General features: G+C 47.5%; 2 protein-coding genes and 1 non-coding gene across 3 annotated transcripts; 2 read left to right on the top strand and 1 right to left on the bottom strand.

Moving 5' to 3' along the window:
* Positions 1–250: 250 nt before the first annotated feature.
* On the top strand, positions 251–8,897 carry Bri3 (brain protein I3). Its single transcript, XM_027953234.2, has 3 exons — positions 251–495; positions 775–877; positions 8,510–8,897. The coding sequence occupies exons 1-3, from the start codon at positions 354–356 to the stop codon at positions 8,640–8,642; spliced, it is 378 nt and encodes a 125-aa protein (XP_027809035.1). The 5' UTR covers positions 251–353; the 3' UTR covers positions 8,643–8,897.
* A 128-nt stretch (positions 8,898–9,025) lies between these two features.
* Baiap2l1 (BAR/IMD domain containing adaptor protein 2 like 1) lies at positions 9,026–95,925 on the bottom strand. Its single transcript, XM_071605831.1, has 14 exons — positions 95,820–95,925; positions 72,258–72,333; positions 67,035–67,121; positions 34,383–34,444; positions 34,203–34,274; positions 32,572–32,709; positions 31,372–31,524; positions 28,714–28,881; positions 26,300–26,447; positions 24,082–24,289; positions 22,949–23,026; positions 20,973–21,153; positions 11,208–11,245; positions 9,026–10,785 (listed from the first exon to the last, which is right to left on the bottom strand). Exons 1-14 carry the CDS (start codon positions 95,868–95,870, stop codon positions 10,710–10,712), a joined length of 1,536 nt encoding a protein of 511 aa, XP_071461932.1. The 5' UTR covers positions 95,871–95,925; the 3' UTR covers positions 9,026–10,709.
* On the top strand, positions 68,678–68,752 carry Trnal-caa (transfer RNA leucine (anticodon CAA)). Its single transcript has one exon. It is a non-coding gene; the product is annotated as a tRNA-Leu (tRNA).
* Positions 95,926–121,896: the final 25,971 nt, after the last annotated feature.

Below are 121,896 nucleotides of genomic sequence, written 5' to 3'. Positions count from 1 at the left end.
CGCCTCGGCAGGCCAGGGCTCTCCGCGGGCCGTAAAAATCAAGACTCCAAGGGGCATCTGGGGCCGCTGCGGGATCTCCTCGGGCGGGGAAGCCCCTGGTCCGCCGAGGAGATCGGAGCTAGGCGCTAACCCGCGGGCAGCCGCGGCCCCTTTAAGACGCCGGCGGCCCCGCCCGCCGCGCAGCCCACGTGACCGGGTCTTGTGACCGGCGGGAGGGCCGGGAAGCCCGCGCCCGCCCGCCCCGCCCGCCCGGCGCCTCCCAGGGCCGAGCCGCGGGCCGCCGTCCCCGCCGCGTCCCCGCTGGGCCGAGCGAGCCGACCGCGCCAGAGCGGGCGGGCGCGGGCCGGGCCGCCATGGACCACAAGCCGCTGCTGCAGGAGCGACCGCCCGCCTACAGCCTGGAGGCCGGCCAGGGCGACTTCGCGTGCGGCCCGCACGGCTACGGCGCCATCCCCGCCGCGCCCCCGCCGCCGCCCTACCCCTACCTCGTCACAGGTGGGCCCGCGGGCGCGGCGGCGGGGCGCATCCCGCAGCCGGGCAGCCTCCGGGCGGGCCGCGGGGCCGGGCTGCCCCGAGCGGCTCCGCGGCGCGCCCCTCCCGGAGCCTGCCCCTGGCCGGCAACGTGGGGTCCGCGAGGCGCGGCTGGCCGGGGGAGCCCTCCCTCCAGGGGCCGGCGCTCGGGGCAGCGGCCTGGCCAGGCGGGCCAGGACCAGGGGTCGGTCGGGGGGAGGACGGAGTCGGGCCACCCCCTCTGATGTGCACCCCCGCCCACAGGGATCCCCACCCACCACCCCCGGGTCTACAACATCCAGAGTCGAACGGTCACCCGGTACCCTGCCAACTCCATCGTCGTGGTCGGAGGCTGCCCGGTCTGCAGGTAAGTCCTGGCCCCGGGAGGCTGAGATCTCACGTGCCGGGACCTTGCAGAGGCAGCGGGGGGCGGCGAGCTGGGGTGAGCCCTGCTTTGGGAGAGGCCGCTGGACCGCCTGACTGCAGTGTGGGAGAGGTGGAATCGCTGGCCCATGGCGTGCAAGAGGGCAAAGGGCGTGGGCTCCCTTTGCTGGGGAGTCGTGTGCTTTTGGGGGGCATTGTACCTCCGAATGAGTGGCATGCAAAATGGGACTGATAGCTTTTCCTCGCTGGTGTTGGACCTGCAACGGGTTTTTTAGAAAGTTTGCAGTGCAGTTGATTCTTTAAGAAGGCTGATTCGTTTTGCCACGACTTGAGTCAGTTGGCCTTTATGTTTAGGGAGATGGGGGTCCAAGTGACCAGGGGAGCCACAGCTGTGAGGGTCAGTGAATGCAGAGCCCCGGAGCGGGGCTTAACAACTCTTGGCCACTGGCTAGTCTGGGAGGAAATCCGTGGTTCTTTGTTCCGCGCAGGAGTGGTTTTTCTCATATCCTCAAACCTGAAGCCTGACAGAAACTTTCTAAGGACTTTTTATAGGGTCTGAGGTACAGCTGGGCTGTGTGCGTGGGCGCATGTGCGTGCATGTGTGTGTGTGTGTGTGTGTGTGTGTGTGTGCAGGTTTTGAGGATTCAAATGCAAATAAGACTTGATCCCTACCCTTGGCATTTGGGAGTACTCAGTTCAGGAAGTTGGGGCAGAGTTGGGGAGCAAGGTTTCAGCCTGCCTCTGAGAGGAGGAAGTTGAAGTCTCTGAGATGGAATTAAGAAACCCTGTTTTTTTTTTTTTTTTTCAAAAGTGTCTTGGTAAGGCCCAGTGTGGAGCCAGCCATAGGGAAGTTAATGATTTCACAGCCCTGGGGGCAACTGTGCAATGAGGAGGGCATTGTGGGTTGAGGGGAGAGACACTGGAACCTGGGAGCTGACCATGTGCCTGGTAAAGGGGGCTGTGGGCCAGCGAGAGCCTTGGGAGGCTGTCTGCCCACCCAGGAACCCCAGTACAAACCCAAGCTGGGTGTGTGCGTTCTGACACCCTGGTGGTCATTTTCCCGCTGACACATGGGCCTTGGGAGAAGTGGGATCGAGGGGACTGGCTGTCTCCCAGTGCAGCTGTCTGCAGGTGCTGCACCTGGGGATGCCAGTGATTGGTTTTGAAGCACATGGGGTGGGCTTGGTGGAGAAGAGGGGGCATGGCTTGGGAGCTGGGCCTTGTGCCAATGAGTGAGGAGGTCAGGACTTGGTCCCCTGTACAGAAAGTCATTGGGAAATTCCTCTGGATAATTGGTGGGAGAAGGAGAATCTCTGGCTTTGAGGTTCATCTTGGGTGCTCAGAGTGCTGCTGTGTGCAAGGCCCTCTGTCCCCACTCAGTCAACTAACTCCTGGATTCCAAGCCCCGCCCCCCCGCCCCCCCCCCCCCCCCCGCCTTTTTTTTTTTTTTTTTTGCAGAGAGCAGACATCAAGTGATCTGAGGTGAGGTTTTTAGGCTGGTTGACAAGAGGGAGAAGCAGGAAGGTCCCTGGAACAAAGGGCCCAATGCAGCTGGTCGCTTCCCAATCCTGGGATATGTTGGTGTTTGATGAGATGGTTTGGAGGCTTCTCTGGCTCGAGCCCCTGAACTTGGAGGGGAGGCTAGCGCATGGCAGGGTGGCCATGAAGTTCCCAGGAATGTGGGGTGCCTAGTCAGCTCCTGGCATGGGGAGCACTTTCCCTGGTATTTCCCTTTCTCTAGGAGGTGACTTGTGTCATTTTGGAGGCTGTGGCTTTTGCAGGTCTGGAACACTGGCTGTGCACTCTGGGGAAGGTCTGGAGGGGGGCTTCCTTCATGGGAGCTGGTGGTTTCCTCTATGCTCCGAGGATAAGGTTATGGGTACCAGATCCCTAAAGTTGGAACCAGAGCGCTCCTTGATCCTCCTGGGCCCTTCTGTCGGGGCTGAGCATGCCTGATGTCTGACAGTAAAGGCCCTTTGCACCCTTGGAGCCTGTACACCTGGAGACGTGCTGTCCTTACTGCTGATGGTATCCAAGGCTATTCTTGCCACGGTGGCAGCAGCCTCACTGGGTGAGGGGCCCCCTGCTCTCAGGCAGGAATCCTAGGTGAACAGGGGAGTGGGTAGCCACATGGCCAGCCTGGGAGAAGGCAGCCTCTTGATTTGGGGAGAGGGTGTGTGATCTAGGGCCACTTGTGCATAGGGACAGAGAACAGAGATGTTCCTCCCCAAAGAGTCGAGTCTGCCCCTGTCTGGCATCTTAGGACCGAGACAGGATACTTCTCATGTGACCACACTTCCTCTCTTTCCACATCAGGCCTGCCAGGCTCTGTCCCTGCCCTCCCTGGTGGCTTGGCAGGAATTTGCCCAAGTCACACGTCTGTGATTCCCTCTGAGCGAGGCTTGGCATAAGAGGCCTATGTCGCTTGTCACTTTGCCATCCTGTCTGAGCCGCTGTTGAGCAGCCTGACTCCATTTTCCCTTTTTAGCCGTGTACAAGCAGTGTTTTCTTCACCCCCAGCAGCTGAGTGAGTCTTGTGCCTGCTTCCTCCAAGCCACCTCCTGTACCCTGCCCTGCCGAGGCCTGCTGAAACTGCCTTGGCCAGGGGTGTCCATGCTGGTGCTAGGCCTCTGAAGCTCGGTTCTCCCCTGCCCTAGGCTGTCCCTAGATATAGGGCAGGATGGCAGCACTGTGGGTCTCTGCAGCCTCTTTGGGCCACCGTGTGCTGGCCCAGGTACCCTGGGAGCACAGGCTGCAGGCAGAACGTGTGTGAAGCTGCCCAGGAGCACCGGTTGAGTCTTTGCCATTCAGTATTTGGCTTTGGGGGTGACCAGGGAGGCAGGAGGAAATTCACAGAAGTGGGGTCCTGGAAGCCAAGAGAAAGTACAGGTACCCTGGTCAGACGCTGCCCACAGGCCCTGGATGTGGCACTGGGTGGTCCGTGTGGAGCCCTTGGGGGCAGAGACAGTCTTTCTTCTGGTTGACTATGGAGTCTGGAGGGGAAAAGGAGTGGCCGAGCCTTGGGCATCAGGTGATGGTGGGTGGCCAAGGGCCTGTGGTGGGGAACTGGTCAGGGAGGTGACAGCCTGAGCTGTGGTAGGGGCTGTCCCTGGCCTCGGGTGGTCCTGGCCTGAGGTGGGGGCACTGTGCATAATGGCAGGAGCTTGTGCCCTGGCCTGCATGCTGGCCAAGGTGCCTGATGACAGGATGCCTGGGCTGCCTCCCTGGCTGCCTAGTCTCTGCTCGGTCCAAGTCCCCCAGCCGTGGTAGTGTGGGCACCTTGAGGTGGTGGCTGGTGGGACAGACTGGTGTTCTGGGAAGCCCGCTGGATGCTGCCCTGCCCAGGTCTGCTTTCTTCCACTGGGGAGGCCCGAGGCTGGGCCTGGCAGCTGGGCTTGGTGAGAACTGCCCTGCGTGGCCTGCAGGTCCTAGTGAACCTAATGCTCAGGGGGCCTTCAGGTTGGAGACCTTGGGACAGCCAGAGGCAGGTTGGTCCTGAGCCTTGGCTGCAGGTTTGTGGCCCAGGGAAGAAGCCCTCTGTGTTCCTTTTCTTTTTTCTTTTTTTGGTATCAGGGATTGAACCCAGGGGTGCTTAACCACTGAGCCACATCCCCAGGCCTTTTTTAAATTTTTTACTTTAAGATGGAGCCTTGCTAAGTTGCTTAGGGCCTGGCTAAATTGCTGGGGCTGGCTTTGAACTTGCGATCCTTCTGCCCCAGTCTCTGAGCCGCTGGGATTACTGGGGTGCACCACTGTGGTGGGCTTACGTGTTCTTTTTCTTGAGGCTGTCCTTCAGGGGCGAGTGAGCTGGGTTGCTTTTGGGGCTGGATTGTGCCTTGAGCTTAGGAGAAAATGACTGGGGATGAACTGGGAAGGCTCCTGAGTGCCCTGTGCTGGCTGGGGCATTTTGGGCAGGACCATGACTGGGGAGCCCATCTGCATTTCCTGTCACCGCACTCCCAGCTATGTGGCCTTGCAGGTGGCTCCGGGTTGGCTTGTCAGGTGGGGTGGTGATGACACCTATGGAGTTCTGTGATGTGAGGACATGTGAGGGGTAGGGACAATTCTGACTGGGTACCTGTCCTTGGGCAGCTCAGAGCTTGCTCTTTCCAGTGTCTTCTGCCCATTTCTGTCCTGGTGAGGCGGAGTTCATCTGGAACCCCCCAGGGCCCAGCTCCGGCTGACATCAGCAGGTTCTAGTGGCCACTTGTTCTGAGAGGCTCAAGTGGGGGTAAAGCAGCGTTCTCAGTGTTAGTCAGTTCCCTAGTGTCTCCAGCTTCCATAATCCTCCGACCCCCACGTGACCTGTGTGCAAGGACGGGGGAGGGACCTGCCAGTGCAGCTGGAAGGACTGCGGGTTTGGACTCTGAGCCAGTTGAGGGAGTTGAAACTTGCTCCGGCAGCGTGGGGCTGCCTTTGGGTCTGGAGAGACAGAGCGCGAGGCCACCAGGGCCAGGCTGGCAGGAGAGGCTGGTCTCCACACAGGCGGTCTTGTGTGCCGAAGCTGGGTCATGCTTTTTAAATCAGAAGTTGTTGGGTTTTAAAAATCTAAACCATGCCAACACTTTTTGAGGTTTGGGGCAGTACTGTAGTTAAAACATTAATATTTCTATGGCAAGATGAGAATCTTACATTAAGTAGGAGAAATTAAAACTCTGAATAGCCACACAGGAGCTCAGGTCATGTCGCTTCCAGTGAGTTTGCTATAAACTTGGGGAAAGTTGCACTTTCCCAGCTTTTTGGCATTTGGGGTTGCAGGTAAGCGAGTGGCATCTTGGGGTGGAGGGCGTGGGGGCCTCAGGTTGAGCCCAGGCTCAGGGCAGCAGCTTTCTGAAGCAGGCTGTGGGCTGGTGTCCTCTCCATCCCTTGGGCCCATTGAAGCCAGGTCAGACCATGGGTGCAGGTTGTCAGGGGACGAGCATTCTTGGGTCCTGGGTTACAGACTCTTTGCTGGTAGATACCTGAGTCTTGTGGGTGATAATCCCACATGGGTGGGCCTGAGGGGTGCATCCTCACTCTTCCCAGAGCGCAGGTAGCCTTGGCCCTCTCTGGCAATGGGATGAAGGTAGATGGAACAGGCAGGTCTGGGCAGCGGGAGTGTGGGAATTCTGTTACTTTGTAAGTTCTAAGTGCCCCTCCAGGGACTGAGAAAATGAGGTGCTGGGTTTTGAGCTGGGCCCAGAAAGCTCGCCTGGCCACTGGTGGGAATCGTAGCATCAGGTGGTACTGTGAGTTGGTGGCAGGGAGAGCCCGGGAGTGACCACCTTTCCTGGGCTCCCTCCAGCTTCTGTGATGTGGCCAAGGCTTTGGAGTCTGGAGAGAGAATCAGGATGTTGGGTGGGGCTGTGCCCTTGAGTGCTGAACCTCGAGGACAGCAGCAGGCTGCAGTTGGGATGGTCTGTGGGGATGAGACGCAGGCCAATACTAGGAGCCCACCCCAGCCCCTCACGCCTGCAGCCAGGATGCCCTGTGCCACCTGCTGCCCTCCTGGGTGCAGCTCCTCCGCAGCCCGTGAGCAGAGTCTAACGCTCTCCTCGCTCTGCCTTTTTGATCCTTATGGGAACAAGCCCGGCAGGCACTCAGCTGGTCACTGTCTTTAGGTCTCGGTGGTCCCCACAGGCTCCTGGTTTCCTCACAGCCTGGAGAGGGGCTGGACCTGGCTCCCTGGGACCCCTTCAGAGGGACTGGCTTCTTTGGAAGTTGACTCACCTGGCTCTCTCCTGCCCTCTGCTTTTTTCATGGGACATTTTCTAATTGAAACATGCAAACCAGTGTCCCCAGGGTTTCACCTGCAGGTGTGGGAAGAACGGGGTGGGGAGGGCCGCGCAGCCAGAAGCTCCCAGTGGTCTGGAGCCACCTGGCCCCCCTCAGCCAGGGTAGAGGTCCTAAGCCCCGGGCCCTGTCCCATCCATCTGTGTCGGGGGCAGCTGGTGGCTGAGGACACCAGCATGGCCTCAGATGCTATTCATCTGGGTTGCCCTGCCCAACCCCTGGTTAGCCAGGGCCCTAGGTCGGGGCATGCTGTGTGTAGCACACTGGGCGTGGGTACCCTCCTTGGACTGGAGGCAGGGGACCAAGGGTAGGCCCAAGTGTGGTGACCTAATGACCTTGTGTTACACAGAGGAGTCATACCAGTGGTAACTTTGCCATCATCAACTCAGACCTGATTTGTGTGGCCTCAGAGCAGGGCTTCTCCGTGCTCCAGCCTGGCCCACCATCTTGATGCAGAAAGGGCCAGCTCTTGGGAGTCAGGGAAGCAGAGCTGGAACAGAGGTCCCCAGGAGTCTGTTTTTGGGGGGATTGACCCAGGGGCGCTTAACCACTGAGACATATTCTGAGCCATTTTTATGTATTTAGAGACAGGGTCTCACTAAATTTTTAGGGTCTTGCTAAGTTGCTGAGACTGGTTTTGAAGTTGCAAACCTCCTGCCTCAGCCTCCTGAGCTTCTGGGATTACAGACAGGTGTGTGCCACTAGGCCCAGCTCCCCAGGAGTCTTGACCCAGGGCACTCAGCCTGTGAGCCAGTGGACGCTGGAACCCCCTGGAGGGGAGAGACCAGAGTCCTACCTTCCCTTCTCTGCAGAGCCACCCGGAGCCAGGTGTGGTGGAAAGTGCTCTTGGGACTCACTGTTCATGCCCCTTGTGTGGGTTGGAGGGAGGTGGGCACTGAGTTTGACATCTTTTTTAAGCAAAAAAACAGACTTTTGGGATATTCCAGTTTGTTTTTTCATGTGCCCCAGAGAAGCAGGTACTGGTCCCTGGGTCCCTGCCTCTCTTGGCTGCTGCTGTGGCCTGAGTTGGTGAGAGCCCTCAGTTCTGCCACCTTCACACCTTGGTTGAAGCTGTGCCCTTCCTCCTTTCCGCCAGGGGGCAGGAGAACTACGGTTGCTTCCAGGCCACTGTGGGCAGGGGTGGGTGTGTGTGTGTGTGTGGAGGGTGGGCAGCTAGAAGAGGAGCTAGGATAGGGGTAGGGAGTGGGATCCTCTAGGGCCATGGTGACATTTTTCCCCTCAGCTTTACAAAGGAAAGCAACCCTTGCCAGCAGGTCCCTGCTCCCCCCCTCTCCAACCCCAGTCCTTCTGTCCTTTCTGTAGTTTCTTGTGACCCAGGTCAGTGCTTGAGTTCGGGGCCACAGTCCTGGGATAGGGGGCAGCACCTCTGAGGCCTGGAGGGGAGTGCTAGTGACACTTATCACTTCAGCCCTGGGTCCAGCACTTTCTAGAGGGAGACCCAAGTGCTGAGCATAAGCCTGTTTCCCACCTGCCAGGACTGTGGGAAGACTCAGGTCAATGAACTTGTGCTCATTGGCATAGGACCAGGGCGGTGTCCCCAGTGTCTTGGTACCCTCCGCCATGCACACTGTAGGTAGACTTCATCACTTTTTAGGGACAGTTGCCCTTTAGGGGGTATAAAAGATGCCAGGGTGTGGCCGTGAAGCTGGTGTCAGCAGCCCTGTCTCGAGCAGCTGCTCTGTGCCCTCAGCTGAGGCTGCTGCTGGGGGACCCTGGGGACGGGCCACCTTTCCAGGCAGCTCTGCTGTGGGTTCCAGCTGCCCTGTGTGCAGCCCAGGCAGGGAGGGCTGGGGTCCTAACCGCCCGCCCCCTCTCTCCACAGAGTCGGGGTCCTGGAGGACTGCTTCACCTTCCTGGGCATCTTCCTGGCCATCATCTTGTTTCCCTTTGGGTTCATCTGCTGTTTTGCCTTGAAGAAGCGAAGATGTCCCAACTGTGGAGCAACCTTTACCTAAGGGAACAACACACCTGGCTTTCCTACATCCAGCTCTTTTCTAATGTAAATGTCGTGTATAATAGTTTTATTTGATTAAGCTTCAGGACTGTTTTGTAAAGTGAGGTGGGATAGATTGGCATGTGCCAGCTTGGCAGAATGTGGAAGGCTGCTCCCAAGGTTAATGACAACTCAAGAAAGCACTGCTTTTATTTTTTGCAGTCTTCGATTTGAGAAAGGTGAGAAATACTGTTTTAAATAAATGATTCATACCATTGTTCAGCGGGTCCTGCGTGTTTGGCGTTGCGCTTGCCGCCCATGGGAAGTCTCCTTGAGGGAAACTACACATGCAGAGCCCATGAGTGGCCGTCTTCTCATTGGCACTGATGATGGCGCAGGAACGGGTATTTCAGACTCTTTATTCAACATTAAACACCAGACCCCCAACAATTACAGAGCACGCACCTCGGGCACCTTCCCGACTCGGGGCAAGGAATAGCTGCCCTGGTTCCAGGCTGTAGGGGCTGCACATTGCAACTAATGAATGATCTTGGGGGCTGGGTCCCTTACTACCCCAGAGTCACAAAGCTTAAGAAAACTCCCAGATGGGGAGCTATGAAGTCTAGGGTGTGGACCCCCCATTTCCAAACCATGGGCCTCACTCGTTCTCTGCTGCTAAGACAGTGGACTCCCTTAACCCTGTGCTTCTGAAATGGTGGGAGCAGCAGTGGGCCACTTAATAGATTTTAAAAATTTGCTTTCTTTCCAAGCTGGGGCACCGTAAAGACAGTGTCACGTGACACCTGCTCATGATGTAACCCAGACCTTGTCCTGGGAGGGTGTTAACTAGTCATGCTGCAGCAGCCCTTCTTGGGGGGTGCCTGTGCGTCTCCCAGGAGAGCCTGAGAAATTGTTCTGCCAGCTGGAAGGAGCCGGGAGTCTCACATGCACTGGTTCACCTCCACCTGACCTTGACCAACTTCTGACTTACAGAACAATGATTTATATATGCTGAGATCAAAGTAGCCACTATAAGCCGCCTCCTGCCCCGCTCTAGTCTTCACTGACCAGACCCAGATCCTTCGGAGCAGGGTCAAGCCACAACCCCTGGCCTGGGGCAGTGTGCAGAGAGACCTGACCAGAATTTGGTCCTAGAAGGCCTGAAGCTGAGTGCTTGACAGTGGTGGGCTGGAACAAGTGCCACCTGCAGAGGAACTTGGCCTCCAGGAGGCCCCCTGGGAAGAGGTTTGTTAAGTGGATGCAGCTTTGGTCACCCTGCTTAGGGAGAAGGCCCTTGGAGTCACATGTTGCGCCAGCCCACGGTGAGGACGACCTGGGTGGCCCACTGTGAATCCAGCTGTGACGCCAACACTGAACTCAGTAGTTCTTATGGACGGTTTCATTAGTGCCCAGTGTGGCTGTGCAGAGGGCAGGTGAGCTGTGTCTGCACTTTGCAACTCCGAGGGAGGCCAGGAGTCCTCCATCTCTGGGGAGCTCTCTCTGTTTAACCACAAGTTCAAAATTTGTAAGTTAAAAAAATTATTACCTTTAATATGATGTTTTCATAATTTATATTGCTTAAAATTATGATTTGCATGCTAAGATGCAAACTTTATACAATATTTTCTTTAGATAAATGTTATAATGCTATTTAAGAGCTCGTGCTTTGTAAAATAAAACCATGGTCTCATTCGCATTTAGGTGCAGAAGCCAACCATGAAAGCATAGACTATCCCTTATTCTGGCAGTTATTATTAAAAATCAGAATATTAAAGATGTAGTAAGGATTGGAACCAAATTTGCTTTTTTTTTTTTAAACAGAATAGGAAAAAATACTTCAAATGATTGAGCTGGTCACTAAACTATTATTCACTTATCTTAAAGACAGAAATGTGTAAACCCAACTATGCTAACTAAATTGAGAAAATGCATTGATTTGCTCAAGTAGGATACATTGGAAATCAGGCCCCCTTGGGTGAAGCCTACGACAGTCCCAGCACTTGTCAGTATAGACCTATTGTTGTGCAGGTGAGAACTCGACATCAGAGGGACCAGGAGGATCTGTGGCATCTTCATCGAATGGGCATCTTCATCGAATGATCGGTGCTGATCGATCATTTGTCACTGTTGGTCGGAGTTTCACAGTAGCAAAGGGATTTTCTCCACTGTAGAGGAGGGAGGGGGAAACTATAGACAAACTGTTCCAGGACAGGAATTCCATTTAAAATGAGTTGCTAACCCTATTCTTGCTCTGGGTTGTGGCGCTCCCCACCTTCCCCATGTGTACAAGCCTCGAATGATGTTTCTGTGAAAGTCTGCAGTCCTTTCCATGTGACCCACTGGGGACACTCCAAAGCTTTACACCTCTGTGGTCCTGTGCTGGGAGGGGGGCTGCGTGTGGGAACCACCCGGAACAGGAGCTGGACAGGGCACAAGTGCTCAGTCCCTCTAGGCCTGATGCCGGGAAGGGCAAAGCAGGCGGGGATGATGGCCCTCTCAGGCTGGGCCTCCTGGGCTGGGGCGCTGCCCACTCCCCCAGGCAAGGGCAGCACCAGCTCAGAAGAGCTGCTCCAGGAGTCACACATACCTGAGAAAGGGCGGCTTTGCGGTCCCGTTTGCATCACTCTGTAGGGAAGATAAAGAGGAAGTTCATGAAAGGCTCATGAAATTGGGACATTTTTAATAAGACCTGCAGATAAAGAACCGGAAAGCGTAAGGACTATTTAAGGTTCCTTGTTTTAAAAGCACCCTGTGGTCTGTCTGTGAGATCACCTCGGTGTCTGAATTCATTGGAAAGAAGAAGGGTGAGATGTGACAATGTCCTATGGCCAGGAGGGCCCCTCACTAGTGTCAGAACATGGACCAAACAGCTGCCTCAAGAGTGTGGCTGAGGCACCCACACAGGCCAGCCTGGGACGACCATGTCCTAAACACGGACACTCAGTCCTGAGCAAATTAACTGAGCAGCCGAGCCACCAGGAAACACCTGTGTGCAGGCCAGCGCCGCTCAGGGGAGAGGCAGACTCGGCTCTGGCAGAGCCGTCCTGATGGTGGTGGGCTTTTTTGGGAACTAAATACTGAATGAAGACCTGAAAAAGTAGAAGGTAAAAACCGAACCTTGCTGACTGGGAGGCTGAGGCCGATTACTGGGGCCAGTGGTCTTACAGACAGGAAGTCCCAAAACGGGAGGGAGAGAAGATGGCACCAATGCAAACGTTAACACCAGGAACTGCCCAAGCCCTGCAGCGCTGAGCCCTCCCACTGCCCCTCCAGGGCTGTGCCTCTGGAGTCCCAGGGAGGCCGCTGAGGTTCTCATGGGCACTGCTGTGCAGTGCTGACTGGGGCCAGGTGTGTGTGTGTGCACCTTTCCCCCTCATTAGTTCTTGCGGTTCTCTGGAGAAATTGCTGCTGCTGCACATGGACACCCAGCAGAGGGCAGCGAAAAGCCGTCTGGCCAAGAGAGCCAGGCCCGACTGCCTTGAAGTCCCCAGAAAGCTTCCCAGGCTCCTGGTTGTCTTGGCACATGGAGACTTGGAATGCTCTTCTCACTTCCCAGTGCCAGCCTTGAGGGTGAAGGCTAGGGCCAGGCTCCTGCTGGAAGGTGTCTTCCAAATGCTGGGCCCAAGACGGCTGGGTCCCGGGTGTGACCACAGCCTCAGAGCCCTAGGCCAGGGCAGCTGCAACGTCTGCTGTTCCTCACAGAAGCACAGCCACTGCCCTGCTGAGCAAATCCCAATAGGGCCTTGAAGTGGCTGCAAAAGTGACTTCTCCAGGGGAGCCGGGCTTCCCCGACAGGCCTCGGTAGGTCATTTCTGGTGTCATTCCTAATATGTTGGTTTTTGTACTGGGGAGTGAACCCAGGAATACTTCACACTGTGCCACATTCTGAGCCCTTTTTAATACTATTTTTGAGATAGGGTCTTGGTAAATAACTGAGGCTGGCCTTGAACTTGGATCAGCCTGCCTTCACCTCCTGAGTTGCTGGGATTACAAGTGTGCCCCACCGTGCCTGTTGATTGCCTTCTCAAAGCGCTGGAGTGACGCACTGCCCGGAGCAGGAAGCCCGCGGTGACAGCCCCTGTGCAGGAAGGGAGCTTCCTGTAGACCCAGAGGTCAGAAGGGCACTGTGTCTGGCCAGAGCCACTCCTCACACCATGCCAAGCACCGCTCACACCAGCAGGCCCAGCCCTGGGCCCTGCCTCTCACTGGAAGGCACTTTCTAGCCTTGGGGCAGAGCACTGTTCCCTCCCTGTGCTGCCACCTGGGGGCGCAGGCGCTCTGCCCACTGGAACCGGAGCCAGAAGCTTCCTCTACCTGGGAGCCCCCACCAGTAGCTGTGCTCCAGCAGAGGCCTGCGCTTGCTTGGAGTCTCAAGGCCCAACTGAATCTTAAAGCAAGTTCACTGGTATTTTAATGAGCCCTGGCATCAGTCTGGGTGCTTACCCACGCTGCCTGAAGGAATCCTGGCAAATCTTCAAGAGTAACGTGGCATGAGGCAAGGACTGCCGTGAGGAAGAGGGAAAACAGACCAGAACCTCTCAGGTGTTGGGGCAGATCCTGGTGCTGTGCCTGTGTCTCCTTGGGCATACCCCGGCACTGGCATGGACCAGCAGGGCACACGGCCACCAAGGTGCTGCGGGCAGCCGGTGCTAACAGCCCATGCTCAACACACCCAGGCAATTCTGTCCCCGGCAGGCCACTCAGTGCCAGGACACTGGGATTCTGGCCTTGTGGGAGGGATGGGAACTGCATGGGGTGTGCATGGGTGGTGGTGGGGCCCTGGGGACAGGGAACCTTGTTTCTTGAGCTGCTGCTGGATATAGAGTCACTTTGTGGAAATGTGTTGTGCACTTTTCAGTATGTGGTATTCTTTAATAAAATGTTTACTTTAAAAAAACAAGCCTAGATGCAGCCCTGAATATAGTGTCTTGACTTGATTTCCACGTTCCTGCTGGTGTGAAAGCAGTGTGTGTTCAGTAGAAACCGTACTTTGAACTTTGTGGATCTTCACCTGGGCCAGCAATATGTGTGGCGCAGTCTCTAGTGGCCCTGGGTAAGGTCTCGAGCCGTGGCTCCTGTCAGCCCCACAATCACAGGGGGGACACCTGACACTGTGTGCCCTGTGCTGCTACTCAGCTGGGATGTCTGTAGGCGAGGCGTGTCCTCAGTTTACAGTGCTGTCAGTCCAGGTGCACCTGTGTCAGTCATTTTCAGACCAATTTCCCCTTTAACACTTGGGGTTTTTTCTGAGTGTGGTAGTGCACACCACTAGAAGGCTGAGGCAGGAGGATTGCAGATTCAAAGCCAGCCTCAACAACTTAGTGAGACCCTGTCTCAAAAAATAAAAAGAGCTGGGGATGTGGTTCAGTGGTAAAGGGCCCCTGGGTTCAACCCCAGTACCAAAGATCCCAGTGACTGCTGGGATGCTGGGTCAGGGGAGCTCTCCACGAGCCCGGATTTCTTCTAGTCCAGTGAGTGCCGAGACTGTACTTTTGGTGCCGAGTATCAGCGACCTCAGTAGGGACCGCCATCTCCCAGCACCCCGCCCAGCTCGGCCAGCACACGCCCTTGGTAGCCAGGACTGAGTGTTCCCCAGTGCAGCCCCCTTTTCTAGCTGGCCTAAGAACGAGTCATCTCTGGGGCCCTGGGGCACAGTGGGCCTGCTGCACTTCCTCCTCGGTCCTCTTCGGCAGCCAGCATGGTGCTTGTCCCAGAGCACAGTGGACAGGACAGGAGGTGATCCAGGCTGAACCCAGGTGCCCACAGTAGGCCATCAGGAGAGTGGAAGGGTAAGGGCAGTGACGGCTTTGAAACTGGAGAACCAGAGAACCAACAGGTGGGGGCCGCAGGGCAGGACAGGAGAACCCAGAAATCCCCAACGCCTTGCACGGGACACTGCTGACCGAGCAGCTGCTGTCCACTTTACTTCACCCTTCCCTCCTGTACAGGTTTTTGTGGGGGTGTCTACCACAGGCCTATGTGCCTTGAGGGGATCACTTGATCCCCGCTTACAGGAAGGTCCCTGTCACCTCAGACCACCAGAACAGTTCCTTCCCCGGCACAGAGGAGCCTTGAGGCCCAGCCAGGGTGAGCCAGGTCCAGCCGAGGACAGTGAGTGGGCCTCACTGTGGCAGGCCAGGCGGTGATGGGACGGCGAGGACGCTGGCCTCAGGACGTCCACTCAGTGAAACAGAACAACACTTCCTTCCTAAGCAGTTGGAGGCCAGTCACTTGCCACAAGGCCTCCAACACTTGTCCTCAGCACTGGCAATTCATGCCGTCCCCTAGGGCTGCCACTGTCTCCCAGCTCCCTCTGATCTAGTTCAACCCTTTATTCTTAAAATGGGAACACTGAGGCCAAACAGGGAGAAGCCAATGGCTCCGAGTCCTGGGACCTTTTCTGAATCAAGGTGCCCAGTGGGGGGCCAACCAAAGCACCCCCCGGCCTGCACCAGGGGCTCCGCCATGGCAAACGTGCACTTTGAAATGTGGCTCTGGGCTTGAGACAGCCGAGCTTTTAATCATGTTTGCAAGGATGTCTCTCAGGTGACTTAGGGAACAATGGCCCACGCTGAGCCCTGAGCTTGGTCCACATGGCCGCTCCCCTGAGCCACTTGGGGTGAAGCCCTTCTCAGCTTTTCTGAGATCTTTTCAGAGGCGACATCACGGGGCAGAAGGGCGCCAGTATCATGTGTGGGTGTCCTTAAGCCCAAGAACGCTGATGTTAGAAACACCAAACCTTTGTGTGCGAGTGACCACAGCTGAAGACGGGGGCCCGGGAAACCCTGTTTAAGCACAGAGGTGGCTTTGCCAGCTCTCATGGGTCCCTGAGTCTGGCCTGAGCAGCACCTAGTTCCCCATGTCAACAACTGGCTTAAATATTTTGTTAAGGAAAGAAAGTTAAACCATTTGGGTGTCAGAACTTGACTGGGTCCCCATGGCTGCCAGGCATGGCGGGCTGCCATCTTAAGCGTCCCACAGAGCGTCCCACTGTGGGTCAATCTTGAACACTGCTGTAGTTTGTGCGATTGGAACCTGGCTGTCTGGCAGGGTGGCCACTGGCCATATATGGACAAAACAGTCAATCCAACTTCCTAAGTGCCCTGCACTGTTTAAGGCTGCTCAGCTGCTGCACTGAGCAGGACAGTTCCAGAACATTTCCGCCTGATGCCTAAATTCTCCAGTGTCACCTACTGCAGCTCTCCCCGGCCACACAGAGTACTAGACACAGCACTTCCTGTTGCTCCGGGAGAGGCGGCCAACACCAGGAGGCCTGTGGCAAGCGGCCACTCCTGCCTGGAGTCAGAGTCCCTGGCCTCCCAGGGCTGTGGCCCTAGGACTCCTGGTTTGAACCACTTGGCAGCAAAGAATATGTAGTGGCCCATCCAGTTGAAAAACGACGTTAGGAGAGGCCACATATGCCGGGGGTAATTTCCCTTCTTTTCATCTGGGCGTGGTGGCACAGCCTGTCATCCCAGTGGCTTGGGAGGCCGAGGCAGGAGGGTCGCGAGTTCAAAGTCAGCCTCAGCAACTTCAAGGCGCTAAGCAATTCAGGGAGACTGGTCTCTAAATAAAATACAAAATAGGGCTGGGGATGTGGCTCAGTGATTGAGTGGCCCTGAGTTCAATCTCTGGTACCAAAAAAGAAAAAAAGAAAAGAAAAACATGAGATCTTGAAATACTACTTTAAAAACGTCAATTCTGTGATAGGAACGTAAGGCGACCATTTAACCGTGCGTGCACCTGTGAGGCACTACCTACTTGGGGGTTGCTGCCCTCTTCCTCGTGTTTCAGAGAGAAGGAAAAGTGGATGTCCTCAAGCAGCACAGCTGGGTGGCCCTTTGATTTTTAAAAGCCAATTACTGTTTTCTTGTGACTTTCCCTACTTGGTATTTTCCACTATCCTCTAGGTCAGAGGAACGGCAAAGCAACTCCTCAGAACCTCAGTGACTAGCCACAGGTGAGAGTGGCAGGTGTCCATCAGTGAGCATGTTCTGATGTGAAAGGCTGATGCCTGTTCGCAGCTTATTTCCCAACGAGCTGTGGGACCTCAGAACTGCCTGTCATGTTTCTGTGCTTCCCCTTTCTGCATTTCACCCCTGGGTGTCAGGGGCCTGGCTGACCACAGGGCAGCTCAGCTGGGGCCCCGGCTCCGCTGTGTGGCTGGTGCAGACAGGTGGAAGTTAGGAAAGCTGTCCGTCTATCTGTCTCTCTCTCTCTTGAGGGAATGCGATAAAATGTTAATAGTAGGTATCCTAGAAGTGAAAACATAATTAAAAATTTAAAAATATTGTTCTAGTTTCCTCAATGATATTACCAAAAAAATCCCAGAACCTTAGGTGATTTTTTACAAGCAGCAAATGTTATTTTAATAGAAGCACCATAGGTATGAGTGTAATGATTAATTAGATGGTTAAGTTTTTACGAAGGAGCCACTGCCCAAACTTGAACTTTGCTCTTTAACAAAAACCTGGAGCTATGACTTGCATGTGGGTTTAAAAAGGGAACCTAATCTGGTGGATGTTTAATGCATCTAGCAGACGGTGACATTTGACTACTACATTAAAACATGGATTTCTAGTGAATATTTTGTTTAAAGCTCTGCTACAAAATAATCAAATTGACAAACTGTTTCTGGAGGCAGAAACAAGGATGAACTTTAGAACTAACATTTATCAATTGCTTTACACTTAGAAAACAAATGTAGATTTTGGTGTATTTCTGTCTCAAAAGTCTTTCATTTGGGAATTAATGCATAAGATCTTAACCTATAGGCCCTTACTTAAGAATTCAGAATCTTCAAAATGGTCCCATCTTTTTTTCTAGCATTTAAAGAATGTTTTTCCTATTTTTAAGATTGGCATGTTGCCAGACGCCTGTAATCAGCTCAGGAGGCTGAGGCAGGAGGATCTTGAGTTCAAAGCCAGCCTCAGCAATGGTGAGGCCCTAAGTAACTCAGTGAGACCCTGTCTCTAAATAAAATACAAAATAGGGCTGGGGATGAGAGTCGGTGGTCAAGTGTCCTTGAGTTCAATCTCTGGTACTCCCCGCCACCTCCCCCCCCGCAAAAAAAAAGATTGGCATGTTAAAGATCTAGAGCTCAAATTACATAAGTTTTCAAAAAATGGCTCCAAAATATGTAAATATGAGCAAATCAGACCTGCTGAGGGCAAAGACAGAACAATGGCTTGCCTCATGTGGTCTACACCAGTCAGTCACCAGTTCTGGAGAAGCCCTTGTCACCCTTCCCATGTCATTGGAGGGGAATGGCCACCCAGCCTCACAGCCAACTGAAAGGCTGGACCCAGGACCCAATGCAGTTCAGGCCACCTGGCTCATCAGGCTTTAGGCCTGACCTGTCCACCCCACCACGTTCCTGTTGGTCCCCATGCTGCTTGTCCCCCACAAGTCATAGCCAGATGCCACTACAGCTAGGTTGTGTGTTTGCTAAATCTCAGCCTTTAGAGCTCGGCTCAGATGCTTTCCTCTTAGACGTCCACCCCCATGCCTCCAGGGCCCAGTCCTGCACTCTTGGCTTCACCTGCCCCCTGGGCTCCACCCCCAGCTTGGTCTTCGTCCTGTCTGTGCACAGACCTGGACCACAAGCTGGTCTGCAAATGCAGAATGGCTGAATGCTTATGTGAAGGTCTCACCCTAATCCACAGAGATTCCTCCCACACGGGCCTCACCTACCACTTGACAGTGTTTACAGAGAGGTCAGGTTGGTGGGAGGGCTTCTGCCAGAGGAATGTCAGCTGCCATCAGCTGCCATCAGTCATCCACACGACTTTGCTGCAGGTACCAACTCCTTACCTGTCTGAGGGGCTAACCAGGCTTCCCAGGAAGGTTTCAGGGGTAGTGAGAGTTAACCAACATTCTAAGACTTGCCAAGTAATGACAACTGACATCACCATTAGAACCACGTAAGGCAGGCATTTTTTCTAGACATTGGAAACTTGTAAGTGTTCTTAAGTGAAACCTAAAATCAATGGCTACTAAAATGACACAGAAGGCCTTCTTAGCATGTGAAACACAAACAGGACCCCAAGTCATGGGGATGGACTGTGTGGGGAGGGGTTCTGGATAAGCAGCTCTGCGGGGCATGACTCACCGGGAGCCCCTTAAGTGGAGGGGTCAGCTATCCCCCACGCCCCAAGAGCTCAGGTGGGAAAGCGCCAGTGGCTTCCGTGTGTCTTGCCCCCCCCTCATGCACCCCACTCCCACTCCTACTCTCCAGGGCGGGTCCCTGGGAGAAGACTCTGTGCTTGTTGCTTGTTGGGGTTTAGACAGGACATGTTCCCCAGACGCCCACAGTGCGAGGCCGGGGGGCTATGAGAGCTGTAACTGATGATCCCTGATGGGGATAAACTGGGCGTTGCTGGAGGAGGTAGTCACCAGGGGCGTGCCTTTGGGACTTGTTTTGTCCCTGGTGAGTAGAATTCTCTCTCTGCTTCCTGGTGGCCATATCCTAAACTGCTTTAATCCACCATGCCTTTCTGCCATGATGTTCTGCCTCACCTTGGGCCCAGAGCAATGGGGACAGCTGTCTGTGGACCAAGGACCCACCCCAAACAAACTCTGCCTCCTCTATGTTGTTCTTGCGGGTCTTTTGGTCACAGTGATGCAAATGCTGACTATGACAGCTCTCCTTCTGTGCGAGGAGCGGGTGGAATGGAGGGGTGGTGTCTGCCAGCCTCAGGCCACCCGCCCTGCCCAGTGCCTCCCCGGGCAGCCACCGAAGGTCCGACAACAGGCAGGCCAGCGATGCCAGTAACCCTGCTACTTAGGCAGGAGGATCTCAAGTTCAAGGCCAGCCTCAGCAACTTGGCAAAACCTTGTCTCGGAATAAAGAGTGAAAAGGACGAGGGACGAAGCTCAGTGGGAGAGTGCCCCGGGTCCAGCCTCAGTACAACGGCAACAAGGGCGAGATGGACGTCAGTGTCTTCATTCGTAATCCCAGAGCATCATTTTGGGACAAAATTCTTTTGCCATAAGAGGTATCACATGACCTTGATGCAGCAGTGGAGCCTGGTGACTGTCAGCAACCACCAGCCCAGAGAGAGGCCATAGGATATGCAGACAGGACCATGAACAAGCCATGGTGCAGGTCCGACCAGGCCTGAGGCCTCCCTCACTACCCATGACCAGGAACGCAGAGAGGAGGACACCGCAGAGGACGCCATGTGGACACAGCCAGCATGACACAGCCTGGGCTCCCCAGGACAAGCAGCCTGACCCTCTGACTGCTGCCCTGTGCCCTGCTCCACAGCTTCCCGTCAAACTTGCCCCCTCACCTGGCCTGGCCAGCAGCTGCCACCTTCCCCTGCTCTGAGCGGAGAGGGCCGGGGACCCCTGGGTACACCCCTGCCCTAGGCCTCCTCCCTGCCTGGCCTGTCTGGCCTCTCAGCCCCCTCTCCATCCCTTCTGATGTGTGCTGGAGAGGAAACCCTGGGGACCAGCAGCGCCCTGACCCAGCACCACGTTCTCTGCTCTCTCGGAAACATGGCGCCCAGGGATTTAAAGCTTCCTGCTCGTCTCATAAGAACCTCAAGCCCTGCACAGCTGGATCCTTGTCACTGTCAACCTAAATGTCACCTCAGAGAAGCCCGTGGCTGTAGATGCTCCATGTCCTTCAGGTTGGAGGGCTGCTCCCCATGCAGGGGCTGCTGGGGGACTGCTTTTGGCTGTCACGAGGCCCAGAGGCCTGGCCCCCGAGCCAGCTCCACATTGTCCACACCCAGAGCACCCCTCCTTCCCTCAGGCCTCCCTCCCAGGGTGCTGAGGTCACTCAGCACACTTAACCTGTCCCGTCCACCTAGGTTGTCACCCGCTCTGCCACCTCCTCGCCTGGCCTTAGTTCTTTCATTCTGGATCCACTGGTTTAGTTTTACGCTCTGCTTCCTACACCAGGACTGGGCTCCGAGGGAGCCAGGGCCTCGTCGCTCACTGCTGTCCCCAGAGCCCGCACCAGCACCTGGTGTGCCACAGATGCTCTCCCTTCGCCTGCAGCTGTCAAAAGAGCCATGACGCCGGGAACCCATGCCTTGGCTGTTCTTCCCAGGGCTGGTCTAAGATGACATCACAGGGGTGAACACAGTGCAGAGGGGAAGGAAAGGCGGAGGAAGGGGACACAGCTGCCACCAGAGGCAAGGTTTCCCGAAAGCCCTAAAAGACCCAGCCACTAGGACGTGGAAACCGTCAGGGACACAGGGACACAGGAAGGCTGTTGTGATGGGGCTTCGGGAAGATGACCGGAGTCGGGGGGAGAAGACGCCCCCAGCCCACCTGGCCAGGAGCCCACCCTCTGCCAGGGCAGAGCCAGGTGACCGGGAGGGAAGTCAAGTGCACTCACAGGAGACGTGGCCTCTGGTTTGGACGCCGGCGCTCTGAAGGTGGACGTGCTCTGCGCAGCATCGGCTCTCCCACCGGCAGCGGCTCCCGCGGACACGCACTCCAGGTAGTCGGGGGGCGGGATGACCACGCTGCTCTTCTCAGTCAGGTCCACCGTGCTGACGCTCCTCACCGGGGCAGGGCTTGAGGCCAAGACCACAGAGCAAAGTCAGAGAAGGTCCTCCACCCTGCCCGACCCCAGCACCCCCGACCAGGACCACTAAGCCAAAAGGGAAGAGGGGGGGATGGTGGCACACACTCTATGCATCTGCATAAGGCACTCGGTGTTTTTCCTGGATTATAAAGGTCTATTCAAAAAACATTTTTTTAAAAGACATGAAAAAAGGAGAGAGATTAAAAAAAAAAGATTTATAGTGAAACTGAAAAAAAAAAAAGGAGAGGAAAACAATTTAATTTGGGGTTGACTCTTGAGTCATTTAAGGACATCAACCAGAACAGCCAGACCCTCAGCAAGCAGCAGGTGACCAAGATAAAAAATGTTGACACTCAGAATTTTAACATCTTAAGACGATAGTTTCTGTTGTTGGCAGGTGGCCTTCTGGCTCTTCTGCTAGGGACGCGCATACCCAGATGGTGTCACAAGAACCTGCTGGGGGAGGACCCAGGACCATGGTGTTAAGGGTCGACCTGCACAGCCGGGGGCTGGGGGGGGGGCTGTGATGGTTTCTCTGAGACAAGGAACACTAAGAGGCAGTGTAGGGGAGGAGGACCAGCTCAATTGAACTTGTCATTTGTGGGGGCCAAGGGACAGCCAACTAGAACTGCCTAATACACACACAAAAATCCATTCTTAAATCAAAGAGCCCTTTCTGGGTCTGGGTTCTGCACTTCTCTGTATCCTTGGACATTTTCTTTTTTTATTTTCCAATATTAATTTTTTAGTTTTTGGTGGATACAATATTTTATTTTTCTGTGGTGCTGAGGATCGGACCCAGTGCTTCACCCGTGCTAGGCGAGTGCTCTACCACTGAGCCCCAGCCCCAGCCCGTGAACATATTCTTAAACCCTGTTTCCTGTGTCTGTCCGTTTGTTTTTCGTGGTCCTGTGATTGAAGCCGGGGGCTTTGCCAGTTAGCTGCACAGCTAGCCCTTTCCATTCTTTATTTGGAGACAGGGTCTTGCTGAGCTGCCAGCCTGGCCTTGAGTTTGCAATGCTCCTGGCCTACAGGTGTGCACCTGCCCAGCAGCTGCCTGTTTTAAAGGTGTGGGGAGGGTCCCGTCTCTGGGTTGCTGTGAGCTCCCCAACACAAAGCAGGGGGACAGCCCCGAGGTGGGGCTATCATTACTGGTCTGATCCTGTGGAGTATGGATTTGTGGGGTCACGGTCGTGAGCGGATGAGAAGGCCCAGAAAGCAGACAAGGGAAAGGCTGAGGACGGACCCAGGAGTGCCCAGTACTGGTGGTGGGCAGAGGGGGCCCTGCAGAGGCTTCTGAACGGGGACAGCGGGTGAGCCCAAGGAAAACAGATGGCAAATGGGTCATGAAACCAAGGGGAGAGAACACTCACTGCAGAAAAGCCTTCTCTAGTGGTAAGAGCTGCTGGGAAAGGTAAGGGCATTGAATGTGAGCTGTGGGTTAGCACCTGCGGGAGGGGGAGGCAGCAAGGGTGGCCTCAGAGGGCTGCAGGAGGTGGGCCAGGCACGAGCATCTTCACAGCAGACCATCGGGGCCTCTCATAGAAACCACTGGAGCAGCCACCACTCCTACTCCCGGGGGCTAATGTTCTATGGTGGTGGTGGGGCTGCTGCACGTCTAGGTTATAACTCAGCTTTTCTTGCTTTTTTTCTTTTTTGTCTGTTTTGTGGTCCTTGGGATTGAACCCAGGGCCTCATGCACACTGCAGTGTCCTACACAGACCCACACCCAGCCCTCTGGGAACATTAGGGGAAGGTCAGGAGAGCTGGCTCACATCGGCTACCTTGGAGCAGGCGCGGCCACCGATTCCTTTGCATTTTCTTCCAATAACTTTGTATATGACGATGGGAACCAACCCCTCCTGCAGGTGAAGGAAAAAAAAAAAAAGGACCTGTTTGTGCTATGAGATGCGGGCAGGGCAAGTGCACAGTACGGGGCGTCCTGACGATGGCCTGGGCAGGTGGCCCTGGCTAGCAGTGAAGGCTCATAAGGGACTGAGGGAAACCAGGCTTTATAAATAAGTTTGACTGCACACACAAACCAGGACAGTGAGCGTCTTACATACATAGTCGTGTCACTCAGACTCCCTTTATTTTTTTAATTGGCTTTATTCCATACACAGCAAACTGACAACCTAGTGCCAATGAGACTTATGTAGACTTGTGGTTGAAATGACAAGGGTGACATTTAAACAATTTGTCTTAAATTCTTTTTCTTTTGGTACTGGGGGTTGAACCCAGGGGTGTTTTACCACCAAGCTACATCTTTTTATTTTATATTTTGTGATAGAGTCTCACTAAGTTGCTTAGGACCTCTCTAAGCTGCTGAGGCTGGCCTCAAACCTGCATCCTCCTCAGCCTCCCAAGCCCTGGGATTACAGGAGTATGCCACCACTCCAGATGCTTCTTAAAGTCTATCTAATATCCCCGAGAAACCCAAAGTCCTGTATTTTTTTCCTTTTTGGTATCAGGGATTGAACCCAGGGGCACTCAACCACTGAACCACATCCCTACCCTTTTTTTAATTTTTTATCTTGAGATAAGGTCTTATTAAGTTGCTTACAGCCTCACTAAATTAGCAAGGCTGGCTGTGAACTTGCAATCCTCCTGCCTCAGCCTCCCGCACTGCTGGGATTATGGGCCTTCAATCCACGCCTGGCCCAAAGCCACATTTTTTAAAACAACATGTAAGGCCCTGTCAGAGGTTATGCACATGATCTGTTAATCTCTTCATGTACCAAATCTATCTCTGTATACACAGATGCAACAAAAATAGCCTGGGATGGAGCGACTCTGCCAACTGAACTACAAACTCAACTCTGGCTGAAGAGCTAGTCTGCCCCCACGATTTGCATCTTAAGTAAACCTTCTGAACGAGGGCTGGGTGAGCCCTGCGAAGCGGTTCACGTCAACTTACGCTTTGGTGGCATCATGCTCCCCGTACATCCAGCCGTCCTTTTCCTCGGGGATGAGCAGCGTGATGACATCTCCCTGTGCAAAGCTGAGCAGGGTCTTGTTGGTGCCCGCGGTGTGCGGGAAGATGGTCTTTACTTTGTGCTTTTTCATCAGGTTCAGTCCAGAAGCGACCGAAACAGAACGCTGTAAACTGGCGTCCTCTGAGGTATCTGTTAAAGCGAGCGCAGCAGGGACAGCAGGGACGGCTTCTCAGAGCTGACCATCAGGCAAGTTCAGAACACCCCCTGCCACACCTTGCCCATGTGACCCTTTAGGCTAGTGGGCCCCTTCCAGGCCTTCACACTGCCCAGATGGGACTGGCCTGCAAGGGAACAAGCAGGCTGTGGCCCGAGGGCTTTCACAGTGGGCCGCGGGCCCTTTAAGAGGAGAGGATGAGCGGGGAGCACTGGTGGCCGCCAGGCTGGCTCGCTTCAGAGACAAGACCTGTCCCAACACCCCGCTGCTCCTTGCTTGGGTCACAGAAGCATCTGAGGCAACAGCACAACCCCACTGCTAATGCCCTGAGCCACAGGGAGAAGGGGCAGACTGGAAAGGTGGACCTTCTGGCTTCTCGGTCCTGAGCAAGGATGAGGAGACAGTTCTCTTTTTTGAGCCCTCACTAGGGGGCAGTCAACGATCTCAGTGCTTTTCAGCCACCAGAAAGCCACGGTTACTACTGACAGACAGAAAAAGGAACCGAGCCCCACAGAGTCCCCAGGATGCACCACTGGGTGTGCGGGACACCATGCGGGCAGCAAGCCCACAGCCTCTACTTGGAGGTGCTATGTTACAAAAGTCATGTCTCAAATCGATGGCAGGTTGACATGTGCCACTCCAGAAAACAAAAATTGGATTGGAGATTTAATTTAAAGCAACGCAGGATCTCTTTTTGCTTTATTCTTACCAAAATAAATAAATAAGTAAAAATTTCCCCTTTGTAGCACTGGAATTGAACTGGTAAGTGCTCTACCACTGAGCCACATCCCCAGACCTTTCTTCTTTGTTTTTTGGTACTGGGGATTGAACTCAGGGGCACTCGACCACTGAGCCACATCCCCAGCCCTATTTTCTATTTTATTTAGAGACAGGGTCTCACTGAGTTGCTTAGCACCTCACCATTGCTGAGGCTGGCTTTGAACTCGCAATCCTCCTGCCTCAGCCTCCTGAGCTGCTGGTATTACAGGCGAGTGCCACCACGTCCCACTCTCCTTTTTTGTTTTTATTTTGAGACAGGGTTTCACTAAGTTGCCCAGGCTGGCATCAAACTTGCAATCCTCCTGCTTCAGCCTCCTGAGTAGCTGGGGTTACAGACGTCTACCACCATGTCTGGCCATGTGCCTTACATCTTGTGCAATTCTGTACTTCCTTTGAAAGGAATTAACCACAGGCTATCATTTTTTCCTGCTAAGCAATCCTCACTGTCATTAGGGAATCTCTCATCTTTGGCCAGCAGCTGCAAGCATCTGTAATCTGCAGGTTCTCTTCAACACCCAACTTGATTGCTGCTGGGGCCTCTGAAACACCCACACACGTGGGCCAGGCACCACAACATGGCCCTAGGGCTTGGGTGCCAATGACCACATAAGAGAGGGGCCACCAGGGAAGCAGCCTGAGACGTCTGCTTTTCCTGATTGTCAAACTGGTCCTGAGTGCTGAACTACAGTGATGGGTTCAGAAATTTAAGCAGTTACACTTAGGTCTCCAGAAAGTCTGAGGTGCCCTGTTAGAGATGATGGAGAATACGGAGGAGAATTCAAATGAAGCCTATTGGTAAGATTTATGACCATAATTTTGTCATGTGAACTTTTATAGTTTGTTTTTCTGAAAAGGAAATTTTACTGTAACAGCCACCAAGTATGGAACGCAGGGTGAGGCTGGGTGCATTCTAGCTGGCTCATTCTTAGATGTAGCACGTCTCAGCAGTATGTTTACTCTATCCAGCATCCATCAGCATTCAGAATTAGTGTCAGAAATGGGTCACTTATCAAGATGTCCTATGGTCTAACCCTTATTTGTTTTGAGATGTGAGCTACTCAAGGCTAGGGCCAGATGTATCTACTCTACTCAGCTCAGTATTTACCTTTTTCCTTCCCAATACATTTAGCCAAAATATTTATTTTACAAATTACTTTTAAAAATTTAAAAAGATACCTGAAAGGAAATTAAACCAAGTATCTTACCTGTTGAATTATTTATCTTTTCTGAATTCTGTGCAACTGTTGCTGGGTTATTGAACATATCAATCAGAGGACTAGTATACGCTCTGGCTGAAGGAGCTGGGGGCATCTTTGGAGAATGGTTAGAAAGGGTGTCGTAATCTTTCCCAATCTGTGGGAAAAAATATTAGTCTAATATTAGAATAACAGTGGAACGATAAAGAGTCCCAGAACTGTTTTGTATCACGTGTTTTAAATCCCACCTTCTTCTCCAATTCTCTTAGTTGTAGGGCAATGCTCCATATTGATTGTTTCAAGAATACCATACCTCTTTTTTCCCCTCCATACGTTTTTTAAAAAATATTTACTCTTAAAAAAAAAAAAAAAAAAAAAAAAAAGGCAGCAGCCACTCTCCATCCCTCACCCTGGCGACCACTCACTGATCCACTTTCTCTCTATAGGTATTTTAGGTCCCCTCAAAGTGCTACTTAGTTATAGGATTCTACATTTAAAATAATGTTTCCACAGAATTTTGAATGTACTTACACCAAATCCTATCATCTTGTTTTGCTAAAAGAAATCTGGTATCAATGGGATTCACCTTTCTCTGTAAGTATTCTCTTCCCCCTGGAATTTTCTAGGATTTTCTCTGTATCCTTAATATTCTGAAACTTGGCTCACATCTGTGCAGGTGTTCATCCCTCTGGCTGCTGTGCTGAAGACCAGGCCCAGGGCCACTGCAGGCCTCCCCAAGAGAGGACATTGTGAGGGGGCGCGGAGAAGCCATGAGTGGCCTGAATTGGGCTTTGAAGGCCAAAACAAGAGGATATGCTGACAGAGGCTGGTGCAGAGGACAGAGACAGGAGCAGTGCTTTGGTGGCTGAGGACAAGTTGCCTCTTACTGGCTGGGGAAGACGGGACAAGCAGGGTTAGGCAGAGAAATCAGGCACGTTTTAGACAAGCTGGACTTGAAAGCCTGTGGAATCCAAGCGGTGGTGGTGAGGAGGCAGTGAGTGCACCTGCTGGCGTGTATCTGTCCTGGGTCCCTTGTTTGTGAAGCCCTCTGGTTACTGCCATACTGGGTTTGGGAGAGCTCTTCGGCTTAGTTTTCCAGGCAGTTCTACTCTGCTACTGAGCCGTCCACTGGGGGTGTTATTTTGGGGTAAGGGAGAAGGAAAAAAAATGTAACTAAAATTCAAACACTGTGCAAAGGCGGGACTGAACAGCACGGCAACCCTCCCTCGCCCAGGGCCTGGTCTCAGTGGTGACCAATTCACGGCTTGTCTTTCTTCGTGCCTCGCCCGGCTTCCCAAACCACGCTGGATTATCTTGAAACAAATCCAAGACATATCATTTCAACTACAAATAATAATCCACTTTTTAATTCCCAAGATTTCCAGCAGTAGTTCTTGATGGCTTCCTCCACCTCCGCTGACTCTGTGACCCCAGTTGGTCCTGCTGGTTTACTCTGGTGCCTCCTTTCGTGATGTGGGTTTCCCAGTGTCCAGGAGCCCCCGCTGGCCCCTCTTCTTTTCACTGGTCTGCTAGTCTGTACTTGTTCCGTTCTCATTGCCACCGGTGCCACAATGAGGGAAGGGGCAGGCAGCACGTTCTTCCAGGGGCACTCGCCCCCGCCCGGAGTCCAGATACGCTGTCTGTCGGGTAGACCAAAGGCCCTGTGGCCTGTACTTGGGGCCAGGGAAGAGACTGAATAGAGATCCACGTCCTGTCTCCTGTAGCTCTGCTCCCTGCTCCTGCAGCAGCTCTACCCTTGGCAGCGGCCTCTCCCTGCCTGGGCCAGGAGGAGGCTCCTCCCATGTTGATTCCCTGCACCTTGATCCCGCCCTTCTCTCTTCTCTCACTCCTCAGCGCTGCTGCTCCTCGTGGCGCTATTTCTTACTTTTGCAGGTGCTCAGGGTTCTGTTCTGGGGCTAGGAGGCTATCATTTTTTGGGGCTGGAGATGAACAAATGTGGGGGATCCCTGTGTCCAGACACCTCGGATCCAGATCTCCACACACGCTTGTGAAAACTAAGAAGGCTGTCATGCCCAGGTCCCAACACCAGGGAACTAGACAGCCTGAATTCCTTACCTTGAATACCCCCCTCCCCGAGTGACTGACGTTGGGTCAATGGCACAGGAGATTTTCAGTCTCTTTTCCAAGATACCTATACTTTCTTCACTGGGGATAAACTTATAAAGCTGGAATCGTTACAATTAAAAAGAGTAACAATAAAATTTTAAAACAGAGATAAAAGTGCTACACATAGTATTCCACATTTGCACAGCTAATTCCAAATCTGAAGGTAAAGGAAAAAAGCTGAGAAAAGGAGACAAGGAGAGATCATGATTTCAACCAACAAAGGAAGCCCTGGTCCTTTGAGCCAAATCATATCAGTAAACATGCAGTTGAAATAGAGAAGAGTGATTGATTCCTACCATGTTGCTTCTTTGAATCATGGGTGACGGCTGAGGTGTCCCGGCTACAGGGGTAGAGATTGGAGTCCTTATTTCTTCTATCATGTTCATGATTTTCTCTGGCACTTTGGTGGCATCACAACAGGTTTCCTGCCACCTGGGCAGTTTGGAATTGAGTAATTCTGCAGACTGTAAATCCCAAAGAAACAAAGTAAACACAGACGTGCACTGTGTGAAGAGCTGGCAACACCGCATCGCGTGGCATCACTGATAATGAACCACTGGCTTCCCACCAGAAGGGGGGAGCTCCGAGTTTAATTCAGGAAGCCCTGGTCCTTTGGGCTAGTCCACTGGGGGTGTTATTTTGGGGTAAGCATCTGTGAGCACCTGCTCTCATTTGCTGAGATGGCAGCAGACTCCACCCTCAAGGAACTTCTCTGCTGCCTCAGTGTGAACACACACCTAATGCAGAGGTGGCAAATAAGTAGAAATCGCCCAGGGCTGGGGTGCGCTCAGTGGCAGAGCACGTGCTTGGCATGCACAGGCACCAAAACCAACCAACAAACAAAAATGACAAAACACCTGCCCCCAAAGAAAGAATCAGTTCAAATGCTAAAGGAGGCAGGGGTGGGCAATCTATGAATCTCACTATTTTCTGAGTTGCCCCAGAAATACCAATCACCGTCTCCTTCCTCCTACTCCTAAGAGCATCCCCTCAGTTGCTGGTGAGAGGCCCAGGAACCCCTTGGACTTTGAGAAGACCAAGGTACATGTTGACAAGTCAGTCAGATTTTGGCCTGGGATGGAGGGACTGCAGGCAGGGAGTGGTGGAAGCACCAAGGGTGCCCTCCCACAGGCTAAGCAAGGCCTCATGGAGCAGCGGGGACAGCCCAGAGGCACAGGTGGGCAGAGCAGCCCGGAGCCTGGGACAGCCCTCCTGCTCCCTCAAGCCTACTCTGCTTCTGGCAATGGGACTCCCAGAGACTCCGGAAGCCTCTCAGTGGAGCCCTTTCCCAGGGCAGCAGTCTGGCCAGAGAAGGGAAGTAGGAGCCTTTCGTAAAGCTACTTAACATGGCAATCGCATGGTTCCTATGCAGACTCTAGGTTTATCGGGAGTGGCTGGGGATGCTGATGTATATCCTGGGGACGCAAGGACCCTCCGCAAAGCCCATTCTGACTATTCCCTTGACAAACTGGGGCAGTGCCACACAATGGACCAGCAGCTTGGCCCTGCCTCATCCAAAGCCACAAAAAAGACTGGGATGCTTTGGCTGTGATAAGGGAAGTCACAAAGCAGTTTTCAGATAGTCAAAGAAGTTCTAGTACAGAAACAGAACTGGTGTGTGCCACTCCAAAGCATAGCAGGGACCCAAGGTTAAGTCTAAGAAAGAGCTTGCCAATAAACAGCGCTCCCTGAAAACAGCCCAGGCTGCCTCACGGCACAGTGGGGCTGTGCCAGAGGAAGGGAGCTTCGGGGCCACTTACAGCTCTCCACAGCATGACCCTGCTGCAGGACGAGGCCCTCGCCATGGAAACAAGTTTCTAAAGCTACCTCAACATTGCTCTAAGTAGTGTAAGGTTAACAAAAGGAAACACTTAATACAGTAGTTCGTTTTTTGCTATCACAATTTTAAATCTTAGGTATTTATGTATTAGTTGGCTGAATATTTCTTCAAGTTGCAAAACCTTCTTAGAATAGGTAACATATGCACATATACACATAAGGCCAAGACTGCCCCCAAAAGAGAGGGACAGTTGACTTATGTTTAAGCTCTTGCAAAGCATCTCCTACTGTGGAGCACTCTCTGAATTACCTTATTATGAACAATGGTGGATATTTGACCTCAATTAGTGCTAGTTTTGGATATGTACATAGGCCCCAGAGAATTCATAATTAAAAAAAAATAGAAGGAGGAGGAAAATTTAGCACGTTGTATAATAGCTCCTGGGTTCTAACCTCACAGCTGCACGTATCAGGAGCAGGGAACTAAGTCAGTCAACCACTCAGCTGAGGGGATCATGAATGAACACCTTGAAGATGAGTGAACAGTAATGGGACCAGCTGTCCTGATGGGTATGAATGGGGGGTCCATGCCTGATGCAGAGTTGCCAGTGACCATCCCCACAAAGTCTACAAGAAAAGCATCTCAGACCACCCAGGGGCTGGCCCTGGTCAAGACACTGGCACAGGAGCACACCTGTAATCCCAGCTTCACGGAGGCTGAGGCAAGAGGATCGCAAGTTCAAGGCTGTGCCTGGGCACCTTAGTGAAACCTTGGTTCAAAATAAAAAGGGCTAAGGGTATAGTTTCGGGGGTCGAGTGCCCCTGGATTTGATCCTCAGGACAAGGGAGAAAAAAAGACACTGACACTCCAGACCATCAGAGTGTACGAAAAATCAATTTGTAGGTGAGAAAAGAAAAAAGGTGCCATTTTTCAATGAATAAGCATTATAAGGAATTTTAATATGGGTGATTACTAAATATTATAAGTAGACATATGGTTAATATATCTGTATTTTTATGTTTACACATTCAAATTGGCAAAAAAATAATTTTTTTTGAATCTTCTTATTGGCAAATAGGCTACCACTGCTTTATAGGGGGCCTACCCAGAAGGGAGAGCATCCAGGGCATCTGCCTATGCTGGTACACTTACTGCGATCTGCCCACACACTCACCTGTAAGTGATAATAGTGTATGTGATTTGCAAAGCTGCAGTGTTTGTCCACTAGAAAACAGAAGCGCCTTTTCTCCTCAAGCAGAGCTTCTTTGCAGCCATCTGCAATGAATTTCTGGATTTCGCTCTGGCGAGAAGTAACAGTCTCTACGTACTAGGAAAATAAACAACAACGATAAAAGTATGACACAAGGCATCAGATAGCTGCATGGCCTGACGTTTATCTCCTGTCATCTTTATGCTCAGTTTATTTTGATAACAGAATAAACACTAAATGCAGACAGACCTTCTACGGGCAGAGTTGGAATCTGACTGGAGCAGATACCATCATCAAGGTCCTTGACTCACGTGTGGAAAGAAGTGGCCAGGAGTTTCATATTCCCACAGGATGCCGGGCACAAAATACTACTTTGTGCCCCAGAGATATGGTCGTGATGACGGCGTTCTACTGGAGAGCACTGTGGACTTTGGAGCCAGAGAGCTCCAGGTTTAAGCCCGGGTTCCAAATGCCAACCATAGGATTAACCTAAACTTCACTTCCCCTCACTGTAGGATGTTAAATGGGGACAGCAATACCAGTCAAGGAGGCCCCTGCTCCTAACCACGTCAGGGGGAAATGCTAATGTTTTTAGGTGGCTGTGGACGGATTACTTTTTGAGTCTGGGATTGAATCCAGGAGCTCTTCATCACTGGGCTACATCTCCAGTCCTTTTTTTATTTTGAGACAGGGTCTTGCTAAGTTGCCCAGGCTGGCCTCAAACTTGATCCTCTGGCCTTAGCCTCCCGAGTTGCTGGGATTACAGGCATGTGCTACCATGCCTGACCCAATCAGTTATATTTCTTGCTTGTTTTCTGAGGTGCTGGAGATGTAACCCAAGGCATGTGCTCTACCACGGAGCCACATTCCCAGCTCTTTTTAAAACTTTAAGGCAGGCTCTCAATAAAGTGCTCAGACTGGCCTTGAACCTGGATGCCCTGCCTCAGCGTAGTTGGGATGACAGGCGTGTACCAAACCCAGCTCACAGACTAATCATTTTTGACGCTGGAAAATTCTGCAGTCTTCAGCTCTTAATACTTTTAATAAATAATGCTTACTTTTAACTACAGCAGTAGCACAGCAGTGAGTAGGCACAGCCCCGCCTCCCCGTACAGTGTACAAACAATACCCTACAGCAAAAGCAAACACGGAGGAAAAGCTCACCTCGATCTCTTTGTGTTCGTATTTTAGTGCATTTCGTCCTCCTTGACTTTTCCTTCTGATCTTCTTCAACTCAGCTTGAGATTTCTCCAAAGAGTCTAATTTATTCCTGTGTTCTGCTTGGTATCTTTTTAGAGTTGCCTGTAAATTAAATGTTGTGCTTATTTAACTGAGGCACCACGCGTGACCATTTTTTGCTCACGCATCATTGTGTGGCTCACTGCAACTCTGACACCCTCACACCCACACTTCACACAGATTCCCCCATTCATCTTGAACACGTTGGGGTCGTCTGTTCTCACGTCCCCTGCTTGTACGAGGGCCACAAGGGCAGCTCTCCAGGAACAACAGTCTCTTTTATTCTTCCTTTTCCTCAAAGGTTTTTGGACACTGGGTGGTAAGTATGTGTTTTAGTGATTACATAAACTCAATCACATGTTCCTGTTTTTTGAGTCAACCTACAAGAGATGGAATGAACAAATGCAATTGCCTGTGGCTTTTTGGGGGTCCTGTGTAACAGAGTGGATTTGTCTGTGTGTGTGTGTGTGTGTGTGTGTGTGTGTGTATACACCGGAGACTGAACTCAGGAGCGCTCTACCACTGAGCCACATCGCCAGCCCTATTTTGTATTTAGAAACAGGGTCTCACAGAGTTGCTTAGACCTCGCTAAGTTGCTGAGACTGGCTTTGAACTTGCGATCCTCCTGCCTCAGCCTCCTGAGCTGCTGGGATTACAGGCTGCACCCACCATGTCCAGCAATAGAGTATTTAAGAACTTAGTGTCGGAGCCTCATAGACCCAGGTTACACTCTCATTGCCTGTGTGATCTCAGCAATTAATTTCTCCAAAATCCATGCCTTCCTTCTACTAAGCTGCATGTACGTTATGGGGTGTTTGTAGGGACTAAAATCAGATAATGTACACAAAAGGCTCAGAATTAAATGTGCCTGAACGGTTGTGTCAGGCCTTGTGGTCTCTCTAGCAGTGCACAGCAAAGCACTGTGCAGGCCACAGGCCTCATGAGGACACGGGCGGTAGGGTGGGTGGATGGGTGGGCATGATTTGGGGGTAACCTGTATCACTTACTGCCACATGGGGTCTTGGTAAGAAGAAAGGGGACTCGGGGTGGCAAAAGCAAGCAAGCATTCTAGAGCAGAAATGAAAGATGGGGAGAGCCCATGCACTGCGGCGGGGGACCAAATGGAAAGAGCCCAGAAAACCACTAAAATGGACGATCCTGGGTGACAGGCAAGAGGCACCCACAGGACAGGCTTCTGGCACCCTCCCACGCATAACTCATGCCCTCAACCACTGGTCTGTGAAAGCACCGGCTGCAGGACACGATGTAGTGGCCCTGTCACAGAGAAGCACCCTCTGAGACCCCTGCTCTCCAGGGCACTGTGATTTCTTCCATATTTTTTCTTCTACGCTTCTTTTAATGCAGATCCCGCGTGGTGGCAAAACTGGGCCTACTCAGCCCAAAGGGCTTGCTGGTTTTATGCAGCCAGACCCGTATCAACGCCAGGCCTATATCAAGGCCACCCTCACCCCACTGGCTGCTGACCGAGCAATAGGGAAAGTTCTGGGGCCACGAGGTCAGACCCCGGGGCGGGGGAGGGTGACCACCCTACTCACGTTCATGTATTTTACATCCAGTTCTGTTTTCTTTTCCAGCTCGTGGATAATCTCTTTATGGAATTTTTTGAACTGTTAACAAAAGGGAATAAAAAGTCCACACCAGATTTGTGATTTTAGGCAAAATAAAATTTAAAAATAAAATGAACATATTTTGCAAATATGAAGACATCCACATACATTCTCATCGAGAGTCTCGTTGAGCTTCTTGTGGGTGATGGAGATCTCTATGAGGACGTGGCCTGCGGACAAAACCAGACCCATTAGCCGAAGCCAGCGCACCCTCCGCACAGATACAAAGGGCGCACAGGGGTGGGAGGAAGCACAGCAGGGCCATGGTCCCCAGGGGGTCCCAGGAGGGCCGGCTGGGGGCAGACTTTCTTCACAACATCCAGAGCCCACTGTCTTCAAATCCACATTGTTCTATTTTACTCATTTCCTAAGCCAGAACCTAGATCTGATTAATTTTGAAATTTTCTTACAGAAGATTACCTCGGTCATCACAGGAACTAACTATAGGAACAAATTAGTTATTTTTATCTGACCTCCGGAGTAATCTGATTATTTGCCAGTAATACGAGAAAGTGGCTATTCCCTCCCCTCCCGCTGTAGTTCTTATATTGTTCAGGAAAATATGAGTGCCAGATGAGTGCCAGGGGAAACCGCAGCCAGGACCGCGCTCAGCCCCAGGTCTCCCAGGATGACACCACTTCTCTGAAACAGGGGCAGTCACATGACAGAGAGAATGTTCTAGGACAAAGAGCCTCACTGCAGAGAGCAGCGGTCTGACCACACAGTTTGCGGAGCTCGTCTCTTGCAGTTGGTAGCAGCATGTTGATGTTTTGCCACTTTCCTCTGACAAGAGTGAGTGACAGGCTCTCTCTGCCGACCTGTCTCCAGGAACCAAGTGCATCCAATACCTGACACAGAATCATTCAGAACCACACCGAGCCAGACAACAGGATGGCTGACCCCACAGTTCAGTGGCCAGGTTAGAACGTACACAGGAGTGTCACTCATCCAGGCAGAGGGTGACTTTATGACCTTCCATGTAAATGGAAGGGTCTGAGGACCAGCAGACTGCGCAAAATAAGCCAGTCCCCCAAGCCAAAGGTTGAGTGTCTTTGCTGCCATGTGGAAGATAACCACCAAAACGGGGGACAGGGGGAGAGCAGATATTCAGTAGATTAGACAAAGGGGAATGAGGGGAAGCCAACGGGGTTAGGAACAGAAAAGACAGTGGAGTGTGAGCCCAATATACTTTTCCCATGAACTTACATGAATACACCCGAGTGCACCCACCATCATGTACAGCCATAAGATTGGGGTTTCAATTAGAATGATATATGCCATGCTTGTATATTATACCAAAGTGAATTACAGTGTCACACATAAGTAAAAAGAACCCGGTGGTGAGCTGAATGACTCTGGGGAAGGGTAAAAACGAGGACTGTGGTGGGACTCAGGGAAAGACTGTGGCCTCAGCTGTGACTCTGCACAAGTGGCTCTCGCTGCCATCCAGGAGCATTCAAGACAGCTGACTTCCCCTCACCCTCTGACTCAGAATTCCCACCTCCGCCTGGACACCCCCGAGGCACCTCAGACTGGACAGGTGTGTAGGTTAAGTCGCCCCCGCCCTTCATCTCCTCGCCCCAGCTCTGCCAGCCAGCCACGAGGGCCGCCACTTGCCTGTGTCTTACTCAGGGCCGAGGCCTGCTGCTGGGCACATGGTGCCTCCATGTGGCTGCCTCTAGGGAAGATATGCCCTCCCTCACCGTGCTTCCTCGGGCAACAGCTGTGCCGGCCCTTCCCAGGCTCCTATCTCCTTCCTGCCAGGGAGAGGACATGTGGGAAGGACAGGTGGTATCATGGACACCCGCTCACTGAGTCTGTTCAACCAGCAGTAAGGGGAGGAATCTCCCCGTCCCCACAGGGTGCTGCCAGCTGACTCTTTAAGGTCCTTTCCTGCCTCCCCTGTACCCAAGCCCGGCTCAGGCCTTATCTCTGTGGACACCCCCTCCTTGACCCCGTGTTCTCTTAGGGATCACCTTCTTCACAGGGGCCAGGGATCTTTCCAAAATACAGGTGCAACAGGTCGCTCCCCGGTTCTCCTGGTGTCCCAGACAAACCAGCTCTGAGCAACAACTGAATCCTCCATGAGCAATGTCCCTAACCTCTGCAGGTGGTAGGACAGAGCATTGCCTACTGGTACATAACCAGGGAGGTCACACACTGTGAAGTCACAAAATAGCCCCTTCCCTCAGCTCTGTGATTCTAGGAAGTCAAACAGGACAACCTGCCAGACAGACTCGAGCCAGAGCTCAGCCATCCCCAGCCCTCAGGGTGCCACCGCCCAGTTCACCAGCTTTCCCTCCTGCGTCTTTCATGCTTTCCCTCCCAAAACTATGAAAAAACAGAGGGGATTCTTTGCAAAAGGAGCCTTCTGTGGCCGAGAACATGAGGACATTCATGTGCCGTTTGATCATCATTTAGTCATCTTAGGTATTAAAATACTCTGAGTTTCTTTTACATCTATTTTAACCCCCTGAACAACTAAGTCCTTGTTAAAGATGAAACACAAACAAAATTCACTTCAATTATCTGAAGATTAAGTACTCTATCTTTGGCAAGTTAGAGTCACTGAGAAAAAAAAAAAATGCCTAAAAATAATTTGGCTTAAATCATGAGAGCCACCCAGGCTGAAGTTCGGCAGCCACAGTCTTTGTTCTCTGTGACTTTGTTTCCACAACCCAGTGTACTGAGGACTTGAGGAGTGTGCGATGTGCGGCCAGGACACTCCTGAGGACAGGCGCTGGGTGACCCTGGTGCTCTGGCCCTGCGGGCCACCCCGCCCTGCTCCTCACACTGAGGCTCAGGCTAGTGAACCTGTCCATTCACGGTGGGCAGGCAGGGAACCCGGGCCTTGTTACTCCCGTCCCTGGCCCCACAGTGGCAGCCACTGAGTCCTCGGTCATGAAAGGGATGACACACACCTTGGCTGGGATTGTGCAAGCTGCTCAAGTGTATTTTGAAAACAAGATGAAAAACTGTGTTTATGTTTGATCTGCAGATCTAGTCTTGGATTCAGTGAGTGTTGCTTCGTGTTTGAAAAGTCATGCCCCGCCCCCCCCAGGCCTTTGCTCTGAGTCCTGTGAACCTACTTCTTCATAAATCACACGTGAGAAGGAAAAAAAAGAAAGAAACCAAACCCTGAAAACACTGGAGGGTGGAGTGGAGAAAGCACAACCCAGATTCAAATAGAGCAGAACTAAGTGCGCGAGCCCCGACAGGAGGCCGCCATGCCCCGCCCCAGCCCTCCACACCTCCCTTCCAGGTGGGGAGAAACTCACAGTGATTATAGTCCTGCGATTCAGTCTGCACGTACTGTGTTCTTAACTGACAATATTAAAGGAATCTATAAATTTTTTTTTTAACTAAAAAAAAAAAATTCCGTGTGCTGGGGATGGAACCCAGGGTCTCTCTACCTCTGATCTGTACTCCCGGCTCAAAGAATTTAGATTTAATATATATGTACTTCAAAATCATGAACTCAAAATACAATACCTACCATCAAGTTTTCAAAAAATTCATACAAACAATAGGGATATACTCTTATTGGAAACCATGAACAAATATGTTCAACACTTTAAATAATACTATATAAAAATATATATTCGGTGGAGTGTTGTAGCACACACCTATAAACTCAGTGATGGGGAGGCCGAGACAGGAGGATTGCAAAGTCAAGGCTAGCCTCAGCAACTTAGTGAGACCCTGTCTCAAAAAATAGAAAGGCTGGGGTTGTGGCTCCATGATTAAGCACTCTGAGTTCAATCTCCGGTACAAACAAACAAATAACAACAACAAAAAAAGATGCATCTGGCCAATAGGCAGTATGGATTTTAAATGCTAAATAACAAAATTTAAAGGATACTATTGGCATAAGCATAGAAAGTTTTCATTTGCAATATGGGTCTTTGAATTTTTCTTCTTTTTGAGGTGCCAGGGATCAAACTCAGGGCCTGGCACATGCTGGGCAAGCGCTCAGACACCGAGCTACAGCCCCCACCACCCACTGGACTATTAGCATATTTTTGACTATACAATTCTTCACCAATTTAAAAATTGTAAAAATTTCAGGAGCCAGATGGAGACTGCCGAAGGACCCGAGCAGCAGGGAACATGTGCGGAACGCGTAGGCCGGGAGAAAGACACTTTCCATTTATATCTGATCACGGGTGCTCTGAACACTCATTATTTCCAGAAAGCAGAGTAGTAGCTGAGTCACGCGCCACTTCCTACGTGTTACTACAAGTGGAATGAGACTGTTCAGTAACCGAGGCAGGCCAGCCTCCTACTGGCCTGAAGTAACGCTGTGCGGAGTAAAGCAAGACGGATCAAAAATGTCACTGGAAAAGAACAGAATCTTTCTGATGATTTTCCAAATATCAAACGTGATGAGGAGAAAATATAATAGAAGTGAAGAGCAAATACACGGAAGTTGGCAAGTGTGCAGCTGAGGTCAGAGGCCCCCCCCCCCCCCCCCCCCGTGTGGAATTAGCACACAGGCAGATTAGTGACCACATGGGGGGCTCCGCCCCTCTAACAGTGGCTCTGTCCCTGTGCAGGCCAGCAGCTCATGTGCTGTGCAGGTAAGGGAAGTGAATGCAGGGACAATGCCACACCGGGCACAGGGTGACACTCATTGCACGTTCCTCCAAAGGTCTCCTTCTGACTTAACCCACTAACATGTTACTGCTCATGTTAGAATTCCAGCTCTAATGAACGTCTTTCACAAGGAACGGGTACTGGTCAAATATGGGGCAGTTTGAGCACAAAAATAGTGAAGGGCAATAATAAATAATAAATTGTTGAAGAGTCTAGGAGTCCACAGGTCCACGGTGACAATGGATCAAACAAACAGGGCAGACAAGGAGGTGCCTTGCTGAAGGCAGGCGGCCCAGCGGCCATCAGTAAGGGAGGAGGGAGGGTCAGAACTGAGAAGTCACCATGCAGCAGTGAAGACTGGCTGGGGCCAAAGTCACTAATAGGTGCTAAGTCGAGGGTACAAATATTGATGAGGAAACAAGATAGTTGCATAATTTGGAAGTTTTCTCCCACAAATTGCTTGTTAGTAACAGTAGAAAAAAATAATTACCTGCGGTGTAGAAATCACATGACCCCTTTACTGGACAACCATATTTACATAAAAACAAGAGGAAATGAATGCTTGTATGCCCACATTTGATATTTAGTGGACACAAAATTAGCCAGACAACATTCCAGCTACGGGAGTATAACCTGCCGGGTGCTGTGGTGCTCGCCTGAAATCCCAGCGTCTTGGGAGGCTGAGGCAGGAGGACTGTAAGTTCAAAACCAGCCTCAGAAACGTAGCAAGGCCCTAAGCAACTAACTCAGTGAGACCTTGTCTCTAAATAAAATATAAAAGTGGCTGCAGATGTGGTTTAGTGGTAAAGCACCCCTGGGTTCAATCCCTGGTACCAAACAAACATACAAAAAACCATAATCTGAATCCAATCACAAAGACCAGACATTTCAAAGTTACGATCTTGAGCTCCTGAGTGTTGGCCTACCATTCGGCATTATTTATTTATTTTTTGTATTTTGGTACAGGGGATTGAGCCTAGGGGCACTTAACCACTGAGCCACAACCCCACCTTGGCATTTTTGATTCAGGCTTACAATACCAATTCTTTTTGCAGTATTTGCTTATTTATTTTTGGAGACAATGATTTTTTTAAAAAAATATTTATTTTATTCATTTTAGTTACTGATAGACCTTTATTTTTTATTTATATGAGGTGCTGAGAATCGAACCCAGTGTCTCACACATGTGAGGCAAGCGCTCTACCACTGAGCCCCAGCCCCAGCCCCAGCGGTAGAGCGCTTGCCTTGCATGCTTGAGGCACTGGGCTCAAATCCTAGCACCACATTAAAAAAAAAAAAAAAACTAAACTAAACTGAGCCCCAGCCCCAACCCTTCTTTTTTATTTTGTATTTTACACATATGTATAATCTTTGTACGCTCAAATGTTTCAGAATAATGCTTAAAAAGTACAGAACAAAGGAGAAACAGACACCTACTTCACCTAAGCTTGGCTCTTACTTCTCCTCTCAGTTCCTTTCTTCGCCTATCCCCTGGGTTCCAAAGGAAAACTGTCAATCTATCATGTAAGAAAAGACACTTAAAGGCTTTCCTCCACCTCACTGCATTTTGCTATATTAAACAGAATTCATAACAGTCCACCCTTAAGGACTGACCTTTTTCCTGTTTTATAAACTGTATTTATCAGAATTTATCCCTTGGAGAGTACGTATTCTGGCTACTGTTGATTACTGAATAGGCAATTCTGGGTTCTGCTCCGACAGGTAAAGGGCTTGGAGGTTATCCCTCCCTTACTCACAAAACAAAACAAGCAAAAGATTGTTCCAGAAGATTCCAGCAAAGAGCCTGGTGCAGGGGCCTGTGCCTGTAGTTGAGCTGCCGCAGGAAGATCCTGCGGAGGCTGCCGCAGGAAGATCCCTCAAGCTCAGGAGTTCAAGGCCAGCTTGGGCCAAACTGTGAGACCATGTCTCAAACAGAACAACCCCCCCCCTCCCAATCCCAGCGACATAAACTGAGAAACAACAACTCTTTAGGTTCATCAGAGAATTGAGCTGACAGGTTGGCAGGCTGACCCAGAAGAGTGGAGAGGAGGTTGGTCAAGGACTCAGTTTCCTGGGAGCAGAAGGCAGTATGAGGAGCCGTGTGGGCCAGGGAGGCTGTGATCCTAGACCCTCAGCTGAGGCAGGTGCATCCCAGTTTGAGGCCAGCCTGGGCAGCTGGGTGAGACCCTGTCTCAAAATAAAATACTAAGGTCTGGGGAAGTAGCTCAGAGAGAGAATGTCCCTGGGTTCAACCCCAGTAGTGCTTAAAAAAAAAAAGCCAGTGCAGGAGCCACCCTGGTGGGGAGTCTCAGGGATGAGTGGCTGGCTTAGTGTGGAGCTGAGGTAGGAACTCCAGAGCTCGGTCCCTGGTCCCCTCCTCTAGGAGCCGCATCAGGTTCTTACTGTGAAGACTGGAAACAATTTCCCTTTGGCAATGGTGAGGGAAAATGTCACCGCCCTTAAATAAGCCTAGAGTCCTGTTCTGTGCTGGGTGAGCAAGGCCAGCCCTCGAGGGACACTGCTTTATTAATGCTTCATCTGATCTGGGGGAGAGCGATGGCTCACTCCAGCCCCCTGAGTCTTCCTCTCTGAGGGGAGGAACAAAAAGGCTGAGAAACTCTTCCAAAGATCAGATCCCAGGTAGCCAGGAAACACACAAAACACAACAACCAAGATTTCAACCTGAGATAGCAGAGCGACACTTCCTGTTCCCAGTATTTCACCACCACCCCAGGGCTCCAGGGCAGACTCCACTGAATAGAATTTTCTAGAGAAACCACAAGCAACAGAGGAGTCACAAACAGGGACACTGGAGGAAAACTGGAGCCCCTGGTGCAGGCAGAGCTACAGGCACATAGAACATGACGTACACCCTGGCCAGAAAACACATCCCAGTACTGAAGGCACTGACCCACCCAGTGACCTGATCCAGCACGTTCACCTTCCAACAGGCATGCGAAGAAAAAGAACCTGAGGAGACACAGCAAGCATCGGAACCAAACTCGGTCACGGCACAGATTTTGGAATAATAAGACTGAAAACTTGGGACAGCCATGATGAAGATCCTAAGGGCACTACTAGGAAAGCAGACACCCGGCAAGAACAGATGTCCACATAGGCAGAGATGGAAATACTGATGAAGGACCAACAGGAAATGCTAGAAACCAGAGAAACGGAGAATGCCTGGCTCTCCCGTGGACTGGACAGGGCTGAGGAAGAAATTGATGAGCTTGAAGATCTTGTCGGTGGAATCTCACCAGGCTGAGATACAAAGAGAAAAAAAGAATGAGAAAAGGGGAACAATATACAAGAAGAATGGACAGTTACAAAAGATGTGACATACCCATAGTAGAAAAACCAGACGGAGAAAAAAGAACAGGAAAAAAAACACATTTGATTATAATGTCAGAGAAATCCAGAAAGCTCAGAGAACACAAGATAAACACTAAAATTCTGACATCAGCATATTATATTCAAACTGTAGAATACCAAAAACAAAAAGAAATACTTGAATGTTAAAGTAGGTTCTTTAGACAAAATCACATGGTCAAAAACACGGATCTACATAAAGGAAGACCATTCAAGAAGGAATAAACAGCTGTGCATGGTAGTGCACCCCTGAAATCCCAGCGACTCGGGAGGATGAGGCAGGAGGATCCAAGTTCAAGGCCAGCCTCAGCAATTTAGCAAGACCCTGCCTCAAAATGAAACAAAAAGAAAAAGCAGGGGTTGGGCACAGGCGCAGCTCAATGGCAACATGCTTGCGCTGCATGCTCCAGGGCTGAGTGGAATCCCCAGTAAGACAACAGAGAGAAAAAGGATTGAACTAAGATAAATAAAACCTTTTACTATTAACTCATTTAATAACTGAATGCGCAACAAGGGGAGGAAAGAATTGGTAATCTCCTATAATTAGGCACAGATGGTCTCCAACTTAGGATTTTTTGATTTTTACAATGGTGTAAAAGTGATATGCTTTCAGTAGAAACTATACTTTGAGTTTTCATCTTGATCTTTTCCTGGGCTAGTGATGCATGGTATGATGATTCTTTCCTGTGACGCTGGGCAGTGGCAGTGGCCAGGGCTTCCAGCCAGCTACGTGACTATGAGGGGGGACAACTGATACTCTACAGTGCGCCGCGTTGCTAAGCTCCGATGTTCAATAGGTTAGGTGTTTTAAATGCATTTTGACTTAATGGTCATCTTCAAGTATGACGGATTAATCAGGATATAGCTCATCGTAAACTGAGGGGCATCTGGACCTCCAGAAGTATAGTATTATCTGAGAGTGGACATAGACTAACTGTAAATTGTAGTAAAAACATTTTAAAAGTATAATTGAGATTACATGAAGAGGGGAGAAAATGGAGCATAAAATCTTCAATGAAAACCAAAGAAGAGGGATGGGGAGAAGAAATCAGTGGCGGAGTGCTTGCCTAGATGTGTGAGGCCCTGGGTTTAATCCCCAGTGCTGCAGAAACAAACAAAAAAACCCAGCAAACTAAAAACAAGGACAACAAAAAAATCAGAAGACAAAGAAGTTAAAAAACCCAAACAAAACACCACTGAAAGAGTACAATGATAGAAAAATCACAAATCCAATAATATCACTAATCACTTTAAATAAATCTATCTAAATCTATCAATTAAAAGAGACTGACAGAGCTGGGTGAGGCGGAGCACACTGGTAATTCCAGTGGCCTGGGAGGCTGAGGCAGGAGGATCATGAACTCAAAGCCAGCTGCAGCAACTTATTGAGGCCCTGAGCAACTCAGCAAGACCCTGTCTCTAAATAAAATATAAGGAAGGGCTGGGGATGGGGCTCAGTGGCAGAATGCTTGCCTAGCATGCATGAGGCCCCCTGGGTTCCATCTCCAGGGAGGTGCGTGCACACACAAGAGACAGAGAGAGACAAGAATGGGTAAAAAACCCCCCACAAGACCCACATACATCATATGTGTTCTCCACAAGAAACCCTTTAACTCTAAAGATATAGCTATATTAGAAGAAAAGAGATAAGTAGGGTTACCGTGCTAATACTAATCCCAAGAAGTCTTAGTGGTTACATTAGCTTCACACAAAGCAGACTTCAAAATAAGGATATATTCAGGGATAAAGAGGGGTATTATATTACGATAAAGGAGTCAATTCTCCAAGAAGACATAACAATCTTTGATATGTGACCAAAGGAAAAAAGTCAAAATACATACTGATAGGAATGCAAGAATAAACAAATGAATCTACTTTGATAATTGGAGACTTTAATACTCCTGGTCAGTAATTGGCAAGCCCGGCTGGCAGGATGTCAGTGTGCACAGCTGAACTGCGCACCACCAACTCACTCCATCTCGTCAACATTTATAGACATTTCCACCAACAGCAGAGAACAAGTTCTTTTTACACTCACCAAGACGGACCACTTTCTGGACCACAAAACACACTTTCGTACATTTAGAAGAACAGAAATTGTACAAAGTAGGCTCTCGGACCACAATGGAATTTAACTAGCAATCAGTAATGGAAAGATAGCTGGAGTATCCCAAAATATTCGGAGATAAAACAACATATTTCCGAATAACCCATGGGTCAAAGAAGTAATCTCAAGAGAAATTTAAAAATAGTTTGAACTAAGGGAAAATGAAAAAGTGTAACTTATCAAACTTTGTAGGAGCAGCAATAGTGGGGCTTAGCTGGAAATTTATAGCATTGAATGCATGCATTAGAAAAGAAGACCTAAACCAACAAACTAAGCTCCCTTTTCAGGAAATTAGGAAGAACAATAAAAGCCTAAAGCAAGCAGAGAAATAAAAGTACAGCAGAAATCAAAGAGTGAAAATGGGGGAAAAAGAGAAGAAAATAATACAAAAAGAATCTAGTTCTTTGAAAAGCTCCATAAAATTGGTCATCCTCAAACTAGGTTAACCAAGAGAAAAAGAAAGAAACATACATTACTAATATCATGCCACAATAAAACTCATTGTTCTGTATAACTGAAATGTGATAATTAGGGGGAAAAAAATCAGAGGGCCATCACTACTGACCCCATGAACATTAGAAGAATAATGAATTCACTCATGCAGGGCTGGGGTTGTGGCTCAGTGGTGGAGCGCTTGCCTGGCATGTGTGAGGCCCTGGGTTCGATCCTCAGCACCATGTATAAATCAGTAAGTAAGTAAATAAAGTAAAGGTCCATTGACAACTAAAAAAATATTTTAAAAATTCACACACACCGAGTTTAATTTGAAAAGGATTGTATCTATTGAAGGAATTAAATCAACAAGTAATGACCTTCCAAGGTAGAGAGCAGTAGGCCAAGATGGTTTCACTGGTGAACTCCAAACACTTGAGGAAGAAAGTAGTATAAATTCTCTACAGTCTCCTCCAGAGGATAAAAGCCAAGGGAGAGTTAATTCATTCATGAGAGAAGCATCACCCCAATTCCAAAACCAGATAAAAACAGTACAAAAGAAAACCTACAGATGGATGCATCATGAATGGGATGCAGAAATCCTCAAAAAACATGATTCACAAAATCCTATAGATAACATCATTCTTAATGGTGGGAAGCTAGAGGGAAACCCTCCCTCTTTCAAGTGGGAACGAGGAAAGACTATCCCCTCTCATGACTCCTATGCAGAATCCCATTGGGAATCAGAAGTAACGCTATGGGAAGAGTGAAGGAAATAAAGGTAAATAGGCTGGGAAGGAAGGGAAAACCTGTTATTCACAGATGACATGGTTCTCTAGGTAGAAAATGCCAAAGAACTCATCAAAAATACTCCTAGAAATCCAGGCCTGGGGGCACACATCTGTAGTCCCAGTGGCTTGGGAGGCTGAGGCAGGAGGATCATGAGTTCAAAGCCAGCCTTAGCAATTTAGTGAGGCCCTAAGCAAGTTCGTGAGACCCAGTCTCAAAATAAAATATAAAGAGGGCTAGGGATGTGACTCAGTGGGTAAATGCTCCTGGGTTCAATCCCCAGTACCCCCCACCCAAATATTCCTTAGACAGACCACAAGTTCAAGGCCAGCCTAGGCAACTTAGCAAGACCCTGTATCAAAATTTAAAAAACAGTGGGGATGGGTGTGCTGAGGACATAGCTCAGTGGTATAGCACCTCTGGGTTCAATTTCTGGAACTGCAAAAGTAATGCAAACAAACAAAATTTTAAAAACCTTCTAGAACTAAGTGGTTATAGCAAGGTTGCAGGACAAATGGTTAATACACAAAGTTAATGACTTTCCTTTATATTAGCAATGAGCAGCTGGAATTTTAAATTTAAAGCAATACTGCTTACTTATATTAAAAGGAGAACAAAATATTTAGGAATAAAACTAATAAATCCTATGTGAAGAAAATGATAAAAACTCTGATTAGGGTTGCTGGGTGTGGTGGTGCATGCCTTTAATCCCAGCAGCTCCGGAGGCTGAGGCAGGATCCCAGGTTCAAAGCTAGACTCAGCAATTTAGTGAGGCTGTTAGTGAGATCCTGTCTCAAAATTAAAACAAACAAACAAACAAAACAAAAAAAAAGGGCGGGGGTGGTGGTGTTGGGGATGTGGCTCAGTGGTTAAGCGCCCTTGAGTTCAATCCAGGTACCAAAAAACAAGTTATTTGTGTGTACTAACAACAGGATTCTATGCTTTATATGTATAGCAGAGGACTTGAAATAACCAGAGCAATACTAAAGAAGAATAAAGACGAGCTATGTGTGGTAGTACAAGCCTGTAATCCCAGTGACTCAGGAGGCTGAAGCAGGAGGACAGCCTTAACAACTTAGTGAGGCCCTAAGCAACTTAGTGAGACAATGTTTCAAAATTTAAAAAATAAAATAAGGGGCTGGGGTTGTGCTTTATTCATACTGCCCAAACCTAGAGGTGACTAATAAGGCCTTCAGAAGGTACACGGAGAAGCGAAATGTGGTTCAACCATATAATGGAATAGTATGCAAAGGTTAAAGAAAAGAAAGAAGCTATTAAGCTACAAAAAGACAAGAAGGAACCTTAGTATAAGCAGCACCTGTAAAACCTGTCTAGCGTGTGCTTCCCGCGACATGACATTCTGGGAGAGAAATACTATGGAGACAGTAAAAAGATCAGTGGCTGCCTGGGGTTTGGGGAGTGAAGCCTAACGTACTAAGGATTTTGTTAATAATAATGTATCACTGGACATGGTGGCACATGCCTGTAGTCCCAGCGACTCAGGAGGCTGAGGCAGGAAGATTGCAAGTTCAAAGCCAGCCTCAGCAACTTAGTGAGAGCATGTCTCAAAATAAAAATAAAAGGCCTGGGGATGTGGCTTCAATTCCCAGTACCAAAAACAAAACCAAAACGTTCCAGACAGAACAAATACAACAGGAAACGAATAGACTACTGGGGATCTAATGGTGGTGCCTAGTAGAGATGTTTTCTCTGAAAATTAGAAGCAAGTTTGCATTATTAGGAGGAGTAGGGAGACATAGGGCGTAGGTAACAAGTCTATCTTTAGGGCTAATAAGTTGATTCTGAAGCAAATTAAATGTTTATTTCCCACTTGACTTTTGGTTACCTACTAAAGCAGTCAGTCTATCTGCTGGGCACAAGTACTGTGGAGTTAAACAAAACACCAGCTTGCAATAAATAAGTATTTCCCCAACTTAGATCCCCCCCCCCCAGTACTAAGAACTGAACCCTGACTGTGCTCAATTCTTAAGCTACCTCCCCCTCCCAAGACAAGGCCTTCCTTGCCAAATTCATGAGGCTGGCCTCAAACTTGTGATCCTCTTGCCTCAGCCTCCCATGTAGCTAGGACTCCAGGAGTGTACCACTGCATCTGGCTCCTAAGTTGGAATTTAATGTACTATTTTAATTTTAGCTAAAAGGACAATGTTAGTTTATTCAAGAGTATCAACTATATACCACAAGAAATAATTTATCAATTTTGCATCTATTACAGATTACAGGTACTTGTTTTCTTTAGATCTGAATGTAAAACACAATATTAAAAGATTACAAGTTTTCTACAAGTTACTTTATCAAGTGAGGTAAATTAACATTAATTATTCATCTTCCTTCTTCACTGATTAGAAGATTAAGGCAAAAATACAACCATTGTGATGCTAACAAAAGTGAAGACAGTGGTATCAATAAGGACAAGCTGACAACCACTTAATTCCTAGGATGTAACTAATTAACTGTAGGTATTTTCATTCAAGACTGAAACAGTGCTAAGTCTATAGGCCAGTGATGTACCTCTGTGGCAGAGTGCTGCTAGCATACAGTTTCACAGCATTCCCTTTAAAAACTGGAACAAGGCAGCGATGCCCTCTTTCACCACTTTGATTCAACGTAGTCCTCGAAACTCTAGCCAGAGCAATTAGACAGAAGAAAAAATTAAAGGGATACAAATAGGAAAATAAGAACTCAAACTATCCCTATTTGCAGATGAAATTCTTTATTTAGAAGACTCCCAAAATTTGTAGAACTCACAAATGAATTCAGCAAGCTGGGTATGGTGGTGCAAGCCTGTAATCCCAGCATCTGGGGGGCTGAGGCAGGATGATCACGAGTTCAAAGCCAGCCTCGGCAACTCAGCAAGGCATTAAGCAACTCAGTGAGACCCTGTCTCTAAATAAAATACAAAATAGGGCTGGGGATGTGGCCCTGAGTTCAATCACTGGTACCAAAACAACAACAACAACAAAATCAAGAATACAAGTAACAATAAATGTTGGAGAGGATATGGGGAAAAAGGCACACTCATATGTTGCTGGTGGGGCTGCAAATTGGTGCAACCACTGTGGAAAGCAGTATGGAGATTCCTTAGAAAACTTGGAATGGAACCACCATTTGACCCAGTCATCCCACTCCTCGGTCTATATCCAAAGAACTTAAAATCAGCATACTATGTGACGTTCATGTTTATAGCAGCTCAGTTCACAAGCTAAGCTATGGAACCAACCTAGCAAGCAGATGAATGGATAAAGAAAATGTGGTTCATATACACAGTGGAATATCATTCAGCCTTAAAGAAGAATGAAATTATGGCATTTGTGGGTAAACGGATGGAACAAGAGACTATCATGCTAAGTGAAATAAGCCAATCCCCCCAAACCAAAGGCTGAATGTTCTGATTTGTTGATGCTGACTCACTATAGGCGAGGGTGCTGGGAATGGAGGTTCACTGGATTGGACAGGGTGGAGTTGGTGAAAGGGATAGGGGTTGGGAATGGGAAAGACAGTAGAACGAATCGACGTCAAGTTCCTGTGTTCATATATGAATACACCACCAGTGAAACTCCACATCATGGACAATCACAAAAATGGGAGGTAATACTCCATGTATGTATGATATATCAAATACATTCTACTGTCATGTTACCAAAATGAATACAAAAGTTTTAAAAAGTTTCTGTTGAATATTACTGTGACCATCTTAAAATTTTTAAGAATTATTTTCCAAAGAACTAAGGTTTCTTTGTTGTTTTGTTTTAAAGCAACCAGTTCTAGCTGAAAAAGATTAAAAACACAAAAGTAAAACAGAGCCCCTGATCCCAAGTTTCAGGTGGCCATTTCTTCGTTTGATCTGCAACCGCGACCCGGGTAGAGGTTGAGTGGTCCCATATGATGTGAATGCGAGAGATTCTGCAAAAGCTGGAATCTGTTTTTTCTGGATCCGACATTCCCCAGTGACGACTGAGACAGACTAAGAAAGCGTAGGTCCATGCTCTCACAGTGCCAATGTCAACCCACCTGCCACCTTCAGGCAACGACGGCAAACAGCACTGAACTAGGGCTGCGCAGCAGCGACCGGAGGAGTCAAGTCCTTTCTTCTGCCATGCACCATGTGACTACCTTAGAGAGACGGTCACACTCCGACCCCACAGCCTTCCGAGGGAGGTTCTGTGGATACCCCCATTTTACAGAGCAGGACACTGAGGTCTGGAGAGGCGCGATGGTCTTCCCAAGGTGACCCAAACAGCGAAGGCAGCAGGGCCAGGATGGAGCCTGGGCAGGTGTCCTTGGTCAACTATGTGAAGAAAGAGATTTGCTCCACTGGCACCTGAGGAGGGAATGGTCTCCCCCACACCAGCCGGAACCTTCTAATTATTAGCACTGTTTAGAAATGAGCCAGCTACCTCGGGAGGGCTGGCCAGCACCAGGCGCAGGCCCGCAGGAGCCAAGGGCCGGGCTGGTCTTGGAAGCAGTTTCAGCTCGGAGTGCACCACGGGTCTTGCGGGAGGCTCAACTAAAGTGGTGGACTGACTCCCCAAGACAGGCCCTGGCACCCGTGTCACAGCCCAGACACACACAGAGGCCCTGACACACAACAGAGTGGTCAGTGGCTACCAGCTCTGGGCACCTAAACTTTTGAAACCAATCAAATATGGTTTTGGGGGGGGGAGGGACGTCTCCGTGCCTGCTGCGAACTCATGCAGGAGATGTGGCAGCCCTGCTCACCTGCCCACTGCTCAGAGCTATGCAGAGAGGTGGGGCCTATGGGAGGAGGAGGCCTCTCCTGCACCCTGTAGTCACCCGTGAGACAGAGAACTGCCCCCTCCTAGGAGCTTGTGAGAATCGAATGAGAAAACCCCGGGTCAGGCGCACCCTGATCCTAAGGAGCGTTCGGATCCGACTGGGGAAGCCAGGGTGCTGGTGTTGGGTGTCAGTGTGGCCGAGGTCAGGGGCCGCTCCTGTTCACAGGGGTATAGAACTACACGCCCACACAGGCCTCCCCTCGCATTTCCAGCTGGTAGACCAGGCACCAGACTTTCCCCTACCTGAGAGCCAGCACACCTGTCACCTCTGTCCCTGTCAGGGCCATCACCTTTCTCACCTGGCTGGGGCAACAGCCTCCCAGTCACCCTCCTTGTCTCCACTCTCCACGGGAGGCCTGGAAAAGCCTTTTAACACCTAAGTGGGGTCGAGTCATTCTCAAGTTCAAAACCTCCAGAGGCCACGCCTCCACCTCAGGTAGAAAGGCAAGAGTCTCCCAGTGACTTCCAGGCCCCAGAGACCTAGCCCCGCCTTCTGGCCTCCAGGCTTCCTCCCCTCCACTCCCCACCCTTAACCGCACCTCAGACGGGCTTCCCCAGGGGCAGAGCCCAAGCCCACTAAGGTCTCTGGGCCTTTGCACTGATTGGCCTCCATGGGAAGGTCCTGTCTGATGAGCTTCCCCAGTGCCTGTCCCAGGTCACCCTACCTGAATCAGCTCCACTCTGTCCCTCACCTTATCATTACCTGGTAATTAAACTTGTCTTTACCACCCACTAGAAAGTCAGTTCCCGGAGAGCAGGGACTGGTGTTTCACTGCTGCCCCCAGTGACTAGAACAATGCCTACCAGGTAGTAGATGCTCACTTAAATGTGGTTTAACTAGGCAAGAAAAACTACGGAATACCTTGATCACTGGTATTTGGTTTTATGTGCCTTTTGGAATACCACAGAGTGATTCCCCTCTCAATTAAAGAACAACTTTCTCCCAAAGAGCAACAAAAACCAAACTCTGTCCTCCATGCGGGTACTACCACATTCATCTTTTTCCCTGGAATAAGGCTGTGCTCTGTGTCAGTGTCAACAGAGAGAAATTTAGGGTGAAAATAGTCATCAAAACTGATGGGGCGCTGAGTTCGATCCTCAGCACCATAAAATAAAATAAAACAAGATACTAAAAAAAAAAGATGAGTAAACGGGTAGTCAATTCAACTGTAGAATGTTACATCTACAAATCAGTGGGCATCACAGAGCACACCTGTAACCCCACAAGCTCAAGAGGCTGAGGCAGGAGGAGCCAGGTTCAAGGCCAGCCTTGGCCACTTAAAGAGATGCTATCTCAACAAACAAACAAACAAAAAACCATAAAGGGCTGGGGATGTAGCCCCTGGCTCAATCTATAGTACTTTAAACAACAACAGTGTAGTAGACATTTTAAAATAATAAAGATAAAAACTGAGCTTGAGGGGCTGCGGTTGTGGCTCAAAGGTAGAGCGCTTGCCTAGCATGCGGGAGGCACTGGGTTTGATCCTCAGCACCACATAAAAATAAAGATCCATCTGTAACTAAAAAATAAATATTTTTTAAAAAACCGAGCTTGATGTTTATTAGGTTCATTTTTCAATAAAGGTCTGACTTTTTTAAAAGTACATTTTAATTATTATAAAGTGAAAGTGTCTCGACTTCCCAGAGAACTCGTGAGCTACAAACATCAAGTGGGAAACTGGGCAGGGTTGGGCAGAGAGGAAAAGAGGGTAAGATTAAAATACTTTATCAGGGACCCTGAAGAAGAGAGGGGGGATGGGAGATTGTCACAAGTCCATTGTTACAAAGATGAAAGCCTCCACCAGCCCTGCTTCTCAGTCACGTGCCAGCTTCAGGGCCCTGCAGTTTCAGAAGTGGACACTGGAATCTGAAAGTCCAGTTCCTCACAGGGAAGAGCCTATCGCTTACTGTGCCTCTTCAGTCACCTGCTAATTTGTCTTTTATCTTTGAACCCCATGATCCTAAAATATTAGTCAGCTTTTAATAGCTCAAAACCTTTTATTTCTAATACTAATTCTTACTTCAATTTGAAACGAAACCTACAAAAGTGGAAACTGCAACCTGGCACAGAGTGACCAGGCTCTCCTTTCCTCTGTTCACCATCTTCCGTGATCCCGACAAACCTCAGGGTTTACCCAGCAAGCAGAGATGAGCCTGCCCCATCTGCCAGAATCCCGCCCCGCAGGGGACATAGCTCTGCCTGCCCAGTGTTATGCCCTGGGTTCAATCCTCAGGGCCAGTAAGAGAGAAAAGTGAAAGAAACCACCCCCCCCCCCATCTCCCACTTGGCCTTTGAGGTTTTGGGGTACCGGGAGTGAACCCAGGGTGCTTTACCACTTACAACACCCCAGCCCTTTTTAGTTTTTGTTTTGAGATGGGGCCTACGTTGTTGAGGCTGCCATTGAACTTGCACCACCCCCTACACATTGTCCAACATCCCCTGAGGTGGTTCCCTGGCCCCTGTGGTACCTCCGCCATGGGTGGGACCACCCTCCTGGTGATCTCCTGTCACTTCTACACATTTTACTCTTGTGTTGGTCCTATACACTATGCATGTGCCCCTCATATGCCCCTTACTGTGTTGGGGTTATCTTGAAGCCGGGGATCAGGTCTCACCAACACTGGAAATGGTGACCCTGGATTCAAGAAGCCTAGATAAAATGGATCCCTAGGATCAGAGCCAACCCCTGAATCCGACACATGGACATGGTCAATCAACATCCTTAGACTATCTTACTCCTCACATCCGGGCCTCTCTAAAACTTATCACTGAGCTGGGCAAGGTTCTGATAACTGCTGTCACCCGGCCTTGGTACCTCCTCCACCAGGACATCTTCCCCAGTCCCAGAACCATTTCTGAAACACTGTTGCCAGCACAGTCGTGGGCAGGCCCCACACAGGGGCCGAGCCCAAGGCCTTTTTTTTTTTTTTTTTTTAAATATTGAACCAAATTCTGGTTTCCTGCTTCTTCCTGCCACTGGATTTAAGGAACAATACGCAGATGATTCACATCACTCTCTGATATGCCCAATCTTTCAGTTTTTAAAGACTACTTTTATGATTTGCTTCCTGCCTAGGCATCCAACTTTTGTGAGGTCCTTTTTAAGGCAGAGAATACAAAATGACAAATTCACAATTAAGAACCCCCAAAACCAAAAGCCGAATGTTCTCTCTGCTCACACACAGTAAGAGGGGGAATTAGACAAAGGGGAATGAAGGGAAGGGTGGGGGATGAGAACAGGAAAGACAGTAGAATGAACTGGACATCACTTCCCTGTGTTCATATGTATGAATACGCGACCAGTGAAACTCCGTATCACGTACAATCAAAAAATGTATAAGGTCAAAATACGCTCTACTGTCATGTATATCTAAAAAGAAAAATGTTTTAAAAAACAAGCAAGGAGTAAAAGAATAGAAATGAGGCCCTGTAGGAACTGGGGGCAGTGGTACACCCTCTAATCCCAGCTACTTGGAAGACTGAGGCAGGAGGCCGGATGGGAGGATCACAAGTTCGAGGACGGCCTCAGCAGCTTAACAAGACCCTCAGCACCTCAGCAGAACCCTGTCTCCAAACAAAAAATAAAAAGGGCTGGGGATGCAGCTTAGTGGAAGAGCACCCCGAGTTCAACTCTCAGCACAGCACAACAAAGAACAAAGTTACTGAAGGGTGGGGGGACCCAGAAGCCTAAAGCCTGAGCTCTTTTGAGGGTCATGGTAAACCCTCCAGGACCCACAGAATCAGTGAATTGAATTTTAACCCCAACTTGACACCTTACAAACTGTAGTTAGATAATTTTCTTAGGCTGAGACACATCTGTCACCTGCTCGTCTAGGGGCTGCAGGTAAGGTGTGACGGTGGCCCCTGGACTTCCTACAGCAGCTCTGTGGATTTTACTGTTTTAGTACGAATGAATCAGGACACCCCACACTGGGGACTTTACTGGCACACTCACTCGTTTGTTCTGGTGGTGGGACACACACGAAGATCGACAGTGATACTCACAATGTTGCGCACCAACGCTACCACCCAGTTGGAAGACATTTTCACCCCAAGAGAAACCCTGTGCCCACGAGGCAGCCAGTCCTCATTTTCTGATCCCCCTTGAAACCTCAAAGTCTGCTTTCTGTCTCTGGGTTTGCTGTCTCTGGATACTTCGCGTACATGGACTAAGGCCACATGAGGCCTTTCCTCCTGGCTCCTTCCATTCAGCATGTTCTCAAGGTCCCTCTGGGTTGTGGCATGCATCAGCGCTTCATTTTTTAATTGCTGAATAATATTCCATTATACGAATGGACCCTATTTTGCTTTTCCGATCATTAGCTGCTGGACATGTGGGCCGTTTCCACCTCTTGGCTATGATGTGTGTTCAAGATTGGGTGTAGGCCTAGGTTTTATTTCTCTTGAGTAGGCATCTAAGGGGTGGACAGCTCTGGAGGGGCCTTAGGCCGGTTCCATACTGGTCATATGGTAACTAAGCTTCAACGTTAGGGAACCAAAGGCTGCTTTCCAAAGTGGTTGCTCCATTTTACATTCCCATCAGCAATGTACAGGCTTCCGATTTCCCTACACCTTGGACAAAGCTGTTATTGTCTGTCTTAATGACAGCTGCTCCCTTGGAGTGAAGTGGTTGTCTGGTAAACCACAAGGATTTGCATCTTTTCCTGTGCTTGTGGGCACCCCTGCTTTTAATAATTTTGTTAAGTTACCTGAAGAGGAAAGAGTACCCGAGGAAGTACATTCACTCCCAAATAACTGGGGTCCAAAGACTTTAGTACCCGGCCCATGTTAGCAAGGAACCGGCCTAAGGCCCCTCCAGAGCTGTCCAGCCCGTTGGGCTCCACGGCATGCTGGGGCGTGTCTGGTGAGGCCAGGCCCCATTCCCTCCACGACTCCAGCCATCTTCTGTCTTGGGGATGTCCCTCTCCCCTTTACTTAGCTGTCCTTCAGCCTGTCCCTGTGTTGTTTCCTGTGCATCTAATCAGAGCCACTTCTTGTTGGCGAATTCTAAATTCCCTCCTCTGTCTATTGTTACATCTCGGTGCTTTCTGATCCTTAATTTCAGGTCTAGCACAGCACTGTGAGCAGAATAAGAAACCCACATCCGCTTGTAAGAGCATGTAAGGAGCTCTGGTGACCGAGGATGGTGACAGTGGCTAAGGTAGAGTCCCTTGGGTCCTTTGCAGCTGTTCTGTGGCTGTCAGCATGAGAACAAGGGTGCCTCGCCCTGCCCCTCGGAGTTGTGAAGACACATGATGTTCTTTAAGAAGTGGATGACCAATTTAACTAATTGTGAAAACTAGGTTTAAATGAGATAATTTTATTGTACACTCAAAATTAAAAGATTCAGGGAATAGGCAAGTATCATGAAAATGAGGGAATGATGTGGTCTTTACTAATTAGAGTACCACATGGGTACATGGTTGGTTCAAAGCAGAGAAAAGTGCTTTCCTTTTTTTTTTTTTTCCCCTTAAGTACTTTTTAGTTATAGTTGGACACAATACCTTTATTTATTTATTTTTATGTGGTGCTGAGGATCAAACCCAGGGCCTCCCTTGTGCTAGGCGAGCGCTCTATGGCTGAGCCCGAGCCCCAGCCCCAGCCTGAGAGGAGTGCTTTTCTTATAACAACTTCAGTAAAGTGAGATTCATAACACAGAACATCTTAAAATTTTTAGGAACTTACACATACTTAAAACAAGCTGCCTATGTGATATATAGGCTTACATGGTACATGCAGAGCACAGACCTTATAAGTACACACTTAGAGATTATAAGCCTATTTTTCACTACGATTCTTATAGTTGAGATCCTTCCAGCTCTGAAAGGGGAAAAAGATGTTTTGGGTGAGCAACAGTCACCTAAAAGTTGAGGTACGAAAAGTCTCTTGTGAGGTCTAAAGGCATTTATCATATGGGCGATTCCAGGAAATAACACACTGTCTTCCAAATCTCTGACTAGAATTGCACAATTAAAAAGTTGGAATAAATGGTCACATTATAAATGCTCCTAAGTAAAAATGAGACAATCTTGATTACATCCGAGGAAAACCCACAACACAGACTTACATGCACGTGAGTCAGTTTTAGACCATGATGCGTCTCTATTTTCTTTTGCTGAGCTAGGATGGGAAGGCTAGTCTGCTATACAATAAAAAATGTCAGAAAGGCATCTTTCAACATATAGGAAATTAAGTTGGCACAATAGGCCACATAGCTGGCAGGCTGCCTGGGATCAAATTAACCAGCCATGAACAGCTGGATGACCTCAGCAATTACTCTTTGACCCCAGTTTCCACATCTGTAAAACAGAAATGATAATCATAGTGTGAATCTCACAGGGCTATCCTGATGATCTCAGGAGCTAACATCTGTGCGGTGCTTAGAACAGTGCCCAGCATGTAGCAGGCACTGGTAAGGAGGTAAAATAAAGCCCAGATGACTTCTTTCCTGTGTTTGTGGGAAGAATTTTAATCTCTTTAAATCAGCCTAACCTGTAACCAAAAGATTAAGTGATTTTAGACAACAGTAACCACTTTGGCTTAGCAGCACTGTCACTGATTCTGGAATGAATTCTTTTATTTTTACTGAGATCTTAGGAATGTATTTGTAATTTTCTATGAATTAGCAACACTTCTTTAAAAACATTTTTGAAAAATATTTGTTTTGCTCTTGCTTTTAAGACCAAAGACTGTCCAGGTTGGAACTTGAGTATCAATAAAACTGTAATAAATATATATATATATTTTAAAGTTGTAAGACCTATAAACATCCTATCAATTACAAAAAAAAAAAAAAAAAAGAAAAAGTCTGTGATATTCTAATTTTCCTGATGGTGAGGAGATAAAATCTGCTCTGGGTCCAATTTAGGAAGCTGACCCAACAATTAAATGTGATTCAAAATAATGGAACACCTGGCGAACCTGGAGCAAAAGAACAGCCTAAACTCATGTGATGGTGAATTGTAAGAAATCAAACAAATGTATAAAGTCCCCAAAGAAAGCCTGTTTTTTTTTTTTTTTTTAAAATAAATGAGAATAACCTTTAGTTTTCTCTGCTTTAAGGATGAAAAAACTAACTCAAGTTTTTTCCCCCCAAATATGTTGCCAAAACATTTTCCTCTGACCATTTCTGTTTTCCCTTTTCAATATTTTCCAAATTAAAAAAAATAAACTCTTCTTGATTTAGGGGGAAAAATGGAAGTTTGCTTAAATTTCAGCTTCCTTTTTGAAACAAGCTTTGCTAAGTCAGCGTGCTGCCCAGGGGAGCTGAGATACGCACTGACAAGGACTCATGTGGGCGGGGGTGCAGGTCAGTAGCAGGGCACTTGCCTGAGTTTCATCCCCAGCACCATACACACTGACGTGTGTGACAAAAGGTACACACCAACAACTGTAGAGTCATATACATTTGGTCCTGTGACTTTACTGTTTAAAAATTAAACAAAGTGGATGAAAATATTTTACAAGCCAAAATCTGGATTCGGTTTTAGTCTGTTTGTTCCTCCCAACACGGCTCAGTGGTTAGGGACTTGAGTTTCTTTTTTCTCTTTTTTTTTTAATATTTTATTAATTGCTGATGGATATTTATTTATGTATGTATGTATTTATATGTGGTGCTGAGAATCGAACCCTGTGCCTCACAGATGCCAGGCAAGTGCTCTACCACTGAGCTACAACCTCAGCCCCAGGGACTTGAGTGTCTTATCTGACTGTGGTGTCAGGACCATGTTGCTAACAATGCCTATTAAACCCGGATACTTGGGTAAGAAGCTGCTTTTTCTTTGGAGAAGAGGATGTCAAACCCTCACAGGATTACTCATATTCAGGCAATTCCATGACATTAAAGTCTTCCACCATCCTGGTAAGGATGACTAGACTGCAGAGTTGAGGCCTGTGGGCCAGACTTCCCAGCTGCAACCACTCAACATCCTCACCTGAATATGGCCACAGCCAAACACAAGCCAGTGGGTGTGGTCGGGTGCCAGTAAAACTTCAGACACAGGTGCTGGCCAGCTCCTGGCCATGTGTGTTCACCCTTCAGTTAAGGTGTGATTGACAAAAGGTGATACTTGGCAACATGAATCTGAACAAGCCTTAAAAATATATGCTAAGGGCTGGGGCTGTGGCTCAGTGGTAGAGCACTTGCCTAGCATGGGTGAGGCACTGGGTTCGATCCTCAGCGCCACATATAAATTAATAAATAAATAAAGGTCCATCAACACTAAAAAAAAAAAAAAAAATTAAAAAAATATGCTAATTACTATTGAGGAATTGAGATCACTCAGCATAAAAATGACCAGAGTTTGGTATTTCTCTTAAATCATCAATATATTTCCATTGTTTTCAAATATAGTTTAAAGCAATGACACATTTTCTGAAAGAGAATAGATTCTATTCATAAAGGACATTTATTCTCAAGAAATGAGGTCTGGGGAGGATGAAATATATACTTGGAAGATTAATATATAAATTAAATCTGTCATTATTTCTTAAGTTTTGATAATTAGAGAAACTTGCAAATTTTGCATATTTTAAATATCACTTTTTTTTTCTTTTTTTTTTTTTTTAAGTGCTGGGAATTGAACTCAGGCCCTCCTGCATGCTGAGCACAGGCTTCACCCTGAGCTACATAACTCCACTCCTACATCTTACCCCTCTGTAAGAAGTAAACCATGTTATATATCAGGCAATCGGAGAAGACCCCACTACTTGGCCTTTCTCATTTCAATGGCAAAACTTCTACAGCCTTCATTGATTTAGGAGGCTGAGGGAAGCGCATCAGTCCCAGGTCAGCCTAAGCAAGTCAGTGAGACCCTCAGCAACTTAATGAGACCCTGTCTCAAAATAAAACAAAATGGGCTGGAAATATGGCTCAGTGGTAAAGTGCCTCGGGCTTAAATCCCCGGTACCAAAAAAAATAAAATAAAAAAGAAGCCCAAAATAGCATCAGCAGGATTAGATCCTCAAGAACTTCATATCAAGGGATGGCAATTCTCCAAAGACAATAGTGAATGGCCAATAAGAACATGAAAAGATGTCTGGTATCATCATCAGTCACTAGGAAAATGAGAATAAAAATCAAAGTGAGATTTTTTTTTTTGGTGGCATTTGGCCACTGAGCCACATCCCCAGCCCTGTTTCGTATTTTATTTAGAGACAGGGTCTCACTGAGTTGCTTAGGGCCTTGCTAAATTGCTGAGGCTGGCTTTGAATTTACAATCCTCCTGCCTCAGCCTCCCAAGCTGTTGGGATTATAGGCGTTCTCCACCATACCTGGCTCAAAATAATTCTTGACATTCACTAGGAAAACTATAATAAAGGCAAAATCACAGAGATTAACAAGTGTTGGCAAGAATGAGGAGGAACTGGAACCACCTTGTACTACTGGTGGGAATATAAGTGACTGTCACTTTGAAAAACAGTCTGGCAGTTACTCAAAAGATTCAATTTTGAGTTACCACAGGAGCCAGAAAATCCATGAGAAGGAAAAGCGTGTACACAAAATTCGTACATGAACTTTATCAGCAGCATTATTTTTAATAGCCCAAAGGTGCAAACAACCCAAATGCCCTTTAACTGGTAACTATGTAGACACAATGTGCTGTGATCTACACAGGTTGTGTATCTGTTATCAGAAATGCTCGGTACCAGAAGTGTCTGGAATTTCAGATTTAATATTTGCATGGACCCAAGTCTAAACATGAAATTCCCTTATGTTTCATATCCATTACATACATAGTCTGAAGATAATTTTATACAGTATTTCTAGTGTGCCTGCGTTTTGACTGTGACCTGTCACATGAGTCAGGTGAGGAATTTCCCTTTGTAAAGTCATGCTGGCACTCATAAAGTTTCATATTGTGGAACATTTTGGATTTTCATATTAGGGATATTCAATCTGAACAATGGAACATTATTCATTCATGGGAAGAAATGAAGTATTGATATACTACCTGATGAATAAACTTCAACATCCCTATACTGAATGAAAGAAACCAGTGATAAAAGACCACATATTGTATGACTCCATTTACATGGAATTCCCACCAGAAACAGATTCACAGAGGTAAGAAATAAGCTGTTGCAATATGGCAGAGGTTAGGGTTAAATGGGAAGTGACTGCTAACAAATGCTAAGTTTCCTTCTGGGGTGGGTCGACTGTGGCGATCCTGCACAACTTTGTAAACATACTAAGATCACTTCACTGCACTTATTCACTTTGGGATGAACCCAGGGCCTCCTGTGTGCTACCACTAAGCTACATCCCCAGCCTGAACTGTATACTCTTAAGTGGGTGAGTTATATGTAAATCGTTCCTCAAGTGAGCTGTTATAAAATAAATGCTAAAACTTTTCACATTTCAAAAAAGAACAAAAGAGAATTTACAGTAATGACTGTCAATCACTGAAATAAAAACCTCAATGGGACCAGCAATCAGAAAATAGAAATTTAAAAACACCATTTACAATAGAACACACACACACACACACACAAGTGTCTAAGGTGAATTTATAAAAATGTGTAAGACTTCCCCAACAAAAATATAAAAAGAGTGCAGAGAGAAATTAAAATGTCTCACATAAAGGTTATACCATTTTCATGGATTAGAAGATTCAATATCAAGATGTTAATGCACTCCTGGTCAAAATCCCAGGAGACTTTTTTTTTTTTTTTTTAATTTTTTTAGTTATCAGCAGACACAACATCTTTGTTGGTATGTGGTGCTGAGGATCGAACCCAGGCCGCACACATGCCAGACGAGCGCGCTACCGCTTGAGGCACATCCCCAGCCCCCCAGGAGACTTTTTAAAGTGGAAATTGACAAAATGATTCTAACATATATGTAAATGCAAAAATTCTAGAACAGCCAAGACAATCTGGATGAGAACAAAGCTGAAGGATTTAAGTACTAGATACCACAACGTGCAATGTAGCCAAGTAATCAAGACAGTGTGATATGGTTAGGGACATCGAACAGCCAAGTGGCCCAGTCATCACCCAGGTGACCTGTTAGAAAGACAAATAACTGCAAGAGGAACCGCCCGAAAAAATGAAAGTGCAGTACAACATGAAAAATGGCAGCTCTTAGCTGAATGTCGGGGGTGGAGGAAATGCTGACTGAGAATGTTGGCATTGCCCCTGTCTGAGGGACGCTGGATGTGCAGCGACAGGTGATGCCCCCCAAAATGTCAACCTAACAGAAGAAAGTGGCTGTAATAAAAAGGATGAAGACGTTTCAGGGGAAAAAAAGGCCAGAAAAAATGCCCTTCACATTAAAGAACTCCTGACGAGATTTCCCATCACTGAAATCACGAAGGATAAAATGTGGGAACTGATCATGATATTGTGAAACACATATTTGGTCTTTGTCCAGTTTCCCAATATACAGCTCCAAAAGTCCCCAGAATCCCAGTCTGGAGCTGCGTGTCTTTCGTGTGCCCATGAGCTGACTGATGGCTGGGGGCTCCTGCGTCCCTCAGGCAGGGGCTGGTTGCTAGGACAGGGCAACAATTTCATCAATCACTTCTCTAAGAATGCAGAAGGACTGGGCTCCGGGAGCTTCCAGCAGTGGGACAGAAGGAGGTTCCTGCAGGCCGTGCGTCTGGGGAGGGCATGGAAGCTCCTCACCTCTTCCTGTCCCACCTGGCCCTAAGTGTGTGCGTCTGTACCTTCACAGTATCCTTTACAATAAATGGGTAATAAGTGTTTCCGGGTTCTGTGAGTCACTCTAGCAAATGAGTCAAACCCAGGAGGAGGTAGTGGGAACTGCAACTTATAGCCACCTGGCCAGAGAACAGGTAACAACTTATTACTTGTGACTGGCTCTGAAGTTGGGGGACTGAGCCCTCAACCAGTGGGGTCTGTTACTATCTCCAGGTAGATAATGACAGAGTTGAATTGAAAGAGAGGACACCCCAGCTAGTTCACTGCAGAATTGCCTGCTTGGTGTATAGGGTTTGGTCATGTAAGTGTTTGCGCTGGAGAAGAGTAGATACTGAGTTGATTTTTTTCCCTTTATGTCTCAACAATCCAAATTTAAGAGAGTATGACACTGTGCTAAAGCAAAGAGAAAATGCTCACTCCATGTTCCAAGCTGTATGGGAAAGCAGTGTAGTTAAAATTACTTGATAAACTTTTTACCTATAAAAGCACTTTAATTTGCAATGTTTCTAATTATTTAAATTACAGTGTGCTTAATTAAATATTAGTTCTATTATTTTTTACTTCCCTATACACTCATAAATAAGACTATTTTAAACATTCTGACAAACATTTTTAAAGGTCACAAAATGATAACTTTCTCCATTAAATATCAAGAATGACAACGTGGTTTCCACTTGCAGAGATATCTTCATTACAATGAAAAGCAAGACTGCTATATTTAAAATTAACACAGTAAGTGTGCCATTTGAGAAATTAGGAAAAGAATAAGAGTGACCTCAAAGACAGAGAGGAAACAGACATCCATGAAACAGAAAACAAAGATACAACGGAGAGAACTGAACAACTGTCTCAAGAATAATCAAGGAAAGAGCTAGGGGTGTAGCTTGGGGCAGAGTACTTGGCTAGGATGTGTGAGGCCCTGGGCTGCCTCCCGAGTTTAAAAAAAAAAAATCAAGGAAAAGTGCATATTCTTACAAATTCACATCACCTGCTTTATAGAAGAGAGTAATGCTGATGAAAAATAATTGCTGTTGCTTTGAAATTCTCAACTAAGTGTGAGCCCGTGGACCAGCACTGGGGCGTCTTCGGTCTTTGATACTTCGGATGCCACAGGCTCACTGCCTCATCCGTCTTCAGGCTGTGGCCATCGTCCTTTACGCCTGGCCGGCCCACCATAGTTGACAGCAGCAATGCAGGCTCAGGTGGCCCACTCCCTAGCCGTCCAAGGGGAAAGTAAAACGCACCAGGCCTCACTCCTGGGTCCTCCTTGGGCTCCTGGGCAGGGTGTGCTCTCCACCAGGTGCACAGATGCCTGCCCAGCTCCAGGGTGGCAGCCTCTGCAAGCCTTGCTCCACCTTGCTTGGCTGGGAAGCACATGCTGGGGATAAGGGAGTCCAGGTGGTCACCCCTGCAGGCTAATTCTTACACCCCGAAATTGGTGACCATCATGTTATCACCTCCCAGAGGGATGCTGCACCTGCGCACAATCTGGAGAAATTCATTGGGGGGGGGCGGGGGGAGGGCTGGGGGAATGAGGTGGTGGACCCACAGTTCGGTGTGGACGATGTCTCTGGAATCTCCCTTCTCCTTGACCTCCAGACACCTGGTGCTTATGGTCAAGACCCTAGTGAGATCATTTCTACGGACACTGGTCATTGCCAATCACCACACCTGCTGGCCCCAATCTGCCATTAACAACAAATAACCTGTCATTCCTTCTCAAAAAGACCTCCATCATTGGGACCCCATGTTCTTCCTCTTCAGTGACCTTTCCCGGCTGGCCTCTCCTCTTCCCCTGGCCTCAGCGAAGTGCTCCAGAGTTCGAGGGTGAAGAACTCAGAGTCCCGGCGACCCAGGTTGGGCGAGCCCTCGCTGGCTCTGGAGCCTCACTGTGAGGCCACGGCACAGCTGCCTCAACTCCACCCCCAGGGCCGCGGCGAGAACTGAAGGCCAGCGCTGCCCGCAGAGGATACTGGTCCCCGCGCAGAGCAAGCACTTTTCCGCTGTTCCTGCTGCCCGGGATCGCAGGCCGGCTGGGGCCCCTCACAGGAAAAAGCGGCTTCAGCAAGCGCAGGCGCACTGCATGAGGTCGCCGCTGTCCCAGAGCGCAGGGACCCATAGCAGCGGCCGGTGGCTGCAGAGGGGCGGGTGACTCATTTTCTCTATCCCCCCATCGGTCCACCATACAGCCGAGGGGGTCACAAGTGAAAGCAGCTGCTGACCTGGCCCTGCAGACTCCCCAGCCAGAAGAAGACCCGAGGAGGACCGTGGAGAGGGCGGCGTGGGGAAGATGCGCGCTCATGGGGACAAGTCCTGGAGGCTTGGGGAAAGCCCGAGGGCGGAGGACACAGAGCTGCCCACGCCCTGCTGCCTCTGCGCTAGAATTCCTGCTTCCACACAGGGCAGACCAGGAAGGACCGCCATGGCCTTCTGGAGGAAGTAACGCACCCCCCAGCCACGTGGGAGAAAAATGTCACCCAACCAGACACACGCAGAGCTCAGAAGCGCAAGGTCCTGCTAGAGGGCACGCTGGTGTAGCTCCTTTCCTTCCATCAGAAGCTGTTGAAACAGACCTTTCATGCCAGACGCCTGATGTGGGGGCCATCACTAGGCCATCTCCTAACAGCTGTGCCCTCTCCTCCCTGGCATTCCTTGGCTAACGTGCCAGGGAAGGCTTTCTGGGAGCTGGGCGTGGGTGTGTGATCCAAACTGGACTATGAGACCCGAGGGGTTGTGTGCTGGGGCTTCTGGGCAAAGGTTTCCTCCTTTGTAAAAGAGTACATCTGAGAAGAAATCCCCTTTCCTGCTTTTGGAGACCATGGGAAGAGAGGTGATGCTCAGACTGGCAGCCATCTTAGTACCATGAATGAGGAAATGGGCATGACGCTGAGGATAAGGAACCTAGGTTCCCCGGATTAACTGGGAACCTGTTACTCCTGGCCTTATGTGGAACAAGCAGCATGCTGTTGCTTAATCATTGTTGGCTGTATACTTTGTTACTTTTAGGCAAAAGGATCCTAAATTATTCACAGAGCAATGGGTGAACTAATGTCAGCTGGGATGTCTAAATGGGAATATCCACAGCTAGAAATCAGCCATAGTTCTGCGGCAGCTCTGGCTTTACTAGTGGACTTCAACCCAAAAGACACAGTGAGGGACTGGGACTGTAGCTCAATGGTAGAGCGTGTGCCTGGCATGTGTGAGACACTGGGTTCAATCCTCGGCACCAGAGAACAATAAATAAAGGTATATAAAACAAAGAACACTATTAAAATAAAAAAAGACACGGTGAATGAAAGTTTATAAGATTTACAATCAAACTATGAGCACCAACACTGAAAGGCAGGAATAACCACACAATAAAATCTTCTTGGAAAACAAGAAAAATATTGTCTACCTTTGGCCACTTTTTTTTTTTTTTAAATTAGTTGCCACTACTCTTCTATATAGGGAATTTAAACAGATGCAGGATGGTATTTTAGTCTAAAATTTCATTCACAATGAAATGAAAACTTGCAAGTCAAAAGAAGTTAATATCAGCCTCCCAATCATCATCTCGTACTGAGGTGCTATTTTATCCTGGAACTGTTGTAGCCCCGTGGAAAGCTAGTAACTGTGAGGCCGTGCGTATAAGCAAAAGGATATCTTGAAACAAAAAATGTGAAACCAAAGTTATTTCCATTCCCTCCGAATAAGACACACATCCACATGAAAGAAACTTCGCCATCGAAACATATATTCCTTACTGAAACTGGAGTTTCAAGCCGTGTTTATAACAACACTGTTGCTGTGGAAATAGTTGATTCACAGCTGGATAAAGCAAGGTGTGGAGCCGAAGTCTTATTTAAACAGTGGCAGGACCCATAAAACATTAAAAAGGCACCCTGAATGGCAGTGAGTCAGAGCGCCATATGTTTTAATGTAAGGGTCACACTTGGTTTTTTTCCCCTGATGACACAAATGGGACGTTTCTTATTAATTTCACCCTGTTTGGAACCCTACAATCATCCTACCTACTCCCCCAAACGTCCTGGGTTTTGCGTCTGTGTGTTGTTACCTGCGGGTGCTGGAGCAGTGCCCCAGGTCAGTCCCCAGAGCGCTCGAGCTAGGGTCCAGCCACCGTGCACAGCTGCATGAGACCCCATCACACTGGCTGCAGCCCACCTGTCACCTACAGCTTAAGGAAGCGCCAGAAATCATGAGTCCAGATGGACTTCGCCCAGCTGGCCCCACTCCATCCTGGCCGCTGATGGTCAGGGTTTCGCAACCACTTTGAAGGCCCTGGGCCGGGCTGACTTTGGGACCCTGCGCTCCTCTGTTTTTCCTCCCCACGTTCCAGACACTTCTTCAAACCCACAGACCTCTCTTTCCTGTCCTTTCCTTCTGGTTTTCTGAATGTTTCCAAACACTCTGAGGCTGAAATCTTACCCCTTATACAATAAAACACACTCGACAGTTTTGAAAATGAGGGCGACATTCGGGGCTATAAAAAAAACGGACCTTTCTTGGCAGGCAATGGCAACAGCCAAGTGGCTCTGTAAATAGAAACCCGCTCCCCCGCCTGCAGCCCAGGGTGTGGCCACCCTCCGCTGCTGCACAGGAGATCGATTCATACCAGCAGAACCGGAAAAGTCACCACCAAGAGCCACTGTGGAAGCCGCAAGAGCCAAGAGTGCCACGCAGAGCCCGTTTCCCTCGGTGACTCAGGAAGCACTCCTGCCAGGCCACGGCTTGCCCACCTCCTGCGGCTCAGAATGTAGGTCAGGCTCCAGGCTCGAACCTCGGGGCCAGGGTGAGAGGCCAGAGCAGGAGCCAGGATTCCCCGGTTGCAGGGAAGCCCCTCTGCTCGGCCGGGCTTTGGGCCTGGCCTGCCCTCCACTGAGCCTCTGCTGCCACAGGCCATGGAGTGCCCGCAGCCACCCTGTACCTTCTCATCAGGGTGCCCAGGATGACAAGTTAGGTTTCTGAATAATGGATGGTTGGCTCACCCAGCTCGGTGGACACCAGAGACCCGGTGGCAATTTCCCCCATCTTGGCCACTCCATCGTAGTAGGCTTTTCCTGCGAGGATCATAGCTAGACAGCAAAGGGAACACACAAAATCGTCACTTAGACAAGGAAAGGAGGAACTGACACAAGTTTTCTTTCAAACATCCCAGGTCCCTCCTGGCTATGGCAAATGTGGCCTGGAGGCGGGACTCATGCCTGATGGCTGTGCTGGTGGCCTCTGCCCACAGCAGAGCCCCATCAGATCCTCACCTGGGACCAGCCTAGGAAACTTCAGCAATAGGAGCCAGAGGTCCAGAGAAGGCCCTGGCCACTCCTGGCACCAGTTCCAGAGCAGATGTGCCCGACACCCAATCAGGATTGGGAACACATCTACTCCAGCGAAAACTCTTTTCCCAGATGGTTATTCTATAGCACTACAGGTCAGCAACATTATTAGTTAGGAGGACTTGAGTGGGGAGTCTAAGAACCTGGTCCTTTGATGGTACGTTTTTTTTTTCTATTAAAAAAGACATTTGAAATCACAAAGAGCCAGCATATTTGCTACCGGGGAAACCTATGAAATTTGAAATATAGTAGCACCCCCCCAAAAAACCAGAATTATTTAGGGGGGAGAACCCAACAAAACAGAATGCTCCTCCTCCCTTTTTGGCAGAAACAGAAAAATGTTTATTGCCATATGAGCTGGGTTCTAATTATTTTAAAAACATTTCCCCCTTCAAACTGATTTTGAAGACTAAACTATGACTCCATGACTTCTGTGGACAAGTTGCATATCCTTTCTGAAATGAGGTTGTTCATCCATAAAATGCCCTAATGATGAGAGTGTCTGATGAAAAAATGGCAGCTGCTCCCTGGGCCCAGTGGCCCACACCTGTAGTATCAGCTCCTCAGGAGGCTGAAGCAGGAGGATTGCAAGTTTGAGACCAGCCTGGGCAACTCAATAAGACCCTGTCTTGAAATAAAAACTTCTACCCAGGGCTAGGCAGATAGCTCAGTGGTTCAGCTTTCCTGGGTTCAATCTTTAGGACAGAGGAGTGGGAAACGTGGCTGCCGATGGCAGGGGCCAGAGCAAGTGCAGCTTAAGAAGGAAGGTGCTCGACAAGCCGGCCTTGCCACGATACCTTGTAGGTGATTTTGGAGAAAATCATTTATTTTACTTTACTCCAAAGATTAGTTTCATACATAGAAACTGGTTTCTCCTGCAGCTTTAGGTATGGCAGGATTTTAGAACCCAAAGGACCCCCTGTCCAGTCACCGCCTTTACCAAGAGGACAACGAGAGGGTGTCCCAGCTGCTTTGCCTACTTCATAACCAGCATATTCTTAAAGAGTGGATTTAAAAATATATATGTATTATATGTAAAGATGGCTATATTCTATTTTTGATGAAAACAAAACCAGATGCATATCAAAGACACAATGACCACAGTTGTATCAACATCTATATTTATGTAACTATTCTAAAGATAGCCGGGAAAGGCCCTAGTAAAAATGTTAATTTTTTTTAAATTAGTTGTTGATGAATTTTTAAAAAATTTAATTGTATGCGGTGCTGAGATTTGAACCCAGGGCATCACACATGCTAGGCACGGAGTCTGCCACTGAGCCACCCACGGGGGAGTTGGTGGGGTGTAGCTCAGTTGGTAGGGCACTTGCCTCAAACGCACAAAGCCCTGGGTTCGATCCCCAGCACCATCACCCCCACACACACGGTAGGAGGGGGCGGAGAGTTACATCAGGTCCAGCTGAAGGCCAAAACAAATAACCCAATTTTATGACAAATTTATCTACTATTGTAGACATTTAAAAATTTTAAGTTACAGCATTCACTATGTCTGTATAGAAGTTCAGGAAATGCAGTGTTCTGCTGTACAATTATTTTATATGACTGGGGATAAACTTAAAGCATAATTACAAAAAGAACAACAGCAATTACCATTTATATGACTTTTCAAGCCATTACTTGGTTAATCTACCCTATAATGTCAATGGGAATGTTATCAGCCTCTCTTGTGAAGGGGAGTGGGGTGGAGATATCCTGGGAGGTCCCCAAGGTCAGCAGTGAGTCAGAGACAGCCACACAGCTCCAACTCCACTTCCTTAGGCCTAAACTGTGGTGCTTTTTGACTCTCTGGTCTTAGCTGGGATGAGAAAACAGTGACTCTACTTCAAAACATGGTGCATGACCAGTAAACTGTCAAGTTAATATATGCATTTTAGAATGAAGATTTTAAATTGTAGAGTACTGATAAGCTGAAAAGCCAGTTAGTGGGAGAACGGCATGCAGGATTGCACAATATTTAAACAAAATTTCTGGTTTGCATCCCCACGCGAAATCGAAAAATTTCATTAACTGTTGACTTACATTTAAAGCCATGTAATCTTGTCAGTCTTAAAAAATATATTTGCTTTTATGATAAAATTAACTTTAAAATTATATAACTTGCTGGGCACCGTGGTGCACGCCTATAATCCTAGCGGCTCGGGAGACTGAGGCAGAAGGATCACAAGTTCAAAGCCAACCTCAGCAACCTGTCTCTAGATAAAATATATAGAAGGGCTGGAGATGTGGTTGCTTGGTGGTTAAGTACTCCTTGTTTCAATCCTCAGTGCAAAAAAAAAAATATATTATAAAATTTTATATATATTATAAAATTATGTATATAATAAATGTATCTAGAACTAATAATAAAGTAACATTTTAATAATTTTGCCTCCTTTTGGGAACACAATTCTTATTGTGTTTCTACTACTTATTGTTTAAGGAAAGAGGCATATTTGTTCCACTTTAGTGGCTGGTAAACTATTTCATCAAACTAGATAAACTATATACATACCTCTACCAGCTAAGTTTTCCTTAAAATAGTTTTGTTGGGTTACTTGCCCTGTTCAAAAGCCTTTAATGGCCTCCCTTGGCCAGTAGGGTAAACCCATGCTCCCTGGAGATCATGGTAGATTTTTACAGTAATGGCCTTCAATGAACCACACCTCCCAGAATTCCATGTGTGTGGTTCCCAGCCACACTGAAGGTAGGTTGGCCATGTGACTTGCTTGCTTTGACCAGTGTGGCATCGGCAAGCACCAGAGATGCTTGATTGGTGCTAGGTATTGGTGCTTATACTCTCGGGACACCACCGCTGTGGTGTGAGGAACCAGTGTGGTCTCACTGAAGGGAAAGACCTCGTGAGGAGAGAGCTAGCCCAGTTCCCAGCCTTGATCTGGGGCTCAGCGGATTGGAGCTGCAGAAGTGAGTTCCAGGTGTCTGAGAACTGTCCTGCCTTCACAGAAGAAATCACAAACTTCTGTCCAAAGCCACAAGTCTGAGGACGCTTGTTGTACAGCAACTGTGACTATGATGGATTCAAATGCATACACAAGTCAGCCCTTCCACCTATTCCGCACCAGCCGTATCCAGGCCGGCCGGACCCAGGGTTTGGCCTGGACGCTGTTTTTCTGAGTGACACAGTGGGCGCCTGCTGGAGCTCAACATCTGTTGGCCAGCGCAGCTCCCGCACGGCCTCCTGCCTGCTCCAGTCCACAGCAGCCCCCGCTGACCAGCCTCCTGGGACACGGTGTCCACACGGCTCTTATTCATTCAGTGTTCTCCATTTTATAATCGGCTGACTGCACATCTGGCCGGCATCCTCAACTCTACTCCAAATCCCCACCAACAATTTTATAAATATTTAAAATTTCTCAGTGGCTTTGGCAAAACTATGGCCAGATGGACTGCAGAAACTCTGGGAATGCTTGCGAATTAGAGAATCTTCTCCAGGAGGTGTTAAAGTGAGAAGTCTTGCTGGCAGGACGCCACGCTGTGGGCAGCTCCCTGACCTACCTTGCAATTCCGCCTCAGAGAGGCAGGGGAAAAAAACACCACCCCTCTGTGGGCCACAGTGATCTCCTTCACAAGGACGTCTACAGCAATGACTCTGGGGCTTGTGATTAAGCAACCACCCAGGGAGAGACAGCAATGCCAGGCGGGGTCTTGCCCTCTGAAGGAGGGAAGGCGCCTGCAGACGGCACTGAGGCTGGGGGTCAGGGGGCTGGGGGTCCCCGACCTGCTGCCCTTCCTGACACTGAAAGTGTCAGGCAAAGCAAGCTCGGTGACGAAGTAAGGAAGCAGTTTCCTTCTCTGATGACTACAGCAACAATGCTCCCTGTCACCCACGGTCCAGCCAGCACATCCCCCTTTCCTGGGCTGCCTCTGCTAAGGGACACAGGCCACAGGTTTATTTTTGAAATATCAACAGGGAGCACGGTGGGGTGTGGCGGAAGAGAGAAGGAAGGGGTAAGTTAAAAGCCACTTGATCTGAAGTGGCTGAAACTTGATCTGAAGACTTCTTCAGATTTAAACCACTGGAAACTAAAGTTTTTACTTATGTTTCTTGACGACCCTGGTGAACCAGGGTAGAAGGTAAACCCGGAGTGTGGATATTTGGGATGGGTGGGTAACACCAGCCATCCAGGAAGAATTGTCTTGACCATGTCAGAATGTGGTGATTGTCAGCGCCTTAAGATCTTAAGATGATTATGCTTGAATTATAATAGCATCTATTTTTTAGCAGGGAAACACATGCTTACCTGCATATCAGTTTTCTCAATGAAACTTTGAGTTTGTGAACAACTCTAGTTCACAGAGAGGCAAATGTCAACACTCAAGTTTATTTTTAAATGAATGAGAAGCTTGTTTATTTTGAAATGAGAATCTAAGTCCAAACTCTGTATGTTTTTCCATTTGGACTAAAACTACTAGTTCTCATGTTATTTCCAAAAGTGCTACATTTAAAGGCAAGAAAATCTTTGATATTAAAAAAAAGCAGAAAAATTCCTGTGTGCAGGACATGAACATGCATAATGTTTTAAATACACATTTTATATGTTTATTAGTCCACGGAGAATTTGGTTTAAAAAGGAAAAAACACCCTGAGGGCAATGATGTAGAAGACTGAGCCACGTCAACAAAGCCCGATTTGAAGGTTAAAATGAGCCTGGCAGTCGCTGCATTCCGGTTCAACTCGCCTCATTTCATACACACTAAAGTCATCGTGCACTATCACTGCACAGTTCTGTGGATTCAATTAATTTTGCCATTTAAAGTTGTTTTAAACATTCAATGTTAAGCATTTAAAAATAAGTAAACTATTTACTGAATAACTTTTACATGGGCTTTACATTGATCAATGTAGAAAAACAGACTTACCATTAACAGCTTTTTCATAATTTTTTCCTAGGTTTATTAAATTTCGCAGCCCCGGGTTAAACTGTTCCATAACATTCTGACAAACAAACAAACAAAGCAAAAAAATTAATAAACAGCAGACCAAGCAATCTTCAGATTTTGCCACTGTGTGGCCTTGGATACCTGTGTGTGTTTACCAGTCGAGCCCCCAAAGTCACGCATGTGGACTTAAAAATCACGAAGAGCCCATATTTCTTACCTGATGGAGCAGGTGGCAAGGTGTGTGTAACCCTGGCCGTTCTCACCTGTGCAAGGGCTGCTTGGAACCTACTATAAACGGAGCAAGCGGGCGACAGACATTCACAAGGCTGCCATGTCCTTTTACAGGGACTGTGGTCCCAGAGGCGAGGGTGCCCTCTTGGGTTTAAGTGGATTGCTAATCGCTGTCACTCTAGTGTGAAGAGACGGGCTTCAGCTGCTCAACCCGCTACCTGAACTTAATTCACAGTCAAGGGCAGTGTTTGGGCTGCCCCGTGAATAGAACCTTCCAGGAGAGCCTGAAAGACAGGCAGATGACTCCTGCGGCGTGGACTTCATGAGGGGAGGACAGGGCACTGTATTTGGTCCATCTGGGAACAATGAGCTACACAGCGTTGACCATCCCACGTGGACCAGGGGAATCTCTCTGCCTCTTCTCCCCAGGTGTGTACTACCCGACATTCAGTGGGGACAGATTCTTCACACCCTGCAGAAGTAAAAGGTTCTCGATTGCTACCGGGAACAGAGAGCGCGTGGAGACTGACAGTCACCGAGCAGTGACCAGCTCGCCTCAGCCGTCCCCATTCTCACCCTTCGCTCCAGAATGCTTCCAGCCAAGCGCCTTTTCTCCTGCATGTCACCAGAGTCCAGAATGTTTTGTTTTCCCAATTTTAGATAGTAACTGGCTTCTTCCTACAGTCCACGAGGACCTAGCTCTCCACACCACTCCACTCTCCCTCTCTTAGTCCTTTTAGATAATCACATGGCAATGTTCTGGTGAATCAATAGTCAGAGTTTAATATGACTTTATAAATATTGGTCACAATTGAAGAATGCACTAAAGATTACATTTCTTGGGGAAGCCTTTTGCTTATTTCTGAGATCAATAATTGTCTGATCTTACCCCTGCCTGCCATGCTCCGTTTTCTAGGTATCTTCAGCTCTCCCCCATGCTGTCTAGCAAAGACGTACCAACACTGTTTCTCAAATATATATAACTGTCAGTTAACCTTCCATTACATTCCCCCCACAACCCCTCCAAGGACTCTGTCCTCCTGCTCAGCCTGTCCCCCTGTGGCCTTGCGTGTCCTTCTCTGGTTTTCCTTCTCTGGGTTAAGAGCTCTCATTACCTGGGTCCACACCCTCCTTCCCCTCCTTTCTCCAGGAGAACATTCTCTACAACTGATCTAAGAAATTTTGTGCGAGAGGTAAGTTCGTGTCCCCATGTGTCTGAAATTACCTTTATCTTTTTGTTTGGAGTGTAGTAAGAAGACTGAACAACTTTCCTTACATTTTAAAGATCCAGCTCTGGTCTTTAGCATTTAAAAAATTTTTTTAATGTGTTCTTTTTAGTTATACGTGACAATTGAGGGTATTTTGACATATTATACACACGTGGAGTATAACTTTCCATTCTTGTGGTTGTACATGGTATGGAGTTTCACTGATCATGTATTCATATACGAACATAGGAAAGTTACGTCTGATTCATTCTGTCTTTCCTATTCTCCCTCCCTTTCCTTCATTCCTCTTCGTCTAATCCAATGACCTTCTATTCTCCCCCCCACACTTTATTGTGTGTTAGCATCCACATGCATATCAGAGACTATTTGGCCTCTGTTTTTTTCAGGATCGGCTTATTTCACTTAGCATGATAGTCTCCAGTTCCATCATTTACCAGAAAATGCCATAATTTCATTCTTCTTTATGGCTGAGTAATATTCCATCATCTATATATACACACACATTCTCTTCATTCATCTATTGAAGGGTACGTAGGTTGGTTCAATAACTTAGCTATTGTGAACTGAGCTGCTATAAACATTGATGTGGCCATGCCACTACAGTATGCTGATTTTAAGTCCTTTTAGTATATAGCATTCAGTTTTGCTACTGAGAAGTCATCTGTCATTTCCTCTGTGTCTTTTGCCTCCTCTTAAAGCTTACTTCTGGAAGCCACTTCTTTATCCCTATGTTGTTAAGACCGAATACTGTTCTGCCTCAGTGTGGGTGTTTTTCCATTTATTTTACTGGACACTGGGGATGTTAGCCATAAGGAAAATCAAGTCCTCTAAGTCTGGAAAATGTTCCTGGTCTTATTCTTTCTGGAACTCTGATGAGGATTTTACACAACCTGGATTTATTCTCTCATCATTTTATCTTCTCTCTGATTTTCTCCTTTGTTTTTATATTTTACATCTGACAAATATCCTCAACTTCATATTCCAACTCTTATAGTACTTTTAAGCTATGTTGTCATATTTGAAATTTCTAAGAGTACTTTAAAGTTCCTTGCCTGGTCCTTTTATAAAGCACCCACTCGATCTTGGTTTATGAATGTGGTATCTTCTCTTATCTGAATAACAGTGGACTGTGGTGTTTAATTCCAGTTCTCCACATCATCTCCTGATTACTGTCCCCATTGTTTACTGTCCTCTAGCTCCGGGGGTCCTCCATGGCCAGTTCATGTTGCGAGTAAAGCCCTCACTCACTCACCAGCAGGGAGCTGTGCACGCCGGTGGGTCGGCCACAGACAGCAGCCAGGACCACTGGGCTTCTCCACAGAAGATCCTGGTTTCCTCTCCTTGGGTGGGAAGTGGGGATTGGCTGACTGAGAACCCTGCTCATCCTAAGCCGATTTGTTCCAATTTTTTTTTTGTGGGGGTCGAACCCAGGACTTTCTGAATGCAAGGCAGACGCTTTGCCACTGAGCTACATCCCTTTATTTTTTTATTTTTATGAGGTGCTGAGGATTGAATCCAGTGCCTCACGTGTGCCCGGCAAGCACTTTACCTCTGAGCCACAACCCCAGCCCCTTGTTCCAAGTTTTACCCCTGGTGTTTCCAGACCAGCGCTCTTGGCTCTGGATCTGAGATTAACTTTCTGGTCGGTCAGGCAGAGGAGCTAGTGCTGCGGTGGGCAGGAAGGAAGGGGACCTGGGAGGCCAGCTAGCCACACCCCATCCCAGGTTCCCATCCCACCCCCACCATCTGCGGGGTGGTCCTGAGCTTCTGGGGTTTGGGGAGGAGTGGCTCAGTCCTGCCCAGGGCAGCAGATCCTGCTCAGCCAGCCACTGCTCCTCCATCCACTGTCTGTTCCCCCAAATCCCTACAGGACTCCCGCCCCGCAACGGATGTTTCCTTTTCAGGTCCCTTTGCACTTTAGATTTACATTTAAAAAAAAAAATCCTTTACCATCGTTAATGTGTGCAAGAGGAGGAAACAAAAAACACGAGGCGCCTCTTCCCTGTCTCCCAGGAAGCCCACTTGTCCTGTGTTACTGGGCGGGCAGCTGTCCTGGGCCCAGGTACCACAGCAGTCAGGAGGCCCAGGCCAAGTGACCCCCGCCTCCTGCAGGACAGCAGAGCCTCAGTACTGGACGCCTGTCGCCATAGCTGCTTTTTCTGTGATCTCCTATCAGTTCTCTTTTTATTTTGAAATAAAGTTATAATTTTAAAATAGTTTATGACTCACAAGGAGTGGGATGGCCAGTTCCCAGGCATGCTTCCTCCAGCATCTTCAATGATGTCTTCTATGGCTGCAGGGAACCCAGGGAAAGGACACCCCGGTGACACCAGTAGCCCCACTATAGACCTTCTTTGGATTTTTCCAGTTCTCATCTCACCTTTTTTTTGGTGGGGGGTGTTTCATTATTTCTATGAAAGTTTATCACCTGTATGGATTGGTACAGCCCTCACCTCAATTATACAGGACTGTCCATCAACACAAAGACTCCTTTGTGTGTCCCTTCCTAGTCATACCCTCCCCACGCATCCTAGAGCTCCATCTCTAACCTGGTCATGGGGAAGACCTTGAATGAATGGCATCCTACAGTTTGTGACCCACTGAGATTGGCCTTTTCACTCAGCATAATGTCCTTCAGACACATTCCATGTATTGGCGTATTAACAGTTTATTCCCTTCTTTTTTACTTACTAGTATTCCACGGTACGGGTGAATCTTAGTTTGCGTATCAATTTACTGTTGGAAAACATCTGAGTTATTTTCAGTCACTAGCTATTCCAAATAAAGCTGATATGAGCCATCATGGGCGGGTTTTTGTATGAACACAAGCTTTCGTATCTCCAGGACAAATACCCAGGAGTTCAGCGGTTGCGTCATGGGCTAGGTATATGTTTAACTTTATAAGAAACTGCCAGGCTTGCTCCCGGGGTGGCCGCACCATTTTACATTCCTATCAGCAATCAAGGTGAGCTCAATAATTTTAAAAATTAATAATTTCATTAAAAAATGGTCACTTTATGGGGCTGGGGTTGTGGCTCGGCGGTAGAGCACTCGCCTTGCACAGGTGGGACCCTGGGTTCAATCCTCAGCACTACATAAAAATAAATAAGTGAAATAAAGATATTGTGTCCAACTACAACTAAAAAATAAATATTTTTTTAAAAAATGGTCACTTTTTTTTTTTTTTTTTTTAATGGTAATGGGGTTTGAACCCAGGGCCTCTGCATGCTAGACAAGGGCTCTACCACTGAGCTATAGTCCCAGCCAGGAAATGTTCACTTTCTAATTAAAAGATAAAACTATCTTAAGGAAATCTGGCTTAAAATTATTGTAATATTCTTAGAAGGCCGAGTCTAGGCCATAAAGAGGAAACCAATGCTAAGTTAGCACCGTCCTACTGTGTGGAAGAGGTCACACAGAAACCCAGGTCTGTTTTCTTAAGCATGCTCCTTACCCAATAAGGGAAAGCATACTTTGGTTTCTTGATATAATTTTTGAAATGTTCACATATAACTGTCACCTTAAAACACCAAGAACAACGCACACCAAACACAAATCACTGTCCAAATGGTTCCACTGAGAAGCAAAGTTCAAGACTCAAGATCACAACCAGCTTCAGAGGAAACAACATGAGGGTTTTTCAGCTTGAAAAGTCCAACGTGTTCAGCGCAAAACTTTGTTATTTAGGAAATGTCCCCCCAGAAATTTTTGTTCCTTTAAAGAGTGGAAAATATATTTCTACACTGGCTTTTGGCCATTGATCTAGTTATTTTAGCTGATGTCCATGTGATTTCTACAATGAGGAACAAATAAGAAGTGCTGCCTTTATATTCCAAAATCTACAGACGTCACAGTGGCAGTGGACACATTGTGAGCTTATGGGTCCCTGGTTTGAGGGAGGGCAATCGCTGGGTCAAAGGCCAGTGCTATGGCCAAGCCTGCTAAGATTTGATCTGCAACTAGAGTCATCAGCAATACCCACAAAGTCCAGCTTAAATTTGGCCTGAGGATAAAAGGCTTAAGACCCCAAGTATAAAATAAAGTGAACAAAAAGGGTACAAATGGGCCAAGAAGCATTCTTTTGTTACAAAGAAGTAATGAACACTTAATATGCACCTCTGGTTACTACCTGATAGGAGAATTTGCCAACCTGGTTTCAATCAGAATGTTTCATTTCCACTCAGAGAGTAGGCAAGGCTACGGTTATAAAATAAATTCTAGGCTAGTGGACTGGTGATGTTCCAGTTCTAGTTGTGCCAGTCTCAAGTGAAGAGGGGCTGGTTCTAGCGCAGATGCTGAGCAGCACTGGAGAACTAGTTGTCAGCTATTCTTTTTGTCGGTGGTGCTGAGGATTGAACCCAGGGCCTTATGCATGCAAGGCAAGCACTATACCAACTGAGCTATGTCCCCAGCCCAATTGTCAGCTATTCTAAATAACATATTGAAGAGCAGGTCCCTTGGAACCTGTAGGCATTTTTCACCAGATTTCCAATTGGTCTGTTTATCATAGGCCCTTGTAGTTACTAATCATAATTTTATAACAAATTATGCACTCTTATCATGGCCTTAACAATTTTGGTATTTAGATTTTTTCATTTTTGAAAAATCACCTTTGCCAGCTGGCCTGATGGCACACCTGGAATCCCAGTAGTTTGGGAGGCTGTGATAGGACGATGGAGAGTTCCAAGCCAGCCTCAGCAAAAGTGAGGCGCTAAGCAGCTCAGTGAGACCAGCAACTCAGTGGCTGGTGATGTAGCTCAGAGGTAAAATGCCTTTGGGTTCAATCCCCAGTGCCACATGGTGAGGGAAGGGGAATAATATCTACATTAGATGAGCTTTAAAAGTGATTCATGAATCTTTTTCCTTTTTTATCAGTACGATTACACAGAATAATGGATTTCATTGTTAACTGATTTGTGTCTCTAAATAAAATACAAAATAGGGCTGGGAATGTGCCCTGAGTTCAATCCCTGGTACCAGGAAAAAAAAAAAAAAAAAATTACCTTTACCAATACAGAACTATATACAAATTAACTGGGTATAATTAATTTGTATTTAAGAAAGTATAAAATAATTAAATTATGATTAGCCAGACAGTGAAACTAAGAAGACTTTAAATTTCTAAGCATTAGTTTATCTTCTGGTTTTCTCCCATCATCCACCAGTTTTCTACATGACCAAGAACAAATTATTTGATATTTCAGCATCTTGCTTTTCCTTTCCTTTTTTTTTTCAATATTTATTTTTTATTTATAGTTGTCAATACCTTTAACTTTTTATTTATTTTTTTATGTGGTGCTGAGCATCGAACCCAGAGTCTCGCACGTGCTAGGCAAGCGCTCTCCTGCTGAGCCACAACCCCAGCCCTCAGCACCCTGTTTTTCTTAGTTAAAAATGTAAGTAATAAACCAGCCATGGTGGTACATGCCTGAAATCCCAGCAATTTGGGAGGCTGATGTGGGAGAATTGCAAGTTGGAGGCCAGCCTCAGCATTTCAGTGTGAGATTCTGTCTCCAAAAATAAAAATGGCTGGTGATGTAGCTCAGAGGTAAAGTGCCTTTGGGTTCAATCCCCAGTGCCACATGGTGGGGGAAGGGGAATAATATCTACATTGGATGAGCTTTAAAAGTGATTCGTGAATCTTTTTCCTTTTTTATCAGTATGATTACACAGAATAATGGATTTCATTGTTAACTGATTTGTGAATCTTTAAATATTTGGAGTTCTACAACTTGGCTGAGTATGTATCTTTGAAATTTCATATATTATTTTATTCTACATGCTCTCATGCAAATTAATCACAATTGCTCATATGAATCAAGGCACATTCTAGTGTCACATGGCAAGAATGTGACAAGGGCTACCTGGGGGTACTTCTTTTTTGATTTTTGCGGTGCTGGGGATTGAACTTGGGGCCTTGTGCATGGAAGGCAAGAGCTCTACCAACTGAGCTGTGTCCCAGCCCCCTATCTGGGGGTACCTCTAGGTGGGTTTTATTTGAAGAAAATCCTGCTTCCTTTTTGGAAGTTGCTGGCAGTTGTTGCTAACCTCCCTGGCACTGGGTTGACCCCCTCTGCCTGAGGGAGAGTATCAGTAAGCAACTCTGGCAAAGAGGCAGCTGCTTGAGGGCCAGCAGATGGCCACAGGAGTCATAGTTCATACCCCCCATGGATGCCAAGCACAGCTGCTTAGAGGAAAATCAGACAACTGAGATGTTTTGTATAGTTTTGAAGTATAAAGCTAGATCAGAAATACTCATGCAAACACAAACACAGAAAGGCTTTCTGTCCGTCAGGTAGTGTTTTGCCCCCCCCCCCCAAATTTATTAAATTCCTTTCAGTTTGTACTACGTATACCTTATGTGACAGGCCCTGAGAGTAGCAACAAGCCTGGGGGGCGAGGGGTTGTGCCTTGAATTCTTGGGCAGATCACGTCACCACCTCTCTGAGCCTTAGTCTCTTCCTCTATAAAATGGGAATAAGGGCAATTTTCACCTTATAAGGGATATGAAGACTGAATGTGAAAACTGAATACTACAGTGAACTTACGGGCATCAAACCCAGGGCCTTGTGCATTCTAGGCAAACCTTGAGCTAGCACTGAGCCACACCGAGGCCCTGCGGGGCACTTGTTATGTGCTCTTCATAGCTCTTGACACTTAGCACATACTGAACGAATTATAATTAATATTTCAAAAGGAAAGCTCTAAATATTAGTCAACCTTCAGATGAATAAACATTCCTGTTTACACAGATTTCTCTAGGTACTTCCATTTGCAACATGAAAATAAATGGAATCGTTTTCTCACCTCAAAGTGTCATTATCGGGATAAGAGAGATCACGACTACAAACCATCTAGGATTTATGGCACCCTTCTCTAGAAAGAAAATCGGTGTTATCTGTTTTATTCAGTTGAGAGCATTTGCTTGTTTAATTTTTGGGTCTGTGTCTGGCTACATGCCCAATATTTTCCATGGAGCTTCTCATCTGACCTTATCCTTGTTTTATAGCTGAGATATTTAAACCTTGCTGAGGTCCTAGGGGCAGTAAGAGGAGAGGCAGACCCAGGCAGCTTCAACCTTTGCACTCAGCCCGGGGCCTCCATGGTTCCTCCTGGAGGATTGTGAAATAGAGAGGAAACTGCTTTTATGAAGTCGGAGCACAAGTTCAGGGAGGAGCTGCGTTTCCCAGTGTCCCCTTTTCCTTTTAGATCCTTCTTATGCTTTTATTCCTCCTCCTGGGTGAATATTTTAACCTCATAGCATCACAGCATGGAGCCGCTCCACCTGGACAAGATCTCTCACCCCATTCCCTTTTTCCTTCCACTAGGAGAGGGAGGGGAGGAAGAATCCGCAGCACTAGAGTCCCCACAGGAGTGGCCAACAGTCAACACTGTCCTACTGGTTCCCTTCGCTGAAAGTCACTAAAACAAACTACAGACAAAAACTGCAGGACTGCAGGATGCCATAACCACCCCACCCAAGTCTCGGACCCCCCCCCCCACCAGGGAAGCTGCTAATTAACACTGCTGTTAGCTTTCTAACCCGCCTTTTATACTTTTACACGAATATCTACTTAGTCATATTGACATATAGTTTTGCTTTATGCATTGAAAAGATATTTAAATGAAAAATACTTAAATGGCACCATACAATGTGTTTCCCTTGTATCTTTCTTGTGTTATTCAGTATTAGCTGCGGGACTTGTCCATCTGGATATATAGGATCTGGTTCATTCCCATTTAGCGTCTGTGTGGACGGTGATGGGGCCTTTCAGGTGTCCCCGTGGCTAGGCCACAGTCATCAGTTGCCTTAACACTAGCCCAGCTGATGCTAGGGGGCATCTGCAGATGCGGGTACTAGCTATAGTTTACTTAAATTAGAGCAACTCTGGGTGCACTCCATCTAATGAGCTGAGAGACCTAAACTACAAAACTGGGGGTTCCCTGAGGAAGAGAAAACTTCACTTAAGGACCACAACATCCCCTGCCACCTGCCCCACAGACCTCACACTGTCAGCCCCCATAATTGTGTGAGCCGTTTTCCTGAAATAATCTTTCTGTGTGGACACACATACATGCGCCCAGCGTACACACACCCAGCACACACACGCCCAGTGTACACACACTCAGCATATACACAGCTACATGGCCTCCCTCTGCTCCTCCACTGAGCGGCTTATGTATGGCTTACAAGCTTTGCTACAATCAGCTACGGGGCAAGGAATCACACAGGTGTGCACACAGGTGGAAATTTTCCCAGAAACAGAATCGCTGGGACCCAACATGTGACAGGTCTTTCAATTTTGCAGATGCAGTACTGCCAAGCTGAAAGAAAGTGGCTGCACAAACCCTATGCTCCCACAAATCCTGAGTAAGAATGTCATGTCCCACAGCCTGACACTTGATGTTACTGTACTTTGGTCCACCTGGCGAGCGGAAGAAAGTCCCCTTTTTAAAAGGCCATAAAGTGTTTCCCTTGTCTGCATTAAAGAGAAAAGCATATGTGTCTGAAAACATCCAAGTAGGGAAAAGAAAGAGAAGGGTGGTTTCCTGGTGGATTTACCCTCAGTCCTCAAGTTTGACGATTGTCCTCTTAACAACAGGGCAGGAGGAAGGTCTTGGCTGTGCCCTGGCCAGAGCTGTGCTCTCCACCCAGTCCCGGGCTCCAGCTGTCCCTCAACAGGATGCACTCATTCCCAGAGGGGAGCGTCCCTGCTCCTCTGGCGCCTGAAGGCTCAATCTCTGGGAGCTGGCCACTGGCCTCAGCCTAAAACCTCTGAGACCCTCCCTCCTGCTCAGGGACCGTGGCTTCTCCTCCTTCAAAGTGCTCGACACTCCCACCCCCCAGGACACGGCCTGTTTACACAGTTCCCTCAGCAGGAACTAGATGTAAATAAAGGACAAGCCACCATGGCTTCCCCTGCACCAGGAAGAGCGCCTGCACCATCGGGGGTCGGCCAGGGTGGGACCGTGTTCTGTGGAGAGGCCTGTCCACGGTGGACCTGCCACCGCCTTCCCTCGGCCCCACAGCTCATCTGCACTGCACAGACACCTCGGCCCAGTGGGCCAATTAGCCGCGAAGACCAAGCATGAGGTAATGGGGCCACTGCTCGCAGCTTCGTTAGCTCCAAGTAACAGGCCCATCCGAGGATCATAAAAGCTGCAAGGCTCTGCCCTCCACCTGAGAAGGCTTCCCAGACTTACAAAATCTGAAAACGCCAGGGCTTTCCTTATGAAGTCTGCTTCCAAATTCTGTGTTTTCCCAAGTTGCCATTTAAGTCGCCTTTCACACATTAAGCAATAAGGTGGCTCTTAAAAAAAAAAAAATGCCTTATTGGGCCAGGTGTGGTGGTGCATGCCTGTAATCCCAACTACTCAGGAGGCTGAGGCAGGAGGATTGCAAATTCAAGGTCAGCCTGGGCAATTCAGCAAGACCCTGTTTAAAAATGAAACATAAGGGCTTGGGTTGGTTCAGGCTTCAGTGGCTGAGTAACCCAGAATTCAATCCCCAGTACCATTAAAAAAATAATTAAATAAACATGAATAGTTATTGGAGACAACTCAATGTCCATCAACTGGTGAGTGGACAAAATATGGTATATCCATACGATGGAATATTATTTGGCCATAAAAAGGAACTAATTCATGCTACATAGATGAATCCCATTATGCTCAGTAATCACAAAAGATCACACGCTTCATGACACTATTTATATGAAATTTCCAGAAAAGATGTATCTATAGAGAGAATACATATCAGAGGTTGTTTGAGATGGAGTAAGAAAGGACAGAAAATGGGCATGAAGAATGTGTACCCTTAAAAGGGGTGAACTTGACAGTTACATAAACTACAACTCCATGAAGCTTTAAAAAAATAAAGCTTTAAAAATCAGACAGCCTTTGACTGCTAAGGATTCACATCCTCATGCTGTGGGACGGCTTGCACGTTGGTTGTGGCTAACTAGCTCACACACAGAAGAGCCAGATGTTTTGAGACACAGGTCATTGCCATCCTTTGGGAATGCTGTTCAGGACCCGTGGAAAGTACTATTGTTCTAAAGCTTTGTGCTCACTTAGCTGTCTGCAGCGACCTCCCCTCACAGGATGAAAATCAATGTGACCCATTAGGAGAAAGTGACAACCCATGAATTTGGAGATCAAACTGCTGAGGAGCAGCTGTCTTTCCAGCTATGACTAGGGAAGAAAACTGGCATGTTTTTCCAGCAAAAGTCCTTACTGTGTCCTTCTTTTTGTCTTTTGAACCCAGGAATGGTCTACCACTGAGCTGTACCCCCAGCCCTTTTAAAAAATTATTATTATTATTATTATTATTATTATTTTGAGAGAGAGAATTTTTTAATATCTGTTTTTTAGTTTTCGGTGGACACAACATCTTTTATTTTATTTTTATGTGGTGCTCAGGATCGAATCCAGTGCCCTGCACATGCCAGGGGAGTGCATCACCGATTGAGCCACATCCCCAGCCCCTTTAAAAATTATTTTGAGATAGGGTTTTGCTAAGTTGCTGAGGCTGGCCTGGAGCCTGAGCTCCTCCTGCCTGGGCCACCGAGTCTCACTGCACCTGGTCTTACTCCATCATTCTATAAAAGGGCAGTTTCATAGGAAATCTTCAGCCCACAGAGAAAACCCTCCATCGAACATTCACTAAGACTAGAACATTGTCCTCCTTTCCCTTCATCATGATCCAGGTTTTGTCTTATACAGAATTGTTTCTCCTTAAGGATGGGGGATGTAGTTCAGGGGCAGAACATTTGCCTAGCATGCATGAGGCCCTGGGTTCGATCCCCAGTACTGCAAAGGAAAAAAAAAAAAAAAAAAGATCCTTCAGGTACAGAGGTCCAGCTAGAAAGAAACAGGGGGGACTGTGCAGGTTCACATGGATCTGTTCCTAGTGATGTGGCCTGAGCAGCTCAGGGCAAGTGGTCAGTGAAGCACGGATACGCCTTTGGGCTTAGCCTCTTATAGAAGAATGTTCTGAGTCATGGGTGCACCTATGAGGTCCTGAGCTCCCTAAGAACCGACCAAGAGAACGACTGTGATCATCCAGAAAGATAGGTATAAATTACCAGATGCAATCACATGCCCACAACATCTGTGCCACTGTTTAAAGAAACAGATTTCTGTGACAAACTAGTCCCTACTCATTTAGACATCAAGAATTGTACTTGGCTAAAGCCAAATACAGGCAAACAAAAAGCCCCAGCACACTGATGGAAATGAGCAGGAAGTTCTGCCGTGGCTCACACCTCTTAGGTAAAGTTCTCAAGGCTTTCACGAAAATTATGTGTCGGAGTGATCCCAGCCAGTATATTATATAAAAATCTGGATTTTTCAATTACTTTTTTAATTGTGGAGGGAGAACCACATACAGGTATTCAGATTTCACGGTTGTCTGATAAAAAAGTAACTTGAAGAAAAAAAAAATGATGATCTGAACTCAGTTCACAACCAGAAAATCTCTATTTTAAACATTAGACAAAAGTTCTACACTTTTTGTTGGTAGAATTAAAAATCACTTTTCCTTGTAGTTTAAGTGCAGATGATCACACTGGGTTGGGGTTAGTGGTGCCAGGAAGACCCCTGGCTGGAAGCAGGCACCCCCAGCCTTGGCAGCCAGCAAGCCATCAGGCTCGCACCAGCGCCTAACCTGTGCTGGCCTCGGGAAACCCTGCCCCAGAACTGGAGCAGCTTTCAGACTCTGAACTTCAGGGAGAATAGTATCTATGAAATTGAAACAAACACTGCTTCTTGAAATCCCAATTATGATAAGAGCTATAACCATTTTTGCTTGGTTGATAGAGGCGTATGTTTTTATTTGAAAGAATAGAAACATGATCGTTCCTGTTCTAAATTGTGGTACCAGGATGACTACCTCAGAATGTAACTTTAAATTCTAAAAGTATCACTGCAACCAGGATCTGACAATGTGTCTCTTTTCTGGTATTTGAGAGAGACACACACTGAACAAATGAATCAGGATAAGTACTAGAAAACACATGTACTTAAGTCTCATTCCACTAGCTCTGTAAAATCCTTCTCACATTTGGGCTGTTGAAGCAACCTGAAAAACTATAAATGCTGGGCTGGGGATGTAGTTCAGTTAGTAGAGTGCTTGCCTTGAAGGCAAAAGGCCCTGGGTTCAATCCCCAACATCACCAAAACCAACCAAACAAAAACTAAAAATGTAGCCAGATATAGTGGTGCATGCCTGTAATCCCAGTGGCTCAGGAGACTGAGGCAAGAGGATTCCAAGTTCCAAGTCAATTTCAGCAATTTAGTGAGGCTCTAAGCAACTTAGTGAGAAGACCTGGTCTCAAAATAAAATAAATAAATTAAAAGGGCTGTGGAGGTGGCTCAGTGGTTCAATCCCTGGTACCAAAAAAATAAAAAATATATATGTACACACACACGTGCATCATCTGCCCACATTGAGCCTAGAAAGCATTGAGATAAATGAGGTGACAGCTCAGCCCTCAAAGAGTATAGTCGAATAGGAAGACAGGTGTGTGATAAATACCACGGCAATTCAGGTTGATGTGGGAAAAATAAGAAATGCAAACATCTTTAATATTACTTGAATATCACTTAGAAATATGTAACCTTAATTATGTAAATGGCATATATTAAAAACAAAAATTGATTTGATGCTGGATTTAAAACAGCCGTCAATGGATATATGCCTTGAAGTACGCTCCACCATTTGGTTAGGGGTTCTTACCTGCCTAGTTTTTGTTTTTAAAAAGTGTATCCTGGGATAAAAAAGCAAGCAATGGATTTGCAGGAGAGCCCAACTCATGTCTGGGGCTGCATTTGTTTAGAAAGCCCCAAAGTACTAAATAGGACACCGAAACTTTATCAAACCAAAGTACATTGACTTCATACAGCAAGTGCCATTTTTCTGTGAAGCTCACTAGTTCCTTCCTAACCCCATTCTTTTTTAAAAAAAAAAATTTAAAAAATATTTTTATTTGTAGACAGACACAATACCTTTATTTTGTTTATTTAGCTTTTTATGTGGTGCTGGGGATTGAACCCAGGGCCTCACACATGCTAGACAAGTGCTCTACCGCTGAGCTACAGCCTCAGCCCCCAACCCCATTCTTATATGGTAGTATCTAGAAGAATTCCAGTGAACTTACACCTGAGAAGAGTCATTCTGCTCTACACTAAGATCACAGCCCCTGCAATGCGAAAATTATTGTTCAAAAACCCCAAATAATTTAACGACAGTTCAAGATTAGATTCCAGTAAGGAAAAATATACTTTTTATCTCTCCTCTATTTCTTTTATATATCCAACTTTCCAAAGGCTTCTTACAAAATACCTAAAAAAACTCTCTGAAACTCAATCTTCACATCTCTTAATCCTTTCCTCCTTTCTTCCAATATGAGAAAAAACTCCCAAGAAATGAACTGGCAAAGGCAGGACAACTCTGGGCTGGGGCCAGGGGGGCGCAATCCATGACTCCAGGCAGGCGGAGGGGGAGGGGGAGGGCTGGCGGGGCTAAACTCTGGTAGCTGTGCCACCATTGGTGATGACCTCAGAAGGCCAGTCTGTGTTGGTCGGTTCTCCAGTGACCACAGGGCCTGGCACAGTTGTGGTGCTCCAGAAAACAGTTGCAGAAAGAATGAATGTTGGTGGTAAGCTCGGGACACACATAACAGGTGCTCATAACAGGGCCACTGTTGTTAGTGCTGTCTCAATCCCACATGCTAAGGAGCAGGTGATGGTTTTAGTCACAGCTGTGTGAGGAACACAGATCTTCAGTATTTATCCCACAAATATTTTTGAGTTCTTACTATGCACCAGCCCCATGAGGGAATTAAAAAACCCTGAAGGAGCATACAGCTCATTGAGAGAAAAACAAGTGCCAATAATTTCAACACCACTCTTATCAAATATTTATTCAGCTCCACCTATGTGTCAGCCTTTTAGATACTGAGGAAGGCTGTAAATAAACACGAAAATCAATGCTTGTATGACAGTTACAGTCCAATAGACTCAAGCTACCAATAGGAACACTAACTGAACACCTACTATGTGTTGGACACTGTTTTAAAAGCTTTCATGCATTACCATGTTTAATCCTCATGAGTACGAACCTCATGAGTAGATACTATTATCATCCTTATTTACAGACAAGAAAACAGAAGCACAAGATCAACTGGAGGAGAATGACTTATCAACTACCCTCAAATCTAGGCTAACAGGGGATGGATTGGTTAGCTGGAGAAATCTTCTCAAACAGCATTAACAGTCAGACCCAAAACTCTAATAGAAACAAGGTTTCACATATTTACATGCTTAGAGATAAACAGTGTACTGTCAAGACCTGGTTCATGTCCTGCACCTCAAGCTGTTCAGAGAATAATTGACCTAAATCTCTCTCTTTCTCTGTGGTGCTGGGGATAGAACTTAGGGCCTCATGAATGCCATGCAAATGTCTGGCCACTAAACAGCATCCTCAATCCAATCATCAAAGTCTTATATCATCGTCATTATCACAACACTTAAGGAATTATCAATATAATTTTCCTGATTTATCATTTGAATTTCTGTAGCCAGAGTGGATTGGTTTATTACCTTAAGTCTTGAGCACCTGTATCTGACAGGCATGTGATGGCGATAGGGCTGTCTTCTGTACCCCTCACCTCTCCCCATAACTCACACGGTCAGCTCTGCACTTACGATGGCTGGTGTTGGGCTGGTCATCGGTTCTGATCCCCTCTTCCCCTCTGTGCATCTATGCAGGTACTGTGCTCTAATCAGGTGAACTTCCTTGACAGGTTGTTATCACCAGTTTTATACCTTTGTAGGACACAGCTGCACCTTGAAGGTGATCAGCTGTTTGCAACAATAGAAATAAGCTTTTTAAAACAAGTTTTAAAAATTGAAATCTGAATGGTTTAATTCTTTTGAGGTAGTTTTCTGTTGCATTTATAATCTCAGGTTAGTAAGTGTTAAAAAGTATTCCTGTATGTGAAAATTAAGAGAAAAACCATTAAAACTTTTTAAGTTTAAAAGGTCAACTTGTAAACAGAGGTAGAAAATGGTAATTTTACCTTAGTAAATGGACTATATAGCCCTTGCTGCTTCTTTTCAGTTAAGCATTGTAAAAGTGACCCTTCGACATTAAAAAATGTAAACACTTCAGAAGGCAGAGCCTCCTTAAAAACTCTAAATCTCCCTCCTTCAGTTAACTTGCTGGCCATTGAGACTTTTAGTGAAGGAATTGTTATTGCCTGGGGACTTTTTAACCTCCAAAGCACCATATAAACAGTTTAAGCAACAAAACACAGGAGGGCATCTTGACCCCTTCTGCTCTGTCCAAACCACTCAGCCTGGCAGGCTGCCTGAAAGGCATGGATCTCTGAGCAGTGAACATCTATTTCTCCCTGGTTTGGGAACTCATTCTAGTAACATTTTTCATTTATCTTTGAAAGAGAAAACAGCAACATTTTATCTCATATACATGAGCCTCACCTTTATCCACAAAGATTTGCAGCAACTGTTAGAGGCTGAACATAATCACTAACTTGATAAGTCAGAAAGAGACTCAAGGTCAGGAAAACATAAATAAAAGTATAAAACCAAGGCGGAGGAAAATAAGGACAGAAGGACATAGGTCCGAAGGGTCACAGAGCTGTAATTACTTGCTACACATCCACAAGTTTTAAGTTTATGGGGAAATATGCCTAAAGCTGGTGGAATATCTCTGGCACTCTGGACAATGTCCCTATCTCGGCAGAGCTAAACATGCTTTACTGCTTGCTGTAAGCTCATGCACCTTCTGTGGGTTATTTAAAAAAGGAAGTAGTTTTAAAAGACCTACTTGACTGGTTGGGTTCAGGGAAAGGTGCGCTCTCTCATAATGCAGGCTACAGCATAATTTGGTGTGTATTTTCTGGAGGGCATTTTGCAACGATCCACCCTTTGACCCAGCCTCCCTCTTGGGGATTTAGCTTTCAGAAACATCATGGATTTGGGCAAAGCTTTACCTGCGGAAATGCCCACTGCAGTGCTTTACCAGCAAAGTCCTATGTCCAACAACAGGGGCTCAATCAATAAATTATGATGAGAAACAGAGTACTGTGGAGTCATCAGAATGATGAAGCACCAAATACTGACTGGCGTGGAAATAAGTACTGAAAACTGGGGGTACACCTTAGTGGTGGAGTGGTCCCCAGTACCATAACATAAAAAGCCTCCAAGATGAAATATACACACAGATACATTTGAACCAACCGGGAAATGTTGAAAGGTATCATTTGGAGATTTCTCAAGTACATACAGCTACAATGTAACTGGGGAGAAATTAAAAATAACATTTGTTTTAGTCCTGAAATCTAACTAAACTGAAATCTTTTTAAAATACTAGCCTATTGTGCCCCTAACAATAAAGTTCATATATTTCTAAGAAAAGTTACATAAAAAGAAAGGGAAAGGCTAGGCTTGGAGGCATATGCCTTTACTCACAGTGACTTGGGAGGCTGAGGCAGGAGGATTCAAGTTCGAGGCCAGCCTCAGCAAGTTAGTGAGACCCTGTCTCAAAAAGAAAAATAAAAGGGGCTGGGGGTATAGATCAGTGGTAGAGCAACAGAGTTCAATCTCGTGTGTGTGTGTGTGTGTGTGTGTGTGAAAGAGAGAGAGAGACACACACACACAGAGCGAGAGAGAGAGAGAGAGAGCGAGAGCGAGAGAGAGAGAGAGAGAGAGAAAAGCTTTCACTAATACTCAATTAGCAAGTAAATTAATTAACTATAAGTGCTGTACTCCACCCCAAACATCCCAGTTTGTCTAAACAGGGCTCTTGTCTATGCCCTCAACATTCCTTCCATAATAAACTCTTTGATATGTGCAGCTATGATAGTTTTGGAACTGAATATACTGAGATTCATGTTTTACCTTAGGGAATACCACACTACAGCTGTATGGCCTCTTGGAGATCCAAACCCCTAGGACATGATCCTGTCTCTGACATAAAGTGTCCCCTAAGGGGCTCCTGTTTAGGTTGTAGGCATCCTACAGAGAAACAGATAATCAGTCAGGAGGCCTGGAGCAAAACTCTGGTCTTGAATTTTAAAATTTTATTTGCACACACCCATCAGAATGGCAAAAAATTAAAAGGACAGGCAATATCACTTGCCAGCAGGATGCACAGTAATAGGAACACTCATACACTGCTGGTGGGAATGTCAGCTGGTGCTACCACTTTGGAAAACTGCCTGGCACTTTCTACTAAAGCTAAGTATTCAAATACTTTACATCAGCAAACTCACTCCTGAGCGTATGCCCAAGAGATATGAGGGTCTGACTATAACTGTACTAGACACATTCACAAAGCACTACTCCTAAGATCCGGAGTCTACAAACAATCCAAAATGCCCGTCAAGAGAAGAATGAATTGTGATTCATTCATATGGTAGAATGCCACTCAGCAACAAGAACCACAACTCCTCCCATGTCAGTGATGAATCTGACAAGCAACCTGGGCAAAGGGACAAAATAACCAAGGCCATCAGAGGTTAGGACAGTGATGTGTTCAGCTTGTGGCAATTTAGTAAACTATATATACTTGAGCACACCTTTCTCTATGTATATTGTAGTTTAATAAAAAGTTTAAAAACAAAATATATTTGCATGGGTCAACGGGTCAAACTGTACATTTATAATAATTCTTTTTTTTTTTTTTTTTTTGTACTAGGGACTGACCCCAGAGGTGCTTTACACTGATTTTGAGACAGTGTCTCGCTAAGTTGCTCAGGGCCCCGCTTAGCTGCTGAGGCTGGCCTGGCTATTTTCTGCTGTTGGACTGCAGAATAAATGGCCATGCGGAATGAAGAAAACGAACTTGGGGCAATTCTGGGGACAATAGTTTTCCCTAATGTACAGGTCTTTATAAGGCTAGTGACTTCTGGAATAATGTCACAAATGTGAACTCAAAAGCTACCTGAAACCCATGGAAGGTGTCACTTGTCCAGGTGGTCCCCTGGGTTTCACAATAAAGGATGCCGCACGGCAATGTTATTGAGTTCAAAAAACCTCTTTCCCATCAGGAAAAAAAAAAAAAAAATTACAGAAGAAAAAAAATCTATTGTTTGCTTTGTACTTTCATTTTACCAAACAAAAAGCTAAGGCACTGGGCTGTTCAGAATACTTCCAATACCTGGCACCCCCTCCTGCTCCCAGCACATGGCTCTACTCTGTCAGTCCTACGGAGCCAAGAGTAAGCTGTCTGGACTTCTGCAATCCCATCTTATCTCAGCACACCTGAAGAAGGTAGGGCTGTGGGAAAAGATTAAGATACCCAGCAGTGGGTAGAGCTACAGTGATGAGCACACCTCAGAAAGGGGTCTTGAAAGGCATAAAAGTTTTACATGCCAGACTTGTATGTTGTTGTCTCACACTGGAAATCAACCTGACAGGTATTCAACAGACAAGGAAAACACATGCATAGATTGTTCCCTTTACCCAGTGAAAGAAAAGCACTTGTTTCTTAACAAAAGGCTTGTTCAAAACATGCCAAAGGTGAATTGTCAGAATGACAGAAAAATTCCAGTGACATCTTAGATTGCCAAATTAGAAAATATATTTGGGGAAAAAAAAATGTATTTGGTTTGTGCATTTGTTGATCACTAGAAACTACAAATTAAATTACTATTTGGAGACCAGTGTGGAAGCCGGTCATAGATTCTAGGCCTTAGTTTTTCATCTAAAAAATGACAAGTAAATACACATAATTGACGAACGTCCACCTCATGGGCAGATATATTCTTAGCAACAAGATGCTCTATGAACATGATCAAGGGTGGGAGCAGGGAGCGTGGCACAGGATTAGGTGTTTAAGAAATTAAATGTGTATTTACTCAACAAACATGCACACCTACTATGCACCAGGAACGGTTTTAGGCATAAGGAGAACAATAAAACAAAGCTCCTTGCCTTGTCGAGCTCAGTCCAGTTGAGGAGGAAAGAGATGAAAAAAAACACAGAAAATATATCACTTAGGATACTGAGTAGGAAGTTTTATGAGGGGAAAGGTAAAGTAGCCCAAGTTGAGGTTGAGAGCACTGTCAGCAAATTTAAAGTTGTTTGAACAAGCCTCCTTGAGAAGGTGACATTGAGTCTTCTGTGTCCCTGTCCCTCCTTGTCATTTTCCTCCTGCACTCAACTGTTTAGCAAGATTTGTGTAGGTAGGACATCCCTAGATGACACCACACGGGGCCTCCATCAACTTCCTAAGACATGAACAGTTCTAACTTCTAGGAAGGTTGTGGCTACTCTTAATTAAAGGTTTGTTTGAACTTGACTTCTTCCTCTCCCACTAAAGCATGTACTCATCAGAAAACCATGTAAAAATTACAAGCAAGCTTTTGAGGGAAAATTATGGGCACACTATGGACTAAAGTGTGGGAAGGGGCAGGATCTTTGGCCAAACTCTTAATTGGCAACAGCAAGATTATTTGATATTTTGAGGCTTATTATCATGTCATTTGTTTATGAAGTTGTAAAATGCATGCCGTCTTGGGAGTTAGCATGGATTGCCAGTAACAATTTGTCTAAGTACATATTTTAGAAAACTCAGCAAATGTTTAAATATGTATTAAAGGATATTTGATACTGCATATAGAGGATCACACTACTTTATAAACCTCCCTTTTCTCTAAAGAATGTATTCCTTTATTTCAAAGAAATTTGAGTATTAACAAAAAAATCTCAGTTGCAGGTGGCTTTTGCAATCACACCTGGTTAGGCTGTGTTTCTATTAGTAAAATATTGCAGGTCGCTAGGTAACATAAAGGAAATCTGTTTTTTATAAGAATGAGAGTCACCAATATTGTCAGTAGAATTTTGTCATACTATGCTTGCTTTTAGCCTTGATCACTGTGGGTGGGGCCTGGGGAAGAAGAACTCAATGAGGAGGCAGCAAAAGGCTTTTCAGGTTTCTAATCAGACCTGTGGATGTAAAACTTCACTGTGTATTCATCATAGCCAAACCAAGGGCTAGCAGCCTTTACTGCAACGATTATGTAAACCTGTTTTCTGGTTCTGCAAATTCTTTCCCCATCACCTCAACATGAAAAAGCCTGATCCCAACATATTAACAAGGAAAAGGTGATTAAAATCAATCAATATTTAGTGAGCTTGGGGTGTGCTTTCAGACACCTGGGAATAGAAAGCAATAAAGTAGTGGTCTCTGATCTTCAGTATATTATAACCTTTCAAAATTTGAAAATGACTTACACTGTTTTATGACTACAAATTTGGATAACCAAAACAATGAAATCCACACTTTTTCCTTCTGTCCCAGTTCCATGGGTATATGACTTGCCAAAATTGTTGACATTTGTGACTCTGTAATTCGCTTGAATACAACCCATCTTAAGACTCCTGCAGTCAGTCAGTCAGAAGGGAGAGAGAATAGTTTACCCTGAATATCTGATTGCTTGTCTCAAGTTGATATTCTCATTTCAGACTGGAAAAACAGGCCTACATTGGAGAACTTCAATATTCATGTGTTTTTGAACTCCAGTGAATACTTAAAGAATCCACACATAATTTGTAGTGATCTGCATTTCAGTCACATACAATTTTTCCTTAACTATAATCAGAGTAGTGATGACTCCCCAATCTAAGAATGTTTTACTTACTCTCTGTCAGCGCCCCACACCTCCTGCCTCGCCATCTTTGGGGTCATTTAAATGTTAACAATCTCAATATAAACATAAGAATTTAAACATCCAAATTTCTGGCATTTCTAGAAATTGCCTTCTATTAAGGAAACACACTAGCAGGAACAGTTTTTGGTCACAGTTCCTGACCCCCAAATGCTGTGTCAACAGTCTATCTATAAAGTAATATTTCACATGATACAGTACACACTTTATGTATTGCGATGAACAGAATCGATAATTTTGGGGCCTTCAATGGCTAGATTATGAAAATATTTTCATGCTGTTTTTAGACTCTTACTCAACAAAGGTCAATAAACTCCTCTGATTACAGGAACTCACTCAGTCCTTGCAAATTTAAAGACTCAGTTTTAAGATTAAAAGAAATCTACAAAATTAGCAAAGCCATGTAAACATAGCTACAAATGAATTCAGAGAACTTCAAAGTCTCAAGGGTGTAAGGAGCCTAAGCAGAATTAAAACAAAAGTTGTTTTGTATTCTATTAATAGCAGATGATTAAACGCATATCTTATTTCAACTGGAATTCATTTATTAGGACTTAAACTTACTAAACTGGCCACTAATCCCATGTCTTGTTTCTGGGAAAATTCTCTCTCGCACAACATGCAAGAGACGGACCATCCAGCGCTCCTTAAAGTTATGTCAATTTTATTAACTCCTCGGTGCTGCAATAACCTCACAAAACCATGAATGTATGAAAGCCAAGTTCAACCTAAAGCTGCGGAAGAAAGGTGCAAGGGGGAGGGCGTTTCAAGGCTTCGCAGAGCAAACTTGCCGCCGAACCAGAAAATTCCCCGAGCCTCCTGCGAGGTTCCGGCGGGGAGCTCGGCTCACCTGGCGATGGCTAATTACAGGGGAGTTCCCCCCCCCCACATTCCTGTGCGCTTTCTTTTCTCGGAGGAAACTCGAGCTGGTCTCTCCGGCCTCGGAGGGCTGCAGCCCAGCCAGGCCACCGCGGTCACTGATTCCAAGGAGAAGCTGGGAGGAGCACGGGGCCCAGAGCCCGCTCGGCCTCTCCCCGCCTTCCCCAGCTTCCCCCAAACACGTCGGCTGTGAAACGTGGGGCTCGCTGGGCGTCTCCGGCTCAGGCAGGGGAGGGCCTTCCCGCGAAAGTCCCCCTCCTTACCCCTTAGGTGAAAATCCCGACCTCTCCCTGGTGACAATTAATTGCCAGCTGCCGGCGGGGCTTCCCTTCCGGGCCTCGAACCCCGAACTCCGGTTTCCCCCGGAGTCCCAGGGCCTCCCAGCCTCCCGCCCTCGGCCTCGAACCCCTGCGCCGGGGGCCTCCGCACCCGGGACCTGGAGAACCGCCCCCATCCCCCAGGGACCGGGGCCTCCAACCCCGCGCCCGGCGCCCCAGGCTCACCCGGTAGGTGTTCTCGGTGAGCCGGTTCACCTCCTCGGGCCCCCGCGACATGGCTGCAGCCTCCGGACGGGCGAGCGAGCGCGGGAGGACGCGGCGGGGCCTCGTGGCCGCCCGACCCGGGGCGGCGGGAGCAGCGGGGCGCGACCGAGGGCCCCTCGAGGGTCGGCTGCGGCCACAGCCGTCGGCCCAAGAGTGCTCGCCCGGATCCCCACTGACAAAATGTCAAAAGTTGCCGCACCGCCGCGCGCGGGGAGCGGAGGAGCTGCGGCCAGACGCGGCCGGGGCAGGCGGGGCGGGCCGGGTGGCCCCACCTGAGGCCGCGGAGCGGGCGGGGCCGCGGGGCCGGTGGGCGGGGCGGCCCCACCTGGAGCAGCCTGGAGGGCGTGGCCTAGCGAGCGGTGGGCGGGCCCAAGGTGGGGTGGGTGAGAGTGGGCGGTCCAGCCTCCGCGGAGGCCAATGATATTGCGCCGGTGGGCGGGGCCGAGCCGCCGGATGGGCGGGGCCGAAGCAGGATGGGGTGGAGTAGGCGTGGCGGCCCCACCTGAGGCGGGCGGGGCGGCGGCCACTGCGCGCCCTCTCGCGGCCCTCCCAGGGCTCCTGGCGACCAGGGGACTTGTAAATTACGAGTCTGCTGCTGCGTCGCTGTTGTGCTATGGAACCTGGACCGAGGACATTCGGGTCTCTGTGGTCCTAAATAAAGCCCTTGAGTGCACCACACGGAGCTGGGAGTGGAGGTCAGAGGCCCGCGTCCTCCGCGAGCTCTTCCCCTAAGCTCTGCCTTTTGGTAACGCAGGAAAGGGGCACCCGCATCCCCCAGGCGCAAGGATTTTCCTGATGGTTGCCTCCCCGACCTAAAGACTGGAGGGCATGACCCTCTTAGGTGGAGGAAGGGGGACTTCCACCTGTAATTTGGGAAGCTCCTGGAATATAAAAAAATGAATAAGTGCCCAGAACTGGTAGCTGAAATGGCAGTACGTGTTTAACCTTTACGTTAAGCTCGACCTTTAACTCACTGGAGCTGTGCTTATCAAAAGATCTTTATGGGATTTAGAAACCATGGTGAGCTGAGTTTTAGGGAAGCCTGTCTTCCTTTGTCTCCCAGGTGGGGCCCCTCAGGCTCCTTGTTCTGTCTACTCCTGGGCCGAGCCCTGCCCAGGGGTGAGGCAGATGTCATCTCTGGGCCTCTCCCAGAGTGTGCACCTAATGTCGGGGTGACCCAGACCCTGAGGGTGCAGAACAGTTTCACAGTAGGAGCCACTGCTTAGCATCTGACTCTTCCACCAAGCACAGACAAGAGATCTTATTCTGATTTTTTTTTTTTTTTGGGGGGGGGGGCGTGTACTCTGGGGCACTCGGCCACTAAGCCACATCTCCAGCCCTATTTTGTATTTTATTTAGAGACAGAGTCTCATCCAGTTGCTTAGCGCCTTGCTTTTTTTGCTGAAACTGGCTTTGAACTCTGCCTCCACCTCCAAGACAATGGGATTACAGGTGTGTGCCACCGCGCCCGGCTTAGTCTGATTTTTTAAAAACCATATTCCACTGCATAATTGTCACAGATTTTATGCCAATTTGTTGTTGTTGTTGTAAAAAAGAAGGGTGTGACCATTATTTGAAGCTGATTTTTTTTTAATCTTGCTGGTGTACTTTAAAATAATTAATTACTAAACTGTCTTTGGTACAAGGTTAGTATGCATGGAATATTCGTGAATATACTTTAATGTAGTGGCAATGATTATGCAGTGAAATACTGAACTTCTATCTAGGTACATTGCATCACTTATAGTTTCTACACTGCTCCTGGGATGTCAGATGTAGCTCAATGGGAGAGCACTTGCCTAGCATGCACCAGGTGTGGGTTCAGCTCCCCAATACGCGGCCGGGGCCGGGGGGGGGGGGGGGCGATTTAAACTGCTCCTGGGATAAAGTTCACTAGGAAATCTCACAATGAAGGCACTGTGTGACTGGGATGGGAAACCCGAAAGTATGAGATGTCTCTGGACTTAGAACAGACACATCCACTTGGACTCTGGGGCAGTCTTATCAGGTTTTGCAAGCTATAAAATATACCATGCTTGAGAATACAACAGACACTAGTATGGCAAGATGTAAATCAATGGATGTGTAACTGACGTGATTCTGCAATCTGTATATGGGGTAAAAAGGGGAGCTCATAACCCACTTGAATCAAATTGTGAAATATGATATATCAAGAACTATGTAATGTTTTGAACAGCCAACAATAAAAAAAAAAAAAAAAAAAAAAAAAAATATACCATGCTTGGATGTTGGGGGGAAATAACACATCGTCCTGGATTTCAGGCAAAGGAAGCAGCTACCCCCTTCCTTAATATGTATCCAGTATTTGGCTAGTAATTTTTCCAACTAGGCCTCCTTTGCTGTATGTGGGATATGTTTATGGCCTTATAATTACCACCATTACATATTAGGCTCTTAGAGTATGTCAGTTTTTATTTAAATGTGAAAATCACCACCTTAACTTTGCAGATCACCTTCTGTCTTAGAACTTGCTTCTGAGCCTTCCTTCTGATGAAGTCATTCCACTCTAGGTTGCCAGGCAATCATCGGAGGAGCTGGAGAGAGAGCAGAGGCTTAACCTTTAACCCCCCACAGCCCAGCTGTGTGAGTCAGAGCTGGAGGAGACAGGGACTAACAAGCCACCATAAAGCCTCCGAGTATCTCAGATAGCCCAATTTAATTGCGGAGGTTGGAATTTGATGGAAGGACCAGGTTATTAAGTGTATGCAAATCTTCCAACAGATGTTTGGTCATATTTAACATGCCTTTCTGGAAATAATTTCCTAGGAAATAATTTCCTATGATCATCCTGCTCCTTCAGAAGTCTTTGAGAATTATTGGATTTTTCTGGGGGGTGAGGGAGTACTGGGGATTGAACTCAGGGGCACTCGACCACTGAGCCACATCCCCAGCCCTATTTTGTATTTTATTTAGAGATAGGGTCTCACTGAGTTGCTTAGCGCCTTGCTTTAGCTGAGGCTGGCTTTGAACTTTCAATTCCTCCTGCCTCAGCCTCCCAAGCCACTGGAATTATAGGTGTGTGCCACTGTGCCCGGCGAGAATCATCAGTTTTTAATCTGTCCTGGCATATATAGTATATCTCAGCCCCCACTCAGGGCTCTCTGTCCTTAGATTCTTGGGAGTTCTTTATTGAAGAAAAACAACAACAACAAAAAAATGAGTATTGATTATCCAATACTCTTTTGGGGGTTGTTTGGGTGCAGAAGGAACCAGGTTTACCTCATCCTTTAATGCAGGAGGCAAAATTCAAGGAGGATTAAAATGAAAGCTGTAATAGAGGTATGGTCCATCCTGCTGTATGTAAAAATATAGGTGTGCCCTCCAGGCCATTTATATTAGATTCTTCACCTATGTTTGTTGATTGCATGTAAACCTGGGAACCCATAGTCTTAGTTGTTCGTGGACTATGTGATGCTCAAAGTGAAGGAAAATGAATCAATGTAACGGAATGACTCAGGAAAAAAATGGAGAAAAGTCACCATTGTGGTGTCATTCAATAGCTTAGTATGTGCTAAGAAAGCACACACACACACACACACACACACACAGCTAGGAAGAGGAGCTGGTCCCGTCTCTTAGCATCTCAGCATAACACCTCCTGAGGGACAAACAGCCACCCCCTCTTCTTTTAGCTCCTGCTTCAGTTGAAATAATCTAATGTCCTGTTTTATGTTAACACAGTTTGCAAAGTGCAATTGCAAACAACCATGTCAATAACATCTTGGTAACCACAATCAAAACAAGCTCTTGTTTAGGGATCTGTGTCTTCTGAACTTGGTATGCAGTTGCTGAGGGGCTCTCTGCCTCCTGTGAGTGCTCCCAGCTGTCCTGGAGTATCCTATCAGGTTTTGTGACAAAAGAAGTTCCTGTTGAGAACAGAAGTTTGGAGAAAGTTCCCATAAAGATTCCAAGAGACAGGATGGGGCTTACAGTTTTCTCATTCTTGAAAAGCCATTGACACACCAAGCTTCTGCCGTAGAGTTTCTCCCTAGCTGTTTCCTCTGCCTGGATGGAATGTTCTCCACCCTGCCCTCAGCCCTCTGGTTCTTTCCTGTCATTTGGATTCCAGAGAGGCCTTCCCTGACCACTCATCCTGAATAGTACTTTAGGCGTCCTATCGGGGACATCCTATTTTAATTCTAATAGTGCTTACTACTGGCCGTGGCAGGTTGGGTGATAATTCCCCAGAGATGTCTGTGACCTAATCTTCAGGATCTGTGAACATCAGTTATCTCACATAGCAAAAGAGACTACAGATGTTAGGGATTTTGAAAGAGGTAGATGGTCCTGGATTAGCTGATGGGTCTGATAGAGTCACAAAGGTCATTCTGAAAAAAACACAGGAAGGGCCAAAGGAGCAGGTGATAACGATGGCAGAAGGTAAGACTGAAGCAGTGCCCTTTGAAGATGGAGAAAAGGGCCCAAAACCAAGGAACACAGGTAGCCACAGCTACTCAAAGCTGAAAAAGGCAAGAAAATGAACTCTCCCCTCAGAACTTCTGGAAGGAACCAACCCTGCCAACACATGGGTCCTCTCACATACAGCTGTAAGAGAATACATATGTGTTGTTTTAAGTTGTAAGTTACCACTAAGTTTGTGGTAATTTGTTATAGCATCAATGAGAAACCAATACAGTCATCCCTCATATGAATGGCAGATTGGCTGCAGGACTCCTCTTTGATACCAAAATCCACAGATGCTCAAGTGCCTTACATAAAATGGCGTTGAGTTTGCATGTAACCTGTGCATATCCCCCAGCACATTTAAATCATCTCTAGATGATTCATACTTAATCAATTCATACATTGGTTAGGGAATAATAAGAAAAAAGCTGAATATGTTCAGTCTTTTTTAAAAATATATTTTTTTATTTGTAGATGGACACAATATCTTTATTTTATTTGTTTATTTTTATGTGGTGCTGGTGATTGAACCCAGTGCCTTATGCATGCTAGGCAAGCGCTGTACCACTGAGCCATAACCCGGCCCCTGAACATGTTCAGTCTTGACAGTGTTTTGGAGGGTTGGGTAGATACTGGGGATTGAACTCAGGGGCACTAACCACTGAGGCACATCCCCAGTCCTGTTTTCTATTTTATTTAGAGACAGAGTCTCACTGAGTTGCTTAGTGCCTCTTGTTGCTGAGGCTGGCTTTGAAGTCGTGATCCTCCTGCCTCAGCCTCCCGAGCTGCTGGGATTACAGGTGTGCATCACTGTGTCTAACACAGATTTTTCTGAATATTTTCAACCTGTGTTTGGTTGAATCCACAACAGGAACCTGCTGACATGGAGGACCAACTGTACGCTAGCTCATCTTTTTCTTGTTCATTGCTGTCTTCCTCCTCCGCCCCACCATTAGATCACAAGCGCCATGAGGGCAAGGATGATTTCTGTCTTGTCCATTGTAGCTTGCTCAAGGCCTAGCACACAGTAGGTGCTCAAGAACTGTTGAAAGAATCCCATCCCATTCCCATCTGGGTTATACATTATTTCTCCATCTGTTCCTGCCAGGCATTCCAAAGAGCTCACCATGGGGTGGGGTAAAAATTCAGACTCTGTCCCTGGCCTGTGACACAATCTTAGGATATTAATTTTTTCTACTCAAGACCCCAGTTAAGCTGGGTGTGGTGGTGCACACCTGTAATCCCAATGGCTCAGGAGGCTGAGGCAGGAGGATCTTGAGTTCAAAGTCAGCTTCAGCAACTTGGCGAGACCCTGTCTCTAAATAAAATAGAAAAAGGACTGGGGATGTGGCTCAGTGGCGAAGCACCCCTGGTTTTAATCCCCTGTACCAAAACAAACAAAACCAAAACCCAAAAACAAAAAAAGACCCCAGTGAAGGTAGGCTCCCTTGGCATCCCCCTAGCCCATTAAGAATTTTCTAGTAATTTCAGCTTCCTGAATGAATGAGTCTTAGTGTCTACTTTCCATTTTGCACGGGCTGTGAGTCTCCGTACTGGTGAAACACAGGACATTGCAGCCACCTGGCTATTTGGGCCCATTTCTAGCTCCTATATTCCCACCCCACTCCCAAGGGCTCTCCTGTGCTGTTTGTTTGGCTTTCTTTCCTTTGTGTTTTTGATGTCTTTTTTTTTTTTTCTTGCAAACTCAGCTATGTATTGAAACATTTTTGATAGATTTTATCTGTCATTTTTAATCTTTGTCACTAGAGGAATTCTAGATTGTCTCATGGGCCAGAAACATGAAAAGAACCTTTGTTGTTTCCCTTTGAGGCTGTGTGTGGAGTGGCAAGTTCTGGACAGGAGGTCAGGGATCAGGTTTCAGTTTATCTCTATCAGTTGTGGTATGAGGGGACACTTTTTTTCCCCCCCACTTCTTGGTCTAGGATTCTTTTTGCCTCTGGAATAGAGTTGTTGTTCTTCAAGTTACTTTTAGTCCTAAAGTTCTCTCTCTCTCCCTCCCTTTAAACTTCTGTGCACAGATCTGATTGTGAAATCTTTTTCTCTTGGTGTCGGTTGGCTTCTGGGGGGGGGGGGGGGCATTATTTGCCCAAGGCCAAGATAACCGGAACATTCTTTACTTTTCCAAGGGCAGAAAAGGAAAGCCACGGATCTGTTGTCCTGAAAATTCCTCATTGAGTTGGCCTTGAGGGGACATGGCCTAGCTGGATTTGTGGAAGTGGATCTTCCTGGCCTCTCCTCCTTGGCCTTGTCTTCATCACCAACCTCCCCACCCCGCCATGGGAAAGCATCGGCAGAGAAAGTTCTAGACTTTCCTTCTCCAAGCAAATTTGGGTTTTGCATTTACCAAATGCCAAACATCGACCGCTCCCGTCGATTTCCTTTTCATAGGACTCAAATCCCTGCATATGTGCTCAGTATTTTTCCTTGATAAACTCAGTAAGTTCTGGAACAGTCTTACCTTCCACTGGGACTTTTTCTGAAAGAGAAGACTTCAAAAACAATGCTCTGAAGTACTTTTGCCGAAATCTATGGAGACAGACAAAAGCTCATTCCCTCTCTCTGTCTCTGTCTCTGTCTCTCTCTCTCTCTTCCCCAGGTCTCTATGTAGCTCAGGTTGGTCTTGAACTCCTGGGTTCAATCAGTCTTCCTGCCTCACCCTCCTGAGTAGCTGGGATCACAGGTGAAAGCCATCACACCAAAAGGCTGGGATTACTAAGGAGTTTTTCCCAATGAGAACACCAGGAGATGCTAAGGGGGTGGAATATCATGGACCGATCTTTTCACTAGGGTGATCTGTCTTTTAAAATTTTAATTCTCTTTCCAAGAGAGCAAAGGTCATGACACGAGGATGCCTCAGTTGATCCTTTGTGTCTACACCCACCTTATCACACACTCATATTTATGTTCTTGTACCAGATGCCATCTCACCACACCAGCCTCTTTCACCTTGGACCCTGGCATTTCTAGTGAATTTGTTTCCCTGAACAACTCAGACCTTATTGCGACCGACCACTCTGAGCATCACAGTCCCTCGGTTCTCACTTTAAATTCCCGGGGATCTATGGAGTGCAATAAACAAGACAATGCTCAAAGGGGATGTATTAGCCCCACGGATCTTAAAATTCAGCATAAAATGAAATTTTCCATTAGGGCAAATGCATACAATTATAAATAATTAAGCAAAACCTTGAGTAGTAATTTATGTGTTTCTTTACAAATGTCCCCAACATATTGACATTGACGGAGAAGTGCAAGGATTAAGAATCAATGGAGACTCTGCTGAGTATAAACGGCAGACCTCGCCAATCCACATCCCATCAGTATCTGATCAGTATAAAAGTTTTAGCAGGAGTTTGGCCATGATGTCAGGAAGCACTGTGGTCTCAGAAATAGGAGCCATAAATTCACTGTCCAAAGAGCTTCACTATTTTCATACCGAGCAGTAAAATGCAGCCTATGCATTATTTTTTTTGTATTTAGGGATATTTAAAGTTTGTAAATGCTGTAGCATTGAAAAGATCATAGTAAGCATATAAAAGCTGATGTGCAAATCCTTTTTTCTACTATAGGAGATGGTGAGCTAGGGGAAAAAAATGTGATTTTCTGGTCTCTTTGAAGTTAGGAGTGGAAAAATAGACACATTCTGGCCAAAGAGTCAGAGTAAACAAAGGTCTGCTTTCCCTAGAAAGCAGATCCATTCATGCAAGAAGTAGCCACCATCTGTAAGCCCGAAGCAATGAAAAAGGTTAAACGTGAACAAGTAGAGATGGACCGAAGGGAGAGACCGTCATTGACTTCCAAGCTTTGGTGAGCACTGAGCTTTCTGATTGGCAGCTAAATAAAGCCTTCCTAAGTGACATAGTTGGTTTTCCTTTGATATCTGTAGGCAATCGGTTCTAGGATGCCCATGGATACCAAAATCTATGGATGCTATAGTTCCAATTTTATATATAATGGTGTAATATTTGCATATAACTTACATTCTTGCAATACTTTAAATCACCTCTAGATAATACAATGTAATTTTTTTTTTTTTTTTTGGTACCAGGGATAGAACCCAGTGGCACTTAACCACTGAGCCACATCCCCAGCCCTTTTTAAATTTTATTTAGAGACAGGGTCTCGCTGAGTTGCTTAGCGCCTTGCTTTTGCTGAAGCTGGGTTTGAACTCAAGATCCTCCTGCTTCAGCCTCCCGAGCCACAGGGAATAAAACGTAAAATCTAAATAAATAGTAGTTATGTTGTGTCATTTAAGGAATAATGTCAAGAAATAAAAGTCAATCCATGTTCAGTGCAGGTACAATTTTTAAAAAAATATTTTCAATTGGTGGTTGGTCAAATCTCAAGTTCTAGAACCCGAGGATCCAAAGGGCTGCCTATATTGTTCTTAAAATTTGGTGGGAGAATTTGAGATCATGTCAAATTCAACACATATAAGCATCATGAATCTTTTTTTTTTTTTTGTACTGGGAATTGAACTCAGGAGGGATGCTCTACCACTGAGTTACAAACCCAGCCCTCCTTTTTAATTTTGGTTTTTAGAGGCAGAGTCTCCCTAGGTTGCTTAAGGCCTCACTAAGTTGCTGAGGCTGGCCTTGAATTTGCCATCCCCTTGCCTGTCTCCCAAGGAACTGGGATTAGAGATACATACACTATGCCTGGCTAAACATCAGGCACCTTCAAATAAAATAATAAATCCAAGTGGTAGGAAAGAGTTTCTTAAAATTTTTATACATGTAAGTTTTCCCTTTTGGGGAATGACCCTATTTTGCAATTAAAACAAAAGACCCCTCCCTGGGCAGCCACGTTTGAAAATGATTATGGAAACCAAAGAGGAGAGAGTATTATTAAAACTGGGACTGTCCTGAAAAAATTCCCTACTGTCTGATTTTTTAAATATCCTTAAGCCACTTTCCAAAAGTACTTTCATTTCATTGTAATCCAAGAACATCATTTGACACCCACTTTTCCAAGAAACAAATTTCAGAGTCAATGTTCAAAGTTGTCCATTTGGAACCTCGTCAAGATAAATCATCCATTTTGCTTTGGAGTCAGTCACAGTGGTTTGCAAGATGTCCCACAAAATAGCAACAAGAGGAGCAATATTCTCAGAAGTCACCAGATAGGAAAGCATTCACACATTATTATTAGCTAAGATGATGCTACGTCTCTGGACTCAAATGACTTGCTCATTCTTGGCAGTTTTCTCTTATACCAGCAGCTTTTCTGTGAATGTGAAAGGAGATGAGATTTTGTCTGTTTGCTCTTGCCATAGAACGTCAATCAGCGCTCCTTGGGTCTTGAGATCTTTGGCTATTTGACACTAAGCTGGTGAAATTTGGGTGTCAGCACTCCCCCAAACCTTGCCTGGGTGAAGGGTTTGCTCACTGAGTAGACTTCAGGGTCTAGAATCCATGGAGTCTCCACCGTGTGTACATAGCAGCTAGGACCTAGGGGCAGCCTCCTTCCACAATGCAGAATGGCTCTCCGATGGCAGAACTCCTTCCCTTTGTGGTTCATGACTGGGTGACAGGGGACCCCTGCTGCCCTTCCAACCGGGTAAGGTCTGAGAAGATGGTCCCGTCTGGCAATTTCAGTTTCTATCTCAGTGAAAACGATTCTGTGACTCAGAGCTAGTCACAGCCTGTCCTGGGCTTCTGTTTCCTGGTCACTCCAAGTGGGGGAGGGAGGTGCTTTAGATGACCCTGAGGGAGTAGTCACAGAAGCTATGTTTTTCCTTGGGGCATTTCTCAAAGATGAGTCTGTCAGGCTCCAGACCAGTGGACGAGACTCCATTATCAGGCTCCCCTTGGAATCAGGCTCCCCTTGGAATGCACGGATAAGCCATAAGCCGGGCAGTCCCCACTGCTCTGGGGCTGCTGGCGAGGCACTAGGCAGAGGCCCCCAGGGCAGCCAGGGCTGTTGGAATAGGCCGGGTCATGGGTCCTGCAGTTGCTACCCCTTCTGTCCCCTCCAAGACCGCCTTTGATCTCCACTGTCAACAGAGATTGCAGCTCACAGGATTTCCCAGCCAGCTCTTTACCCCCCACTTGCTTTAAGCTCTGAGCCGGCTGGGTCAAGTCACATGTCATCTCCACACTGCTCACAGGTCCAGCAACCACTGGGCTGATGCTGCTCAGTTTCTTTCTTTTTTTTTTTTTTGGCAGAGTGAACATCCTTGATTTATTTTTCTTGGCCAATCCACTGACCCTTAGCAGTTATGACACTAGAGAAGGACGAAATGACCAGCAAGGGCTGCGAGAAACTGCCCCTGGGCCATCAGGGGCTTCCAGGACACCCCTGGGAGCAGGCTGCTTTGGAGGAAGCCTGGGGACAAGCTGCTGGAACAGGAGCCCACGCTGAGAGGACCTGGTCCCTGATGAAGGCTTGGCGACCTGGCCTTGCCCACCTCTCTCATGGACCGCCCCTCCCCCTCCTGCCCTTTGGAATCATTGTCCTGGGCTTGATTTTGTTGTCTCTGCTACTGGACAGTGAGCAAAGCCTCTGTCACGGCAGGACTCTTTCATTTGCAAATGGGTATGAGGCACCGTGAGCTTCACCCGAGGGGCATGACCGAAGGCTGCCACAAGGTGCCAAGGTGGCACCCAGATGCCCCTTCACTGGCAGCCCTGAGGTCAGAAGCTATGTCTGAGGTTCCGCCCAGCTTTGTTCTCCAAGGACCGGGACACCCCAGGAGCCACCTTCTTGGCTGTTTGGGTGGGTGAAGGCATGACTCACCTTGACCAGCCACTCACCCTTGAGTCACATCGATCAGGAAGCCCAGGACGGATGTGACATCATCAGCAAACACAGCCAGTCATAGATTTGGGGACAGCTCTGTTTGCCTTGGAGAGAAATGTCCCTACCCTGGTTGGGTCTTTGTGTGGAGGGTAAAGGGCACCAGGCCCAAGGGTACTAGAATTAGTTAACTTTTTATGTCAATGTGTCTGTGAAGGGATGGGGACACTGAGGATGGGAAACCTCAGGGACCAGCCTGAGCCCTGCTGCAAGGGGAGGGTGTGTCACTGGTGGGAGCAGCTCTTCCTGTTGGCTAGTTGGCTATTCTGAGCATGTCCCCTCCTCTCCTAGGTTGCTAATCCAAACACCAGGATCTCCTGATACTCTGCCTCCTCAGCTAAAAGATGGTGGATCCCTGGGGGCAGGGTCAACAGCGTAGCTCAGGAGCTCCTCCGGCCCCTGGCTCTGTGCCAGCCTCTGTCACTATGTAGAGACTTTAAACCAATCTTTTCCCCATACAAACCTGGAGCCCCTATTTGGCTGGACTTTACCATTTTCTTTAGTGTTAGGTAATTCTTGGTTATACAGAGGAGGGTATGGGGTGTCCTTTTGGGGTGTTGAAAAAGTTGTTTTGTTTTACTTTCTTTTTTTTGGATACTGGGAATTAACTTGTGGGCGCTCTACCACTAAGCTACATCCTCGGCTCTTATTATTTTTATTTAATTTTTCCTTAACATTTATTTTTCTTTTAGTTATAGGTGGACACAATACCTTTATTTTATTTTTAATGTGGTGCTGAGGATCGAACCCAGGACCTCACACATGCTAGGTAAGTGCTCTTCCTCTAAGCCACAACCCCAGCCCTTATTATTTTTTTATTTTTGAGACAAGTTCTCGCTGAGTTGCTGAGGCTGGCTTTGAACTTGTGATCCTCCTGCCTCAGCCTCCCCAGTTGCTAGGATTGCAGGCACAGGCCACCATGCTGGGCAAAAGAGGTTGTTTTGAACTAGTTAGAGGTGATGCTTGCACAACGCCGTGACTGTCCTGGATTCTACTGAAATGTACACGTTCATGGAGCTCATTTTACTATGTGAATTTCACCTCCATATAAAAAACAAACAATAATGACAACAACAAACCAAATCAGGCTACGTAGACCCAGGCAAGGCCCCTTTCCCTGGCAGCACCAGCAGGCTCTCATCAGCTCCATACGATGACCAGTCAAAGGTCCTGGGCCTTACAGGAACCAGCTGACCTGGGACTCCAGGTGGGCCTGGCCCGGCCTGGCCTGTCTGGGACAGTGACATAACCACTCAAGGGCCAGCATCCCGTAAGCAGAGCCAAGGAGCCACCGGGGGCCTATCCCTGTGTGCTCAGGAAGGAGGGTCATTGATGCTGCTGGACCTCAATCTCTGGCCCAGTCCAGCCACCCTGGGACCAGGCTGGGGAGGCACAGGATCAGCGATATGCCCTGTGAGCCCTACTGGAGCTTGCCGCCGATGAACAGATGGGGTATGAGGATCTGGTCTTGATTTTAAAATGTGATATTTTGTTCAGCATGGATTTTATTTTTTATTAATTTTTTTGCATTCATTTTGATTTTATAAAACACAGCATTAAATCTCCTTGATTATCCGGTGGCGTGTACTCCCTGAAGTGGTGTGCAATTGTTCCCGCAACCCTCTGATCCAGTCTTGTTCTTGCTGAGAGTGTTTTGGTGGCCAGGAGTGTATCAAAGTTGTGGCTGAAAGAAGGAGGTGAGTGCAGTAAGGAGGAGACCTGGGGTTCCGCCCTACCCTGCAGGGAAATCCAAAAGGCCTGCATTGCTCTAGAGTCTGCACGGACCTGAAGCTGCTTAAACCTTCTCTGAGCTCCAGCTGCTGCCTGGGACCCAGGGGGGCCAGGTGTGTGCCGGGCTGTGCGAGCTGCCCACTGCGTCCACTAGATGGCGGGCTGGCCGCGCAGGTGAATGGCCGCGCCTCCCTGTGAGCCATTCTAGCTTTTAAGGCTCACTTGCCAGTGGCTGGCGTTAAGGCACCTCTTGGAGAAGACCTGGGCCCAGACAGGTGAAGTGACATACCCGTTATCCTTTACTACCTAAGTGATATTGGCTGTTATACTCGACATATCCAAACTCTCCTTTGATCATTTGGTCTCTGTTTTAGAGGTATCTTTTGAAAGCCTGGTGAAAGCTATAAGACCCTCTCCTTGGGAAAGTTCGAAAATAATTTCAGGAGCTTCAAGAACACTCCAGAAATAGACCCAGAACCTGTCTGACATGTCCATAGACTACAAATTCCATTTGGAGTTTATTTTTAACTCCTAACTTTCTGTTCCTGATATGGATCTAACCATGTTCACTCTGAAATTTTTTTAAATTGAGCACCTACTATGTTCTAGGCACTGTTCTGGGTGCCAGAGATATTTGTCTTTGGGGAGATTTAGTTCTAGAGAGGGAAAGCAAGTAATAAAAATGGACAAAATTAGTGTTGTCAGCATTAACACTGTTCTCTAAATATTTCCAGTTCTCCTTCCCTTTCTGGTCCATGGTAGGATCTTACTTCCAGCTCCTCATGTGGTTGGGTGAAACCAGGTGACCAGTTATGACTAATGAATCATGAGAAGCCATGTGTTACTTGGGCATGAGCATCTAATTGCTGTCACGAGGCCCTCCAGAACTTTCCCTCATACCTGACATGGAAACAGGAAGTATTTAAGAAGGGGTTCATTTAATCAGCCCAGGTCCCTGAGACCTAGCATGAGTGAGAAATATTAGATGTTCCTCCACTTACAAAGGAGGAACCCTCCTCTCACAAATTGAAAGTACCATAAATTGAAAATGCATTTAATCTACCTGACCCACCAAACATCACAGCTTAACAACAATAGCACATCATGATGTCAAATGTTTTCCTATGTGACTGGGAGCTATGGCTCACTGCCACTGCCCAGCATCATAAAAGAGTGTTGAACCAACTATCATGAGGACTGGGAAAAGATTAACATTTGAAGTACAGTTTGTACTGAATGCTTGTCACTTTTGTACTAGGCGAAAGTCAAAGACATTGTAAGTTGGGGACCATCTTTGCTTTTTAAAGTCACTGAGATTTTTGGGAGATGTTTGTTACTGTAGCATAACCTGGCCTGTTCTGACTGATAAGATAATAAATAAATAATAGAATATGATTATAAAGATTGCTAGAAGGAGATCAAAGCAGCAGAAAAAAGACACAGTTGAGGAGGATAAATGGTCCTGGAAGTGTGAGGAAGTGGATGGATGGGGAGGAAGATGGAACCTTTTAAACAGAGCCATTAAGATAGCTTCACTGAGAAAGTGATCCCTGAAAAGAAAATGAGCTCTGCAGGGATCTGGGGCAAAGAGCGTCCCAGCCAGGGCGAGAGCCAGGGCAAAGGTCGGATGTTTCTGATGTGTCCAGAAAACGGCCAAGAGGTTGGTGTGGCTGGAGCAGATGAGGGCTGAGGTCAGAGAAGTAAAGGGGCCATTTCTTGTGTAGCCTCGTGGCCACATAAGGACATCGTTGTCATGTTCTCTGAGTGACATGGGGACCCATGGTGGGGCTTCGAGCCCAAACATGACTTGATATGACTGACATTTTTGAAGGACCCCCGTGGCACCTGATTGAGACTAGGCGTGGTGGGGGGGCAGCGTGGGAGTGGGGAGCCGAGGGACAGTTACCGTGCTGGGCGGAGGTGGGCTGGAGGCTGTTGGATGTACGACTGGAGTTGGGAGAATATGAATTTGGGAGTCACTGGTGGAAAGAAGGTAGCAAAAGTTCAACGTTTTAAAAACACTGTTGGTTATAAAAAAGAACATTCCAGTGCAGCGTTATACACAGCTGGACCCTTAGGACTAGAGATGAATATTGTGGAAAGCGATGCAGTTACCCCTGTGAGGAACTCTGATGGTGTCAGGGAGCCACCGTGTTCCCTTTGCTTTAGGAAAATCAAGGACATTCATTGTCTTTTCTATCATGCAATGATCCCTCTGAGCTAAGATTTTTTAAGCTAAAGCCTTAGAACAGTGGTTTTCCCCAAGAAATGGACACATTTCCTATTTCCTGGAAAGAGAAATTGTGAAAAAAATTCTGTGTCCCTTTTCTCTTCAGGTGCCAAGGAGCTCAGATACCAGTTGGAAACTATAATACCTTTGTTTTTATTTTCCTTCATTCCAACTTCCACTTTCAACTCTTGATTTTAGTATTTCGATGTTTTATTTATTTATTTATTTATTTTGGAGACAGGTCTTGCTATGTTGCATAGGCTGTCCTTGAACTGGACTCAAGAGATCCTCCTCCCTCAGCCTTCTGAGTTAACTGGGACCTCAGGTGCACATCACTGTGTTAGTTTACCTAGTATGTTCTTGCTGTAAATTCTCTCAAATTCCATGTGGAAGGAGGCAGGTATACTGGGAAAAAAAAGAATCAGAACTGAACAAAGTTACTTTTTAATGACAATACAACTCATTTGTAAGTAAAAAGATATTGAAAAATGGTCTCTAAAGTAATTTTCTCTAGTCAGTCTCCTACTCCAGCTGACTTTCATTATGAAATTGAAGATGGGTCCCTCAAGGAAAAATAATTCTAGGCCTGAAAAATTATATTAAAAAAATCACACTTTAAAATTGCAGCATATACGAAAATTCACATATTTTAAAGGAACTAAGCAGCCCAGCATAAGATACGGAGAATAATATGCAAAAGAAGTCACAAAACACAAATGTAAAATAAACTATGTGGCATTGTCTTTATGTCCTGGAGCGATGATTTAAAGCTCAGAAAAAGGAGGTGCATTTTCCTGTTTGGACAGGCTGCTCTTTGAGTTTCGGTGGCTCACCTTTTTCTGGAATCCTCTGGAGCCAATCTCTCAGACCCCACGAAGCCTTCTTGATTTTACCACATCCCCTTCAGCCGCTGTTTTATTAATCTGTCAATATTGGATGTTCAAATCAATTCCTTGTTTAAACTTCAATTGATTTAAAGAAGGAAGCGGTGTAAATAATACATAGCATATGTAAATTCATGGATCTTCTGTTTTCCTAATGCACATTCAAATCAATTCATAAGCCTTAAAATAAAAAGTGGTGCGGTGTGTTCCCCTGAAATGATCTATTTCACCCCATGCTGATCACACAGCAGGGTAGGGAGAGGCAGGCTCTGTCCTGGAGGGTAAATGTACCCAGTCCTTGGAAGTAGCCAGTGGACCTTCAAACCAACTAAATTAACTCAGCTGATGAACTAGATGGACTGAGAGGCGGGTCCAGCATGTTCTCCATGTAAGTCAGCAGAGAGTGGAGCATCCCCCTGCCCCACCCCAGTTTGGGGTTGGGGACATCTTCCTGCAATGTGGTCTCTGTTAGCATCTAGCTCACCTCTGATTCCTGTTTGTCACGGTGCTGGCCCATTTTGACAAGCTGTAGAAATGATGGGGGGTATTTGGTCTCCAGTAGTGAATCTTAAACTTACCATTTATATATTTTTTGGAACCAGGAATTGAACTCAGGGGTACTTCACCACTGAGCCACATCCCAGCTCCTCCTCCCCCCTTTTTTTGTATTTTATTTTATTTAGAGACAGGGTCTCAGAGTTGCTTAGAACCTTGCTAAATTGCTGAGGCTGGCTTTGAACTTGTGATCCTCCTGCCTCAGCCTCCCCAGCTGCTGGGATTATAGTCGTGAGCCACTGCACCCAGTTTAAGCTTACCTTTTATGACAGAGGTCCTCAACTGCAAGCCCTGATCCTGCAGCGCCAGCGTTATCAGGAACTTGCTAAAAATGCAAGTTCTTGGACCCCAGCCCAGACTTAAGGATTATGATCGTCTAGAGATCATATGGATGCTAAATTTTGAGAACCACTGTTCCAGAAGAAACTCCATCGATAGACAGTCAACAGGGTCAAGGAGTTTCAGGACATGAATCTGTAGACGGTTAACCTCAAACAATCACAAAATCACTGACCTTCAGTTTCCTCATCTGGAAGGTAAGAAAAGGGCTGAGTCAGAGCGAGATTCTCAGCCCTGCTGGAACAGGGGGGGCAGCTTTTCTGGTGGTGTTACACAAAAGGGTATAGTATAATCCTATTTATGACTCCATTTACATGAGGTCCTGGAATGGGTCAAAACTATTCTATGATGGGAATGAGCAAAACAATAGGGTGCATGTGTTTCTTGAAAATTTATTAGATAGTACACGTAAGACTTGTGCATTTTATTCTATGCATATTTTTTCTTTAAAAGAAAAAAAAAGGACTATCAATGAATATTCTAGTTAGTTAATGACAAGTATTTATGGGTGAAAGGTCCTAATGTCACAATTCATTTGGAAATGTGTCAGAAATAGGTTAGCTCATTGGATGGATAGAAGGCTGGGTAGTTGGAGCAGGGCTTGGTGGCACACTCCTGTAATTCCAGTGGCTGAGATAGGAGAATCGTGAGTTCAAAGCCAGCCTCAGCAATGGCGAGGAGCTAAGCAACTCAGACCCTGTCTCAAATAAAATACAAAATAGGACCAAGGATGTGGCTCAGTGGCTGAGTGCCCCTGAGTTCAATCCCCAGTACCCGCCCCCCCCCCAAAAAAAAAGAAGGCTGGGTAGTTAGATAGATAAGTGACAGAGTGAGTACAATCAGGTGTTAATTGTAGCATCTAGGTGGTGTATATATGGTTGTTTATCCCAAAATTTCTTTCAACAAAATTTGAATTTTTTTCTTTTAAAAACAAATACTACTGAGGATTGAACTACTAAAATATATCCCTGGCCCTTTTTACGCTTTATTTTGAGATAAAGTCTTATTAAGTTGAGTAGGCTGGCTTTGAACTTGGCAATCCTTCTGCCTCAGCATCCCAAGTAGCTGGGATTACAGGTGTGCATCACCTGTGCCTGGCAAGTTTGAACATTTTTAGGATAAAATGTTGAGGGGGAAATTCTGAAGCTGACCCACCTCTATTAATGAAATTTTTCATGAATAAAAATTCTACCTTTGGAGAGAGATGTATTTCTTTGTCAAGGTAACAGTTTTTCAGCCATTCACATACAGGTATTCTGGGGACCAGTGAGTTTGGGAGATGGTTTTTACCTTGATAATAAACTTACTGGGCTGGGATCCCTCCACAGGTCAAAATTATAGGGAAGACTTAGGATGTGCATCTGAGCTTTGCTGTTATGGCCGTTGCTGTCCAACCACAGGCATGTGGTACCTGGCTGGACCTGTTGGCCAGGTGCAGGTTTGGGGATAAAGCCTGCAGGACTTACTTGCCATGTCATACTCTGGCCACCAGGGGGAGCAGCCACCCCACCGTTGCCTGAGGCTCCCAACACTTCAAATCCACAGCTTGAGATGATTCTCTGTGTCCCTTGGAGGGTCATCCACCGCTATTCACATCATGCCTCACCTCCCCTTGTTAGTTCAGTCACCCCCCAAGGACCAGGGCTGTGTGCCGCAGACCCTCTTTCTGTCCCCAGTATGACGGAACCTGCCATCTCTGCCGCAGAACGTGGTCAGCTGTAGCGTGTGGCTCACCTCCAATCTTATCCCTCCATCCTTCTCAATCCCATGGGTGACCGTGAGCTCTGTAGACTGTGAGCGCTGTAGCCCTCCTGTCTGACCCAGGTGTCCTTCCCTGTGGTGGTGGGTCCCGGGCTTCCCTGCAGAGGCCCACCACATCTTCTGGAAAGGTCCCTGCTGTATCCTCCCCACACTTTGACCTGGAATTTTTATCATATTCTGCAAATTCCAAGGTCAGGCCAAGTATCTTCCATGTTTTCCAGGGGTTGCTAAGAATTTCCTTCTTTCTCATTGTCACCAGCCGTCCCTTTTGGCGACTGCTGCCTGTTGGTCTGGTAGCGCCTCTTCACTCACTGAAGACTATGGTTTCCGGCTGTTCTCACGTGTCTCCTCTGTCTCGTCCCTTTGGGGAAGTCCCAGTCCACGCCCTGATGGCCACGTCTCCAATGGCCTTTCCCCACATACTGACTCAGGCAACTCTTCACACCCAGGAAGTGGCCATCATCTGGAAAGGACACCTCAGGGAGCCTCCCGGACCTCTCCTCACCTGTCCCAGCTCTTCTGCCTGGCCCCAAGTCTTCACTGAGTCACCCCTTCCTCATTCACGGTTCTTTATTAAAATCCCCTGTCTCCCTCTCCTGGCACTGTCCCCCAGCATGGCTGACATAAACTGGCCAGCGGCTTTGCCCCTGCACCAGGGCAGCTGAACATTGCCAGGAAAAGCACCCAGTTAGCTAAACGTGTCTCCTGAAATTCCGAGACACAGACCTCAGTGGGTGCCTCATGCTGCCCTCACCCCATTACTTCCTCCAGGTTGGTTTGCTCCCTGCTACCTAGCCGGGAGCCAGGTTAGGGGTGGAGATCAGGGTGCCCCACGGTTGTCCACACATACCCTCTTGGGGGTGCATCCTGGAACTCATGATCTCTTACTCATAACAGCACCCCAGAGCCCTCCCAGCCATGTCCTGGCCCACATCCCATCTGATCCGGTCATCACCCTCCTGGTCAGTGAGGAAAAGGACTGGCCCTTGTCCATGGAGGAGACCACTAAGATAGTATGCCCAGAGCGTCCAGTGCACAGAGATGCTGCACATCCCAGGGACATCCCCGCACAGCTCCACATGAGGACTACCCGACGTCACTCATCCCAACATCATCTGTGGGCTGGGACACAGGGGAGCCTCTGCGTCTCCCACCAGGAGGTGGGTGGATGAGGAGGTGGAGACACAGCACAGAATACTGTGCAATAGTTAGAAGTCATGGACCAACCGTCCCCTCAGCCCCATTTTTAAAGCCTAGCCCTGTGTGACAATAGGAAGAAACGCCATCGCCCTTTGTGTCCATTCCCATCTCTGTGCCCTCAGCAACACATTTAAGTAAGATGTACATCAAACCCACCCAAATGGTTATCAGTGTGGGAGGCCACAGGGGTAACTGGGGATCAGGCAGATGACAGACAGACAGACAGCAGGAAGCGGGGCCTTGCTTGGACAGGGATGCCATGGGCTGTGGTCCTGGACAGAAGTGTGATGCCCTCGACCCTCACCGGAGGCCCGAGCCCTCCTGTCTGACCCAGGTGTCCTTCCCTGTGATGGTGGGTCCCGGGCTCGCCTGCAGAGGCCCACCACAGATGCCATTTATGCCTCACACTTTCCTGGGCTTTCACAGTTCCCTTGGAAACAAGTGTCATTGGTCCCACACCTGACGTCTGAACTATTAGAAAGAAAAGCAGAAAAAGGCCCAGGCCCTCCTCCACCTCTCCCACCTCTCCGTCCATCTCCTCCCTTCCAGTGACATTCAGGACCCTCCCCAGACACAGGGACCCTCGCCTGGTCCTCCATCTCCTGGTGTCTGGTTGGCCTGGTCTCAGGGACCAGGTGAGGTGGTGTGCACTTGAGAGGGAGGCCCCTCTGGAGAAGGGTGCTGGCCCACCTACCTGGGACTTGGGTCACCTGGCTGTGGTTTCTTGAGGCCCAGAGCCCCAGAGAGAGCAGGCTGAGAATGTGAGGGTCTGGGATGGCTGGATCCTCTTGTTCAGGGTCCCCTGAGGTCTGCACCAGTGAGCTTCTCTGGAATAGTGGGCACCCCCACGAAATCCCAGTCTCTGGCATTTTGTGACGTCAACGCCCCACGGTGGCTGACTCCAAGCTGCTGACACAGCGTGTCCAGTTGGGAAGTGCCGCAGTCTGGCTGGGCACAAAATAACGGAGCCACCACACACCTTGTAGATTCAAACAGCAACTCTTTATTCTCGAACTGTCACCGGCACTCTACACGCACGTTCTGGCGAAAATCCACCGGCACTCTACATCCCAAATACTCTCTCAATCCCTCGAGAACTCAACTCGAACTCAAGGAGCGGGCGGGTGCCTGAGGCAGCAGGATACGCCCTATTCCCAGCAGGAATCACCTTAAACCTGGAACCGCCCTAAACCCTGATTGCCCTAAACCTGGACCCACCCTAATCCAGCAGGATCCTCCCTAAACCCGGATCCACCCTGGTCCTTGAGCAGGGTCACCTTTCTCATGCAATGTCACTGCAAATGACCTGGGTCCAAGGCAAGCCCATTTCCACAATGGAGAGTCCTCCCTCTAAGCAACATGGGGTAAGCTGACAAGGAAATTGCCATGCGTCATTCCTACTTAGCTATGGCTCTCAGCAGGGAAGTTGGCTCTCGGGGGCCTGGTGGGCTGCCTGCCACTGCCCCTAACCTGCTGAATGTGACGGGCAGGGACAGTTGGTGGGGACCCGCGAGGGCAAAGCCCTGCCTTTCTGAAGCACAGTTGCCAGTGTCCAGCGCTGGGCCATTTTGAGGTGGAGGGACTGTGACCAAAGCTCCACCGGAGGAAAGTGCTTAAGGGTGGGGGGGCACTCTCAGGCCCCAGTGGGAAAAGCTGAGCTTTGCTCTCCTCTTAGGTCAAAGCCCCGGGGGACGTGACATTCCCGTAGGATTGTAGTTTAAATGGGACAGACTTCAGTGTGCATGTGGGAACTTTCGTTCTCACAACCGCGGGACAAATGTCCGACCTTTTCACAGAAGGGACCTAAAATGCAGAGGAAGGCTGCTGTTTTATGCAGATGAAGTTCTTTCTAGGGAGCCTTCCGGTTCAAGAGGAGGACAAAAGTCTGATTTTTCAAATAGGAATTCCCTGGTTTTTTGCAGGCGAATTAATTGCTTTCTGCCTTGTACTATTTACAGAACACGGGTGACAAGCTGAGTGGAAGGAAGGGGAAAAAAATCACTTAAAAAGAAGATTTTTTTTTTTTTAAATTACCCAAAGGAAACCATGTCACAAAGTGAGACAAGATGTGATTTGGCCTTAAAAAGAAGCAGACACGAATAATAATTGGCTGGCTTGTGCTGAAGCTGGGTAAGGAGTCTTGAGTAGATGGAGGGCTGGGTGGGGTGACCCAGGTAAGGCTTTCTAGAACCTTCTAGAATCTCTGTTCCTCAACTTATGCCCCGGCATGCCTTTGCTTTGGGAGACTCACTGTACGATTTGCTGGGATTCCAATAAAACTGGAAACAGGTTGATTGACTTTTCAATCAAAAATTTAAAATGTTTCCCATGGTCCATCTACAAAGCAGCCTGTTTAAAACAGTGACGGACCCTGACAACGTTGTTATTTCTCCAAGAGAATCTTTCTAAGAGGCTGGTCGGGAATTGCTGGCTTTGTGGAGGCAGAATAGGAGACTGCCACATTCTTGGGCCCTGGTTCCCGTCGGTGGCCAGCTGTGGTCTAGACGGGGCCCCACGGAGGAATGTCCTTCCCTCGCTCCTCTGATTCCCTCCTGAGGGTCCCACACCGCTCACAGGAGCCGTGGTGGGATCCGGTTGAGCCGGTTGTCCACTCTGTGGTGGGATGCTGGCCGAGGCGGTCAGTGGAGAAGGGATGGCCAAGGCTCCACCTCCACCTCTGCAGCTGACTTTTTCACTCCAGAGCTGGGCCGGGGAAGGGCCGCCTAGCTAGTCCACTGCCCAGCCGCCCCTTCTATTTTGGTGGGCCCACAGGAGGCAGGCTGTATTTCCACAATGGTCATCAATGCTCTTTCTGGTCTCACCTGAGCTTGCTGCTCTCCGGTCGGGAGGTGGAATCTACGTCTCTGCTTCTTGAATGGTATGGGGGGTGGTCTTTATGGGGGGCTCAGTCGCAGAGGGGATGCTGTGTGTCATGTAGGACCAGGCAGGGGACACAGCCTCCACCTGGATGACAACCTCTGAGCATGACCTCTTCTTCCATCTTGAGAGGCTGCCTTCTTCTCTTTGGGGGAGTGGGGGTACTAGGAACTCAAGGGTGTATGTCAAGTGGAACTTAGGGCCACTTGACCACTGAGCCACATCCCCAGCCCTATTTTGGATTTTATTTAGGGTCTCAGTGAGTTGCCTAGCATCTCACTTTTGCTAAGGCTGGCTTTGAACTTACGATCCTCCTGCCTCAGCCTCCCAAGCTGCTGGGTTACAGGTGTGCACCACGCGCCCGGTGAGACTACCGTCCTTTTGGAGGGCCTTCCCCATGGCTGTGGGAAGGAAGACACGGGTTAAAGGTTGAATGGGAGCTTGTGGCCCGGGATGGAAGTGGTTCAAAGACTCCTGTGTGCATTCTGTGGTCCAGAACCTAGTCATGAGGTCATATCACCCTCAAGGGATTTGGGAAGTGTCCTTGTGCGCCCAGAAAGAGGTGGACCTAGGGAACATCTGGTCTTTGTGTCCAGGATGTACCCTCCTCAAACCATTTTCCTTGTCTTTAAGAAGAAGGAACATTTAGCTTGTTTACGTTGAGCCCCAGCTCTGAGCCAGGAGAGGTGCTTCATGACCATCTGGAGAGTCCCTCAGTGATGGGACACATAAGGTGAAAGTTGGCCTTGTGTCCAGGAATGGTAGACTGTTGGGTTGTCACTGTGTCCATGATCCCTCCCTGTGGCCTTCTCCTGAGGGAGGATCATACTTCCCTGTCTGCTGACATTACACTTGGCTCAGGGACTGAAATGGGAGCAGAGGTGACTCACTCTGTGTTGGAGCAGAAACTTTAAGAGCCATTTCCTCTGCCACGACCCCTTTCCCTCTGCTGTGAGATCAGAATACTTTACATAAGGCTGCTCCTTCAGTCCTGTTCCCAAAATGAAGGACAGGGGAGAAAAACCACTGCTGGCCTGCACTCAGCAACAAAGTCAATGAGAAACCAACCTCCTTTCCCCTCTTCCTCTCTCTTTTCTTCCTTTTTTCCTTCCTTCCCTTCCTACTGAGATTTTTGGGGGGCTATTTGTTACTGCAGCATAACCCAACCTTTCCTGACTGCTACATCAGGAGACTCAGCAGTGCCCCCATCTGGCCTGTTAATCTCCTCAACATCGTCCTTAAGTGAGAAAGTGTCTTTGGACCTGACTCTCAAATCCCAATGCTGAAACTCGGTGACCTGCATTGGACTTAACAGAGCATCAGGTTCAGGGATTTGCAATGGAAGGTCAATGGTTCATATCTTCCAGCAGCGGAGGTTGCGATCAGAAAGAGACAGGATAGAGGCAGAGCATGGTGGCCGTCCGTTCTTCAGAGTCCACTGTCCTGGACTGTAGGTCCAGCTGTCCCTGGAGAGAGGAGGGAGCTGGCCCAGTCTTGGTCGGCTGCTCAGTGTGGAGGAGGAAGCCCACAGGAGGGTGGGCCAGGTCTGGCTCATTCTTCCCTGGATGGTTCCCACCTACTGCTTACATTTAATAGGAATTTACGTCAATGGAGAGAGGAGTCACCAGAAAGAGCCCTCTGATGCTCTGCCCCTGACCCACCAGCCAATAAAAAACTTCAAACTGGCCCTGGCATCCAGCCCTCCCCTTGCTGCCGAACCTCCATCCCTGGAGCACAGACAAGGGCTGGGCTTTCACATTAAGGAAATTTCCACCCCCAAAGACTGTAGTGGAAACTAAGCAAAATCACATTTGCAAAACTGCCCCACAAATCACAGAACCGAATGTGTATGCCGGAGGGAAACAGAGGCCAAAAGGGGGGGGGTGCTTCGGTCAGACCTTTCTTTTTCCTGGATACCGATTTCTCAGGGTGGTGCTAATTATGAGAGACAGGGGAGCCCTCCTTTCACATCTGGAACGGGCTGGGAAATATTTTTCTCGTCCATGGTTTCTAGGGCCCCAGCAGATGGAATCATTTATCTAAAAGTTCCTGCCATTAGCATCGAGTAAGCTCCATCTGATGCCTCTGGAGACAGAGCTGGGCTTGTGGCTCAAGAGCTCACCTTGGATGCTACCTAGCAACTAACAGGAATCGCAATCTCCTAAGACTTCAAACAGAAACCCAGTTGCAGCAATAAACTCTGTTTACAGCATTCTAGGGGCTGAGAAGTGTTGAGGAAAAGCGGGTTGCCAAAGAAACCAAAGAGTTATTCTTTTTCTTTTCTTTTTTTTTTTTGTTTGTTTAACCTGAACATAAAAAATCAGCAGCACCGTATGAATCACTATCTGGCCCTGACCAGGAGGCCTCAGAAGAAGCCCAGGGACCCAGAGCGGCCGGCTGAGCCCTCAGGGGCAGATCCTCTTCCAGCCTGAAGCCCTGGCTTGCTTGGTGCGAGAATTTTATTTTCTTCTCTCAGGTTTCCTTTTCTCACTCATTTTCTAAACTTGTTCACCTCTGATTTCTTTCTGGGCATCGTTCAACTTGTTTCTCTTGATGGTTCACTGTCTCTCTCCCTCTTTTTTCTTTTTAGGAAATGGATCTCTTGATTTCCTCTCTTCCTTTCTGCTTCCTGAGACTGTTGACCATGATCTCACAGGTGCTCATGTTTAGCAAACGTGCCCCAAAGTGCCCCTGGCCCCCAGCCCTGCAGCCCCAGCGCCCTGTGGTCTAGGTGGGAAGCGGTGGGGTGGCCCGGCATGTAAGGTGTGGCCATGGGAGAGACTACTTGGGTCCTTTTCTCTTTCACCCTGACAGGCTCCTCCTGAGGAACCTGTCATACCTCCATGGCTGCTCGTTCTCTCAGCAGACATTAATTGCCACACTCGTGTGTACTGAGCAGTGTTTAAGCCCCACTGCACGCCAACTCTGGGATAGACGGCCTAGTTCGAATCCTGGCTCCATCACTGACCAGTTGTGTGACCTGGGGCAAGTTCCTTCCACTCTCTGTGCCTCAGTTTCTCCAATGACCTGAGGGTGATCACAGAAATATCTTATTCATGAAGATTCAATGCCGTCATGTTGGAAATCATTTAGTGGAGGGTCTGGCACTTGATAAGCATAATATAGGTGTTTGTTGGGTGAAAGTAGCCCACTGTGGGTGCTGAGAAGACAAGGATGTCCTTGACCTCGTGGAACCTTCCCGTGGAGCCAAGAGATG

Source organism: Marmota flaviventris, chromosome 19 (genome assembly GCF_047511675.1).
Source record: "Marmota flaviventris isolate mMarFla1 chromosome 19, mMarFla1.hap1, whole genome shotgun sequence".
Classification (NCBI taxonomy): domain Eukaryota; kingdom Metazoa; phylum Chordata; class Mammalia; order Rodentia; family Sciuridae; genus Marmota; species Marmota flaviventris.
The sequence above is the reverse complement of the archived record's forward strand: the minus strand, read 5'-3'. Positions and strand labels throughout refer to the sequence as shown.

Excerpts from the sequence above, each read along its gene's own strand:
- Baiap2l1 (XM_071605831.1), bottom strand. The coding sequence starts at position 95,870 with ATGTCGCGGGGGCCCGAGGAGGTGAACCGGCTCACCGAGAACACCTAC. Across the intron at positions 72,334-95,819 it reads TCACCGAGAACACCTACCGG|AATGTTATGGAACAGTTTAA; the intron begins GTGAGCCTGGGG and ends TTTGTTTGTCAG. Across the intron at positions 32,710-34,202 it reads TGGATGTAAAATACATGAAC|GCAACTCTAAAAAGATACCA; the intron begins GTGAGTAGGGTG and ends TTTAATTTACAG.
- Bri3 (XM_027953234.2), top strand. The coding sequence starts at position 354 with ATGGACCACAAGCCGCTGCTGCAGGAGCGACCGCCCGCCTACAGCCTG. Across the intron at positions 496-774 it reads CTACCCCTACCTCGTCACAG|GGATCCCCACCCACCACCCC; the intron begins GTGGGCCCGCGG and ends CCCCGCCCACAG. Across the intron at positions 878-8,509 it reads GGAGGCTGCCCGGTCTGCAG|AGTCGGGGTCCTGGAGGACT; the intron begins GTAAGTCCTGGC and ends CTCTCTCCACAG.